Source organism: Syzygium oleosum, unplaced genomic scaffold (genome assembly GCF_021117445.2).
Source record: "Syzygium oleosum isolate NSW1041296 unplaced genomic scaffold, Sole_v2.1 Sole_v2.31, whole genome shotgun sequence".
In the NCBI taxonomy this organism is placed as follows: Eukaryota; Viridiplantae; Streptophyta; class Magnoliopsida; order Myrtales; family Myrtaceae; genus Syzygium; species Syzygium oleosum.
The window spans coordinates 243,710-374,499 of NW_026607515.1; the positions used below are offsets into that span (position 1 = coordinate 243,710).

At 41.3% G+C, this 130,790-nt stretch overlaps 4 protein-coding genes, 1 long non-coding RNA gene and 4 pseudogenes across 9 annotated transcripts; all 9 read right to left on the reverse strand.

Annotated features, from left to right (window-relative positions):
• Positions 1-13,007: 13,007 nt before the first annotated feature.
• On the reverse strand, positions 13,008-94,055 carry LOC115686110 (rust resistance kinase Lr10-like). 3 transcript variants are annotated; one of them, XM_056304267.1, is made up of 3 exons: positions 93,152-94,041; positions 29,898-29,951; positions 13,008-14,342 (listed from the first exon to the last, which is right to left on the reverse strand). In XM_056304267.1, the coding sequence occupies exons 1-3, from the start codon at positions 93,960-93,962 to the stop codon at positions 13,192-13,194; spliced, it is 2,016 nt and encodes a 671-aa protein (XP_056160242.1). In that variant the 5' UTR covers positions 93,963-94,041; the 3' UTR covers positions 13,008-13,191. The 3 variants fall into 3 exon arrangements, with proteins under 3 accessions (XP_056160242.1, XP_056160239.1, XP_056160241.1); XM_056304264.1 differs by lacking the exons at positions 29,898-29,951; positions 93,152-94,041 and adding exons at positions 14,411-14,464; positions 15,334-16,284; XM_056304266.1 differs by lacking the exons at positions 13,008-14,342; positions 29,898-29,951 and adding exons at positions 71,669-72,822; positions 92,238-92,291 and having other exon boundaries at positions 93,152-94,055.
• LOC130135344 (rust resistance kinase Lr10-like) lies at positions 28,345-29,888 on the reverse strand (annotated as a pseudogene).
• Positions 53,098-55,448, reverse strand: LOC130135345 (LEAF RUST 10 DISEASE-RESISTANCE LOCUS RECEPTOR-LIKE PROTEIN KINASE-like 2.1; annotated as a pseudogene).
• On the reverse strand, positions 62,726-66,338 carry LOC115686109 (uncharacterized). 2 transcript variants are annotated; one of them, XM_056304271.1, is made up of 2 exons: positions 65,854-66,338; positions 62,726-62,858 (listed from the first exon to the last, which is right to left on the reverse strand). In XM_056304271.1, the coding sequence occupies exons 1-2, from the start codon at positions 66,251-66,253 to the stop codon at positions 62,854-62,856; spliced, it is 405 nt and encodes a 134-aa protein (XP_056160246.1). In that variant the 5' UTR covers positions 66,254-66,338; the 3' UTR covers positions 62,726-62,853. The 2 variants fall into 2 exon arrangements, 1 of the variants encoding a protein (XP_056160246.1); XR_008814764.1 differs by lacking the exon at positions 62,726-62,858 and adding an exon at positions 63,113-64,576.
• Positions 94,056-101,477: 7,422 nt separating the features above from the next.
• On the reverse strand, positions 101,478-104,018 carry LOC115666541 (pentatricopeptide repeat-containing protein At5g14080-like; annotated as a pseudogene).
• A 2,176-nt stretch (positions 104,019-106,194) lies between these two features.
• LOC130135342 (rust resistance kinase Lr10-like) lies at positions 106,195-109,260 on the reverse strand. The gene is made up of 3 exons (XM_056304268.1): positions 108,374-109,260; positions 107,490-107,543; positions 106,195-107,421 (listed from the first exon to the last, which is right to left on the reverse strand). The coding sequence occupies exons 1-3, from the start codon at positions 109,176-109,178 to the stop codon at positions 106,271-106,273; spliced, it is 2,010 nt and encodes a 669-aa protein (XP_056160243.1). The 5' UTR covers positions 109,179-109,260; the 3' UTR covers positions 106,195-106,270.
• Positions 109,261-110,489: 1,229 nt separating this feature from the next.
• LOC130134621 (uncharacterized) lies at positions 110,490-113,019 on the reverse strand. 2 transcript variants are annotated; one of them, XM_056304270.1, is made up of 2 exons: positions 112,515-113,019; positions 110,490-111,287 (listed from the first exon to the last, which is right to left on the reverse strand). In XM_056304270.1, the coding sequence occupies exons 1-2, from the start codon at positions 112,912-112,914 to the stop codon at positions 111,202-111,204; spliced, it is 486 nt and encodes a 161-aa protein (XP_056160245.1). In that variant the 5' UTR covers positions 112,915-113,019; the 3' UTR covers positions 110,490-111,201. The 2 variants fall into 2 exon arrangements, 1 of the variants encoding a protein (XP_056160245.1); XR_008814763.1 differs by lacking the exon at positions 110,490-111,287 and adding an exon at positions 111,392-112,322.
• Positions 113,020-114,250: 1,231 nt separating this feature from the next.
• On the reverse strand, positions 114,251-117,605 carry LOC115666480 (rust resistance kinase Lr10-like; annotated as a pseudogene).
• Positions 117,606-121,620: 4,015 nt separating this feature from the next.
• LOC130135346 (uncharacterized) lies at positions 121,621-122,323 on the reverse strand. The gene is made up of 2 exons (XR_008814765.1): positions 121,813-122,323; positions 121,621-121,714 (listed from the first exon to the last, which is right to left on the reverse strand). It is a non-coding gene; the product is annotated as an uncharacterized LOC130135346 (long non-coding RNA).
• Positions 122,324-130,790: the final 8,467 nt, after the last annotated feature.

Sequence of the window (130,790 nt, forward strand, 5' to 3'; positions counted from 1 at the left end):
TACCTTAATCAAACGGGCTAATTTCTCATTCTCTTTCTGAAAGATAATTAATAAATCCTAATCGATACATTCTAAGAAACTTTGTAACATTTACAATATGAAATTGAGTTTGGAGCATCTTTTTGATGCTTTGAGGCATGGCGGCCCGAGTGGTAAATCCATTTCAAATGTTATGAGCTATGTTCCTTTCATTGGCTTTATATTGATTTGCTGAAGTTCATCACGAATTGTGGGTGTTTATCACTAGGAGCATCGTGCTCGGGATACGACAGACAATCCGTTGAAGCTCAGCCATTTGATAACCAATGCGGTTCGAGGAGCGACACAAGTCAATGCCGAGACAACCATTTCAATACTTACAATGCTAGGCTTGACAAAGACATACTGGACCAAACAAATCTTCATGTTCAGATCTTGAAAAGAATATTACAGACCGGGAAGCAAAGACGTTTGAAATTAAGGGGAGCTTCCCTCTTTCTTTCCAGCTATTGAGACTTTTGGTGTTTATTGGCCCCTTAACCAACAAAAGCTGGTTCACCCCATTTACTTCATACATGTTTTCTCACCTCCTTTTTTTTAATCTATTTTTTCTCTCTCTTTCGTCCGTTAGATTCTGCTTTTGGACCAAATAGAGGGTCTATTATGTTTGATTGCTATTGGGGAAGAAGGACAATAAGCTTTTAAGTTTGATTGGATTTTCAGGAGATAACATTGTGGCGAGTTGGTGATGAGGATATGAACAACATGTTGATGTGGCTCTTAATCTTTAGCCAATTGTAGCAGCTAATAATTCCAATTGTCACGTCCCGAACCCCAACGAGCTCGCGACATCCCCTGCTCCGGTCGAAATGATGCGACGTCCCAGGAACGTCGCCGACTCAACCCAAACATCAGAGCCACATGCGGAAGCAAATAACAAAACCCCAGACAAATAATGACGACAACGGGGTAGAACAACAGAACAATCCAGCAACCACATATTCATACAACACCAAATATACAAACATCATATTACAGACATAAATACAGACGAACATACTCCGCCACCGTTTTAACAAAAGATTAAGGTCTGGTTAACTTAACTTCCCTATGGGTCAACCCGATTCACACAACCTCTAAAACCCTAGGGAAAACCTAAGGATCGCCCTTCTCCATTCTGCCCCTAATTCATCTGGCTTAATCCTCCGGAAATCTCTTGGGCATCGCATGCGAATCCACCGGCACCATGGGTGGCTTTTCGAACTTCCAAAAAGAGGAGGCAGACTTCCCGGGTCTAAGGCTGGGGGTCTGAAAGTGGCGGTTATACAACCGTGAGACGAATCTCAATAAGTGTACAACCCCAAACCACATGTAGGCACTCACGTACCGCCAGACGAAAACACGCATAACACACGACAATCAAACAGACTAACAACCACACACGACCCTACCTGGAATCCATCATACACGTCCCTGCACGTTAGTCAACCACACAGCCAGTATGCCACAAAAATACATCACAGCCGCGCGCGTGCCCCGATTATAGAGCAAAACCCACTTGGGCACGTCCCATACCATGCCTAGCAGTTTTTACCCCATAATCGAGCATCACACCACGCGATACAAACACACTCGCACACCAACTCATGCCACTTTCTTAATTTCACTCGTCCTGCCAATTCTTGCTCATTCTCAACCTTTCCACCACTACCGCGCCCGCGTAAAACGCATCAGGCCAACGGTTTTCTGACCTCGTCAGGCATCGTCACCCCGTCGGGCCGGGCATCGTCACCTCGTCAGGGATGGCATCGTCCCGCGTAAACGAACACGCCTCAGGACGGAATCCTACACACACTTTCCTTCTACCGCGCCCGCGTAAAACGCATCAGGCCAACGGCCTTCTGACCACGTCAGGCATCGACACCTCGTCAGGCCAGGCATCGTCACCTCATCAGGGACGGCATCGTCCCGCGTAAACGTACACGCCTCAGGATTGATCCTTTCCAACCAATCCCACATTCCCGTACCTTCATTCCACTCATTCCACACATACCACACTTACACACGGCCACACCCAATTTCACGCCACACACACACAATCTCACACTCCACATCCACTTCGCAAATACACATCCTTGTCACACGAGCGCACCACACAACCACACACACTTAGCACGCGACCTCAATGCGCGATCACATCACCACACCTCACGGCCACACACCTGGCACACATGGTCACACATTTTCAGTCCAATGGACACTCACAACCAGCCAACAATCACTAATCACACAACTATATGTACAAGTCCATTCAAAACGTAATTCTACCAATCATCAAACAATTCAGCCCCTGGTCGGTCCACCACACCTCGCAGCCACACAATCACACATACAAGCCCATTCAAGCATCAAACTACCCGTCAAAATGCCACGATAACACCGAATAATTCTCGAGAGAGAGAAAAACCGAGAATATATAAAATCGGGTCCAAACTGGGCAGTTGTGCAGTGACAGAAATCCATTTGAAATAAATAGTAAACCAACTCCAAAAATTATGAAATTTGAATATGTTGTACAAAACATCTCAATGAACATTTTCCGTGAAGAACTCAAAACCCAGTTCTAACCGTAAATACCTCGTTTTAACACTCAAAATCGGACAAAATCCGATTCGTTCGGACAGCCCCTTAGGCCATCAAAATACAACTCATTCGGTACCCAAATCATTTTGGAAAACCTTGAAAGTTTTATATGTTATAGCCACAAATGTCCCCAACAATTTTTGTGAAGGAAGTATTTTGAAAATAGGCCTGGAAAAATTTATAAAAATTCGAACAGACCCGAAGGTCGGGTGAACAGTAAATCGGGCAGTTTTATTTCGGTCCAAAGATGGACTTCCGAATGGCATCAAATGATTTCCAAAAATTCCCAAATTAAAATATGTTATACTTCAAGATGTTGGGAGAAACTATCATGAAGAAACCTCCCTCAAATTCTGGCCACACAAGTCACAGTAAAAATAACAAAAACCAGCAACGCAGCAGCAAGCTAACTGGAAATCAGCCAACACACACCACCGAGCAAACCAGCCATTAAACTCACCCTAAACCGAGCCCTAAACAAGCCTAACAATACCCGAGGTCCTAGGCGACATTTGGGGAGGTCACTTACCTAAGAAAGGCGAGACGAACGGGCTGGATGGGTGGCTGAAACGGGCGGAACAGCAGCAGCAGCAATAGGAGGAAATGGCTAAGGAAGAGAATGAAGGAAGAAAGGAGGAGGAGGAAAACGCGGGGAAGGGAGGGAAGGCTGCTGAACGTGGGCTGGCTGAATGGGGGAGGAGAGAGAGAGGGCTGGTCAGCTGGTCAAATATGACAGCCCCCAAGTGCCACGTGTCGCGATCGTACGCGATTTCCCGTTTTGCCCTTGATCCGACGGCCTAGATTCAACCTAATCCAATAATTGAAGGGCAAAGAGGTCAATTGTCCAATAATGCAGCTAATATTTTCAGACCTGATTATCCCAAAATTATCCCCAAAATTCGGAACTGAAACGGGCCTAGGGGCAAAATTGTCATTTTTCCGGTCCCGGGGCGAAATTCCAATTTTCGCACATACGGGTTCCATATGTGTGTGGCCAACATAATATGGCGTCGGAATCGTGAAAATAGCTCCTTAAGCCCTCGAAAATTGACTACAAAGTTCTGGGAATAAAATAATATTATTTTTCACTTCCGAGCCAAAATTCCAATTTTTGACCGAAACAACTCTAAATGCGCGTGGCCACCCCAAAATGACACTAGCCTCGAAAAATAACCTCAAACGACCTCAAAATCCAACATCGGTGTCCACAGGGGCAAAACCGTAATTTTTTCGGCCCCGGACCGAAATCCATTTTTTTGTAGAAATGGGTGGCCCCATGGTTGGCCAAGCCAAAAACGTCATCGGCCGCTCAAAATTGTCACTTTCAAAATTCTCGATTCTCGGGCCCGAATTCCAAGAAATGACTAAAATTGAACAATCGCGACTTTAGCTTATCTCTTGCTAACGGGTGGCTCCCTGGAATTACGCGCTCTCGACCCGTGACTGACACTAAGTCAAATCACGTTTAAGTTTACTCTTCCCAGGACGACCTCGATTGTCATATAATTGCGAGGGTCTGTCACTAGTGCCCTTCGGACACGATCAATCAAATAGACCGGTCTCGATCGGCTCAAAACATTCCCTCGTCAATCCATATGGTCGAAGATCAAACCCAGGTCGAGTTTATTGATTGTGCAAACTCAATCCCGTAATAGCCTTACCCCTAAGGTTAGCATCCCGAGAATGCGCGGGTCCCGGGTGAGATCTCACTATAGTGCATTGGTCAAATTCATTTTCTAAATCCCGGGAAAAGGATCGAAAATTCAGACTATTATACCAATGGTTAGGCTCTTATGCCCATTTAATGAGTCCTTAAGCTAGCCCATTTTCTATTCTGATTGTATAAGGATTCTCATTGTATTTCAGTCTATGATAGTTATATTTCTATAAATTATTGTATTGTGATTTTAATCTATTTAAATGTCGAAAACAAATGGATAATTTTTTCCATTATCAACATTTATTTCTACCCAAAAGAACAATTTGGTGGACTATTCAGCAAGCTAGGAAATTATTGCTCCATTCAATGTTTCACCTTCAAGAATTTGCAAGTAAGCAAAGATCTTGCGGTTCCGGGAAAGCACATGATGACGCAAATAGTTGCAGGCATCCTTTGTTTTGACAAGACCACGCTACAGAAAAGAGTGAGCATCACCCATACACAAATTGTTTTGTAGCCTCTGGACTTTTGTCGTGTTTAGCATCTCATGTCCTATTGTCTTGGAGTGGTAACTGTTCTTTCCCAGAATCAATGCGCGACTGAGAAGATAAAATCAATGTTCAAATCCGCATGACCAAGAGTTACCATCACCACTCACGCCCTCTTAAGTGGACACTGAAAATGATTTAATCGCCTAATCACTAAAATTGTATAGAAACGGAGGCAGAATATCTAGATAGCATCCATAAATAGCATTTCTATTTTTCTTCCTAATTCTGACGACATTTTGAACGGGCAAAGTACCAAACTTACTGAAAGATCACTATCTCCAGAAAAGATGAAACTCAATATCTAGTATAAACTTACAAAAAATGATTAGCTTGTCTTACTATTAGGGTTTATACTAAACATGATATTATAATCAAACCACGGAGAAGGTTAGGTTGAAACCTTTATTTATCCTTTCGCTGAGTATTTCGTTCCATCATTTTTAGATAAATTCTTTAAGTGACCTTTGCAAAGAAAAGTTTTCCTTGCAGCTTCGTGACAAACTGAAAATCTGAATCGATATGAGTAAACAGTCAGGCTAAGAAATGATAGTAAAAAGTACGAGCACTCCGTAATTTTCCCATGACTTGTCAGTTCTTGCGAAAGTTCTTCGACTATTACTACGCTAACCATGGAAAATGTCGAATTAACATCAATTAACACTATATTTACTCGAACAACTACGGAAGTAGGTAAAGGAAACATAAAAACCGAGAAGAGAATCCCAAAGCTCTAGACATTATATGACCAGGAAAATCCAGAGAGAGACGGTTTTTGTCCACAGAGCAGTTGCGAAAATGTTGCAGAACTAAAGAAAAAGCAGAGATACTTCGTCCAGCACTGCAGCTTGCCCAAATATAGAGCAAACAAAGAGATCTTGCATAGAATTTGCACCTGGGAGGAAGCTCACTATCATGGGGATCATTCTGTGCCAGATGAGCTCAAATTAAGTATATCTCTGTGTCAATAATCAGCTCCTCTGGAAGAGGAATTGATGCGCAATTTACGCCTAAATTGTTCCTGTACTCACCTTTTACTTGGGGATGTTTTTCCATGAATCTCTTCCAGCTCCTAGAGCCTCTTGTCGAGTGCTCTCCTAAGCAAAACAAAGAATGAAGTTGCCAATGGCACCTATTATGAGTAAATGCCACGTCTTTGCAGATCTCTTGGGGATAATGCATCCTCGGTTTTGTTGACGATGAAATGTCCTATGAGATGACAACCGGCAATATGCATGGAAAAATGTCCAAAGCTAAAAACACTTGACACTCCGACAATATATAGTGATCTCTAGTGATCTTACAATCTTCAGTGTCAAAGCCAATTTGAGGATCAACGCACACTGGACCATTTAGTTCTGTAGTTGTCAATTAGATGAGATTTAAGTGATGTCTAATCTAAGATTTAATACCGTCAGGTATATTCAGCTTCTCGATGGCTTGATCATCAAGTTGGTCCAGCTGCTTTAACACATGGGATCCTTTGATAAGTGGTTCAAAAACTCCTTTATGAGTTTTACCCAAAGAAAAGTACATGCAAATTTACGTGTCAATGTTTGTGCGTGATGAAAATTTCATGTAATTAGAGTTAAAACACAACTAAAACTGTGGACCCCGTAAAATTAAATTAAGTGAAATGTAAAAAGTGTAATAGTAGTCTCCTCATCGTAATTATACTATGGCCAAACCAAGGAAGCACAAGCTTGATACCTTCTTCTGCGATACAGGATGTGAGTAGATGATGAAATCACCGTTGGCCATCGCGTTATGGAGATGCTTGTATGGTGAAAGCATACGACCAAAACATGCCTGTGTCATCATCATCTTGGGTGATGGTGCAAGATTCCTTAATAACCAATGCGCTTTATCTATCACAGCCCATTAATACCCAATTATTTTAGATAGTTTAGACGATAGGTCCGAGGAGTATGCTCCGCGATAATCAACGAGAAAGCAGCAGGTCTTGAGCACTTCACAAAGACCACTGATTTAACATAAACATGATAACCCTTGTAATTGAAGTTAGAGTTCATCAATGAATAACTACGGAGGGAAGAGCAATTACCCTTTTACAATCCCAGGTCAAACATGAGGTTATCACCAAAATTGACAGTGTCATTGTTTCTACAGATGGATTTGACACATGCTAGCTCCAATCTTGAGTTACCACAACCGTTCGAGTCACTCTGCTTATCTTATAAACTTTGCCACAAGAGAAGCAGAACAAGGTCGTTCATTCTAGGCACACAACAAGAAAGACCAATGACGTGAGGTGCAAGGGTTTGGAATTGCAAGGAAAAGTCTTGTCACTCTCATGTGAGCAATGGAAATTTGGGGCTTGATATGTGGTGGATGATCAATAAGGATAAATAATGTACATGTAATAATGGCGAATGAGAGAGACCTTAAGTATGAAAACTTAGGGTTGTCTATTGAAAAGCCTATGTCAACCAATAAAACAAAGTTAATCAAGTCGAGAATGTTACGGGAGTAGCAAGTAAGACCCAACATCATCCCCATTTCTTTCTTGCAAGAAAACATCACAATTGACAACCCATATATTTAGCTGTCCAACAATACCATTTCGTATTTTTGGAGATTTTTCTCAGATAAGTAAGTTATTTCAAATTCCCAAAGACATTTATGCTGTTAATGAGTTATTAATTTTCTAATATGACAAGAAAGCCAATCTTAAAATTCGATTGCGGATTTTGAATCAAAGTGAACCCATGTGAGTTAATAATCAAATGCCTACTAATAATTAAAGATTGTATAAAAGCAGTTCAAAGGAAAAACAATGTTAAGAAACCTAAAGAATTATCCACTTTATTCTATTTTTATTGAAGGAAATTCTCCGGGAGTCTTTAGAGTAAAATATTTGAACTTTATAGTTCCCTCACTATCCCGAAGAGAATCTTATAGTGTGTTCAAAAATTTGTCATAATTAGAAGACTTCAAAAGTCACCATTAATAAAAGGTGCCAGGGCTCATCGGGAAAATACAAGTTCAATATTTTTTTTTACTCGAGAATTGTGAATAAAGTGACACTATATAGAGGGTACATTAGTCACTAATAAGTTCAAGAAAATACAAATTCAAATCGAATTTTGTTCCTGATTCTTTATAGTAACCTAAATAAGTATTGGGACAAGAGAATGCCTGATGGCGGTAAAAATAATTTCAAATCTTAAAATTTATTTTTTAGCTAGAACTTTTCCGCTATGATTAAGATTGGCTTCATCCTTATTAAATTTTCTAAAAGATATAACCGAACAATACATATTTTGCATACAAGGCGCATATATCGTGTTAATTAGAAATCACAATTTATTACATGAAAAATAATTGGAAAGAAAGAGATAACACAAAGTCAGTAAATATAAGATGAGATGAGATTATGTCATCAGTTTACATCTTTGCCCACTGAATACAACAGTTGTGATCCACCTTAAGCAAACTTACAGGGATTTTGATAGAAAGTTTTAGAAAAAAAAAAGTTTTGAACATCAAACTGAAAATGATGAAGTTTCATTAAGGTGCACTATAATCATGTGATAATTTTTAAGAGGAAATCATAGTTTTTGGATCTTGTTACTTGTCAGTAGCTCCATGTAAATTTTAAAATGGAATATGAGTTCTTTTAAATATAAACTTCATGGGATTGTTCCATCTAGGACCTTCATTTATCCCATTATGATCAAAGCTGTTCCTCGCACAGAGAGATGGTGTCTACCTTGTAAAATGTATACATGTCTAGTTTCTCTGAAAATGAATTCATAAGTTGAAACCAGCAGTTCTTGATATCGACAAATCATACGCCGATAGTAGCCTGTTAAGTAGCAAGACCTCATGTTATTATTAGCTTTTTAAGTGAAATTGCCCTAAATCACACAACGAGGAAGGAAAATTATTGAAGTCTGTCACCTTTCCTTACCTTTTTTTTCTTGCTCTCTTACCAATTTGTTTATCCTATTGAAGGAGGATGCAAGAGAGTAAAACCATATGAAATATAAGGACACAACATTAACCTAAGAGCTAGAAGAAGACAATCTCGAAATTAATCACTGTTGAGTTAAATTAGCTCAACTCCCTCCTAACAAAATACTAGGTTGCGGGGAGACATAACAAGTACACAAGCTTTTCCAGTCAAACTGAGGATGGTTCTCTAAACATCATTGCTATCTGCAAATGGAAAACTAGTGGAAATTGTCGAAGTGCTTAATGAAGTCAAGAATGTTTCTAGTTACATATCGGCTTTGTCATTGATCACCGGCTCATTTGGTGGGTAAATAAGCGGTTTATGAGGCATTTGAAGTTTACTAATATCTCCTTTTTAGCATTTTTGAGACTTTACTCATTGAACGCCGATGGTCGGGGATTAGTTGTATACACCAAAGTGCAACAATTGTCATCTTTTTTATCACCTTAATTTCCTCTTCTCCAACTTCTTCCATTTCAACTCTTTTTCCTTCATTGACTTGGTTGTCCACCAACAATGGAAAATAATCTGGCTTGAGTGTTCCACATTGGCATTTACGTTCTTCCTTCTACCTACAATTTCCATGAGCAACATCCCAAAGCTATAGACGTACGATTTATAAGATACACCACCAATGTTTTTGCAAGACAACTCGAGCGCCATATATCTCAAGGTTCCTCTTGCAACAGTTAATAAGACTATGTTATTATCAATGGGATAAAGTTTCACAAGTCCAAAGTCAGATACTTTCGGAGTGAAATTCTTGTCTAAAATAATGTTGTGACGCTTGATATCAAGTATAGTGTTTGCATGTCACACCCCCGATGTAAGTATTCAATCCCCCTCACCACCCCAAGAGTGATCTCATATTTTCATATAATCAAGAAACTTATCACCTTCCTCAATGAAGATGTGCTTATCCAAGGACCTATTTGACATGAGATCATTCAAGAGAACTTGTTTTGAGCCTTCAAAGCAAAAACCTTGCACTACATTAACATGGTGAATTCTTTTAATAATATCCACTTCACGGATAAAATCTTGGCCATGGGCCTTGGACTGCTTTAAAATCTTGATGGCCACTTTGTTGCCTCTTCCAATCATTCCTTCGTTGACTTGGTTGTACACTAACAACAGAAAATAAATTTGGCTTGAGTGTTCCACACTGGTATTTACATTCTTCCTTCTACCTACCATTTCCATGAGCAACATCCCAAAGCTATAGACGTCCGATTTATAAGATACACCACCAATGTGTTTGTAGAACAACTTAGTCGTTATATATCTCGAGGTTCCTCTTGATAGGTCAGAATAGGTTTTTTTGTTTTTAATTATTTCAAGAAAAAAACATTTCTGCATACCTATTAGAAATATAAAATCTGAAGTTGTCCAAAATGCAATATCATCTAGGACACCTGCGGAAGGAATAAAAGATGTGAAAGGGAATTGAACGAAAAGAAGTACGGAAAACAAAACTCATGAGGAAACAGAGTGGTAGCAAGCTACTTTGTACAAGTTTTGTCCAAAAGAATACGAATAGTGGCATGCGTGCATTTGCAAATACATGGAAATAATAAGCTTCGTTTACATAGATGATAGACGACATAAGAATCCTTTTGCTTTGCTAGTAGTCACCACATATAGAGAAAAAATGATTTTCATTATGAATAAATAATTTTATTTCTACTGTCGCGACCCTCTAGCAAAGTCTCAGTAATTTGGCACGACGATTCAGTGACAGCGTCCATGAGGCAACCAGCATGTTACACCTCGGCGATAGCGATGGTTCATCAATAGTAGCGATCGTGATGACGAGGATTCAACAAAGGCGGTGAGAGGGGGACGATTACATCTTCAAGGGGTAAGGAAACACCGGCAGAAGCATGAATGCTCATTCAAACCAACTGGAATTGGCTCTAAGAATCTATTTCCACTGAAGTCCAAAACAATCAAGATGCTCATCTCCGTTATTTGCTCCGGCAAACTACCAATGAAGCTATTGCTTCTTAAATTCAAAGCTTCAAGTCCCCATGAGATCACTGAACTTGAGAAACAGATTATCTCCAAGAGACAAAAAAAACTCTCAAACCCCTGAATTCAACTAAGAATTAAGAAACCTTCCCAGCAAGTCCATTCCCTTCGAGATAAAGCATTTGCAAAGAACTACAGTTTCGGATCTCACCAGAAATGGGCTCCACTAAAAGAGTTGATCCACATACTCAGGTCCACCAGTCTAGGTGTTCCGAGTGAAGCTATTCCTGTGAGGCATATCATCAAACACTCACCGTGCGTTATCCGTTTGGCCTCATTGGATCAAAAATAGCTAAGAAAGCTTCCTTATACCTCATAACAGAGAGAACGAAAACCAATGTATCCCACTGAAGGAGGCATATAGATTCCTATTACTCGTGGTACGGAGACGTACCCTGATTCAATCAATAGAGTCGTACCTGTTTTGAGTGTACACGCCGCCTCATTTGCCGCTATAAAAACTTCCACCTGAAGGTTCGATGAGGTCGGGACCATCGCGACGTACCGATTCGGGGCGCCATGCGGAAACGCACGTTGCTGATGGAGCCTTGCGCGCGGACAAGAATCGAGAAATCGACGACGGTAAGGATCATCGAGCTTTTGAAGATTCGCCAGTTCAGGTTTACTTGACCTTTCTCGCCAACGCCAGAACCAGAAGACCGAATCCCGCTGGTACAGAGCCGCAATGCCACGTCGCGCGACATCAGGCGCGCGAGAGGCGAAGGAGAATAGGAGACGGTAGTGCGATGAAGCCTTTGAAGCCGTGCGCGACGACGATTCCGTAATCAAACATATGTCAGGATGAGTTCATTTCGGCTTCCGTCTGTGGAGGTCGGGGTTGCGACAAGAAGAAGATGACTCCATTGAAAAGGAATATCGTTTTTGTTTTTCATTCTCTATTCTCTATTTATTTTATTTATTAAAAAAATTTCTATAAAAAAAATGCACATTCGATTGGTTCGTAAAAATTCAGGTGTCGACACCTAGTGACATTGGAACGAATAGAACAGAATATCTATATCTAGTATTCGAAAAACCGCATGCTCCAGGAAAATCCAAAAGTCAAAAGCGTGCCTATTTTAGATTCCATGAATCATATTGCTGAAAAGTTTGCGAGATCCATATGAGGCCCTTAGCTTGGTATTTTGACAGTACGAGAACCAAATTCAAATACATTTCAGGACATGATACTTACATTGTTGGGCTTGCAAGGACTATAATAGAATCCCGGTTCAACGTAGGTGTAGGAGCGAAAAACATCTAAAATAGGGATTCGATGCACACAATGAGTGAGACAAATTAAGAAACATCATCACCAGCAGTCATTGCTTGAGCATGTTCCATCTGTAAAATGGTGGAACCGGTTTGCATCCCTTATGACAATAGATCTTCCGGTTGCCATGGAGATATACTTGATCACGGAATGACAAATTCCGGAAAATGCAAAGATTCTTTAAACACCCTTATAGATTTTCGGATTCGAGGTGCTTAGAAGGCCAAAGATAACAACAATTTTTTCAGTGTGCTAGAGCAAATACTGTTCCTTTTGTCCCTCTTCCACATCATGAAGAACAAATTCAGTATTCGAAACATAACTTGGTTTCTTTATTTGACTAGCCAATCAATCCAATTCGTCAAGATGTGTGTTTAGTTATACGATATATCTAATTTTAGGGAAGTTGAAAGTAATCCACGCCACCAAGTCAAATAACATTTTTGTTTATCAGACATAGAGCTGAAAAAGTCTATCAAGTTAAACTAATTAAACATGGCCAAATATTGAAAGAGACAAAGAAAACTTCATAGAATTAGTTATCAGTAATTGCAAGTTATTTTTAGAACCCAATATGAGTTCTTTCAAATATGAACTTCATGGAATTGTTTCATCTAAGACCTTATTTTTTCCCATTTTGATAAAAGTTTGTTTCTCGCGTAGACAGACGGTGTCTACTTTGTGAAACGGACGTTTTCTCTGCAATTGATTTCATAATTTGAAATTAGCAATTCTTAATACAAAGAAACCATATGCCGGTAGTAGCACGTTAAGAAGCAAGATGGCAACTTATAATTAGCTTTTTGATTGGCATGAACCTAAATCACATAATAAGGGAAGAAAATTCTCAATGTCCGTCCCTTTGCCCCACCGATTTTTGTCCTTGCTCTCCTATGTCCATTCGAAGGAGGATGCAAGAGAGTGAAACTATATAGGAACCACAATAACACAACAGTAGCCTAAGAGCTAGAAGAAAACAAAATGTAACCACTGTCAAGCTGAACTAGCTAAACTCCCGCCCAACATAACACTATACTGTGGGGAACAAAGCTTTTCCAATCAAACTGTGCATGGTCCTCTAAACATCATTGCTATCTCCAAATGGAAAACTAGCAGAAATTATGGGAGCACTTGATGAAGTCGAGAATGTTTCTAATTCCGTGCTGACTTTGTCATCCTCAACTGGCTCATCTGGTGGGTAAATAAGCGGTTTTGGAGGCATTTGAATATTACCGATATCTCCTTCAAGCATTTCTAAGACTTTGTTCATTGGAGGCCGATGGTCAGGGATTAATTGTATACACCAAAGTGCAACTACTATCATCTTTTTTATCACCTCCCTTTCCTCTTCTACAGCTTCTTCCGTTTCAACACTTGCACCTTCACTGACTTGGTCGTATATCCACAACGGAAAATAAATTTGGCTCGAGTGTTCCGCATCTGCATTTACATTTTTCCTTCTACCTGCCATTTCCATGAGCAACATCCCGAAGCTATAGACATCTGCCTTATAAGATATGCCACCGATATTTTTGTAGAACAACTCAGGCGCCATATATCCCAAGGTTCCTCTTGCAGCAGTCAATGAAACTATGCTATGATCTGTGGGATAAAGCTTCGCTAGTCCAAAGTCAGAAACTTTTGGAGTGAAATTATTGTCTAAAAGGATGTTATGAGGCTTGATATCAAAGTGTAGTATTTGCATGTCACACCCCCGATGCAAGTATTCAATCCCCCTTGCCACCCCAAGAGCAATCTCATATATTTTCTTGTAATCAAGAAACTTATCACCTTCCTCCGCAAAAATGTGCTTGTCCAAGGATCCATTTGACATGAGATCATACACGAGAGCTTGTTTCGAGCCTTCAAAGCAAAAACCGATGAGTTGCACAACATTAACATGGTGAATTCTTCCAATAGTAGCCACTTCACTAATAAAATCTTGGCCATGGGCCTTGGACTTCAAAATCTTAATGGCCACTTCATTGCCGCTTCTGAGCATTCCTTTGTACACGGAACCATACCCCCCTTCACCTAGTTTGTGCTTAAAGTTTCTGGTGATCTTTTTAATATTAGAGTAAGAGTACCTTATGGGCAAAAAGTTGTTATGAGCTTGCAAGAATTCTTCAATGTTCTTGTCCATTGCTAAGTGTCTTCTTCGGTACTTGTAGATTAGAAATATCGCAACAAATGGTGTCCCGATTACGAATTTCGCTACACAGAAAAGCACTGAAGAAAACTTTGATAGGTTAGAATTATCTTCATAATTATTGTAAGAGCAAATCATTGCGGCTTACCCAATAGTATTATAAAATCTCCAGCAGTCCAAATTGCAATATCATCTTGGACACCTGCGGAAGTAATGAATGGTGTGAAAAGGAATTGAAGGAAAAGAAGTTTGCAAAACAAAACTCACGAGGAAACAGAGTAGTAGCCTGCTACTTTGTATAAGTTGAATTTTGTCCAAAAGAATATGAGTAGTGGCATGCATACATCTACAAATAAATGCAAATAAGAAGCTTCATACATAGATGGTAGGCGTTACGAGAAACTCCTTTCGCTTTATTAGTGGTCAACAACTCTAGAGAAATAGTGATTTTCATAAGAAATAAAATAAAAAACTAATAATGTTGTTCCTCCTACCACCGATACATAACTAAAACTTTTAAGGAATGTTAAGGAGCGTCTCCTGGATTATTAGTTAAGTGACTAATTAAAGAACTAATTAAGAAATAAAGGAAATGTAAATTCTATGCCAACAAAAACTAGTCAAGTGATTGCTCGAACAAGAATCCTTTTTCTTTTTCTTTTCTTTTTTTACAGTGGGAAATCTAGCCCTTTTGTGGAAAGGAATTATAATCTAGGCACAGTGATTTTCACTTTTAGTTAATTAATAATTTTGTTCCTCCGTCCATACATGAATACAATTATTTAAGGAATATTAACAAGTGTCTCTTGATTTAATTAATTTTTTTTTGCTCCCAAAACCTTTCAAATACACAACGTTGACGTATACTATCATGTATATTTCGTCATAATTATCTTGGATATGAGATATTTCTTTCACTTTCTAGTTTTGAAGAGAAAGTAGCAAGTGAACAAGTGTATAGAATCTTCGACCATAAAAAAAACAAGTGTACAGAATCTTCGACCAAAAAAAAAACAAGTGTACGGAATTCTGCAATATTGGGGTAAAATTTCATTGCCAACCAATGCTTACCGCCAGAGTATAACTTGGATCCGCAGACCTGGCCGCCGCTCCAGTAGTGCTTCCCAAAAAAGTAGTTATGGAAGTGGAAGTAGATATAGAAATCAAGGTAGCAAAAAACAGTTTTCTTCGGTTGACTTTCTCCAACATAAACCTCGAGATCAAATCCTTCGGCCATGCTGTTATGGATTAGCTCGTAGTTGTCGGAGCTACTATAAATCTGCTTACGTGATACCCACGTCCAACTGCTAATGGTGCAAAAATCCTTCACATCCAAAGCATTTGGATTGACCAAAGCATACAAGTTCCAATTTGATGATGCCTCGGATGGATATGACCCCTCGGATGAATATGACCCCTCAATGCATGGACGGGTAGAGATGTAAGATGGAGAACTAACCGGCTTTGAGCAATTTACAATGACAAATATATCGTTGCTGTAACCGATGTATGGGATGTTTGGATCGGAATTGATGCTATGGATCGCCAATAAATGACGGGGGAAAGACAAGCAATTATTCTTTTGCAGCCCATCGTCGATCAATCTGATTATGTGGGCGGAATAATTGATGGACTGCACGTAGAATCGGCCATCAAGGAGGTACAAAACAGTACGATTATTTTCACAAGTCAGCTCATGTTTTGACTCGCCGCATCCCTTCGGGTCAGTCTTCAATCGAAATGGGCTATGTATATCGCGAATGTCACCACAGGATGAAGCGATGCACTGCGGATTACTCGATCGGGCATGGCTAGTCACCGCTTGCAACAGACCAAGAATGAGCAGCAACAATGGATAGACATTCACGGAGCTGAGAGCACTAATCATGCCGATATTTGTCTCTGGGCCAAGAGAAATGTGTAAATAATTGCTCGGTGTGTGTTTGGAGAGGAGGCGCAATATAAAAAGATGGAAAAAAGATGGAACGATCCTTGTTTGATTGTAGACTTGGGAGTCGCCTGGTCTTAAAGAGAAGCCCAAGTCAGTCAACGGAACAAATGGAAGTCAAGAAATTAAAGGTTAATATCCTGAAAAATCTTAAATATTGATAAATTTATTTTAAATTAATTTTTTTATCATCAAAATTTTCAAAATGGTACACCTATAATAAATTTATCCTCCGTTTGTCACAGAAGTACTAATTTTTGGATTGTCGTGTTATTAATCTAATTTAAAAAAAACTAACGGAGGGTCACAAACATACTAGTTTGAGATTTTTGGTGATCAAAAAATTAATTTTGAGTAAATTTGTCACGGTGTATTAATTTGTGATTTTTTATAATAAAAAAATAAATTTAAAATAAATTTATTATAAATGTATAGATTAAAGAGGAGGACCAAAAGGTCCATTGTTAGTGGGGCCGTGTCCAACACTAATTGAGACACCCTTTAATCACCAGCAAATTCAAAAGATACTTTTTCCCAATTGTCTCTCTCCCCACGTCACTTCCTCCCGATACGCAATCTTTCTTCGTATTTTCTTCTTTGTTTGTTTCCTCCTCCCCTCTTCTCCACCCTCGTTGAATTCCTTCTGTTCCATCATGGGCACCGAATCACTTGATATTCATTCCATATTTGCCAAATTAAGTCACAAACGTTAGACATAATTCAATTTGTTACACAGTCATATCATTTCATGAAATATATAATTATCATTGAAAAATATCTTATATGATAATGATATATTGCACAACATCATCGTCAACCCAATCATGAACAACTGCATATTTTGTCTAGTGAATCTGAAAAAAAAAATCCTTATCTAAAGTTAAAATGTATAAATTTGCAATAATTTATGTGCATAGTAGTCACATGAAATAACCTCTCCTATACTCCGCTACAAAGCAAAATCATATATATCCATTCTATAATTGAGGATTTTTTTAATGTCCAAGGATCTCATGTCCCGTTACCTTAGAATGGTAACTATTGTTTTTCAAAACCAATGCGTGACTGACAAGATGGAATTGATGTTACAATCCACGTGACCAGGAGTTACCGTCACCAGTCACACCCTCTTAAGTGAAAACTCATAGAGAATTTATCTCCTCATAACTAGAACTGTATCAAAATAGAGGTAGTGTGTATAGATACCATTGATAAACGGCATCGCTCTCTTTTCCTTCCTAATTGTAATGGCATTTTGAATAGGCAATGTCCCAAATTTATTGAAAGAACTCCATCTCCACCAAAAAAAAAAAAAAGAAACGAAACTCAATAACTGAGTATAAACTTCAGATTTTATGATTTGTACCCAATGATAGAGAATTGTTACGGCAGTTAATTCGGATACGAGTTTCAGCTAGTCTTTCTATTAAGGTTTATGCTACACATTATATCATACAAAAACCACTGAGAAGGTAATTTTGTAACCGATATGCATCGTTTTGCCTAGAAAATCGTTCTATCATTTTTAGATAAATTCTCAAGGGGCCTTTTTAGTTATGTTTTCTTTATGACTCACTGACAAACTAAGAAAAATTATAATCGATATGAGTAAATAGTCAAGCTGAGAAATCTATATGGAGTATGAGTTGTTTCGATTGGAATGATTGTTGAAATTATACAGAGTCCATGAATGATAGGGAGAGATAAGCAGCTATCCTTTTACAGTCCGTCATCGGCTAATCTGAATCAGTAGAATTGGCCATCGTGGAAGTATAAAACAGTGCGATTATATTCACAAAACATCTCTTTCTTTGAGTGACCGCATTTCTTCGGGTCAGTCTTCAATCAAAACTGATAATTTGTATTGCGAATGTCACTATAGAATGAAGCGACGCACAGCGGATTACTCAACTTGGCATTGCTAGTCATCACTTGCAATAGAACAAGAACGAGGAGGAATGCTTGATAGATATTCATGGAGCTGATAGATATTCATTGATCATGTTTATGTTTGTCTTTGGGGAAAGAGAAATTGGTAAAGAATTGCTTGGTGGGTGTGGGGGAGACATAATACAAAAGATGGAGAAAAGATGGGATGATCCTTGTTTGATTGGAGATTTGGAGTCGCCTTGTCCTATGGAGAAGGCCAAGTCATCCACGTAACAAAATGTTTTGTCACGTAAATCTGAAAAAAAATCCTTATATGAAGCTAAATTGTATTGCAATAGTTTATGAGTATAGCAGTTACATAAAATACCCTCTCATATACTCCGCTTAAAAGCAAAATCATATATATCCAAACTATAATTGTATTCTTGCAATGCACGTCGGAAGAATGACTGTAGTTGCTAATACAGTTATATGAAAATGGAATCCACATAGGGACAACTTAAAGCAATTTTGGGTCCTAATGACTTTGAACTTCGTATAGACTTTACATCTTCTTTATTGAAAATTTTCTCACCCTAATGATGGACGCGGCAGATAAAGGGGATATCGTAGCCAGAATCATAAGGGAGACATGCTTCAAGAAATACAGATAAAGGGGATATCGTAGCCAGAATCATAAGGGAGACATGCTTCAAGAAATATTGAAGACAAAAGCAACCCCAATAACCTTCGATGTGGATTGGAGATTAGTGTGTGCAATTGGTGTAATCACTTCAAACTAGTTACATCTCTTTTGATCTCCACTTCTATTTAACTTGGGTCGATTGATATTGCGAATCAATTTTGTTTCAAAAGGCTATATAGATACAAAAGAAAACTTTGGTTTGGCTATGAAATATGATTTGATAAGCGGAGCAACGTTGATTTATTTTACTAAACTATGCTAAAAAAAAGGGAGTTCAAAATTAAGAAAACTAGAAGAATCGACACACTTGCTTTTTGGAAGCCCACGAGAATCATGCTTTCTCACTTTAAAATTTAATTAGTTACAATACTTTTGTTGTGTCTTATATCGCGTTACTTTTGAAATCAAGAAACTTATCACCTTCCTCAGTGAAATGTACTTATCCAAAGGTCCATTTGACATGAAATCATACATGAGAGCTTGTTTTGGGCCTTCAAAGCTAAAACCGATGAGTTGCACTACATTAACATGGTGAATTCTTCCAATAGTAGCCACTTCACCAATAAAATCTTGGCCATGGGCCTTGGACTGCTTCAAAATATTGATGGCCACTTCGTTGCCACTTCTAAGAATTCCTTTGTGTACATAACCATATCCCCCTTCACCTAGTTTGTGCTTAAAATTTCCAGTGATCTTCTTAATATTCGATTAAGAATACCTTATTGGCAAAAAGTTGTTATGAGCTTGCAAAAAGTCTTCGATGTTGTCCATTGCTAAGTGCCTTCTTCTGTACTTGTAAATTAGAAATATTGCGACAAATAGCGTCCCAATTACAAACTTCACTACACAAAAAGCACTGAAGAAAACTTTGATAGGTTAGAATAAGTTATTTTTTCATAATTATTGTAAGAATAAATCATTGCGGCTTTCCTAATAGTATTGTAAAATCCCAAGTTGTCCAAAATGCAATATCATCTAGGACACCTGTAGAAGGAATGAATGATGTGAAAGGAATTGAAGGAAAAAACATAGTTTGGAAAACAAAACTCACGAGGAAACAGAGTAGTAGCAAGCTACTTTGTACAAGCTAAATTTTGTCCAAAAGAATATGAGAAGTGGAATGCGGGCACTTGCAAATAAATGAAAATAATAAGCTTCGTTTTTCATGTAAATGATAGACGATATAAAAAAACTCCTTTCGCTTCGTTGGCGGTCAACAAATCTAGAGAAATAGTGCTTTTCATTTTTAATGACTAGTATTGTTCCTCCTACCGATACATGACTACAATTTTGTAAGGATTGTTAACGAGTGTCTCTTGGATTATTAGTTAAGTGACTAATTAAAGAACAAATTAAGAAAATAAATAAAATGTAAATTCTATGCCAACAAAAAACTAGTCATGTGATCCTTACCAAAAAAAAAAAAAACTAGTCATGTGGGTGGTCGCGCAAGAAATTTTTTTTTCTTTTGTTACCGTGGGAGATTTAGCCCTTTTGTGAAAAGAAATTATAATCTAGACACATGTATACATTGAACGTACACCGTCATGTATAATTTGACAAAGTTTTCTTGGATAGTAGATATTCCTTTCATTTTCCACTTTCAAAGAGGAAGTAGCAAGTAAAGAGTGTACAGAATCATGCAAAATGACAGTGCAATTTCATTGCCGATCGATACTTACCACCCTTGTAGTACTTGTTGGATCCGCAAACCTGACCTCTGAAGACACTATTTAATAAGCGAAGGGATAAAAAGTTGTTATGGAAATGAAAATAGCCACAGATATCAAAGTAGCAAAAGAAAGTTTTCTTCTCTGAAAATATAGGAAAGTAGAGAGCAAATCGATCGGTCATGATGTTATGGATTCGCTAGTAGTTGAAGGAGCTATTATTTACCTGCCCACCCCCAAAATCATATGATGCGCTCATCAACCTCTAATGGTGCAAAAATCCCTGACATCTGATACTTTTGGATTGACCAAAGCGTACAAGTTCCAATTTGATGACGTGTTGGAAGAGTACAACCCCTCAATGCATGGACCGGTAGCGATGTAGAATGGAGAATGAACGGGCTTTGAGTAGTTCATAATGACCAATGTACTATCATTGTACAAGTCGTATGGGGTGTTTAAATAGGAACATTTATAGAAGTCATACAACGACCATGAATGATGGGGGAGAAATGAGCAGTTATCCTTTTACAGCCCATCTCGGCCTTGCAGCTCGTCTCGATTAATCTGATTTGGCTAGCGATATAATTGATAAACTGCACATAGTATCTGTCATCGAGGAAGTATAGAACGATGTAATTTCCTTTACAAGCCAGCTCGTATCTTGAGACACCGCATCCCTTCAAATCACTTTTCAATCAAAACGGGTAATTTATATTACGAATATCACCACAGTATGAAGGAATGCACCATCGATTACTCAAGTCGACATTGCTAGTCATCGCTAGAAATAGAACAAGGGTGAGTAGCAACACGAGACATATATTCATTGAGCCGGGAGCATTAATCATGCCTCTGCTTGTCTTTGGACAAAGAGAAATTGGTAAAGAATTGCTCGGTGGGTGCGGAGGAGAGGCGCAATATGAAAAGATTGAAAAGAGATTGGACGATCATTGTTTGAATGGAGACTTGGGAGTCGCCTGGTCTTATAGAGAAGCCCAAGTCAGTCAATGCAACAAATGGATGCAAAGTCAAGAAATTTAAGAGGTGGACCAAAATAGAGGTTCCATTATTAGAGGAACGGCCGGTGACCATCCCCATTTCCTTCGTCACCGTCTCCACTTTGCTTCCACTTTCTCCACGGGATTGTTGGGGTCCACATCCCATCAACAGACAAATCCACTTCATTCTGAAAGTTTTCTGTTCCATCGTAGGCGCTCGATCCCTTGATATGTATTCCATATTTGCTAAATTAAGTCACAAATCTTAGACAGAATTCGAATTCCTTACACGGTCGAATCATTTCATGAAACATATAATTGCTATAAGAAAAGTATCTCATATGATAATAATATATTGCACGGCGTCATTATCGACTTAGTCATGTACGACTATGTGTTTTTTTTTTTTGGTAAAGGTATGACTATGTGTTTTTTTTTTTTGGTTAAAGTAAGTAGTATATAACTTTTCAACGCGGATTTTACGGCAAGTAAGTTTTGTTGGGCAAATTTGAAAAAATCCTTATATGAAGCTAAAATGTATAAATTTTACAATCGCTTATGTGCATAGTAGTTACATAAAATATCCTCTCCTATACTCCGCTTAAAAGTAGAATCGTATATATCCATACTATAGTAGTATTCGTGCAATGCACGTAGCAAGAATGACTATAGTTGCTAATACAGCTATATAAAGATAGGATCCATGTAGGGACAATTTGAAGCAGTAATGGGTCCTACTGACTTTGTACATCATCTAGACTCTTCATCATCTTTATTGAAAATTTTTCTCACCCTAATGATGGATGGGGCAGATAAGGGGGATATCCGTCTTAGCCAGAATCATAAGGGAGACATGCTTTAATAATTATTCAGGACAAAAGCAACCCCAATAGCCTTTGACGTGGATTGGACATTAGTGATTGCAATTGGTGCAATCACTTCAAATTAGTGATATCTCTTTTGATCTCCACTTCTATTTAGCTATGGTGGATTGATACAATGAACCAATTTTGTTTCAAAAGCTATATGGATGCGGAATAAAACTTCGGTTTGGCTATTTTATAAAATTTGAAAGGGTTGATTTATTTTATTGAACTTTGCGCAAAAAAGGGAGTTCAAAAGTAAAAAAACAGGAAGAATCAACAAACTTGCTTTTTGAAAGCTCCCGAGAATCATGCTTTCACGCTTTTAGATTTAACTAATCACAAGACTTTTATCGTGTCTTATGTCGCGTTACTTTTGCGCTAAGAAAATGGTGTGACATTGAAAGAATTATATTAGCGCATCCTTCTTGACACTTGTTAAAAATGTTGAAATACTGACTATAGTTTATGTACTACATGCTGTAATTTGATCATTAAAAAGGACATATATATATTAGGATTTATTAGTTATCTTTCAAGAATGAGAATGAGAAGACAGCCCGTTTGATTAAGGTAATAGTTCGGTTACGTGCTAATAGGAACATACATATGAAACTATATTTATTTATTGACTATGCGCTGAAACAGTAGTTGGAGACCCTTTTGAGTTTTGAGCATTTTTTTTATGCTTTGAGGCATGGCAGCCTGAATGGTAAATCTGTTTCGAATGCGATAAGTGTGTTCTTGTTGGCCTTACATTGATTTGCTCAATCTCATCACGAATTACGGGTGTTTAAACAATAGACAATTCGCATCTCTTATTGTAGTGGCTAAAGCGTTTTAGCGGAAGATGGCGAAGGAGCTACAGAGTGAAACGGCAGGCTCGCATCGATGCTGATAAGAAGGCAAAAAGCGCTGTTGAGGTATTCAGCCAGTTGGCTCGTTTTCAAGAACTCTTGTATGAGTTTTCTGAACGAAGCTGGAGACCAGATGATTGCAACGACGGCGAAGATGTGTGCGAAGATTGGCCCCCAAGCTGAGGATCAAGCCTGAAGATGTACTTTTTGTTTTTTGTTTTTTTTTAAAGAACATCATCTGTATTGCCCTTTATTCTTTTCTTCTTCAAATTGGGTGTTATGGATGGCTAATATTTTGGAAATTAGAGTACTTTCTTATCAAGTGCTCTGGAGCTGAGCCCGCACGCAGATTTTCATAGATATGTAAAAAGAGAAAATACTAGATTGAAGAGAGTTAATCTTTGGAGTGAAGCAAACTGGGGTGCTCGGGTGGTGAATGAAATTTAGTCGTTAACTCTATCCTAGGAAAAGCAGTTTTGGAAGAAAAAAAAATGAGATGAATTTGTGCTTGTTGTTAAATGTATAAGTTTGGGGGGAATTCACTGCTGCTTCCAAAATCACGACGCATCTGCAGAAAAAATTGAATCGGTCCACACATGCGGGCACAGCCAAAAACTATAATTGCATCTTACACAACCAGTCCCCACCCGAAAGAACGATTTGCATCGGAGCTGATTCTAATGCAAATTCTATCCCCCTAGGTTTCCTGCTCTTCCTTAGATATCAATAGAAAAAGGGAAATTATTACGAGACTCGGCTTTAGAAAATCCTTAACAAGTTCCAAGTGCATGAGTAATATCTCGGATTGTGTTTCCACATACGGCACCAAACTGTTGATGCACAACTTAAGAATCGCCGAATCGGCCAAAACTCCGCTGCATGAATCAATCTGCATCACGGAATTCAGGTTTAAGGCCGGATCAGCCCACTGATACTTAAGTTAGTTCCTGCGAGCAGGGAATTGAGGATCTTAATTGCACAAGCAGAGTAAGATTAGCTAGAACCCCTTACCTGAGGGAGCGTTTCATCTTATATAGGTGTTTCCCTTAGTGAGTTGTCAGGTCGTGGTTGATAGGTTGTGGCTTTGGGTGACAATTGGCAATGTAAACGCACAAATGTCTACTAGCGAAGACTCTTGGTACCCCGACAATATGTGGTATTCTCCAGTGGTAAAACCGATCTAGGGACCAATGCATGCTAGAATTTTGATAGGAATTGAATGTTTAGAAGATCAGGATTGCTACGCTACCACTGATAAAACACATTGCCGGAAACAACATGACAGTTACAGTGTGCATTCTAGCCGCACACCTTTGGATTACATGCAGTCATTTGCCAAGTGAAAACTAGTAACAAATACCTGTCGCTTTCCCTGCTCTGACAAGTCCAATGCTGTATAGGAGAATCCTTGCAGAGGAACAATATGGAGCTGAGATGTACATACCCCAGTGACGGAAAAACATTTTCCTCCCTGACAAGTAGATGCAATACTTGCGAATGCTTGATCACTGCATGAACCCCTAAAGGATCATGCCTCTCGGTTTCAAACTATTGTTCGCTCCCATAAGTTACTATTGTTTCTTCTCAATCACCAATTTCCTAAATTTATCCACTCTGCAACAGTCAGGGAAAGTGTAGCAACATTGGCATGAACTCGCATAGTTGAACTTGAAGATATAAAAGCAAAAAAAATCTAAATCGCCACATCCGAAAATGTAGGCTACCAAAAGTTGAAGACGTTACAAGCGAAATTTCCAAAACAAAAATCAAACAGAATATTCAGCCAATGAACAAATTATGGGGGCATCAGGACTGCATATTGGGAACGCTCAGGATAGAACAGAACATAAATATCTAGTGTCCAAAAACTGCGCACTCCAGCAAAACCAAATGCAAATGCATGACTGTTTTCATTTCCATAAATCATATTGCTGAAAGATTGCGGGCCCCATTTGAGGTCTTCCGCTTGGTATTTTGGCAGTAGGAATACCAAATCTATATACATTTCAGGACACGATATTTACATTGTTGGGCTTGCTAGGGAAATAATAGAATCCCAGTTCAAGTAACATAGGAACAAAGGGGAAAATCTATAACGGAGATCCGATTTACACAATGAATGAGACGATTTAAGAAGCATTGTTGTTAGCAGTCATTGCATGAGCATGTTTACTCCGTAAAATGGCGGAACCAGTTTGCATCGCTTACAACTATAGATCTTCTGGCTGCCATGGAGATATACTTGATCGCAGAATGACAATCTCCGCAAATGTGGAGATTCTTAAACACCCTGACAGATATTGTACTGTCGGTGTTGATAAGGCCGAAAACAACAGCAATTTTTTCGCTGTGCTGGAGCAAATATTGTTCCTTTTGTCCCTCCTCCACATCATGAAGAACAAATTCAGTATTCAGAACATTACTCAGTTTCTTTATTCGACTAGCCAATTGGTCCAGTTCATCATAGATCTCCTGTGCCTTTGGGTGTGAAGTGTCTTCCACATAGAACTTGTGAACGTTATTTTTCACTTGAATCCAGCTACAACTGGCTTCTTTTGTAAGATATTTTAGTTTCATCTTCTTTCTGATTGCTGCTGCATCTTCCCAAGACCAGCCGAGGCATACATATTTGATAGCAAAACATGAGCAGCAGGGTAGTCCAGTTCCTGCTAAAAAAATTTTGCCGCAGCTTGTTTTGCAAGTTCAACATTGCCGTGAACTCGGCAAGCGCCAGATGTGACTAGTGTATCTGCCCAGAAAGGCATTCAATTTATAATCTGATGGGCATCGACAAAGGATCCCGATCTGCCCAATAAGTCCACCATGCATGCATAGTGTTCAACTCTCTCATCTCGCGGAAAACTCAAAAAGCAGCTTGTAGGTTTCCACACCTTGAATACATAGTGATCAAAGCATTGGAAATGCACTGATTCGAGTCCAGCCCTGATTTTACCATCTCACATGGATTTGCTCCCCTTTACCAATAGCACCGATACAGGCAGCTTCACTTAGAAGGGGCAAATGTAAAAGCACTAATTTCGATTCCTCTCTCCTCAATCTCATGTAGTAGTTCAAAGGCTTCATCAGACTCCAAGCTCTTGGCATAGGCATCCACAAGGGTATTAGAAGAAATTAAATTCTTTTCAAACAGTGCATCAAAAGCTCTCTGAGCGTCTTCCATGCAGCCCGACCAAGAATTCATGCTAATAAGAGAATTACCCACGCAAGTATCACCAGCAAAGCCCAATTTTGTAGCTACCACATGTATTTGTATCCGCATGTCCACATCACAAGTGCTTCCACATGCCTTGAGAACACTAGCAAATGTGAAATGGTTTGGCCTCACTGGACCTTTTGTCATTTCCGGAAAGAGTTTGACAGCCTCCTCATTGTCTTCAGTTCGCGCATATCCTGTGATTATCACTGTTCAAGACATTATGTTATGATCTTGCATCCGATCAGACAACTTTCTCAAATCATGAAGAGAAGCGCTAGCTACACACTTCGCATACATGTCCACCAAGATGCAGCCAACATAAACATCCGAAGCCAATCCAGACCGTATAACCCAGCAATGCAACTGCACCCCCAGTGATTGTAACTCCAACTCCAAACGTACCGACAAAACAGCTGTGAGTGTAAATCTATCTGGCCAGGCCCACTCACAAGCATAACCGGAAACAAATCAACAGCTTTCTTTGGACAGCCCAACTGAGTACATCTTGTCATCATCAAAGTCCAAGCAATCACACTCCCCTTGGGCATTTTCTCGAACACCTTATGAGCTGAAACCAAATCAGCACTACCATTTGCAACATGTTAATTAATGCACACCCAACACACAGATCAGAATCAACATAGCAGCTTTGGATTATAAACCCGAAACTGAATCACCAATTGATGCATTCTCGGGAACCGAACAGGCCCAAATAACCTCCGCGAAACAATAATTACTAGGGAAAAATCCATCTTCAAGCATATGAACGAAAGTGTCGACCGCTTCAAGCTCCATGTGATTGTTGGCATAGCAAGAGATCATGGAACTCCAAGAAACCAAGCCCCTCGGGAGCCAAAATAAAAGAATAACAAAGCATTCCCAACACGTAATCGCTGCTCGGGTATAGAAGTGGCTTCAGAGGCATTATTAGCTTCACGGAAGGACTCGCGCATCAAAGTTGCAAGTTCTAAGACTTCGGACAAACAAAATGGAAGTTTTAACACTCAAATGCATTATGTTGACGAGTGGTAGAACTTCTCCGAGTAATTGTCCCATTTTCTTTTGATTGTTTAAATTAGAGCTAATGCAACCTTCAAGACCATATGATGGCCCTATCAGTATCTTCTCAAGAATTTGATCGATTTTCGGTCAAAGTAAATGAATTGCAAGAAAATAAAAATTTGTTGCAAATGGCGAATAAATATTTGAATTTCAGCGAGCCAAATGCTGAGTAACTTCTAAATGCAATAACCACAAATAAAAACTGCTCCGCGACCAAGAGCAAATCGAGGTAAAAAGAGTGATTCATACCGAGTTAAAGAGGACACTGGCATGTATACGAAAGATGGCATGTTTCGAAGCACTCTTTGGTGAATATTCTACAAGAAACTAGTGATTTAGTTAATAAATGATTAACTAGACTAGTTAGAATTCACATAGGATGAACATATAAAATACGCTTTACAAGCATGTTTATTTTATGAACCTACACATACCATCTAGGGCCTATCCATAAGAAGTGTTATCGTATGGACCACACATAGACATGATCTTTTTAATGATCAATATGTGTTTAGTTATACCATATATCTAATTTTAGGGAAGTCGAAAGTAATCCACGCCAAATTCTAAATCAAATAACATTTTGTTTATCAGACATGGGAGATGAACAAATTTATCAAAGTTAAACTAATAAAAGATGGCCTAATATTGAAAGAGACGAAGAAAACTTCATAGAATTACTTGTCAGTAATTGCACATTATTTTTATAATGGAATATGAGTTCTTTCAAATATAAACATCGTGGAATTGTTTCATCTAAGACCTTTTTTCCCATTTTGAAAAAAGTTGTTTCTCGCATAGACAGATGGTGTCTACTTCATAAAACACACGTTTTCTCTGCAATTAAATTCATTATTCAAAATTAGCAGAACATGCCGGTAGTAACGCGTTAAGAAGCAAGATCGCGAGTTATAATTAGCTTTTTAACTTGCATTACCCAAAATCGCATAATAAGAGAGGAAAATTCTCAATGTCCGTCCCCTTGCCCCACTGTTTTTTGTCCTTGCTCTCTTACCAATTTGTTTATCCTTTCAAAGGAGGATGCGAGAGAGTGAAACTATACATGAACAAAAATAACACAACAGTAACCTAAGAGCTAGAAGAAGACAAAATGTAATCACTGTCAAGCAAAACTAGCTCAACTCCCTCCCAACATAATACTATATTGTGGGGAACAAAGCTTTTCCAATCAAAATATGCATGGTCCTTAAAAAACTTCATTGCTATCTCCAAACGGAAAACTAGCAGAAATTATGGGAGCACTTGATGAAGTTGAGAATGTTTCTAATTCCATCTCGACTCTGTCGTCTTCAACTAGCTCGTTTGGTGGGTAAATAAGCGGTTTTGGAGGCAGTTGAATATTATCAATATCTCCTTCGAGCATTTCTAAGACTTTGTTCATTGGAAGCCGATGGTTAGGGATTAATTGTATACATCAAAGTGCAACTATTATCATCTTTTTTATCACCTTCCTTTCCTCTTCTGTAACTTCTTCCGTTTCAACACTTGCACCTTCACTGACTTAGTCGCATACCCACAACGGAAAATAAATTTGGCTTGAGTGTTCCGCATTTACATTAGTATTCTTCCTTCTACCTACCATTTCCATGAGCAACATCCCGAAACTATAGATATCCACTTTATAAGATATGTCACCAATGTTTTTGTAGAACAACTCAGGCGCCATATATCTCAAGGTTCCTCTTGTGGCAGTCAATGAAACTATGCTATGATCCGTGGGATAAAGTTTTACAAGTCCAAAGTCAGAAACTTTCGGAGTGAAATTCTTATCTAAAAGGATGTTATGAGGCTTGATATCAAAGTGTAGTATTTGCATGTCACACCTCCGATGTAAGTATTCAATCCCCCTCGCCACCCCAACAACGATCTCATATATTTTCTTGTAATCAAGAAACTTATCACCTTCCTCAGCAAAAATGTGCTTATCCAAAGATCCATTTGACATGAGATCATACACGAGAGCTTGTTTCGAGCCTTCAAAGCAAAAACCGATGAGTTGCACAACATTAACATGGTGAATTCTTCCAATAGTAGCCACTTCACTAATAAAATCTTGGCCATGGGCCTTGGACTTCTTCAAAATCTTGGCGGCCACGTCATTACCACTTCTGAGCAATCCTTTGTATACGGAACCATACCCCCCCCCCCCCCCCCCCACCTAGTTTGTGCTTAAAGTTTATGGTGATCTTTTTAATATCAAAGTAAGAGTACCCTATGGGCAAAAAGTTATTATGAACTTGCAAGAATTCTTCAATATTCTTGTCCATTGCTAAGTGTCTTCTTCGGTACTTGTAGATTAGAAATATCGCAACAAATGGCATTCCGATTACGAATTTCGCTCCACATAAAAGCACTGAAGAAAATTTTGATAGGTTAGAATTATCTTTATAATTATTGTAAGAGCAAATCATTGCAGCTTACCTAGTAGCACTATAAAATCTCCAGCAGTCCAAATTGCAATTTCATCTAGGACACCTGTGGAAGTAATGAATGGTGTGAAAAGGAATTGAATGAAAAGAAGTTTGCAAAACAAAACTCACGAGGAAACAGAGTAGCAGCCAGCTATTTTGTATAAGTTGAATTTTGTCCAAAAGGATATGAGTAGTGGCATGCCTACATCTACAAATAAATGCAATTAATAAGCTTCGTACATAGATGGTAGGCGTTACAAGAAACTCCTTTTACTTTGTTAGTGATGAACAAATCTAGAGAAATAGTGATTTTCATAGTAAATAATAATTTTGTTCCTCCTACCGATACATGACTAAAATTTTTAAGGAATGTTAAGGAGTGTCTCCTAGATTATTAGTTAAGTAAATAATTAAAAAACTAATTAAGAAATTAAGAAAATGTAAATTCTAGGCCAACAAAAACTAGTCATGTGGTTGCTCGCACATGCATCCTTTTTGTTTTTCTTTTTTTTTACAGTGGGAGATCAAGCCCTTTTGTGGAAAGGAAATATAATCTAGACACGGTGATTTTCACTTTTAGTTAATTAATAATTTTGTTCCTCCATCGATACATGAAAACAATTGGAATATCAACGAGTGTCTCTTGATTTAATTAATTTTTTTGCTCCCGAAACCTTTTAAATACACACGTTGACGTATACTATCATGTATATTTTGTCATAATTATCTTGGATATTAGATATTTCTTTCACTTTCCAATTTTGAAGAGAAAGTAGCAAGCGAACAAGTGAAAAAAAAAAAAAACAAGTGTACAAATTTATGCAATATTGGGGTAAAATTTCATTGCCAACCAATGCTTACCGCCAAAGTAGTACTTGGATCCGCAAACCTGACCATCGCCATCGTAGTACTTGTAAAAAAAGTCGTTATTGAAGTCAAAGTAGTTAGAGAAATCAAAGTAGCAAAAGAAAGTTTTGTTTATATATGGTAAAAAACGGAGATCAAATCCATTGGCCATGATGCTATGGATTAGCTCGTAGTTGTAGGAGCTACTATTGATCCGCTCTTCACCCCCAAAATCATGTGATACCCATTACCCACGCCCAACTGCTAATGGTGCAAATATTGTGACATTCCGAATTTCGGCCCTTAGTTGGGATTTATAAAACGTGTAATTCGTCAGTGTGCTTATAGTAAAATCTCGCTCGGGAACTGATCACTCTCGGTTATTATTTTTAAAATTGAGATTTCGCTAGAATCGCGCTCGATCGAATTTGGCCGTTATTTAGAGCCCAAACTTTGGTGTCGAATTTCTAGGAGTTTCGGGATGAATTTAATTGGACGGTGTCGATATTATTGTGGCCAGCTTCGAGATTGCCCGGGATATGTGAAAAGTGAATTTTTGACCGGGTGCGGATTTGGACTAGTAGACCCCCCTCTGGGTTTATTTTATTTAGTGTCTTTTTAGCCTTTTCTTTAATTTGAAATCTGGAATTTTCGTGGCCCTAGGATCTTGACTTGCTCACCAAGATCAAATGTGAGCCCTAGGATGAGTCAAAAGGATTGGATAAGTGTTTGACTTGCTCTTTCTCTCTCTTCTTATTCCGGGAGCTCTCTCTCTCTCCCTACTTGGAATCGACCGAAGCTCCAAGCACCATCACCTCCACCTTGCTTCTCCGGTTCAGACGCCACCAGAATCACCGCCTGAATCGCCGACCAACCACTCGTCCGGCCGCCGGAGTGCGCACTTGTAATATCCTGAAAATTCGACACATTTTGGTGATATATGAAATTGTGATTTCATCGATTGCTCTATTAGTAATTCTTGCTCTGGCCTGATCATCCAGGGAATATTAACCAAAGGGGAAAGGCTACTGAGGATTTGTTCCTAAAAGCCGCCCGTTAGTTCGAGATTTATTATAGTTGCAATTGATCGATTTCAACCACGAATTACGATCCGATTTTAGTGTTGAATTCTTAAGGATTCGCAAACCGAACCATAGGATGTCGCCTCGTAATTTTTACGAATTGGCCATCGAAAATTCCAATTTCGGAAAAGGATCGAAGAATTGAAAATTCGATCCGATTTGGTGATTTTTGAAGTGAAAATTTGAGGACAAAAATTAGATAAATTCGCAAAATGAAAAAGGAAAAAAAAAAGAATGTAGAAGATATTTTGGGGGATGATCACGTGGACCACCCCCCTTCTCTCTCCTCTCTCTCCTCTCTCTTTTCCCCCTTCCCCGCCGACACCCCTCCACGCCTCTGACTCTCAACCACTCCCCCTCTGACTCTCACCAATTCCCAACCAAAGCCCATCATTTCTTTTCCCTTTTTATTTCTTTCTTCTTTTCCTTCTTGGCCGCTGCTTCTTCTTCGTGCGTCTGCTTCTGCTCACGCCTGGCTTCTTCATTTTTGCTGCTCACCGACGCAGCAGCCTTCGCCGGACTGACCTCCGTCGCTCGTCGGCGCCGCGCACCGTCCAGCCGCCGTGCATCGCCCCAGCCGCCGTCCGCCAGCCACTTTTCCCTTCCTTCGTGCGCGCGGTAGCGAGCTCACCGCCGCTACTCGTCGTGCCCGACGCTGTCCAATCGCGCCGTGGTCGCCCTGGCCGTCGCCGCCGTTGTCCCCGCCGCCGAAACACCACCATCAGCCGCCGTTCAGCCCTTGAACAGCCCTCGGACAGCCATCGACCAGCCACCACAGCAGCTATCTCCCCTCGCTGCGCCCATTCGCCGCTCGCCGGAGCGATCCGAGGACACCGCGGACCGCCCTCGCCGCCGCCGTCGTCCTCGCGGTAACCCCGGCCTTAGCCGAGTAAGTTAACCCCTAATCCCGTGTTTAGGGTGTTAAACTTGCTTAGGGTAGTTTAGATTAAATTTAATTAAGATTATGTTTAGTTAATTAGAATTAGGTGATAGGTTATCGTTATTTATTCGATAAGATATGATTATTGCGTGATAAGCTATCGTCGTGTGGTGATAAGTTATCGATTATTTTATTAAAATATTATTTTCGGAATTAACTATTATTTTATTATTTTCGGATTAAATATTAATATATTATTATTAAATAATTAAATTCCGAATTTATTTATTATTATTTCGGAAAATTTATAATTTCAAATTATGATTTCTAGTTTGAATGTTGGCGTTTGTACCGTGATTTGTCGTATAAAATTATTTTTACGACAAATTGTTTTGATCGGAAGTTTTCAAGAAAGTTTACGAGATTATTGGCATTAAATTATTTTTATTGTTATGCCAGAAATGGATAGTGGTGTTTTGCGGTTAATACTTGTGTCGTTATCGAAGCTTGCGAAATTGATTGACTGTTGCATGTGTGACCATGTGATACTATTGTATGGCATTAATGTGAGCACTATTCACGGACGCATGGGCTAATTGAGAAGATAATAATTGGCCGGAATGCTTGTGTGCTCGTGTGGTCACACGTTGGAGCCGTCTTGTTGTGTATCGCTTGACGATGCCCGATTTATCGGATGCCTGGGGATTATCTGGAGTGCCGATACCCCGGAGCGGCCCGAGGCCGGACTCGATGCTCCTTACGGGATACCATCTTACTGTGTATCGTTTGATGTTGCCGTATTGGAATGCCGTCATCCTGTGTATCGTTTGACGTAGCCGTGCCCGACGGGGCGGGACGGAGCCGGTTTTTCTGGGAAGACGCCATCTTCTTGCGTATCGCTTGATGTGTAGTGGCCCCAGGGGCGTAATAAGCTGGAATACGTGTGATACATAGTGCACGATTATGTGGTAGAAAGCTAGGCATGGTATGGGACGTGCCCAAGTGGATTCTATCTTATAATCGGGACACGCCCGCTTGTGATGCATTAATGCATGAGTAATTAATTTAGATGCTTCGAGTTTGCGACATATGCATTTCATCAACGAGTGTACCAAGGCGAGGTAAGGATGCCTGTGGTTGTTTAAGAATGTTGCTATGGATGCCGTGTTGCCTGTTTAGGGACCCCCGTGCGAGTTGGCCTCCTAAGCGGGGCTTAGGCCGTTAACTTATTGAGATTTTATCTCATTTGTTGTTGTTAAACCTTTTTCAGGACCTTAGCTTATCGTTGCTTCCTATGCGGTTTGGAGTACCGCAGTTTTTGGTTGGTCATTGAGGGTTAGGCCTGGAAGCCGATCTTTTGGATGGAGTAGAACCCTAACCTTTGTCATTTGCTGGCTTTTGCGAAAATGCCCGGAGTGGGCCTGTAAGTATGTTCCCAGGGGTTAATCAAGTGAATATTAAAATGGCTTTTGTTATGTCTGGTTTTTTTTCCTCTGCTATCCCCTGTTTATTATTGTTGTCAGGGATTGTTGTGTTCGCTTCGCATGCGTACTAAAGGATAAAATGAAGGGTCGGCGACGGTCCTGGGACGTCGCATTATAACGACCGTAGCGGGATGTCGTGCGCCCGCGGGGTTCGGGGCGTGACATCCCCGTCCAAATTGGTATCAGAGCAAGGTCAGCTCGATCAAAGTTTGGTCGAGACCTTGAGTGATAAGGTGCGATGGGTTTTGGGATAGTGAGTTAGGAAGACACTAAGTGCCTGTGTTTGGTTGTTAGCTTTCTCGTTCGTAAGCAGGTTACTCAGGAATTCTAATTCCTTGTTGGAATTGGAAAGCATATTTCTGTAAAGATCTTGCGAGATGGACAATCCTGAACCGAGAGCCCCTAGGAGGAGGGCCGAACCAGGTCAGGCTGGTGCTAGAAGGAGAGCACCAGGGGATCCTAGATTGGACCAGATCCTGCAGGCTTTAGAGACTTTAATAGGGCAGCAGGCTCAGAATCAAGCCGCCGCTGCCGCTGCTGTGCCTGCACCGGCACCTGCACCTGCACCTGCACCTGCACCTATGCCTGTAGATGTTCCGTTAGTTGGCAATGGAAATGGGAATCAGCCCATGCACAAGTTGGTGGAGCAATTTCTGAAACTCAAGCCGCCCAAGTTCATCGGCGCGGGTGATCCTGAGGCCGCAACCTCCGGATCGGGGAGTTGGAAAAGGTTTTTGCCTTGCTTCGAGATGTACTGAGATGAAGACAAGGTGACACCGGCAATCTACCAATTGCAAGGTAACGCCGATGCTTGGTGGGAAGCTACCCGGAGGAGGGTATTTCCCGAAGGTACGGCCCGGGTGTGGGGTGCCTTTGTGGAAGCTTTTTACAATAAGTACTTTTCGGACTGCGCTCGAGAGCAAAAGATGTATGAGTTTCAGCGTCTCCGACAGAACCAGTTGATGGTAGACCAGTACGAAGCAAGGTTTGCTGAGCTATCCCAATATGACCCAAGGTTGATTAAAGATCCAGTTGACAAGGCAAGGAGGTTTAGGGATGGGCTGAAACCTGAGATTAAGGACCAACTGGTGCCTCTGAATCTGAAGAACTATGATGAGCTATATGAGAGGGCACAGCTGATTGAGAGAAACTTGGCTGAGAGGACAGCCGCGTCTGGATCGCGGTTTGTGCCAAATAAGGATAATCACCGGTTTGGGAAGAGGCCAATGACAGGAAGTAAGTTCCATGTCCCTCCTAATAAGAAAGGTGGAGTGAGAAAGCCGGTATACAACAACAACAATGGTCCCTGTCGATCCTGTGGAAGACACCATGGATCAGCCCCATGCCCTATGAGGACGGGAGCTTGTTTTGGATGTGACCAGCATGGCCACCACGTGAGAGACTGTCCACGCCAGGCAATGGGAGCGCAAAGACCAATGCAGCAGGTAGGACAACCTACAAGTAGCGCCCCATCGAACCAGTGGAACCGACCCCAAGTGCAAGGAAGGGTCTATGCTGTCACAAGGAAGGAGGCGGAGGACTCGCCTGCCGTCATTATAGGTACGGTTTCGTTACACGACCATGCTGCCTATGCTTTGTTTGATCCTGGAGCTACGCATTCATTTGTGGCTAAGCAATTTGTGGAATTAGTGGGGTTAAGTCCGAAACCGCTGGGAGTGGTTTATAGTATTTCTACCCCTTTAAAGGATAGCATAGTGTCTGCAGTAGGCTGTACTGGTTGTAGATTATCTGTTGGTGGTCGTGAGGACAGCATAGATTTGATTGTTTTGACGATGTTCGACTTTGACGTGATTATTGGAATGGATTGGCTCACCAAGCAACGAGCCACGGTAAACTGCTATCGTAAGACGATACAGTTTGAGCCAGCAGGGAGTGTTGGTTTTGAGTTTGTCAGGAATCAAGGAGGACCTTCGATCCCTTTGATCTCGTCGCTCGAGGCGACTCGGTTATTGGATGTGGGTTGCCAAGGTTATTTAGCGTATGTAATGGATACGTCGGTAGAGGAGCTGAGAATGAAAAATATCGCTGTAGTACAAGAGTTTTCGGACGTCTTCCCTGAGGAATTGCCTGGGTTGCCCCCAGAGAGGGAAATAGAATTTGTAATTGAGTTAACTCCTGGAACGGAACCGATTTCTAAGGCACCTTATAGAATGGCATTGTCGGAATTGAAGGAATTAAAGGTTCAAATGCAGGAATTGTTGGACAAAGGATTTATTCGTCCTAGTGCATCACCTTGGGGAGCGCCAGTTCTATTTGTAAGGAAGAAGGATGGGTCGTTGCGCCTTTGCATCGACTATCGGCAACTCAATCAGATGACGGTTAAGAATAAGTATCCGTTGCCCAGGATAGATGATTTATTCGACCAACTTCAAGGAGCTTTGGTATTCTCGAAGATAGACCTGAGGACAGGTTATCACCAGTTGAGGATTCGAAAGGAAGATATACCGAAGACGGCATTTAGAACGCACTATGGACACTATGAGTTTACTGTGATGCCGTTTGGTCTGACAAATGCGCCTGCAGCTTTTATGGACTTGATGAACAGGGTGTTCAAGGAGTATTTGGATAGGTTCGTGATCGTGTTCATTGATGACATTTTGGTGTATTCGAGAAGTTTGGAAGAACACCAACAGCATTTGAGGACAGTGCTGCAGACCCTTCGAGATCATAAATTGTATGCCAAGTTTAGTAAGTGCAAGTTTTGGTTAACTCGAGTGGCTTTTCTTGGACACGTGATTTTGGGAAGGAATTTCATGAGACCCGGCTAAAATTGAGGCGGTTATGAATTGGCCTAGACCAACGACAGTAACTGAAGTTCGGAGTTTCTTGGGATTGGCTGGCTATTATAGGAGGTTCATGGAAAAGTTTTCTGCTATAGCCATGCCCTTGACGCGATTACTGAAAAAGGACACGAAGTTCGAATGGACGGATAAGTGTGAACGTAGTTTTCAAGAGCTTAAGCAGAAACTAACTACTGCGCCTGTTCTAACCTTACCGTCTGGTTCAGGGGGATATGAGATTTATAGCGACGCGTCATACAAAGGATTGGGATGTGTTTTAATGCAACATGGAAGAGTTGTAGCATATGCGTCCCGACAATTAAGACCACACGAACTGAATTACCCGACACACGACTTGGAATTGGCTTCTATCATATTCGCACTTAAGATTTGGAGACATTATCTGTGCGGAGAAAGGTTTCATATCTATACGGACCATCAGAGTCTAAAATATCTATTTTCGCAGAAAGAATTGAATATGAGACAGCGTAGATGGATGGAGCTGCTTAAGACTATGATTGCGACATTTTGTATCATCCGGGTAAGGCTAACAAGGTAGCCGATGCGTTAAGCCGAAAGTCCTCGATTGCGCATATGATGGTTCAAGAATGGATTTTGCTTGAAGGATTCCGGGACTCGGATTTTAGGTTTGAGGTAAGTCACCTCTCGAGTTTAATGGCTACTCTCAGAATCGAGCCTGAAGTGCAAATCAGGATTAAAGCAGCGCAACTTTCGGATCTTGAGCTGCAAAACATTCTGCAAATGGACGCAACTAAGAGAAAACCTGACTTTCAAGTATCCGAGGATAGGATCTTGAAGTTTCGTGGACGGTTTTGTGTGCCCAACGATGAAAGACTTAAAGAGGAAATTTTAGCGAAAGCTCATCGCAGTAACTACAGTATTCATTCGGGCAGCACAAAAATGTATCAGAATCTTTGCCAATATTATTGGTGGAATGGCATGAAAGGAGATATTGCTAAACATGTGGCTAGATATTTAACGTGTCAACAGGTGAAGGCTCAACACTGTAAACCTAGCGGACTACTGCAACCGCTGGAAATACCAGAATGGAAATGGGAGCATATCACGATGGATTTCGTGATGGGTCTACCGAGGAGCCAAAGAGGTAATGATTTCATCTGGGTTGTGGTAGATAGACTCACAAAGTCTGCTCATTTCATTCCAGTGCGAAAGGATTTTGCCATGGACAAGTATGCTGAGTTGTACGTGAGACATAGTTCGTCTCCATGGCGTGCCGGTGACGATCACATCAGATCGAGACCCCAAGTTCACCGCCACGTTCTGGAAAAGTCTTCAAGGCGCCATGGGAACAAAGCTGCAAGATGACAAGATCATCTTTTCATCCGTTGCAGAGATGGACAATCCGAGAGAACGATCTCGACTCTCGAGGATATGCTACGAGCCCGCGTTCCTGGATTTCAAAGGGAGTTGGGAAGAACAGTTGCATCTTGTCGAATTCGCGTACAATAACAGTTATCAACAGAGTATCAAAATGGCACCTTTTGAAGCACTTTATGGCAGACCCTGTAGGACTCCTGTTTGTTGGAACGAAGTTGGAGAACGAAAGATTTCGGGACCCGAGTTGGTACAACAGTCGTCGGATGCTGTTAAAGTCATCAGGGATAGGCTAAAGACAGCCCAAAGTCGCCAGAAAAGTTATGCAGATAGGCGACATAGACCATTGGAGTTTCAGGTCGGAGATCATGTGTTCCTCAAGGTATCACCGATGCGAGGGACATCACGCTTTGGCAAGAAAGGCAAGCTGAGCCCAAGATATGTAGGACCGTTCGAAATCTTGGAGCGAATTGGAACGTTGGCATATCGTCTAGCATTGCCACCAAGGTTGGCTCAAGTACATGATGTATTCCACGTGTCTATGCTAAGAAAGTATGAATCGGATCCGACCCACGTTTTGAACTACGAAGAGATTGACGTGGATAACAGAGTATCGTACGTGGAAAGACCCGTGAGAATTGAGGATAGAAAAGAGCAGGTATTGCGAAACAAGACGATTCCTCTTGTCAAAGTTGTATGGCAACATCATGGGATCGAGGGAGCCACGTGGGAAAGTGAAGAGATAATGAGGCGCCAGTACCCCAATCTTTTTGAAGAATTGAATGTTGATTCAAATTTCGAGGACGAAATTTCTGTAAGGGGGGAAGAATTGTAATATCCTGAAAATTCAACACATTTTGGAGATATATGAAATGGTGATTTCATCGATTGCTCTATTAGTAATTCTTGCTCTGGCCTGATCATCCAGGGAATACTAACCAAAGGGGAAAGGCTACTGAGGATTTGTTCCTAAAAGCCGCCCGTTAGTTCGAGATTTATTATAGTTGCAATTGATCGATTTCAACCACGAATTACGATCCGATTTTAGTGTTGAATTCTTAAGGATTTGCAAACCGAACCATAGGATGTCGCTTCGTAATTTTTACGAATTGGCCATCGAAAATTCCAATTTCGGAAAAGGATCGAAGAATTGAAAATTCGATCCGATTTGGTGATTTTTGAAGTGAAAATTTGAGGACAAAAATTAGATAAATTCGCAAAATGAAAAAGGAAAAAAAAAAGAATGTAGAAGATATTTTGGGGGATGATCACGTGGACCACCCCCTCTCTCTCCTCTCTCTCTCTCTCTTTTCCCCTTCCCCGCCGACACCCCTCCACGCCTCCGACTCTCAACCACTCCCCTCCGACTCTCACCAATTCCCAACCAAAGCCCATCATTTCTTTTCCCTTTTATTTCTTTCTTCTTTTCCTTCTTGGCCGCGCTTCTTCTTCGTGCGTCTCGCTCACGCCTGGCTTCTTCATTTTTGCTGCTCACCGACGCAGAGCCCTTCGCCGGACGACCTTCGTCGCTCGTGGCGCCGCAGACCGTCCAGCCGCCGTGCATCGCCAGCCGCCGTCATGCCCACTTTTCCTTCCTTCGTGCGCGCGGTAGCGAGCTCACCGCCGTTACTCGTCGTGCCTGACGTTGTCCAATCGCGCCGTGGTCGCCCTGGCCGTCGCCGCCGTTGTCCCCGCCGCCGAAACACCACCATCGCCCGTTCGGCCCTTGAACAGCTTCTGACAGCCATCGACCAGCCAACCACGGCGGCTATCTCCCTCGTTGCGCCCATTCGCCGCTCGCGGAGCGATCCGAGGACACCGCGGACCGCCCTCGCCGCCGCCGTCGTCCTCGCGGTAACCCCGGCCTTAGCCGAGTAAGTTAACCCCTAATCCCGTGTTTAGGGTGTTAAACTTGCTTAGGGTAGTTTAGATTAAATTTAATTAAGATTATGTTTAGTTAATTAGAATTAGGTGATAGGTTATCGTTATTTATTCGATAAGATATGATTATTGCGTGATAAGCTATCGTCGTGTGGTGATAAGTTATCGATTATTTTATTAAAATATTATTTTCGGAATTAACTATTATTTTATTATTTTCGGATTAAATATTAATATATTATTATTAAATAATTAAATTCCGAATTTATTTATTATTATTTCGGAAAATTTATAATTTCAAATTATGATTTCTAGTTTGAATGTTGGCGTTTGTGCCGTGATTTGTCGTATAAAATTATTTTTACGACAAATTGTTTTGATCGGAAGTTTTCAAGAAAGTTTACGAGATTATTGGCATTAAATTATTTTTATTGTTATGCCAGAAATGGATAGTGGTGTTTTGCGGTTAATACTTGTGTCGTTATCGAAGCTTGCGAAATTGATTGACTGTTGCATGTGTGACCATGTGATACTATTGTATGGCATTAATGTGAGCACTATTCACGGACGCATGGGCTAATTGAGAAGATAATAATTGGCCGGAATGCTTGTGTGCTCGTGTGGTCACACGTTGGAGCCGTCTTGTTGTGTATCGCTTGACGATGCCCGATTTATCGGATGCCTGGGGATTATCTGGAGTGCCGATACCCCGGAGCGGCCCGAGGCCGGACTCGATGCTCCTTACGGGATACCATCTTACTGTGTATCGTTTGATGTTGCCGTAATGGAATGCCGTCATCCTGTGTATCATTTGACGTAGCCGTGCCCGACGGGGCGGGACGGAGCCCGGTTTTTGGAAGAGCGCCATCTTCTGCTGCGTATCGCTTGATGTGTAGTGGCCTAGAGGCGTAATAAGCTGGAATACATGTGATACATAGTGCCTGGTTATGTGGTAGAAACTGCTAGGCATGGTATGGGACGTGCCCAAGTGGATTCTATCTTATAATCGGGACACGCCCGCTTGTGATGCATTGATGCATGAGTAATTAATTTAGATGCTTCGAGTTTGCGACATATGCATTTCATCAACGAGTGTACCAAGGCGAGGTAAGGATGCCTGTGGTTGTTTAAGAATGTTGCTATGGATGCCGTGTTGCCTGTTTAGGGACCCCCGTGCGAGTTGGCCTCCTAAGCGGGGCTTAGGCCGTTAACTTATTGAGATTTTATCTCATTTGTTGTTGTTAAACCTTTTTTAGGACCTTAGCTTGTCGTTGCTTCCTATGCGGTTTGGAGTACCGCAGTTTTTGGTTGGTCCTTGAGGGTTAGGCCTGGAAGCCGATCTTTTGGATGGAGTAGAACCCTAACCTTTGTCATTTGCTGGCTTTTGCGAAAATGCCCGGAGTGGGCCTGTAAGTATGTTCCCAGGGGTTAATCAAGTGAATATTAAAATGGCTTTTGTTATGTCTAGTTTTTTTTCCTCTGCTATCCCTGTTTATTATTGTTGTCCGGGGATTGTTGTGTTCGCTTCCGCATGCGTACTAAAGGATAAAATGAAGGGTCGGCGACGGGTCCTGGGACGTCGCATTATAACGACCGTAGCGGGATGTCGTGCGCCCGCGGGGTTCGGGGCGTGACAGCACTGTTCACAAAAGCATGAACTAGCCCAGAAACCAACTGGAAAACACCCATTTCCCCCTCTTTCTCTCTCTCTTTAGGCCTCACTCCTGGTACCCCCGACCACCACCATCTTGTGTTCGTTTCAACCATCCCAGCCTGGTCGCCGGAGATTCCCGTCCATCCCTGTTCACCGCCGGAGCTCAGTTTGCCTGTTCACCGATTTTCTTACTTAAACCCTTGGTAAGTGACTTCCTAATCCTTGGTTAGGCTAGTGGGTTACTAATGGCATGTCTAGGGATGGGTGAGGGGCTGTGGATAGTTGGTTTAGTGGTTGTATAAGGTTGATTTGCTTAATGGTGCAAGTTTAATGATTCTCGGATTTCTGGTTGTTACTGTACCTCTGCGCTTTGTTATTTTTTTTGGTGATCATTGTGGGCCGAATCTGAGGAAGTGTTCTTCATGAAAGTTGTTTATAACATCTTGAAATATGACATAATTTAATTTGAGAATTTTTGGAAATCATTGGAGGCCATTCGGAAGTCCATCTTTGGACCGAAATTAGTGTGCCGAAAACACTGTTCCTCCGACCTTCGGGTCTGTTCGAATTTTTATAAATTTTTTCAGGCCCATTTTCAAAATACTTCCTTCACAAAACTTGTTGGGGACATTTGTGACTATGACATATAAAAATTTCAAGGCTTTCCAAAGTGATTTGGGTACTGGATGAGATGCATTTTATGGTCAGGCAGCCTGACCGGACGGGTTGATTTTCGTCTGACTTCAAGTGACAAAAAGAGGTATTTACAGTTGGAACTGGGTTTCAAGTTCTCACGGGAAATGTTCATCAAGATGTTTTATGCAACATATCCAAATTTCAGAATTTTTGGAGTTTATTTACTATTTATTTCAAATGGATTTCTATCACTGCGCAACTGCCCAGTTTGGAACCGAATTTGTATATTCTCGGTTTTTCTCTCTCTCGAGAATTATTCGGTGTTATTGTGACGTTGTGGATGAATTTGATGTTTGAATGTGGCCAATTGAATGTCGAGTTTGTGGGTTGGTGTGGCGTGTCGTGAATTGAATTGAGTTATGAATGTGGATCGTTTGGTGCAATTGGCGTGAAATTGATTGAATTGAATGGCGTGTGTATGCCTGTCAATTACAAGCCTGGATTGATCGGAGGGCTACGGACTTGGGACGTGTTGACGGCGGTCCGTGTGAAGGCATGAATGGCCGATGTGCCAAATGGATGCGGGCTTGAGACGTGTTGACGGTGGCCCATTAAAGGTGTGTTGGACCGGGACGTGCTTACGTCGGTCATTAGAATTGAGCCCGGATTGATCGGAGGGCTACGGACTTGGGACGTGTTGACGGTGGTCCGTGTGAAAGCATGAATGGCTGGTGTGCCAAATGGGCCTGAGGCGCAGTGGCGCGGGCAGTGAGAATGGACCTGAGGCGCAGAGGCGCGGGTCATGAGAAAGAATTTCGGCCATGCATGCGATTTGAGTGTGATTGAATTGACTGGTTGAGCATGTGATTGAATTGGCTGGTTGGATGCGTGGTTGAGTTAATTGGATTGATTGAGTGCAAGTGTGGTTGGTGTTTGAGCGATTGTGATATATTATTGAATTACTGTTGTTGTATTATCACGTTGTGACTAACGTGTACAGTTGGCATGGGCTTGATGACGAGGTAAGTACAATGATGCGAATTTTATATGTTATGGGGTAGATTGCATGTGCGACTTGTCTGGGTATGCATTGGCCTAGGTGGGGTTTAGGGTGTTGCTTATTGAGACTCGTTCTCACGGTTATTATTTAACCACTTTCATATCCGCGACCGTGATCGATTCGGAGATGCCGCCAGAGTACCACAGGGATTGAAGGATAGATCAAATTACCCTATCTTTTGAGTACCTTTTTTGTAGATGCGATAAGCTTGTCAACCACTGCTCCCTTTTGAAAATTGTGGTTTGAAATTGGTAGCCTGGATTATCGTTTTGTAATAGTGACTGCTTTATGATGTTATGTAATTATTGTTTCGTGCTATCCTTTTGTCATCATGTTAGTTGTCTGGGTTGTTTTATTTCGCTTCCGCTTGTGTAGTTCGTTTGGGTCGTCGACGCGTCCTGGGACGTCGCGTTCAATACGACCGTTGAAGGGGTGTCACGTGCCCGTTGGGGTTCGGGGCGTGACAAATATCCCTAACTCCAAAAGCTTCTGAATTGAACAAAGCATACGAGTTCCAATTTGATGAGGCAATGGATGAGTATGACCCCTCAATGCACGGACGGGTAGCTACGTAAAATTGAGAAATAACCGGCTGTGAGCAATTTACAATTACAAATATATCTTGGCTGTGCAAACGGTATGAGATGTTTGGATAAATAAAGAAGTTAATGATCGGCAATGAATAATAGGGGAGAGACGAGCAATTATACTTTTGCAACCCATCGTCGACCAATCTGATTATATGCATGGAATAATTGATAGACTTCACATAAAATCGGCCACCAAGCAAGTACGCAATAGTGCGATTATTTTCACAAGTCAGCTCATATTTTGAGTTACCCCATCCCTTTAAATCACTCTTCAATCGAAACAGGCAATGTATATTGCGAATGTTACCACAGGATGAAGTGACGCATTGCGGATTACTCGATCCTACATCGCTATCCATAGCTTGCAACAGACCAAAAACGAGCAGCAACAATGGATAGACATTCATGGAGCCGGGAGCACTAATCATGTCTCTGTTTGTCTCTGGGCAAATTAAAATTGGTAAAGAGTTGCTTGGTATGTGTCTGGACAGGAGGTACAGAATAAAAAGATGGAAAAAAAATGGAACGTTCCTTGTTTTATTTTTTATTTTATTTTTTTGGTCAAAGGAACGATCCTTGTTCGATTGTAGACTTTGGGGTCGCCTGGTCTTCCAGAGAAGCCCAAGTCAGTCAACGGAACAACTGCGTGCAAGTCAAGAAATTGCAGGAGGTGGACCCAAGCTGAAGTTCCATTATCAGTGGAGTCGTGTCCAACCCTAATTCAAAAGACAACTTTTTCCCATCTCTCTCTCTTTCCCCCGTCACTTCCTTCCGATACGCAATCTTTCTTTGAATTCTTTTCTCCGATAGCCAATATGGCCCGATGTGGACGAGACCTGTTCCAAAAATTTGGCCACTTCATAAGCAATTTGACGGAGTTATTAATAATCGATGATGGATGAAGGGCTGTATTGAATAAATTATAAAAAAAAGGCCTAAAACTCTAATTAATTGAAAATCTAAAAGCAAATATTGGATTCGGAAGGAGGAGCGTGTCCGGCAAATGCTAGGGTTACGCAACAACGTTCGCCTCTATAAAAACCGGGACTACCTTAGACTGAACGAGAAAGTTGTCGGCTTCAGTTTCGTCTGCTCGGCCGTAGTGAGCAGGGCGAGGGTTGCTGGCCCTCACTAAGGCACCATCACCACTGCCCCATCGCTGGCGATGGGGCGGCAGCCGCAGGTAGGGAGCTAACCCTCCCCCTTGTTTTTTTTCTTTTTTTAAAAGAAAAACTTCTTTTAATTTTAATCTAATTTAACAAAAATTTATGTTAAAATTAAATTTAGACAAAAATGCTCTTGATTGACCAGAAAATTTAACCGGCGGGATAAGACCCTTATCTGAAATTATTATAACCACTTCAGACTCTTATTTAAGAAAATGAGAACACTTCAAATTCTTATTCGAGACAAGGTTTACTTCAGGTTCTTATTTGAGAAAATGAAAGCACTCCAAGTCTTAATTTGGAATTTTCCTTGAAATAAATGATCACCATTGAAAAACTATATCTTATATGATAATGACATATTACATGATATCATGGTCAACCCAATCATGAACGACTATATATTTTATCGAGTAAATCTGATAAAAAAAATTCTTATCTTTTATATACCACTTCATTGCTGCTTCTAAGCATTCCTCGATGCACATAACCATATCCTCCTTCACTTAGTTTGTGCTTGAAATTTCCGATGATCTTCTTAATATTTGAGTAAGAGTATCTTACAGGCAAAAAGTTATTATGAGCTTGCAAAAATTCTTCAATGTTCTTCTCCATTGCTAAGTGTCTTATCCTATACTTGTCGATTAGAAATATCTCAACAAATGGTGTCCCAATTACAAATTTAGGTACACAGAAATAAACTGGGGAAAATTTTGTTAGGTTAGAATAAGTTCTTTTCTAAATTATTTTAGGAACAGATCATTGCGGCTTACCTAGTACGGCTGTGTAACTCTAAATTTGTCCAAAATGCAAAAAAGTTGGCACCTTCTCGTACACTGTCTTCCTTCTCATTGAAACACCTCCATATACAGCGCACCTACATATGGTGACACGCTTTCATGGTACTGTCAAAACTCGTGACACGAAGAATTGGACGATAAATGAAAATTTTGCTTCAACCACCACCGTTTTCCTCTTTCCTCCCTCTCCCAAACAAAGCATTAACGTAGGATCAAAAGATCATGTCCCGCTCATATGTGTGAAAGTTTCAAATAAAAGTTTCAAATAACCATATATCTTTCTTGATGTTTCCAGATAACAGATGGGGTGTGAATCCTCTTATGCCCATTTAATGACTCCTTATGCTAGCCTATTTTCTACTCTAATTGTATAAGGATTATGGTTGTATTTCAGTCTGAGATAATTATATTTTTGCAGATTATCGTATCGTGATTTTAATCTATTTGAGTATCGAAAAAACATAAGAAATCATTAGGACAAAGAACATATCGTTGGACTTATCTAACAAGCAACGGAGTTAGTGTTGCATTGAAAAGATCAGATGAGTGGACTTACATGACACGGTTTCATGATTACTGCATCAAACCGGACGTGCTATGTCGTGACGTGGAGAATAAGAAGTCTTGACGAATAAGAAAATAAGAAGGAAGACAGTGTATGAGAAGGATTGGTATGTTGATGGGACGTGGAACCAACAATCACGGGGACGGCGTGGAAGGAAGTGGAGAAACAGGAGAAAGATAGTATGTGAATAAAGAACCCTTTCAATTTTCAATGGGTGTAAATTTTCAAGATGCCCTGTATATGTTGGTGATTGACCTTCAGTTTGGGTCCACCTCTTTGCTTTCTTTTCTTGACTTGCGCGCAGTTGTTACGTTGACTGACTTGGTCTTTTCTATAGGACAAGGCGACTCCAAAGTCTCCAATCAAACAAGGATCGTCCAATCTTCTTTCCATCTTTTTATATTGCGCCTCCTCCACACGCACCAAGCAATTCTTTACCCATTTCTCTTTGGCCAGAGACAAACGGAGGCATGATTAGTGCTCTCGGCACGATGAATATCTGTCAAATATTGCTACTCGTCCTTGTTCTATTTTTAGTGACGGCCAGCAATGTCGAGCCGAGTAATCGCAATACGCTTCATCCCGCAATAATATTCGCATTATAAGTTACCCGTTTCAACTGAAAAGCGACTCGAAAAGAAGCGGTGTCTAGAAATACGAGCTAAATTGCGAATGATTTTCCATTATCAAGAATTGTTGATTTCGGCTTGTGAATTAATTTCCATAGAAAATATACATATATACCTTTTACAAAGTAGACATCATCTGTCTACGCAAGAAACAACTTTTATCAAAATGGACAAGAAGAAGATCTGAGATAAAATAATTCAAAGAAGTTTATATTTGAAAGAACACATGTTCCGTTCTAAAATTAACATGAAATTGTTGACAAGTAATAGATTGAAAAATTAGAAATTCCTCTTAATAATTATTTGATCGATTGTAGTGATATTAATTGACAGGTTTGTAGAATTTTGGAGCACTTTAATTAAACTTCATCAACCTAGCTTATATAAGCGACATCAGCCACGGCGGGAAGGGGGAGGACCTCCTCCCCAAAACAAAAAAAAAGTCACAAATCTCGATTATATAGAATTTAATCTAATCTTGAATTTTATGCTCAAACTTCTTTTTATAAAAAAATTCTATTATAACCCATGTCAGTTTGCTTAAGGTAAATTGCAAGACGTTGTATTCAATGGGAAAGATGTAAATTGCAAAGATGCAAATTGATGACATATTCTTATCTAACCTTATATGTGTATTGACAATTCTATTGTATTATCACTTTCTTAATATTGTTTTTCATGTACGAAATTGTGACTTTTCATTAACACCATATACACGCCTCGTATGCAAAATATATGTTGTTTAGGTAGGTCTTTTCATATATAAAAGAAATTAGATATGGATGAAGCCACCCTTAATTAATTAGATAATAATTTAGTGGGTAAGTTCTGGCTGAAAAATTATTTTTTGAAATTCCACATAAGTATAACCAAGAGTCATCAAGAGAAAGTATTCTCTAGTCCCAATACATATATAGGTTCCTATAAAGAATCAATAACAAAATCTACGAAATTTCGAATTGAGCTTGTATTTTCGTAAACTTATCAATTATTAATAAACGCTTCATATAGTGTAACTTTATTCAAAATTCTCGGGTAATTTTTTTTTTATTTCCCGATTTCCTCAAAAGCTTCACTCCCCTTCAACCTATCTCTTGGCTCTGTCGCTGCTTACGTTAAAAAAAACCAGCAAAAGGGTTCTGCCAAACTTCTGCACGCGTTATAAGTTTCTTCCCAAAAATAGTGAGAGAACTATGAAGTTCACTTATTTTACCTTAACGATTTCTGGAGAATTTTCTTCTATAAAAATAGAATATAGTTGATAATTTTTTCAATTTCATAACATTTCTTTTTTCCATCTAATCAAATTAATGCAATCCTCAATTATCAGAGTCCATCAATTGTTAATTTACATGGATTCGATTCGCTTTAGGGTTTGCATCTATTCTTAAGAAGGCTTCCGTATTATCTTGAAAAGAAGAAAATCCATTAACATCATCAGTATCTCCGAAAATATGAAATAACTTACTTATCTAAAAAAAATTCTCCAAAATTTTGAAACAATGTCGTACGGCTAAAATATGTGTTTTCAATTCTGATGTTTACTTGCCAGAAAGAGAGAGTGATGATGTTGGGTCCTGCTCGCCACTCCTGTAACATTCTCGACTTGATTGATTTTTGTCTTATCAGTTGACATGGGCTTTTTGATAGTTGACCCCAAGTCTTCGCATTCAAGATCTCTCTCTTTCGCCACTATTACATATGCATCCCATCCTTGTTGATCCTCCACCACATATCAAGCCCCAAATTTCGATTGCTCCCAGGCTGAGAGGGACATGATTTTTCCTCTCAATTTCACACTAATGTACCTTGTATCTCTGGTCTTTGCTGGAGTGCTGCTAGGGTCATGTACTGGCAACACCCAGAATGAACGGCCGTGTCCTGAGGATCCCACGGGTTAAAGCAAAAGGACCAACTTGATGATCAAGCCATCGGGAAGCTGAACATACTTGACCGTATTAAATCTAAATAAGACATCACTTAAACATCATCTAATTGACAGCCACAGCTGTGCCTAACTAAATAGTGGGGCGTGCATTGACCCTCAGATTGGTTTTACCACTCAAGATTGTAAGATCACTGGACATTGGTCCATGCACATCGCTGGTTGTCACCTCTAAGGACATGTTCATTGTCAACAAAACCGGGGATCAATCCTCCTCAACAGATCTACAAAGGTGGGGCATTCACTCATAATAGGTGCCCGTTGGCAAATTCATTCTTTCTCCTATGTGACTTGACATAGGTTAGGCTTTGGAATGGCAAATTGCAGGACACATTAAGATGGAGTAGCCATACTGCTTTGATGGTGGAATATAACCATGGCACGGTAAGAAATCCTATATCTTCAAAATTGCAGTGATCATAAGTCATGCAAACTCATCATATTCAGGTTTGGACATTGATATTCTTAGTGTGTGGTCTCATTCTATGGCGTTTCTCATATTTTTTGAGCACTCAAGATGCAAATAAGAAATTCTGGTCAAATTTCATTGCCAACCAATGCTTACCAGCGGGACAATTATTTTAGACGGCTTTCATATCATCTCATTCTACGGCGTTTCTTAATGGCAAATTGCAAGACACATTGAGCAGCACCTTTTTGGGAACAATTTGCCCAGATCCGACCCCGAACGGGTCTCATCGGATCTCATCACCAAAACAATATAATGATCCTTTTAGGTTTTGTTTCGAAAATAAATGGTTCAGAAAATATTTTCCTAAAATAATTGCACTGCTTGAAAATATCATCTACAACAATCTAAATCTATATATTTCGTAAACGATGGAAATATTTTTGGTGCATTCATTTTTTGAAGCATACAATCAATCATTTTCAGGAAAAATATTTAGTCATTTTCCATGAATCAAATGAAGCCTTAACTTAATATGTTGTATATGATCAATAACTTACCCATGTGAATACTACATTTAACTAATTATATAAATGATTTCGATAATCATTTTAATTTTATAATAATTAACATTTTGCCACCGAGGTGATTGGCGTAATGATAAAGGAGACACTTGTCTTTTACGAGGTCACAAATGCAATTCTCATTGTAAGCAAACCTTTTAAAGACGGAGATTTCTTGATTGCTAGTATCTTAGTAAGATTGTAGTGATAGATTTGTCAACCTTTAAACTTTGTGCCCTGAGTGGTGCAAATTAACTATCCCTCAAAACCAAACATTCTATAACGGATGTAGAAACCATTATAGTAACGTCTAGAAGGAGTCGCTAGCATTGGTCGCTCCTCATGGTCCTTTTACTTATTAAAAAGTAACCTTATAACAAATCATTTCGACCAAAAAAAAAAATAACAAAAAACAAATCATTTCGTCCACGAATTCCTCCTTTTAAAAAAAAAGTCATACAGAATCTGCCGGTGAACCAAATATAGGGCATCAGTACTGCATGCTGGGAACGCTCTGGAATAGAACAGAACATCAATATCTAGTATTCGAAATCTGCATGCTCCAGGGAAATCCCAAAGCAAAAGCGTGACTGTTTTTGATTCCGCGAATCATATTGCTGAAAGTTTGCAAGATCCATTTGAGGTCTTTTGCTTGGTATTTGACAGTAGGAGTACCAAATCCAGATACATATCAGGACATGATATTTACATAGTTGGGCTTGCTAGGGGCATAATAGAATCCCGGTTCAAGGATCGTCACTAGTAGTCATTGCATAAGCATGTTCCATCCATAAAATGGTGGAACCGGTTTGCATCCCTTACGACTATAGATCTTCCGGTGGGCATGGAGATATACTTGATCCCAGAATGACAATCTCCGCAAATGCGAAGATTCTTAAACACTCTGAGCGTCTTCCATGTGGCCCAACCGAGAATACATGCTAATAAGAGAATTACCCCCGCAAGTATCACCAGCAAAGCCCAATTTTATAGCTAGCGTGTATATTTATATCCCCATATTTACAACACAAGTACTTCCACAAGCCTTGAGATCACTAGCAAATGCGAAATGGTTAGGCCTCACTGGACATTTTTCCCGAAAAGAGTTTGATACTCCTCATTCTCTTCCGTTTGCGGATATCCCGTGATTATCGCTGTCTAAGAAATCACGTTATGATCTTGCATTCGGATCAAACACCTTTCATGAATCATGAAGCGATCCACTAGCTACACGCTTCACATACATGTCCCCCAAGCTACATCCAACACAGACATCTGAAGCCAATCCAGACCGTATAACCCAGGAATGCAATTGCACCCCCAGCGGTTGTAATTCCAACTTCGAACATGCCGACAAAACAGCTTTGAGCGTAAATCTATTAGCCACAGTCCCACTCACAAGCGTATCCAGAACCAAATCAACAGCTTTCTTTGGACAACCCAACTGAGTACATCTTGTCATCATCAGAGTCCTAGCAACCACATTCCTTTCGGGCATTTTCTGGAACATCTTACGAGCTGAAACAAAATCAGCACTACCCTTTGCAAACATGTCAATTAATGCACACCCAACATACATATCAGAATCAACATAACCACTTTTGATTATAAACCCAAAAATTGCATCACCAACTGATGCATTCTCCAGAACCATACAAGCCTGAATAACCGCCGCAAAACAATAATCATTAGGGAAAAAACCATCTTCAAGCATATGAACGAAAGTTTCGACCGCTTCAAACTCCATGTGATTATTGGGATAGTGAGAGATCATGGAACTCCAAGAAACCAAGTCCCTTTATTACCCATGTCCATAAATATCCTCTCCGCCTCGGCCCAGTCAATGGATTTCGAGTAGAGACTTGTGTGCGCGTTGAGAATCACCGAGTCGGACTCGAGCTGGGAAGGAGAGAGGTTGATATTGGCCGGTGGAGAGAAGGCAGAGACTCATCGTTCCATAACAAGAGCACACTCGGGAAACAAGAAATGTAAAATGGATAGCCATTAACAAACGCTAAAATCGTTTGTTTTGTCGATCCTGCAAATTTAGTTTATCCCTATCAAAAGCATGACTACTGGGTGTTTTTAATTTGTTTAAAATGCAATCTACTCTATCTTCAAAAAGTGCAAATTAATCGTGAAAACTATCGAATTTGTTTTTTATTGGTCCGGTTTGGGTCTCATTAATGGCGCTCAATGGCTCACGTTCCATTTTTATGACTCCCCTCTGATGCAATCCAAGCAGAACAAGATACGTTATGCGTGATTCACCTGTTGCATTTTATTCCAAAGCAACATGTCATCAATGTTGGAGGATGCAATAGAGTGAAACTATATATGAAGTACAATAACACAACAGTAACTTAAGAGCTAGGAGAAGAAGACACAAAAAGAAAAATCACTGGCAAGCTAAACTAGCTCAGCCCCCTTCCAACATAATACTATATTGTGGGGAACAAAACTTTTCCTATCAAACTGTGCATGGTCCTCTAAACATCATTGCTATCTCCAAATGGAAAACTAGCGGAAATTATGGGAGCGCTCGATGAAGTTGCAAATGTTTCTAATTCCATCTCGGCTTTGTCATTGTCAACTGGCTCATCTGGTGGGTAAATAAGCGGTTTTGGAGGCATTTGAATACTACCCATATCTCCTTCAAGCATTTGCAAGACTTTGTTCATTGGAGGCCGATGGTCAGGGATTAATTGTATACACCAAAGCGCAACTAATATCATCTTTTTTATCACCTCCCTTTCCTCTTCTACAACTTCTTCCATTTCAACACTTTCTCCTTCATTGACTCGTTCATACACCCATAGCGGAAAATAAATTTGGCTTGAGCGTTCCGCATTTGTATTTACATTTTTCCTTCGACCTGCCATTTCCATGAGCAACATCCCAAAGCTATAGACATCTGCTTTATAAGATACACCACCGATGTTTTTGTAGAACAACTCAGGCGCCATATATCCCAAGGTTCCTCTTGCAGCAGTCAATGAAACTATGCTATGATCCGTGGGATAAAGTTTCGCGAGTCCAAAGTCAGAAACTTTGGGAGTGAACTTCTTGTCTAAAAGGATGTTATGGGGCTTGATATCAAAGTGTAGTATTTGCATGTCACACCCCCGATGTAAGTATTCGATCCCCCTCGCCACCCCATGAGCGATCTCATATATTTTCTTGTAATCAAGAAACTTATCACCTTCCTCGGCAAAAATGTGCTTGTCCAAAGATCCATTTGACATGAGATCATACACGAGAGCTTGTTTCGAGCCTTCAAAGCAAAAACCGATGAGTTGCACTACATTAACATGGTGAATTCTTCCAATAGTGGCCACTTCACTAATAAAATCTTGGCCATGGGCCTTGGACTTCAAAATCTTAATGGCCACTTCATTGCCGCTTCGGAGCATTCCTTTGTACACAGAACCATACCCGCCTTCACCAAGTTTATACTTGAAATTTTTGGTGATCTTCTTAAGATTCGAGTAAGAGTACCTTATTGGCAAAAAGTTGTTGTGAGCTTGCAAATATTCTTCGATGTCCTTGTCCATTGCCAAGTGCCTTCTTCTGTACTTGTAGATTAGAAATATCGCGACAAATGGTGTTCCGATCACGAATTTTACTATACAGAAATTCACTGAGGAAAAATTTTGATATGTTAGAATAAGTAATTTTTTAATTACTTTAAAAACAAATCATTGCGGCTTATCTAATAGTGTCGTAATATCCAAAGTTGTCCAATATGCAATATCATCTAGGAAACCTGTGGAAGGAATGAATGGTGTGAAAATGGATAGAAGGAAAAGAAGTTTGGCTGACAAAACTTTCGAGGAAACAAAGTGGTATCATTACTTTGTCAATGTTGAATTTTGTCCAATAGAATATGAGAAATGCGATGCGTGCATTCGCAAATAAACAGAAAAAATAAGCTTCGTTTCTTATATACGTAAATGATACAAAAAACTCATTTTGCTTTGTTTGCAATCAACAAATATAAAGAAATAATGATTTTTTTATTTAATAATTTTGTTCCTCCTATCAATATATCAATATAATTCACAATAATACTTTTTTATTTTTTACAACGAGAGTTCTAGCCCTTCTGTGGAAGGAATTATAACCTAGCGTGTAGCTCATGATGGGTTGTTTTGGTTGACTTCTCCAATCACTTTTTTATTCTTTCGCAAATCTTGCAACTCATACTGTTTGATTTCAATATGATTTTAATTTTCTTGGATTTTAATTAGTTCTTTCATTATACAGTTTTGAAGAGAAAGCAACAAGTGAAAGAGTACAGAATCATGCAAAACTCCGGTAAAATTTCATTGCCAACCAATGCTTACCGCCGGAGTAGATGTAGTTGGACCCGCAAACATGACCTCCGTAGTAGATGAAAAAGAGATAAACTGAGCAAAAGAAAGCTGTCTTCCTTGGATTAAAGTAGAGACCAAATCCATCGGCCATGATGTTATGGATTAGCTCGTAGTTGTAGGAGCTAATATTAATCGGCTTAGAAGGCCCAAAATCATCCGATACCCACGTCCACCTGCTAATGGTGCAAACATCCCTAACATCCGATGCTTTTGGATTGACCAAAGCATACAAGTTGTAATTCGATGATGTGTTGGAAGAATATGACCCCTCAATACATGGACCAGTAGGAATGTAGGATGGAGAACTAACCTGCTTCGAGCAGTTCACAATGACCAATGCAAGATGGTTGTGGATCGAGTATGGTTTATTTGGATTGATATAGTTCGCGAGGTTATACAGCACCCATGAATGACGAGGGAGAGACGAGCAGTTATTCTTTTGCAGCCCATCGTCGACCAATCTGATTTGGCTAGCGGAATAATCGATAGACTGCACACAGAATCGACTATCACTGAAGTACAGAATAGTATGATTATCTTCACAAACCAGCTCATTCTTCCGGTTGCCACATCCCTTTGGATCACTCTTCAATCGAAACGGGTAACTTATATTGTGAATGTCCCCACAGGATGAAGCGACGCACCGCGGATTAATTCGAAAGGCATTGCTAGTCATCGCTTGCAATAGAACAAGAAGGAGCTGCAACACTAGATAGATATTCATGGAGCTAAGAGCATTAAACATGTCTCTGTTCGTCTTTGGGCAAAGAGAAATCGGTAAAGAATTGCTCGGTGTATATATGAAAAGATTGAAAGAAGATTGGATCAACCTTGTTTGATTGGAGACTAGGAGTCGCCTTGTCTTATAGAAAAGACCAAGTCAGTCAACGGAACAAATGCGTTCCATTTGGCCGGCCCGGTAGCCAACCCGGATTGAGACCCCACTTTAATCACCTTCGTAGAAATTCGGAACATCGTTTTATACATTTGATCTCTCTTTCTCCACGTAATTGTTGGTTCCGCATCCATTAACAAACAAATCCATCTCTCTCTCTCCCCCATCACCCCCATCATCTTTGTTTTTTCTTCTTCGTTTGTTTCCTCCTCCCTTCTTCTTCTTTTCCAACTTCCTTCTTCACCGTACGAGCCACGATCATAGGAAAATTGCCGTATAGTTTCGAGGAACAAGATCATACTAGCTTGCCATGAAACTTCTCCTCCTCCATGTCACGACGGTTCTGATGCAGGACCATGAAACCTTGTTATGTAAGTCAACTCTTTATGTTCTTTTGAATGCAACTACAGCTCCGCTGCTCGTTAGATAAGTCCAACAATTCATTCTTGTCTGCAATGATTTTTTATGTCTTTTCAACGCTCAAATTACGATACAATAATCTGCAGAAACTATAAATTTCATAGATTGAAATCCAATGAGAATTCGCAAAGGACTCATTAAATGGGCATGAGATGATTCACACCCCATATTTTATCCGGATATATCAAGAAAGTTACACGGTTATTTTTAAACATTTACCGAGGAGCGGGACATGATCTTTTGGTCCTATATTAATGCTTTGTTCGGGAGAGGGAGGAAAGAGGAAAAAGGAGGTGGTTGAAGAAAATTTTTCATTTTTCCTCCAATTCACTCTCGCAGAAAATTTACAATTTTCAAAATTAGTTTTTCTCTGTGTCACCACATGATACATCAATTTTAATGCAGTACAATGAAACCATGGTGGCATGTATCGAAATAATTTGTTCTTATTTCTTCTCCAATAACATGTATTCATAGAATGTAGAAAGCAATGCAAGATTACCAAACAAAGGAAAATACTTAAACAAATGCAATCGAATGACATTATGACGCGCTAAGAATATCAATGTCCAGACCTGGATATGATGAGTTTGCATAACTCATGATCAATGCAATCTCGAATAGAGGATTTCTTACCTTGCCATAGTTATGTTCCTCCATCAAAGCAGTATAGCTACTTCATTTTAAGGTGTTTTGCAATTCGCTATTTCAAAGCCTAACATGTCAAGATTCGCGTGAGTTGTATTAGAAAAATCCCACATTGGAGAATTGTTGTGGTGTTGAGCAGTTAATATATCCTAGTTGGCCGATAATTCATTGGTTTAAACTTTTAAATGAAGGTGGGTCCAACTAGATATATTGACGGGCTTGGACTTGGACTCCCTTTTGGTGATCTCCCCTAATAAAAGGTATCGGGCTTTTACTGTATGCTCTCAACAAATGGTGTCAAAGGCGATAGTTGATAGGAATCAGGCTTTTGCTGTATACTCCCAACAAATGGTATTAGAGGCGATGGTTGATAGGAATCTGTTGATTGGTGGCTTACTCCCAATACGTATCGATGTTTGGTATAGATCTCCGGAAGGCAGGCCCGATGGCAGACTTTTGGTGATCTCCCCTGGCGAAAGGTATCGGGCTTATGCTGCGTGCTCTCAACAAATGGTATCAGAAAAATATATGAATTGAGGGGGAGCAGATCTAACACTGTATTCACACGTGAGGGCTGCTCCCAACACTAACACTGTGCTCACACGTAAGGAGGAGATTGTTGAGATTTATGTGTGAGTTGTGTTAGAGAAGTACCACATTGGAGAATTGACGTGGTGTTGAGTAATTAATATATCATATATCCTAGTTGGCCCATAATTCATTGATTTAAGCTTTTGAGTGAAAGTGGGTATTGACGGGCTAGGACTTGGGCTTCCTTTTTGTAATCTCTCCTGGCGAAAGGTATTGGACTTTTGCTGCGTGCTCCCAACATAACATGTGTTGAGTTGCATAGGAGAAAGAATGAAGTCGCCAATAGCATCTATAATGCGTAAATGCCACGTCTTTGCAGATCTCTTTACGGTAATTTATCCTCGGTTTGTGAGGTGACAACTGGTAATATGCGTGGACAAATACGCATTACTGTTAATGTGTTCTTCACCCCCAATATAATATGCCCACGTCGACCTACTAATGGACCAAAATCCCAAACAGCCGATGTTGTTGGATTGAGCAAAGCACACAAGTTCCAATTCAATGATGTGTTGGAAGAATACGACCCCTCAATGCATGGACCGGTGGCAATGTATAATGGAGAACTAGCGGGTTTTGAGCAGTTCACGATGACTAATGTACCTTCGCTGTACATGTAGTATAGGTTGTATGGATTGGACAAGTTTTTGAAGTTATACAGCACCCATGAATGATGGGGAGAGACGAGCGGTTGTCCTTTTGCATCCCATAATCGACCAATTCGATATGGTGGTTGGAATAATTGATAGTGGAAGTGTAGAATAGTGCGATTATCTTCACAATTCCAAAGACGACGATAGCGGCATTAGTGCGACATCCGAACTTCCAAATTCTCTTTTCCTGATTTCCGTCGTCGAGCGTCCTAATCCATCAGGGTCCGTACATTCTTTTGGTCGTACAAAGTTTAGGATATCACATGGTCATACACCAAAAACGAAAAATAAATTTGGGCTGAGTGTTCCACATTAGCATTTACATTCTTCCTTCTACTTGCCATTTTCATGAGCAACATCCCAAAGCTATAGACGTTTGATTTATAAGATACGCTACCAATGTTTTTGTAGAACAACTTGATCGCCATATACCCCAGGGTTCTTCTTATGGCAATCAATGAGACTATGCTATTATCAGTGGGATAAAGTTTCGCTAGTCCAAAGTCAGAAACTTTCGGAGTGAAATTCTTGTCTCAAATAATGTTGGGAGGCTTGACATCAAAGTGTAGTATTTAAATGTTGCACCCCTGATGTAAATATTCAATCCCCCTCGCCATTCCAAGAGTAATCTCATATATTTTCATGTAACCAAGAAACTTATCACCTTCCTCCATGAAGATGTGTTTATCCAAGGATCCATTTGACATGAGATCATACACGAGAGCCTGATTCGAGCCTTCAAAGCAAAAACCGATGATTTGCACTATATTAACATGGTAAATTCTTCCAATAATAGCCACGTATTGATAAAATCATGGCCATGGGCCTTGGATTGCTTTAAAATCTTGATGGCCATTTCATTGCCACTTCCAAGCATTTCTTGTACATGTAACCATACCTCCCTTCACCTATTGTGTGCTTAAAATTTCTGGCAATCTTCTTATATTTGAGTAAGAGGACCTTATGGACAAAAAGTTGTTATAAGCTTGCAAAAATTCTTCGATGTTCTTGTCCATTGCTAAGTGCCTTCTTCTGTACTTGTAGATTAGAAATATCGCGACAAATGGTGTCTTGCTTACGAACTTTGCTTCATGGAAAAGCAATGAGGAAAACTTTGATAGGTTAGAATAGGTTTATTTTTTAATTATTTTAAGAACAAAACATTTCTGCATGAGTTGTTCAAAATTGACACGAGGATATCGCCAAAATTGACAGTGTCATTATTTCTATAGATGGATTTGACAATGTAGTTTGTAGGATTATTTCACACGCTAGCTCAAGTTTTGATTCACCAGTCTTTCGGGTCACTCTTCCATCGAAAGGGATAGCTTATCTTGTGAACTTCACCGCAAGAGAAGCAAAACAAGGTCATTCATTCTAAGCATTACGTGTCCCTAGTAGCACAACAAGAAAGACCAATGACACGAGGTACACAAGTGTGGAATTGAGATGAAAAATCATGTCCCTCTCAACCTGTGAGTAATGGAAATTGATATGTGGTGGAGGATCAACAAGGATCAAATGTATTTGTAATAATGGCAAATGAGAGAGATCATGAATATGAAGGCTTGGGGTCATCTGTTGAAAAGGCCATGTCAACCAATAAAACAAAGTCAATCAAGTCGAGAATGTTACAAGAGTAGCGAGCAGGACTCAACTTCATCACCATTTCTTTCTAGCAAGAAAACATCACAACTGACAATTCATATATTTAGCCGACCAACGATCTTTATTTCATATTTTTGGAAATTTTCCTTAGGTAAGTAAGTTATTTCAAGTTCCTGGAGGTACTTATGATGTTAATGAGTTTTCTAATTTATAATGTGACTGGAAATCCATCTTAAAATTCGATTGCAGACTTTGAATCAAAGTGAATCTATGTGAGTTAAGAATCGAATGCATCCCTATAATTAAGGATTGCATAAATTCAGTTCAAAGGAAAAAAAAATGTCTATTCGTAAGTTTACACAAAGAACTATCCCCTAATCAGGTGATGGGAGGAGGGTGCAACCTGAAAGCACAGCCCTTATTTTAAAGACTAGACCATAAACGTTAAGTGAAGCGATTGTCGATCCCGTGCTCTTTCATTCGTTGCAGGACAAATACTAGACTCCTCGGAAGCACGACTCTGTAGAGGATTCACGTCCGACTTTGTTTATTTTGGGGTGCTTTTCTTCGCTCAACTCATGACTCTTAATGGAACGCTTAAAGATATAAAACTAAACATGATTTTCAATTAGAACATTAAAAAAATTGAGAACGCATCGCTTTTGTTTATACCTTCCTGTCAAAAGTTAAAAGTACTACTCAAATTATTTAAGAAAAATTTTGAAAAAAATATAGGCAAATTTACATGTCAATGTTTGTATGTGATGACAATTTATGTATTTAGAGTTAAAGAAACTAAAACTGTGGACGCCGTAAAATTAAACTAAGCAAAATGTAAAAAGTGTAATAGTAGTCTCCGCATTGTAATTATCTTATGGCCAAACCAAGGAAGCGCAAGCTATATACTTTCTTGTGCGATACAGGATGTGAGTAGCTGATGAAAACACCGTTGGCCATCGCATCGTGGAGCTGCTCGTATGGTGAAAGCATATGATCAAAACATGCCCATGTCGTCATGGGTGATGGTGCAAGATTCCTCAATAACCAACGCGTTTTCATCCATCACAGTCCTTTAATGCCCACTCATTTTAGATTATTTTAGACGATAAGTCCAAGGAGTATGCTCCACGATATATAAAGGAGAAAGCAACAGGTCTTGAGCACTTCACAAAGACCATTGATTTACCAAAAACATGATAACCCTCATAACTGAAGTTAGAGTTCGTCGATGAATAGCTAGGGAGGAATGAGTAATTATCCTTTTGCAATCCCATGTCAAACACAAGGATGTCGCCAGAATTGACGGTGTCATTATTTCTATAGATGGATTTGACAATGTAGTTTGTAGGATTATTTCACACGCTAGCTCAAGTCTTGATTCACCACACCCATTCGGGTCACTCTTCCATCGAAAGGGATAGCTTATCTTGTGAACTTCACTGCAAGAGAAGCGGAACAGTGCCATCCATTATGGTCATTATGTGTCCCTAGTAGCACGTTAAGAAAGACCAATGACATGAGGTACACAAGTGTGGAATTGAGAGGAAAAATTATGTCCCTGTCAACCTGTGGGCAATGGAAATTTGGGGCTTGATATGCGGTGGAGGATCAACAAGGATCAAATGTATATGTGATAATGGTGAATGAGAGAGATGATGAATATGAAGGCTTGGGGTCATCTATTGAAAAGCCCATGTCAACCAATAAAACAAAGTCGAGAATGTTACAGGAGTAGCCAGTAGGACCCAATGTCATATCATTTCTTTCTGGCAAGAAAACATCACAATTGACAACTCATATATTAAGCCGACCAACAATATTTATTTCATATTTTTGGAAATTTTCCTTAGGTAAGTAAGTTATTTCAAGTTCCCGGAGATACTTATGCTGTTAATGAGTTTTCTAATTTCTAATGTGACAAGAAATCCGTCTTAAGATTCGATTGCATACTTTGAATCAAAGTGAATCTATGTGAGTTAAGAATCGAATGCATCCCGATAATTAAGGATTGCATAAATTCAGTTCAAAGGAAAAAAAATGTTAAGAATCGAAAGAATTATCCTCTCTATTCTATTTTTATTGAAGAAAATTCTCTAGAAGTCGCTAGATTAAAATATTTGAATTTTATAGTTCCCTCACTATCTTTGAAGAGAATCTTATAGTGTGTTCAACGGTTTGGCATAATTAGAAGACTTTGAAGTCACCAATAACAAAAGGTCCCATGGTTCATTGAGAAAATACAAGTTCAAATTTTTTTTCACTCGAGAATTGAGAATAAAGTGGCACTATATGGAGTGTATATTAGTCATTAATAAGTTCAAGAAAATACAAGTTCAATTCGGAATTTTGTAGATTTTTGTTCTCGATTCTTTGTAGTAACCTAAATAAGTATTGGGACAAGAGAATACTTGATGACGGTTAAAATTATGTAAAATCTTAAAATTTATATTTTAGCTAGAACTTCTCCACTATAATTAAGGGTGGCTTCCTCATATTAAATTTTTCTAAAAGATATAACTAAACAATATATATTAAATTGTGTTAATTAGAAATCACAATTTCTTACATGAAATACGAAGAAATAGATAATACAATGTCAGTACATATAAGATGAGATGAGATTATTTGATCAGTTTACCTCTTTGCCGGGAAATTTGTCCAAAAAGTCTTAAACATATTACACTTTTGCCAATTCAGTTCTAAACTTTTCAATTTTTCCAATTAAGTTCATCTGGCAAATTTTGATCGAAATTCGTTGATGTGGAGCTAGCCGTCTTATATGACATGACCGATGCTGACGTTGACAATTTTTAATAATATTATAATATAAGATGAGATGAGATGAGATTATCTTATCAGTTTACATCTTTGCCCACTAAATACAACAGCTATGATCTACCTTAGAAACTTACAGGGATTTTGATAGAAGTTTTTCAAAAGAAAAAGTTTGAGCATCAAACTGAAGATGATGACGTTTCAATAAGGTGCACCGAAATTCTACAAGCCCTGTCAATTATAATCATGTGATAATTTTTAAGAGGAAATTATAGTTTTTGGGTCTTGTTACTTGTCCGTAGCCTCATGTAAATTTTAAAATGGAATATGAGTTCTTTTAAATATAAATTTCATAGAATTTTTCCATCTAGGACCTTCACTTTTTCCATTTTGATACCAGTCACATAGACAGATGGTGTCTAATTTGTAAAACTTAGACACATATTTTCTCTGAAAATGAATTCATAATTTGAAACCAGCATTTTTTTATATCAACAAATCATACGCCGATAGTAGCCCGTTAAGTAGAAAGAACACATGTTATTATCAGCTTATTGATTGAAATTGCTCTAAATCACATAATGAGGAAGGAAAATTATTGATGTCTGCCACCTTCCCTCACCGTTTTTGTCCTTGCTCTCTTACCAATTTGTTTATCCTGTTGAAGGAGGATGCAAGAGAGTAAAACCATATGAAATACAAGGACACGACATTAACCTAAGAGCTAGAAGAAAACAATCTTGATAGTAATCACTGTTGGAGTTAAACTAGCTCAAGTCCCTCCTAACATAATACTAGATTGCGGGGACATATAACAAGTACACAAGGTTTTCCAATCAAACCGAGGATGGTTTTCTAAACATCATTGCCATCTTCAAATGGAAAACTAGCAGAAATTGTTGGAGCGCTTAGGCTCCATTTGATTCACAGAAAATGAATTATTTGGAAAACATCTTCCACAAAACAATGGCTTGTATTGTTTATAAAAATGAATGAATGATAAATATTTATATTGTCCACAAAAATGTTTAGAAATAAATTATTTTCAATAATGAAATTATTTTTTATTGACTAATTATTTTAAACCATACAAGCGATCATTTTTAAGGAGATGTTTTCGAATCATTTATTTTCCGCGAAACAAATGAAGGTTTAATGAAGTTGAGAATGTTTTCAGTTCCATCTCGGCTTTGTCATTGTTCACCGGCTGCTCCCGTGGGTAAATAAGCAGTTTCGGAGGCATTTGAAGTTTACTAATATCTCCTTCGAGCATTTCTAGGACTTTGCTCATTGAAGGCCAATCGCTACAGTTTAATTGTATTCACCAAAGTGCAACTAGTGTCATCTTTTTTTATCACCTTCCTTTCCTCTTCTACAACTTCTTCCATTTCAACTCTTTTTCCTTTTTTGACTTGGTCGTACACCAACAACGAAAAATAAATTTGGGCTAAGGTTCCACATTAGCATTTACATTCTTCCTTCTACCTGCCATTTCCATAAGCAACATCCCAAAGTTATAGACATTTGATTTATGAGATACACCACCAATGTTTTTGTAGAACAACTTGGTTGCCATATACCCCAAGGTTCTTCTTGTGGCAGTCAATGAGACTATGCTATATTAAGTGGGATAAAGTTTCGCTAGTCCAAAGTCAGAAACTTTCGAAGTGAAATTCTTGTCTCAAAGAATGTTGGGAGGCTTGACATCCAAGTGTAGTATTTAAATGTCACATGCCCAATGTAAGTATTCAATCCCCTCGCCATTCCAAGAGCAATCTCATATATTTTCATGTAACCAAGGAACTTACCACCTTCCTCCGTGAAGATGTGCTTATCCAAGGATCCATTTGACATGAGATCATACACGAGAGCCTGGTTCAAGCCTTCAAAGCAAAAACCGATGTGTTGCACTATATTAACATGGTAAATTCTTCCAATAGTAGCCACTTTACCGATAAAATCTTGGCCATGGGCCTTGGACTGCTTTAAAATCTTGATGGCCATTTCGTTGCCACTTCCAAGCATTTCTTGTACATGTAACCATACCTCCCTTCCTCTAGTGTGTGCTTAAAATTTCTGGCGATCTTGTTATATTTGAGTAAGAGGACCTTATGGGCAAAAAGTTGTTATGAGCTTGCAAAAATTCTTCGATGTTCTTGTCCATTGCTAAGTGCCTTCTTCTATACTTGTAGATTAGAAATATCGCGACAAATGGTGCCCTACTTACGAACTTTGCTACACGGAAAAGCAATGAGGAAAACTTTGATAGGTTAGAATAGTTTTATTTTTTAATTATTTTAAGAACAAAACATTTCTGCATGCCAACTAGAAATATAAAATCTGAAGTTGTCCAAAATGCAATATCATCTAGGACACCTGCGGAAGGAATGAAAGATGTGAAAAGGAATTGAAGGAAAAGAAGTATGGAAAACAAAACTCACGAGGAAACAGAGTGGTAGCAAGCTACTTTGTACAAGTTTTGTTCAAAAGAACAAAAGTAGTGGCATGAGTGCATTTGCAAGTAAATGGGAATAATAAGCTTCGTTTATGATAGACGATGTAAGAAACTCCTTTAGCTTTGTTAGTAGTCAACATATATAGAGAACCAGTGATTTTCATCATGAAAAAATAATTTTGTTCCTACCATAGCGACCCTCCTGCAAAGTCTCTGTAATTTGGCGCGACGATTCAGTGACAGTCCGCGAGGCAACCAGCATGTTACACCTCAGCGATAGCGATGGTGCAGCGATAATAGTGATCGTGAATGACGAGGATTCAACAAAGGCAGTGAGAAGGGGATGATTACATCTTCATGGGGGTAAGCAAGCACCAGCAGAAGCATGAATGCCATCGTAGCTCTCATCTAATTTGGAATAGACAAACTGAATCCATCTTCTCTTGAACTGTACACAATTAGAAACCAAACTACTAAACCCTTCAGGAACATCACCACATAACATGCTTGCTCTCTTGTAAAGCAGTGACTTGCAAACTGAGCAAACCTATGAGCTCAAGCGGCAACTCGCCAGACAAATTCTACTTGCTAGAACCACGGGCAGTTAGCTTAAAAAGAAGATCACCCAAAGCAACTGGAATTGGCTCTAAGAATCTATTTCCACTGAAGTCCAAAATTAATCAAGATGCTCATCTCTGTTATTTACTCCGGCAAACTACCAATGAAGCTATTGATTCTAAAATTCAAAGCTTCAAGTCCCCATGAGATTAGTGATACTTGCAGGAACTAAACTTGAGAAACAGATTATCTCCAAGAGACAAAAAAAAACTCTCAAATTTCTGAATTCACTGACGAATTAAGAAACCTTCCCAGCAAGTCCATTCCCTTCGAGATAAAGCATTTGCAAAGAACTACAGTTTCGGATCTCACCAGAAATGGGCTCCACTAAAAGAGTTGATCCTCATACTCAGGTCCTTCATTCTACGTGTTCCGAGTGAAGCTATTCCTCTGAGGCGTATCATCAAACACTCACCGTGCATTATCCGTTTGGCCTCATTGGATCAATAATAGCTAAGAAAGCTTCCTTATACCTCATAACAGAGAGAACCAAAACCAATGTATCCCCATGAAGGAGGCATATAGATTCCTATCACTCGGGGTACGTAGACGTACCCTGATTCAATCAATAGAGTCGTACCTGTTTTGAGTGTACACGCCGCTTCATTTGCCACGCTACTAACTTCCACCTGAAGGTTTGATGAGGTCGGGACCATCGCGACGTACCGATTCGGGGAGCCATGCGGAAACGCACGTCGCTGATGGAGCCTTGCGCGCGGATAAGAATCGAGAAATCGTCGATGGTAAGGATCATCGAGCTTTTGAAGATTCGCCAGTTCAGGTTTACTTGATCTTTTTCGCCAACGCCAGAACCAGAAGGCCGAATCCCGCTGGTACAGAGCCGCAATGCCACGTCGCCCAACATCAGGCGCGTGAGAGGCGAAGGAGAATAGGAGACGGTCGTGCGATGAAGCCTTTGAAGCGGTGCGCGACGACGATTCCGTAATCAAACATATGTCAGGATGAGTTAATTGCGGCATCGTTGGTGACTGAAGATACTATTGGTCTTGGTGGTGCGATGAGCGGGAGCCGCGGATCATCAATTCCTACTGTTGAGCTGGAGTGCTTCGTCTATGGAGGTTGTGCTTGCCGTGAAGAAGAAGATGACTACATTAAAAAGAAAACTTCAGTGCTGTAACTGAAATCCAGATTCGAGAGTGTTGTATCCGTTGAATCAAGATGGCCTTGGAGATGGTGGTGGATTGTCGTCGTTGTCTGGGCTACTGTGCTTGATGGGCTTAACGGAATTGGACTACGCCGATTGAGCGCTGTATTTGTGAATTTAGGCCACGATCCGTCCTCTTGATTTTCAGCCATGATAAAATTGAATAGGATAGAATATATGAATTCCATATATTTTTCTATATCCTATCAATTGTGATTGATGGGCTGGATTGCGTTAAGCCAAAATGGAATGAATGTGTCCGGACTCCTTAGATGGATCTTTTATTGATCATTACTTGTTTTTTTTATTGTTTTTGTTTTTCTATTCTCTATTCTATATTTATTTATTAATTTTTTTAAAAAGGCATATTCGATTGATTTGTAAAAATTCAGGTATAAACACTTATTATTGATACATGAATACCATTTTTCAAGGAATTGTCAGAAGAATGTCTCTTGAATTATTAGTTAAGTGACTAATTAAGGAACAAATTAAGAAAATAAGAAAATCTAAAGTCTATGCCAACAAAAAAAAGTAATCATGTGTCTGCCCACACTAACAGTCCCTTTCTTTTGACATTGGGAGTTCTAGCCCTTCTATGGAAAGAAGATACAATCTAGGCTCATGTATGTCTACAGTTGAAGATGGATCTGTTTGGGGATGATTTCTACGGTCTTCTTTTCTTTTTCTTTTTTCAGTTTCTTCCAACTCATACAATTTGGTTTTCATATGTAATATGCGAAGCTCCCAAAACCTTTCAAGCACACAAATGCTGACGTGTACTAACGCGTATAATTTGTCATTATTTTCATGGATTAAAATATTTCTGTCATTTTTTAGTTTTGAAGAGAGAGCAGTTTGAGAAAGGTCACAAAATGGAAGATCCCAATGTGAACCGATTCAATTTCTTGTATTCTAAATGTACATATTTATACACCATTCACAATTACTCCTATAGTTATGGCAAGTACAACCGAAAAATTGAATAAAATAGCTCATAGGATAAGAATGCAATGGTAGCATATGATCACGCTAAGATCGCGCTAAGAATATGATCACGCTAAGACTCCCTCTTAAGCTGGCTTGTGCAGGTTATCAACGCCCAACTTGGAAAATAGCCGCATGTACTGATCTCGGCCTAGTGATTTGGTAAACACGTCAACTAGTTGTGACTCTGTACCAGTCCTCAATGGAGCAATGAGGCTGGCTTGTATATTTTCGCGAATGAGATGGCAATCAATTTCAATGTATTTCGTTCGCTCGTGAAAATCTGGGTTGGCAGCAATGTGGAGGCAGCCTGGTTATCACAGTGTAAAAAAACTATGGCTTGAAGAGGCATGCCAATGTCTTGTAAGAGGTATGATAACAAGGTAATTTCACATGTAGTTACTGCCATTGCACGATATATCGCTTCAGCGAAAGAGCGTGAGACTCTACTTTGTTTCTTGATTTTCCAAGAAATGGGGCTATCACCCAATAAAATGCAATATCCAGTTGTTGAATAGAGCGAGACATGGGGCAACTAGCCCAATTTGAGTCACAATAAGCCATGAGTTAGAGTTCATTTTCAGCTGAGTAGAAGAGCCTTTGGCCTATAGTGGCCTTCAGATATCATAGGAGATGGTGTGCTACATCCAAATGTGGTTGGCGTGGTGCATGTAAAAATTGACTCAGGATGTTGACGCTATGAGCAATATTTAGCCTAGTAATAGTCAAATAAATGAATCGACCAATCAAGCATCAATAGAGGGACAAATCCTCCAATAGAGTGCATGTATCGATGCTCAATTTTATATTTTGTTCCATAGGAGTATCAGCTGCCGGGCCCCACTAAAACAACAAACTTCTAGAATATCTAGGATATATTTTCGCTAGCATAAATTAAGACTAGAGCGGGATCGAGCCACCTCAATACCCAAAACATATTTTAGAGGCCCGAGATCCTTAATGTGGAATTTATTGTGTAACATAGTCTTCACTGAATCAATCAAAGAAGCATTAGTACCAATAATGACTAGATCATCTACATATAGTACCACAAAAACATAGTCATTGCCATTGTGTAAGACAAAGAGGGAATGATCGGCCTCAAAATGTGTGAAACCGAAGTCACATAAGGCAATAGAAAACTTGGAATACCATTGGCGAGATGTTTGTTTCAAGCCATATAGAGATTTGTGAAGTCGGCACACAAGATTCTCCCCCTTACGCCAAAAACCAGAGGAAAGTTTCATATAGACTTCCTCATCCAAGTTGGCATGTAAGAAGACGTTGTTAACATCCATTTGTTCAAGAGGTTATCCCTTAGCTGTGGCAACGGCCAAGAGTACACAAACTATAACCAATTTGGCAACAGGCACAAAGGTATCATGATAGTCTTTCCCTTCAACCTAGGTATAGCCTTTGGCGACTAAGCGGGCCTTATACCGTTCAATACTGCCATCAAATTTTCGTTTGATTTTATAGACCCATTTGGAGCCTATGGCCTTATTGCCAGGTGGAAGTGGTACGAAGGGACCATGTGTGATTCTGAGAAAGAGCTTTGATCTCGGCCTACATGGTGTCTCTCCATTCCTGATGCCACATTGCCTCAGTGAAAGTGGATGGCTCAGTAGTGGTAGACAAAGAAGTACGAAATGCTAAATGGGATTGTTTAAAATGAGAATATTGGAGAAAATTAGACATGGGATAAAAGATACCTAGACCATTATCTTCGGCGGAACTTAGCATTTGAGTAAGCGAACAACAATAGTCCTAGAGGTAACTAGGAGGGTTGACACATCCAATGGGGTCTGGTAGATTGTTGACACGGTGGAGGTAAGGGTGTTTGTGGTGATGTGAGGATTGGGTGTGATTGTGTGGGGTTTGTTGGTGAGGTTTGGGTTATCTCGTTACATTGTGCAATAGGAAGTGATAATACAGGTAACCCTGACAAGGTAGCGTTAGGGAGCATCGAGTAAGGAAAAATTGTTTCGTGAAACACAACATCTTGATCACTCACATATATCTTTCTGGTGAGAAGATAAAAAATGTGATACCCTCTTTGACCATTGGGATATCCCAAAAAAAACCCCAGAGTAGCACGGGCATCAAATTTATTTGAATGGAGGTGTTGCGCCCAAAACATAAACAACCGAAGACTCGAAGGTGAGTGAGATTCGGTGAATGACCATGTAAAACCTCATATGGAGTTTTCCTTTTCAATACGGCAGTGGGAAGTCAGTTTATGATGTAGGTGGCATTGAGAATGCATTCACCCCAAAACTCAATGGGAAGGTTGGATTTGAAGCGTAAGTCACACGCAATATTTAGAATGTGCCGGTGTTTGCGCTCCACCACTCCATTTTGTTGAGGGGTGGACATGCAACTCGATTGATGAATAACACCCATAGAGTCTAGAAAATAAATAGTAAGCTGATTGAAAATTTCTTTTCCATTATCAGAGCGGATGCAACGAATTTGTTTACCAAATTGGGTTTTTGCCATGGAAAAGAAATTAATGATAAAATGATTTACATCAGCTTTAGAAGACATTATATAAAGCCACGTGCTATTGGAATAATCATCAACCATAGTAAAAATAAAAACGTGCCCTGGATAAAGAGGTAGTCAGATATGCGCCCCAAACATCCAAATGAATTAAATCAAAGCATGAAATAGTAGAAATTGTACTAAAAGGAAATGTCACACGAGATTGTTACGCAAATGGCCACACAGTGCAAGGAAAAGTATTAGAAAATGAAATGTTATTATCTAAAGCTTGCAGATGATGAAGGCAAGATGAATTCGGATGTCCCAACTGCTAGTGCCAAAGGTTAAAGTGTGCACCTGATATGGTGGTAGATGTCAAAAATGTGGGTTGGGGTGTGGAAAGGTAGCATAAACCACCGTGCCACTTACCCGTCGCTAAAGTCCTTGTTGAGATTGGGTCCTAAAAAAGGCAAGTATCAAAAGTAAATGTAATATTGAGAGAAGTAGCAGTAGTAATTGGGGAACGAATAAAACATGATCAAGAGTTAGATATGGTATTAGAGAAATTCGCCCAATTCGTTGAACATGAACCATAGTCCCATTAGGAAGGGACACAGGGTTGGAAGTTATATTATTATAAAATATATAAAACAAGGTTGCATCACAATATATATGATCCATCGCACTAGAGTCTAGGATCGAGGATGAAGTGGAATTTAAATAAAAGGAAGTACCTGCAAAATTCACCAAAGGGTGAGAAGAAGGTGTGGTTTTACTAGCTGGAAGTAAATGAAGGAGTTGTTCTATTTGTGCAACAATAAGGGTTGGTGGAGCGGAGGAATCAACTAGTGACAACTACGGCAATAGTCGAAGAACCAGTTAGGCGTGAATGTTGTTGGCGGCCAGAATTATTGGTGGGGTTATGGTCATTCCACCATTCCGGACATCCATGCTTCTTAAAACACTTGCTTTCAAGATGTCCGTCCCTTCCACAGTAAATACAATGTAAAATGGGTTTGGAAGAACCTGTAGGCAGAGAAGTGTGAGTATTATTAAGACGAAGTGCAGCCATAGTAGTAGGATCGGGAATGACAGTGCAATTGTCCTGAATAGTGCGCTATCGTTCCTCTTGTAATAGTAAAGCATATGCCCTATTGACAGTAGGGAGTGGATCCAAAAGGAGGATCTGACTCTGAATTGCGGCATAAGATTCATCGAGTAATTTCATGTCAACTTTGAAATGGAGTATGTATTCTTTCATAAACTTCATTGAATTGTTTCATCGAAGATTTTATTCTTTCCATTTTAATAAAATTTGTTTCTCGCATAGATAAATGGTGTCTACTTTGTAAAAATTATACATGTATGTTTTCTCTGAAAATGAATTCATAAGTCAAAATCAGCTATTTTTATATCAAGAAATCATATGGTGGCATAGGCACATAAAGAAGCAAGATCGCAGGTTATTGTGTGGCATTACCCCAAATCACGTAATGAGGGAGGACAATTCATAATGTCCGTCACCTTCCTCCTCTATTTTTGTCCTTGCTTTCTAACAAATTTTTTTTATCTGTTTGAAGGAGGATGCAAGAGAGTAAAAATATATGAAACACAGTAACACAACATTAACCTAGGAGCCACAAGAAGACAATCTCAAAAGTAATTAGTATCAAGCTAAACTAGCTCAAGTGCCTCCCAACATAGTACTAGACTGTGGGAAAATACACAAAGCTTTTCCAATCAATCTGCGCATAGCTCTCTAAACTTCATTGCTATCTCTAAAAGGAAAAATAGCAGAAATTAGTGGAGCGCTTTGTGAAGTTGAGAGTGTTTCTAATTCCATCTCGGCTTTGTCATTGTTAACTAGCACATCCGATGGAGAAATAAGCGGTTTTAGAGGCATTTGAAGTTTACCGGTATCTCCTTCAAGCATTTCTAGGACTTTGCTCATTGGAGGCCAATGGTCAGGGATTAATTGTATGCACCAAAGTGCAATCATTATCATCTTTTTTATTACCTTCCTTTCCTCTTCTACAACCTCTTCCATTTCAACACTTGTACCTTCACTGACTTGGTCATACACCCACAACGGAAAATAAATTTGGCTTGAGTGTTCCACATTCGCATTTATATTCTTCCTTCTACTTGCCATTTCCATGAGCAACATCCCAAAGCTGTAGACATCCGCTTTATAAGATATGCCGCCAATGTTTTTGTAGAACAACTCAGGCGCCATATATCCCAAGGTTCCTCTTGCAGGAATCAATGAAACTATGCTATGATCTATGGGATAAAGTCTCGCGAGTCCAAAGTCAGAAACTTTTGGAGTGAAAATCTTGTCTAAAAGAATGTTATGAGGCTTAATATCAAAGTGTAGTATTTGCATGTCACACCCCCAATGTAAGTATTCGATCCCTCTCGCCACTCCAAGAGCGATGTCATATATTTTCTTGTAATCAAGAAACTTACCACCTTCCTTAGCAAAAATGTGCTTATCCAAAGATCCATTTGACATGAGATCATACACGAGAGCTTGTTTCGAGCCTTCAAAGCAACAACCGATGAGTTGCACAACATTAACATGGTGAATTCTTCCGATAGTAGCCACTTCGCTAATAAAATCTTGGCCATGGGCCTTGGACTTCTTCAAAATCTTGATGGCTAATTCATTGCCGCTTCTAAGCATTCCTTTGTACACAGAACCATACCCTCCTTCACCTAGTTTGTGCTTAAAGTTTCGGGTGATCTTTTTAATATTTGAATAAGAGTACCTTATGGGTAAAAAGTAGTTATGAGCTTCCAAAAATTCTTCAATGCTCTTGTCCATTGCCAAGTGCCTTCTTCTGTACTTGTAGATTAGAAATATGGCAACAAATGGCGTCCCAATTACGAATTTCGCTACACAAAAAAGCACTGAAGAAATTTTGATACATTAGAATAAGTTATTTTTATAATTTATGTAAGAACAAATCATTGCGGCTTAACTAATAGTACTATAAAATCTGCAGTAATCCAAATTGCAATATCATCGCGGACACCTGTGGAAGGAATGAATGGTGTGAAAAGAAATTGAAGGAAAAGAAGTATGGAAAACAAGACTCACGAGGAAACAAAGTGGTACCCAGCTACTTTGTCCAAAAGAATATGAGAAGTGGGAAGCGTGCATTTGTAAATAGATGGAAGCAACAAGCTTCGTTTCACATAGATGATAGATGATCTAAGAATCTCCTTTCGCATGGTTAGCGGTCGACAAATCTAGAGAAACTGCGCTTTTCATTTTTTATTAATAATTTTGTTCCTCCTACCAATACGTGACTACAATTTTTTAAGGATTGTTAAGGAGTGTTTCTTGAACTATTAGTTAAGCAACTCATTGAATAACTATTTAAGAAATAAGAAAATGTAAATTCTTCGCCAACAAAAAACTAGCCATGTGGGTGCTCGCACAATAATCCTTTTTTTCTTTTTTACTGCACATGTGCAGCTGATGTGTGTCTGTTCGGGGGTGGCTTCTACCGTCAGTTTTTCTTTGTTTTGCAAATCTTGCAACTCCATCAATTTGATATTAATAAGTAATGCGACCTTCCCGAAACCTTTCAAATACACAACTTCGACGTACACTATCATGTATATTTTGTCATAATTTTCTTGGATGTAAGATATTTCTTTCATTTTCCAGTTTTGAAGAGAAAGTAGCTAGTGAAAGTGTGTAGAGAATCATGCAAAATTAAGGTAAAATTTCATTGCCAACCGATGCTTACCGGCGAAGTAGGGCTTGGATCCGCAAAGCTGACCTCCGTAGAAGCCATACGTAGCAAATCTGGAGGAATCAAAGTAGTTGTAGAAATGAAAGTATCTATAAAAATCAAAGTAGCAAAAGAAAGTTGCCTTCGGCATAAATCGATCAAAGTAGAGAGCAAATCCACGGGCCATGATATTATGGATTAGCTCGTAGTTGTAGGAGCTAATATTAATATGCTTATAAGGCCCAAAATCTTCTGAAACCCACGTCCAACTGCTAATGGTCCAAAAATCCCTAACATCCGAAGCTGTTGGATTGAGCAGAGCATACAAGTCCCAATTTGATGATGTGTTGGAAGAGTATGACCAATCAATGCATGGACCGATAGCTATGAAGAATGGAGAACTAACCGGCTTTGAGCAGTTCACAATGATCAATGTACCGCCGATGCCCATGTAGTATAAGTTGTTTGGATCCGAAAGGTTGTTGAAGTTATACAACGCCCATAAATGATGGGGGAGAGACGAGCAATTATCCTTTTGCAGCTCGTCATCAACCAATTTGATTTTGTAGTTGGAATAATTGATAGACTGCACATAGAATCGTCCATCATGAAAGTATAGAACAGTGCGATTATCTTCACAAACCAACTCTTTCTTTGGATCACCGCATCCTTTGGGGTCACTCTTCAATCGAAACAAGTGACTTATATTGCGAATGTCACCACAAGATAAAGCGACGCACCATGGATTGCTCAACCCGGCATCGTTAGTCATCGCTTGCAATAGGACAAGAAGTAGTAGCACTTCATAGACATTCATGGAGCTGAGAGCATTAATGATGTTTCTGTTTATCTTTGGGCAAAGAGAAATTGGTAAAAAATTGCTTGGTGTGCGTGGAGGAGTGGCACGATATAAAATGCTTGAAAAAAGATGGGATGAACCTCTTTTGATTGGAGACTTGGGGTCGCCTCGTCCGATAGAAAAGCCCAAGTTTAACAAATGCATGCAAGTCAAGAAATTAAAGAGGTATTGATAACAAAAAAAAAAGAAATTAAAAACGTGGACCCAAACTGAAGTTTCATTATTGGTGGAGTCATATACAGGGCATCTTGGAAATTTACACCCATTGAAATTTCAAAAATTTCTTCCGCTCTCTTCCTGTGATTGTTGGTTCATCCTGGAAATTTACACCCATTGAAATTTCAAAAATTTCTTCCACTCTCTTCCCGTGATTGTTGGTTCCACATCCCGTCAAGTCAACAAACAAATCCATCTCTCTCTTTCTCTCCCCCCTTTCCTCTGATTTTCTTCTTCGTTTTTTTCCTCCTCCCTTCTTCTTCTCCATCTTCTTTCTTCGCCCCACGAGTCACGACCATGGGAAAATTGATGTATAGTTTCGAGGAACAATATCAAAAAATGAGAAATAGCTTGCCTCAAAACTTCTTCTCCTTCATGTCACGGCATAGTATATCAATTTTGACACAGAACAATGAAACCATGTTGTATAAGTCCACTCATCTGTTCTTTCATATAGAACAATAATTCCGTTTCTTGTTCGATAAGTCCAACGATTTGTTCTCGTCTGTAATGATTTCTTATATTTTTTGGACATTCACAATATAATAATCTGCAGAAATATAACTATCACAGAGTGAAATACCATGATAATCCATATACAGTTAGAGTAGAAAATAGGCTAGCATAATGACTCTCTAAATGGGCATAAAAGCTCGACAAAAACAAAATGGGCGTAAAAGGATTCACACCCCCATCAATCTGGAAATATCAAGAAAGTTGTCCGGTTAATTTGGGACTTTCATTCTTGGCGTTACTCCTCATACTCCGGTCCTTCAGTCTATGTGTGTTCCGAGTGAAGCTATTCCTCTGAGGCGTTTCACCGTGCATTATCCATTTGGCCACATTGGATCAATAGCTAAGGAAGCTTCCTTATACCTCATGCCAGAGAGAACAAAAACCGATGTATTCCGCTGAAGGAGGCATATAGATTCCTATGACTCGCAGTACGTAGACGTACCCTGATTCGATCGATCAATAGAGTTGCACCTGTTTCGAACGTACACGCCGCTTCATTTGCCACTACAATAACTTCCACCTGAAGGTTTGATGGGGTCGGGACGATCGCGAGGTACCTATTCGGCGCGATGTGGAACCGCACGTTGCCAATGGAGCTTTGCGCGCAGATAAGAATCGAGCAATCGTCGATGGTAAGGATCAGCGAGTTTTTGAAGATTCACCAACCCCAGAAGGCCGAATCCGCTGGGACGGAGTCGCAATACCAGGTCGCGCAACATCAGGTGCATCAGAGGGGAAGGAGAATAGGGTTACCAGCGGGCTGGAACGAGAACGCCTGAGACGTCATCCTCTGAATGTTGCGGGAGAAAGGGAGACGGTAGCGCGATGAAGCCTTTGAAGCGGCGCACGGTGGCGATTCCGTAATCAAACATATGTCAGGATGAGTAAATCCTGTTGGTGTTTCGGTGGTGCGACCAGCGGGAGTCGTGGGATGATCAAATGCCTACTACTATTGAGCTGGAGAGCTTCGTCTATGGAGGTGGTGCTTGCCGAGAAGAAGAAGAAGATGACTCCATCAAGAAGCAAACTTCAGTCCTGTGGTGACTGGAATCCAGATTCGATAGTGTCGTATCTGGAAGTTGAATCAAGATGGCGGAGCAACTCAAGAGCGATGGAGAGACAGATTGAGTTGGAGATGGTGGAACCTCCTCGTTGTCTGGGCTACTGTGCTTGATATGGGCTCAACGGAATTGGAACTTCGCCAATTTGGGTGCTGTATTTGTGGAATTTCGGGGCTACGTTCGATCGCCCCCGATAGAACTGGACATGATAGGGTATAAACTCCAGGGATTTTGTTATATCCTTTGCTTGATGAGCTGGATTGCGTTAAGCCCAAATGAAATGAATGTGGCCGGACTCCTCCATGGATGGATCTTTCATTGATCCTTATTTGTTTATTTATTTATTCTTTAAAAAAGGCATACTCGAATGGCTTGTAAAAATTCAGGCGTCGACATCTACTATCGATACATGCATACCATTTTTCAAGGAAGTTGTCGAAAGAGTGTCTCTTGAATTATTATTAGTCAAGTGACCAATTAAGGAACTAATTAAGAAAATGAGAAAATATAAACTCTATGTCAACAAAAAAAAAAAAAAAGTAGTCATGTGCCTGCCCACACAACAGTCCTTTTTTTTTTTTTTTGCATTGGGAGTTCTAGCCCTTCAATGGAAAGGAGGTACAATCTAGGCTCATGTGCATTTACAGTCGAAGATGGATCTGTTTGGGGGTGGTCTCAACGGTCTGTTAATTTTCATTTTTCCGGGAATCTTGCAACTCCTACAATTGTGTTTTCATATGTAATGCAAAGCTCCCAAAACCTTTCAAACACACAAATGTTGATGTGTATATTTTCTCATTATTTTCATGGATTTAAAATATTTCTGTCATTTTTGAGATTTGAAGAGAAAGTAGCAAGTGAAAGTGTGTGCAGAACCGTGCAAAATTGCGGTTAAATGTCATTGCGAACTGATCCTTACCGTCCGCGTAGTACTGAGATCCGCAAACCTGACCTCCGAAGATCCTCCTAAATTCATTGGAGGCATAGTATCTAAAGTAGTCATATGAATCAAAGTAGCAAAAGAAAGTTGTCCTCCGTGAAGTACAATCAAAGTCGAGAACAAATCCATCGGCCATGATGTTATGGATTAGCTCGTTGTTGTAGGAGCTACTATTGATATGCTCCGAGCGCCCAAACCTTTATGGCCACATCCACCTGTTAATGGTGCAAAAATCCCTAACATCCAATCCAGTTGGGTTGAGAAAAGCTTACAATTTCCAATTCGATGATGTGCTGGAAGAGTTAGACCCCTCAATGCAGGGACCAATAGCGATGTAGAATGGAGAATTGACGGCTTTGAGCAGTATACAATGACCAATATATTTTTGTTGCCGTAGATGTAGTACCAGTTGTTTGGATCGAAACTAAAGTTATACAGCACCCATGAATGACAGGGGAGAGACGAGCAATTATCATTTTGCAGCTCACCGTCGACCAATCTAATTTCATAAGCGGCATAAACTGCACATAGAATCGGCCATCAAAGAAAGATAGAATAGTGCGATTATCTTCATAAACCAGCTCTTTCTTTGGATCACCGAATTCTTCATCACGAATTATGGGTGTTTATCACTAGGAGCATTGTGCCCGGGATACGCTAGACAATCCGCCGAAGCTCGACCATTCAATAACCAATGTGGTTCGAGGGGCGACACAAGTTAATACCGAGTCAACCATTTCAATGCTTACAATGCTTGTCTTGACAAAGCCATACTGGACCTAACAAATCTTCAGGTTCAGGATCTTGAAAAGAATAATACAAACCGGGAAGCAGAGAATTTATAAATTAGAGAAGCTTCCCTCTTTTTATCCAGCTTTTAAGACTTTTTGTGTTTATGGAGCCCCTTATTCCCCCATTTACTTCATTAATGATCTCCAACATCCTCCTTCTTTTTCTATTTTTGCTCTATTTTCCGTCCATTAGATTTTGCTTTGGGACCAAGAAAAGGTCTATTATGTTTGATTGCAACTGGCAAAGAAAGACAATAAGCTTTTTAGCTCGATTGGATTTTGAGGAGATGACTTTGTGGTGAGTGGCGATGAGGATATGAACAAAATGTTGATGTGCCTCTTAATCTTTAGCCAAATGGAGCAGCTAATAATTCCAATGGTTAGGCTCTTATGTCCATTTAATGAGTCCTCATGCTATCCTATTCTCTATTCTGATTGTATATGAATTCTCATTGTATTTCAGTCTGTGATAGTTATACTTCTGCATATTATTGTATCGCGATTTAAATATATTGGAGTGTCCAAAACAAATAAGACTTCACCAGTGCTCTGTCTGTGGATCTCTAAGTGAAGTGGATATCCCGTGTTCCGTATCAACATCAGTGCCTGGTGGAATGTCTACTTACTAGGGCAACTTATGCAAAGGGGACAATAGTGAGGCATGTGATGCCTGTTTGGAAGGATGTAAGACCCTGTCTCATGTCTCATCATTGGGTGAACACACAAATGTCCATTACATTTATGGATTGAGATCATTAAATTGTACATCATATTTTGTGCTCTGATATGATGTGCAAATTTGGGACCTGCTAAGTAGAGAGGATCATTGAATTACTGAAGATGATCTCCTTCTATCATGTCCTTTAAGGTCAAAGTGAAAAATGTGCAAATTTGAGTTTGTCTGTGTCGGACGTTGTGGTAGTTAAACTAATTTATGATGTTTTACGCTTCCGTGCTGACAATCTTATTAAATAGTAAACCGAGACTAAAATGGTTAGGAAATAACTGATATAGCTTCATGGGAACAGTGTGCATGGACTCGCCAATATCATTGATATATATATAAAGTAAAGGAATTATAATTAATGACAAAACTAGTAACCATAGTGATACACCCTAGAGATATTGGAATGCTCTGGAATGGAACAGAATATCTATATCTAGTATTCGAAAAACCGTATGCTCCAGGAAAATCCAAAAGTCAAAAGCATGACTATTTTAGGTTCCATGAATCATATTGCTGAAAGTTTGTGAGATCCATGTGAGGTCTTTAGCTTGGTATTTTGACAATGCGAGAACCAAATTCAAATACATTTCAGGACGTGATACTTACATTGTTGGGCTTGCAAGGAGTATAATAGAATCCCGGTTCAACTAACATAGGTGTAGGAGGGAAAAACATCTAAAATAGGGATTCGATGCACACCATGAATGAGACAAATTAAGAAACACCGTCACCAGTAGTCATTGCTTGAGCATGTTCCGTCCATAAAATGGTGGAACCGGTTTGCATCCCTTACGATAATAGATCTTCCGGTTGCCATGGAGATATACCTTATCACAGAATGACAAATTCCGTAAAAAGCAAAGATTCTTTAAACACCCTAATAGATTTTCGGATTGGAGGTGCTTAGAAGGCCAAAGACAACAGCTATTTTTTCAGTGTGCTAGAGCAAATATTGTTCCTTTTGTCCCTCCACATCATGAAGAACAAATTCCGTATTCGAAACATAACCAGGTTTCTTTATTCGACTAGCCAATCGGTCTAGTTCGTCAAGATGTGTGTTTAGTTGTATGATATATCTAATTTTAGGGAAGTCGAAAGTAATCCACGCCAAATTCTAAAGCAAATAACATTTTTGTTTATCAGACATGGGAGATGAAAAAGTCTATCAAGTTTTACTAATAAAACATGCCTAATATTGAAAGAGACAAAGAAAACTTCGTAGAATTGGTCATCAGTAATTGCATATTATTTTTAGAACGGAATATGAGTTCTTTCAAATATGAACTTAATGAAATTATTTCATCTAAGACTTTATTTTTTCCCATTTTGATAAAGTTGTTTCTCACGTAGACAAATGATGTCTACTTTGTAAAACGGACGTTTTCTCTGCAATTGAATTCATAATTCGAAATTTAGCAGTTCTTAATACCGAGAAACCATATGCCGGTAGTAGCACGTTAAGAAGCAAGATCGTGAGATATAATTAACTTTTTAATTGGCATTACCCTAAATCACATAATAAGAGAGGAAAATTCTCAATGTCCGTCCCCTTGCCCCACCGTTTTTCGTCCTTGCTCTCTTGCCAATTTGTTCATCCTTTCGAAGGAGGGAAAGGATGCAAGAGAGTGAAACGTACTATATATGAACTACAACAACACAACAGTAACCTGAGAGCTAGCAAAAGACAAAATGTAATCACTGTCAAGCTAAACTCCCTCCCAACATAATACTATAATATGGGGAACAAAGCTTTTCCAATCAAACTATGCATGGTCCACTAAACATCATTGCTTTCTCCAAACGGAAAACTAGCAAAAATTATGAGAGCACTTGATGAAATCGAGAATGTTTCTAATTCCGTGTCAACTTTGTCATCGTCAACTGGCTCTTGTGGTGGGTAAATATGCGGTTTTGGAGGCATTTGAATATTACCAATATCTCCTTCAAGCATTTCTAGGACTTTGTTCATTGGAGGTCGATGGTCAAGGATTAATTGTATACACCAAAGTGCAACTACTATCATCTTTTTTATCACCTTCCTTTCCTCTTCTACAACTTCTTCCATTCCAACACTTGCACCTTCACTGACTTGGTCGTATATCCACAACGGAAAATAAATTTGGCTCGAGTGTTGTCACGCCCCGAACCTCAACGGGCTCGCGACACCCCTTCCACGGTCGTATTGAACGCCACGTCCCAGGACGCGTCGTCGACCCAAAAGAAATACCCGACGATAAAGGCAAGCGGAAGCGAAATTAAATAACCCAGACAATAAATAATGACAAAGGGATAGCACTACCATAAAATCAATATACACATTTTATAAGAATACTTGGCAGATACAAACAACAGAAACACGCTCATCAAAAAGGGGATAAAGGTTGGGTAACCTACTTCACTATACAAAATGGGGGCAACCAAAAAGGTGGAATGAAACATCAAATGCCCAAAGTCAATCCCGGTCTCCGAACAGCACATGACGACTATCCGTCACTCCAGTCCTGAAAATGTTTAACAACGGGGGATGAGATAAATCTCAATAAGCAGACCCCTAAACCCCACATAGGCCAATGCGTACCCAGACAAGTTCAGCATGCAATCTAACTGATTACATATATATAATTCACATAAATGGACTTACCTCGCCATCCAATCACATGCCCACACTGCATATTAGTCAAATCATGATAATGCAATAATATCCCAAAAATACATCACAATCACTCGAACGACATACATACGTACGTTCACCCAATTCATCCATGCACAAAACACATGCGCATCCACCCAAATTTTTCACGACCCGGGTCAACACCCCACAGGTCAGCCCTCCGATCAATCCGGGCTCTGTCCCGGGTCAACACCCCACAGGACCTTTCACAAATAAACTTTCACACGACCCGGGTCAACACCCCACAGGTCAGCCCTCCGATCAATCCGGGCTCTGTCCCGGGTCAACATCCCATGGACCTTTCACAAATAAACTTTCACACGACCCGGTCAACACCCACGAGTCGCCCTCCGATCAATCCGGCTCGTCCCGGTCAACACCCCACGGACCTTTCACAAATAAACTTTCACACGACCCGAGTCAACACCCCACAGGTCAGCCCTCCGATCAATCCGGGCTCTGTCCCGGGTCAACACCCCACAGGACCTTTCACAAACAAACTTTCACATACTCAACATCATACAACCGAGCTCAAACGCCACTGAATCAATTCAACCCATACATACTATAAATTGATCACACTTTCAACAATTCAAGCCACAATTCGCCAAGCTTGCCCGGCCCCACCTAGGCCAACAATTCCAACTCACAACCAAGCACATTTGACTCGAAAAACGAGCTCTAAACTCGAGCGCAAGAGCAACAACGACTCAGCCGCGACATAGCCAACATAACATCATATTTTAGATCACAAACCAAGTCACAACTCATCAATATTAGCGCAAACAACCAACACGAACAATCGCCAATCGAACATTAAATCAAACCTAATCAAACACCCATGTTAACATAAGTTCTAGCACAAATACTAGTTCGAGATTAGTCACAAACTCAGCCTTGAACCGCCCCAAATCAGTCCTATTTCAGCCCCCAAAACGTCACCGATTAGACCGCCATTCTAGCATATATAGGCCCGACAAAATTCCTCACAACCCAGCCAGTATTCAGCAGCAAATGGGCACACGAACAACCACAAAATCAGTAACATACGGGCACAAGATCAGCTACCAAAATCAACCGGCATCGACCCCTAATTGGCCTCAAATTCAGCCACCCAATTCCACACTAAACAACCCTAAATCAAGTCTAGCCATACCCAAAGTCCTAGGCGAAGTTTAGGGTGTCGCTTACCTCGACTTGAGCAAGAAAACGGGTGGGCAGCGGGGAAATCGCCGGCACGGCCGCTGTGGCGGCGATCGGTGAGGTTCTCGAACACGGCCGGGCGACGGCGGCGGCAAGGGAGCTCCTGGCGAGGCGGCGCAGGCTCGGCGGCGAGAGGGGGCAAGCGGGGGCCTCGTCGGAACAGCAGCGGCTACGGCGTTCGGCGGCGGCCACGGCGGTGACGGGAACAGGGGCGGTGAGGGCGAACGGGGAGGAGCGATGGCGAACGGGAGGGGGTGGTGTCGGGTGGCCGGCCGGGCGGTGGGGTGGCGATCGGTGGTGAAGCGCGAGCGACAGTGGCCGGCGGCTCACGGCGGCGAGCAGCCCGACACGGCCAGATCTGGCCCAAGCCGGAGGGAGAGAGAGAAGAGAAAGGAGTGACGGGGACGGTCGGCTCGGGACGATCGGCGGCACGGACAGCGGCTCCGGGTCGACGGGAACACGGCCGGACGGGCGGTGAGGCGCGCGGCGGCCAGCGGCGCGATGGAAGACACGCGCGCGGAAGGGGTCGGAAACGAGATCGAACGAGGGCGGAACCGGCCGGTCGGGGCGGCAGCGGCGGCGACGGCGCGGCGGTCGAGCTAGTTGGCGGACAGCGGCGCGCGCGCGGCGGCCAGGCGAGCTCGGGCGGTCGGCGTCGGGCAGACACACGAGCGAGAACCCGGTCGGGGCGGGGAGGAAGAAAAAGAAGAAGAAGAAGAAGAAGAAAGGAGGAAGAAAGAGAGAGAGAAAGAGGAGAGAGAAGAAAAGGGACGTGCGGGCGAGAGGGGGAGAGAACGTGCGCGTAGGGGAGGGCGCGGCGGAGGGAGGAGAGAGAGAGAGAGAGAGAGAGAAAATAGAATAAGAAATAATTTGAACATTCAAATATTATTTGCAAACCGATGGTCCAAATTCAAAACCGAAAACGATCTACCGGTCCAAAATAAGCCTCGCATATAAAAAGGGACAAAGGTTAAATTAATTAGACCAAATTATAACGAGGGACGTCTACTAGTCCAAATTCGCACGTGGTCAAAAACTCCCATTTTTCCATCATTCCTGAAAATCTCAACGTTGGCTACCATAATATTGACACCGTCCAATTTATTTCGTCCCGAAACTCCCGAAAATCGACGGCCAAGTTCAGGGTCTAAATAACGGCTAAATTTGATCGAGTGCGATTCTAGCGAAATCTCTAATTTAAAATGATCATCGGGAGTGATCAGTTCTCGGGCGAGATTTTACTATAAGCACACTGACAAATTACGCGTTTTATAAATCCCAGGAATGGGCCGAAATTCGGGATGTCACAACTCTTCCCCCCTTACAAAAATTTCGTCCTCGAAATTTACAATCCAACCTAACTATTCAAATAAATGGGGGTACTGGTGTCGCATCAACTCTTCACTTTCCCACATCGCACTTTGACTGTTTTAATTGACTGCTGAACCAACTTGGGACCCGTGATACTCCTCTTACCCACTTCATCCCAACAAACCGGTGTTCTGCAAACCTTGCCATACAATGCCCTAAACGGTGCCATTCTAAAACTCTGCCGATAGCTATTGTTATAGGCAAACTCAACCAAGAGCAACTATTCCTCCTAGCCACCTTTAAAATCCAATACACACGCCGTAGCATATCTTCCAAAGTCTGAATTGTCCTTTCAGACTGGCCATCCGTCTGCGAATGATAGGCCGTGCTAAACTGTAACCTCGTTCCTAATGCCGTATGAAGACTTTTCCAAAAAGCGGCAGTAAACTTAGGCTCACAGTCTGAAGTGATTGTCACTGGCACTCCATGCAGACGGACTATTTGTCGTATATACAAATCGGCATACCTTTCCAAGGTAAAATCCTTTCCCACTGGTAGAAAATGTGCTGACTTTGTCAACCGACCCACTATCACCCAAATCAAATCATGGCCCCTTTGGCTCCTCAGTAATCCCATGATGAAGTCCATCGTGATGTGTTCCCATTTCCACTCGGGAATTTCCAATGGCTGCAACATTCCACCTGGCTTGCAATGTTGCGCCTTCACTTGTTGGCATGTGAAACACTTAGCCACATGTTTGGCCACATCCACCTTCATGCCGTTCCACCAATAATGCTGTCGTAAGTTTTGATACATTTTCGTACTACCCGGGTGAATACTATAATCACTACAATGTGTTTCAGACAAAATCTCTTCCTTCAGTTCTGTATTACTTGGCACACATAACCGTCCACGAAACTTTAAAATCTCATCCTCGGATACCTGAAAATCCGATTTCCTTTTTGTGGCATCCATACATCAAAATCTTCTGAATCTCCGGGTCCGTAGATTGTAAAGCCTTAATCTTAGTCTGAATTTCCGGTTCAATCCTCAATGCGGCAAGTAGACTTGAAAACATGGCTCACTTCAAACTTAAACTCTGAATGCTGGACTCCCTCCAACAAGGTCCATTCTTTGACCATCATATGCGCGATGCTCGATTTCCAACTCAGTGCATCCGCTACATTATTAGCCTTTCCGGGGTGATATAAAATATCGCAGTCGTAGTCCTTAAGGAGTTCCATCCAATGACGCTGTCTCATATTTAATTCCTTTTAGAAAAACAAGTACCTTAAACTCTGATGATCCGTATAAATTTGAAATTTCTCCCCCACACAGGTAATGCCTCCAAATCTTAAGAGCGAAGGTAATCGCGGCTAATTCCAAATCATGCGTCGGATGATTCTGCTCATGCGGTCTTAATTGTCGCGATGCGTATGCCACCACTCTTCCACGTGGTGTCAACACGCATCCGGGTCCTCTTAGCGACGCGTCACTCTATATTTCATATCCTTCCAGACCTGACGGGACCGTCAATACCGGCGCGGTCATCAACCTCTGCTTTAACTCATGAAAATTCCTTTCGCACTTATTCGTCCATTCAAACTTCGTTTCCTTCTTTAGTAACCGCGTCAGCGGCATTGCCAATGTCGAAAACCTTTCCACGAAACGTCGGTAATAACCCGCTAAACCCAAGAAACTCCGAACCTCGGTTACGATTGTCGGCCTCAGACAATTCATGATGGCCTCAATCTTCATCGGGTCCACTGCAATTCCTTCCCCGGGTATCCTATGTCCTAAGAACGCCACCCGATGAAGCCAGAATTCGCACTTATTAAACTAAGCGTAGAGTGCGTGTTCCCTTGAGGTCCGTAGAACCTTTTTCCAAATGTAACTCACACTCGGCGGAACTCTTTGAGTATACCAAGATATCGTCTATGAACACGATCACAAACTGATCCGGAGATTCCTTGAATACCTGATTCATTAAATCCATAAAGGCTGCAGGGGCGTTAGTCAATCCAAATAGCATCACCGTAAACTCGTAGTGTCTATATCTCGTCCTAAATGCCGTCTTCGGCACATCTTCCTTCTTATTCCTCAATTGGTGATAACCAGTCCTCAAGTCGATCTTACAAAATATTGATGCCTCCTGTAACTGATCGAACAGGTCAATTACCCTTGGCAACAGGTGTTTATCCTTAATAGTCACCTGATTCAACTGTCTGTAGTCAATGCATAACCTTAACGATCCGTCCTTTTTCCTTACGAACAACACTGGCGCTCCCCATGGAGACATACTCAGACGAATAAAACCTTTATCCAATAACTCTTGCATTTGAACCCTCAATTCTTTCAATTCTGACAGCGACATCTTATAGAGCGCTTTCGAAATTGGTTTCGTCCATAGGGCCAACTCAACCACAAACCCCACTTCACCATCAAGTGGCAATCTCGACAATTCCTGAGGAAAGACATCGGGAAGGTTACACACCTCGGCTATGTCCTCTAGCCTTGACTCCTTAACCAACGAGTTAATCACAAGATAATTATCTTTCCACACCTCAAAGACCAAACTCAATCCATCCAATTCCACTCCATAGTCTCCCAAAAAAAAAAAACAAATCACATCGGTTCTTTACAAAATCTGAAATCCCTAAGCAACACTCATCCTTCCCAACTCGTCCAAGAATATCGTCAGTAATCCATAAATCCTTAAACCAATTACGCCTATTCATCATAAAATTGATTATAAGTCTTACATGACCACTCAAGCGATAACTTCAAAATCATCTCCTATTGCACCCAATATCAACACGTAACGCATCTAGACTTTCGCGGCACATCCTCTGATTCCTTCCCCACCACAGCGTACATCTTTCCTTACGTCAGTAGTCAATTCTGATTATTCTGCGAGGCAGCTCTCGCTTAATGTCCTATCTGCGATCGCTGTGATTGCATCAGTGACCTAACCTGTCGGTTCAACAATTTCTCACTTGGTGACGTTACTGTCCACATCCGCAACATGCTCCACTTCTACCTTGGCAATGGCCATTCCTACGCCTCTTTCCATAAGACCGACATACGGTGTTGGAATAGTAATTCGGCTTCCCAAAGTTCTTTCTTACAAGAGGGACAAATCTCCGATTCTCTGTCATAGGCTTCTTTCCAAAGTTCCTATTGTCCCTAGCCGGCGCGTACCGCAATCCATATACGATAACCCTCTCATTCATATCCCTTTCAACCGTTTAAGCCTTGTCATACAGCTCATTACAATCCCTTAACTTCATTAGCATCAACTGATTGCGGAGATTCGGTTTCAGTCCATCCCGGAACCTTCTTGTCCCATCCACACGATCATTGACTATCCTTGGTCCGTACTTAGACAACCTTACAAACTTGACCTCGTACTGATCGATTGACATTCAATTTTAGCGTAGACGAAGAAACTCTGTCATTTTCTGTCCTCGCGCACTCTCTGAAAGTACCTCACATTGAAGGCCTCGATAACGACACCCCAGCTTGGAAATATGCCCTCTGAAATATCCTACTTCGGGGGCTCTCTTACCAATCCTTTGCATTTCCTTAGAGTTGATATATAGCCAGGGTCACTTTCTCCTCATCAGTGCACCCGAATACCTCAGAAGCAATGTAGCCTCAGGGTCACATTTACCATCGAACTTCAGAGGTTTCAATTTCAAATATTTTCCAACCAGCTGACGCATCTATCTAATTGCATTAACTTGCTCTTGACCTTGATCCCCAACATTTCTATTATGCCCATGATTCCCGTTATTTCCATTGGCGGCGACAACAGCGGCCTCAGCATTAATAGCAACAGTCGCATTTTACTGCTCAGTCTGCCTTCCCATTAAAACTCTAACTTCCTCGAGTGTCCTCAAAATCTCATCCCATCTAGGATCCCCCACAACTCCAACTTGCGGACCTACACGACCTCGACCTCTTCCTCGGCTACTCTTACTCATAGGATTCACACCATCCACTTACTTACTATAATTCCCCTCGGGAATTAAAGACCTAGGCCAACTATACCAGTCTAAAGCCCTAGGCAGTGAATCACAACAACAATTCACTAAACAGGCAGCCAATCACAACCAACAGCCAATCACAAGCAACAAAGTTCGTGCACTTACCTCAAGTCCTGACGCACCTGCACCTCACATATTATTGCATAAAATCACTCAGCAATCACAATCACACAGTATGGGGTACGCATGGCACACAAATCTTCCTAACTGGCTACCCCAAAGTCATCGCTCCTTATCACTCCAGGTCTCGACCATCTTGGATCGAGCTAACCTTGCTCTGATACAAAATCAATAGGGATGTCACGCCCCGAACCTCAACGGGCTCGCAACACCCCTTCCACGGTCGTATTGAACGCCACGTCCCAGGACGCATCGTCGACCCAAAAGAAACACCCGACGATAAAGGCAAGCGGAAGCGAAATTAAATAACCCAGACAATAAATAATGACAAAGGGATAGCACTACCATAAAATCAATATACACATTTTATAAGAATACTTGGCAGATACAAACAACAGAAACACGCTCATCAAAAAGGGGGTAAAGGTTGGGTAACCTACTTCACTATACAAAATGGGGGCAACCAAAAAGGTGGAATGAAACATCAAATGCCCAAAGTCAATCCCGGTCTCCGAACAGCACATGACGACTATCCGTCACTCCAGTCCTGAAAATGTTTAACAACGGGGGATGAGATAAATCTCAATAAGCAGACCCCTAAACCCCACATAGGCCAATGCGTACCCAGACAAGTTCAGCATGCAATCTAACTGATTACATATATATAATTCACATAAATGGACTTACCTCGCCATCCAATCACATGCCCACACTGCATATTAGTCAAATCATGATAATGCAATAATATCCCAAAAATACATCACAATCACTCGAACGACATACATACGTACGTTCACCCAATTCATCCATGCACAAAACACATGCGCATCCACCCAAATTTTTCACGACCCGGGTCAACACCCCACAGGTCAGCCCTCCGATCAATCCGGGCTCTGTCTCGGGTCAACACCCCACAGGACCTTTCACAAATAAACTTTCACACGACCCGGGTCAACACCCCACAGGTCAGCCCTCCGATCAATCTGGGCTCTGTCCCGGGTCAACATCCACGGGACCTTTCACAAATAAACTTTCACACGACCCGGTCAACACCCCACGTGCCGCCCTCCGATCAATCCGGCTCGTCCCGGTCAACACCCCACGGGACCTTTCACAAATAAACTTTCACACGACCCGAGTCAACACCCCACGGTCGCCCTCCGATCAATCCGGGCTCGTCCCGGTCAACACCCCACGGGACCTTTCACAAACAAACTTTCACATACTCAACATCATACAACCGAGCTCAAACGCCACTGAATCAATTCAACCCATACATACTATAAATTGATCACACTTTCAACAATTCAAGCCACAATTCGCCAAGCTTGCCCGGCCCCACCTAGGCCAACAATTCCAACTCACAACCAAGCACATTTGACTCGAAAAACGAGCTCTAAACTCGAGCGCAAGAGCAACAACGACTCAGCCGCGACATAGCCAACATAACATCATATTTTAGATCACAAACCAAGTCACAACTCATCAATATTAGCGCAAACAACCAACACGAACAATCGCCAATCGAACATTAAATCAAACCTAATCAAACACCCATGTTAACATAAGTTCTAGCACAAATACTAGTTCGAGATTAGTCACAAACTCAGCCTTGAACCGCCCCAAATCAGTCCTATTTCAGCCCCCAAAACGTCACCGATTAGACCGCCATTCTAGCATATATAGGCCCGACAAAATTCCTCACAACCCAGCCAGTATTCAGCAGCAAATGGGCACACGAACAACCACAAAATCAGTAACATACGGGCACAAGATCAGCTACCAAAATCAACCGGCATCGACCCCTAATTGGCCTCAAATTCAGCCACCCAATTCCACACTAAACAACCCTAAATCAAGTCTAGCCATACCCAAAGTCCTAGGCGAAGTTTAGGGTGTCGCTTACCTCGACTTGAGCAAGAAAACGGGGCTGGGCAGCGGGGGAAATCGCCGGCACAGCCGCAGCGGCGGCGATCGGTGAGGCTCTCGAACACGGCCGGGCGACGGCGGCGGCAAGGGAGCTCCGGCTGAGGCGGCAGCAGCTCGGCGGCAGAGGGGGCAAGCAGGGGCCTCGCCGGAACAGCAGCAGCTCCGGCGTTCGAGCGGCGGCCCACGGCGGCGACGGGAACAGGGGCGGTGAGGGCAGAACAGGGGAGGGGAGCGGTGGCCAGAACAGGGGAGGGGGTGGTGTCGGGTGGCCGGCCAGGCGGTGGGGTGGCGATCGGTGGCTGAAGCGCAGGCGACAGCTGGCCGGTGGCTCACGGCGGCGAGCAGCGCCGACACAGCCAGATCTAGCCCAAGCCGGAGGGAGAGAGAGAAGATAAAGGAGTGACGGGGACGGTCGGCTCGGGACGATCGGCGGCACGGACAGCGGCTCCGGGTCGACGGGAACACCGGCCAGACGGGCGGTGAGGCGCGCGGCGGCGAACAGCGGCGCAGTGGAAGACACGCGCGCGGAAGGGGTCGGGAAACGAGATCTGGAACAGAGGGGCAGACCAGCCGGTCGGGGCGGCGACTGGCGGACGACGGCGCGGCGGTCGAGCTAGTTGGCGACGGCGGCGACGCGCGGCGGCCAGGCGAGCTCAGGCGGTCGGCGTCGGGCAGCAGACACACGAGCAGAACCAGTCGGGGCCGGGGGAGGAAGAAAGGAAGAAGAAGAAGAAGAAGAAAGGAGGAAGAAGGAGAGAGAAAAGAGGAGAGAGAAGAAAAGGGACGTGCGGGCAGAGGGGGAGAGAACGTGCGCGTAGGGGAGGGGCGCGGCAGAGGGAGGAGAGAGAGAGAGAGAGAGAGAAAATAGAATAAGAAATAATTTGAACATTCAAATATTATTTGCAAACCGATGGTCCAAATTCAAAACCGAAAACGATCTACCGGTCCAAAATAAGCCTCGCATATAAAAAGGGACAAAGGCCAAATTAATTAGACCAAATTATAACGAGGGAGGTCTACTAGTCCAAATTCGCACGTGGTCAAAAACTCCCCTTTTTCCATCATTCCTGAAAATCTCAACGTTGGCTACCATAATATTGACACCGTCCAATTTATTTCGTCCCGAAACTCCCGAAAATCGACGGCCAAGTTCAGGGTCTAAATAACGGCCAAATTTGATCGAGTGCGATTCTAGCGAAATCTCTAATTTAAAATGATCATCGGGAGTGATCAGTTCCCGAGCGAGATTTTACTATAAGCACACTGACAAATTACGCGTTTTATAAATCCCAAGAATGGGCCGAAATTCGGGATGTCACAAGTGTTCCGCATTTGCATTTGTATTCTTCCTTCGACCTGCCATTTCCATGAGCAACATCCCGAAGCTATAGACATCTGCTTTATAAGATACACCACCGATGTTTTTGTAGAACAATTCAGGCGCCATATATCCCAAGGTTTCTCTTGCAGCAGTCAATGAAACTATGCTATGATCCGTGGGATAAAGTTTCACGAGTCCAAAATTAGAAACTTTCGGAGTGAAATTCTTATCTAAAAGGATGTTACAGGGCTTGATATCAAAGTGTAGTATTTGCATGTCACACCCCCGATGTAAGTATTCAATCCCCCTGGCCACCCCAAGAGCAATCTCATATATTTTCTTGTAATCAAGAAACTTATCACCTTCCTCCGCAAAAATGTGCTTATCCAAGGATCCATTTGACATGAGATCATACACGAGAGCTTGTTTCGAGCCTTCAAAGCAAAAACCGATGAGTTGCACAACATTAACATGGTGAATTCTTCCAATAGTAGCCACTTCACTAATAAAATCTTGGCCATGGGCCTTGGACTTCAAAATCTTAATGGCCACTTCATTGCCGCTTCTGAGCATTCCTTTGTACACAGAACCATATCCCCCTTCACCTAGTTTGTGCTTAAAGTTTCTTGTGATCTTTGTAATATTAGAGTAAGCGTACCTTATGGGCAAAAAGTTGTTATGAGCTTGCAAGAATTCTTCAATGTTCTTGTCCATTGCTAAGTGTCTTCTTCGGTACTTGTAGACTAGAAATATCGCAACAAATGGCATCCCGATTATGAATTTCGCTACACAGAAAAGCACTGAAGAAAATTTTGATAGGTTAGAATTATCTTCATAATTATTGTAAGAGCAAATCATTGCGGCTTACCCAATAGTATTATAAAATCTCCAGCAGTCCAAATTGCAATATCATCTTGGACACCTGTGGAAGTAATGAATGGTGTGAAAAGGAATTGAAGGAAAAGAAGTTTCCAAAACAAAACTCACGAGGAAACAGAGTAGTAGCCAGCTACTTTGTATAAGCTGAATTTTGTACAAAAGAATATGAGTAGTGGCATGCGTACATCTACAAATAATTAAATGCAAATAATAAGCTTCGTACATAGATGGTAGGTGTTACGAGAAACTCCTTTCGCTTTATTAGTGGTCAACAACTCTAGAGAAATAGTGATTTTCATAAAAAATAAAAATAAAAAACTAATAATTTTGTTCCTCCTACCACCGATACATAACTAAAATTTTTAAGGAATGTTAAGGAGCGTCTCCTGGATTATTAGTTAAGTGACTAATTAAAGAACTAAAATGTAAATTCTATGCCAACAAAAACTAGTCAAGTGATTGCTCGCACAAGAATCCTTTTTCTTTTTCTTTTCTTTTTTTACAGTGGGAAATCTAGCCCTTTTGTGGAAAGGAATTATAATCTAGGCACAGTGATTTTCACTTTTAGTTAATTAATAGTTTTGTTCCTCCGTCCATGCATGAATACAATTATTTAAGGAATATTAACAAGTGTCTCTTGATTTAATTAATTTTTTTTATCCCAAAACCTTTCAAATACACAACGTTGACATATACTATCATGTATATTTCGTCATAATTATCTTGGATATGAGATATTTCTTTCACTTTCCAGTTTTGAAGAGAAAGTAGCAAGTGAACAAGTGTACGGAATCTTCAACCATAAAAAAAACAAGTGTACAGAATCTTCGACCCAAAAAAAAAAAACAATTGTACGGAATTCTGCAATATTGGGGTAAAATTTCATTGCCAATCAATGCTTACCGCCCAAGTAGTACTTGGATCCGCAAACCTGGCCGCTGCTAGCGTAGTGCTTCCAAAAAAAGTAGTTACGGAAGTGGAAGTAGATATAGAAATCAAGGTAGCAAAAAACAGTTTTCTTCCATGGACTATATCCACCGGCAAAGTCGAGATCAAATTCGGCCATGCTGTTATGGATTAGCTCATAGTTGTAGGAGCTAATATTAATCTGTTTATCAGGCTCAAAAACACATGATGCCCGCACCCAACTGCTGATGGTGCAAAAATCCCGCACATCCGAAGCATTTGGATTAACCAAAGCATACAAATTCCAAGTTGATGGCGCGTTGGATGAGTATGACCCCTCAATGCATGGACGGGTAGCGATGTAAAATGGAGAACTAACCGGCTTTGAGCAATTTACAATGACAAATATATCGCTGCCGTACATGACATATGAGATGTTTGGATCGGAATAGAAGCTACTGATCGCCAATGAATAATGGGGGAAAGACGAGCAATTATTCTTTTGCAGCCCATCGTCGACCAATCTGATTTTGTAGGCGGAATAATTGATGGATTGCACGTAGAATCGGCCATCAAGGAGGTACAAAACAGTACGATTATTTTCACAAACCAGCTCAAACTTCGAATCATCGCACCCCTTTAGGTCACTCTTCAGTCGAAATGGGTGATGTATATCGCGAATGTCACCATAGGATGAAGCGACGCACCGTGAATTACTCGATCCGGCATCGCTAGTCACCGCTTGCAACAGACCAAGAATGAGCAGCAACAATGGATAGACATTCACGGAGCTGAGAGCACTAGTCATGCCGATGTTTGTCTCTGGGCAAAGAGAAATTGGTAAATAATTGCTTAGTGTGTGTCTGCAGAGGAGGCGCAATATGAAAAGATTGAGAAAAGATGGAACGATCCTTGTTTGTAGACTTGGGGAGTCGCCTGGTCTTATAGCGAGAAGCATGCAAACTGAAGTTCCATTATCGGTGGAGTCGTGTCCAACCCTAATTTGTTTTTGTCGGCAAAATTCAAAAGATGCTTTTTCCCATCTCTCTCTCCCCCGTCACTTCCTTCTGATACGCAATCTTTCTTCGTATTTTCTTCTTCGTTTGTTTCCTCCTCCCCTCTTCTCCACCTTCTTTAAATTCTTTCTGTTCCATCGTGGGCGCTTAATCACTTGATATTTATTTCATATTTGCTAAACTAAGTCACAAACGTTAGACGTAATTCAACTTGTTACACAGTCCTATCATTTCACAAAATAATTAATCACCATTAAAAAAATATATTATATGATAATGATACATTACACGATATCATCGTTAACCCAGTCATGAATAACCACATATTTTGTCTAGTAAATCTGAAAAAAAAAAATCCTTATATGAAGTTAAAATGTATAAATTTGCAATAATTTATGTGTGTAGTAGTCACATAAAATACCCTCTCCTATACTCCACTTAAAAGAAAAATCATATATATCCATTCTATAATTGTATTCATGCAAGGCACTTGCCCAGAATGACATAGTTGCTTGAGTATAAATTTTAGCCGTGTAGTACAACTTTATGAAGATAGTATAATACATGTAGGAACAATTTGAAGCAATAGTGGTTCTTAATGACTTTCTAAATCATAGTCTTTACATTTTCTATAAATTTTTTTTTTAATTACCCTAGTGATTGACGGCACGATACAGAAGATATCTTTCTTAGCTAGAATCAGAAGGGACACATACTTTTATAAATATTGAAGACAAAAGCAACCATAATCGCCTTTGATGTGGATTGGAGATTAGTGTGTGCAATTGGTGCAATCACTTCAAACTAGTGATATCTCTTTTGATCTCCACTTCTATTTAACTCTTGACGATTGATGCAGTGAATTAATTTTGTTTCAAAAAGCTATATAGATACGGAAGAAAACTTCGGTTTGGCTGTTAAAATAAGCTTTGATTAGCGGCGTGAGGTTGATTAAGTTACTAAGGTAAGGAGAATCGTTGTCGGGTGGCTTCTTTATTTTATTGAACTTTGCGCAAAAAAGAGAGTCCAAAAGTAAGAAAACAGGAAGAATCCACGAGGTATACTTTATTAATGATCTCCCACCTTCTCTTTTTCTAACGTTTTCTCTCTTTTCTCCATTAGATTTTGCTTTGGGACCAAATAAAGGGTCCACCGTGATTGCAACAATGGAAGAAAGAAAATGAGCTTTTCAGTTCGATTGGATTTGTGACATCCCGAATTTCGGCCCATTTTTGGGTTTTATAAAACGTGTAATTTGTCAGTGTGCTTATAGTAAAATCTCGTCCGGGAACTGATCACTCCCGGTTATCATTTTAAATTAGAGATTTCGCTAGAATCGCACTCGATCGAATTTGGCCGTTATTTAGATCCTGAACTTGGCAGTCGATTTCCGGGAGTTTCGGGACGAAATAAATTGGACGGTGTCGATATTATTGTGGCCAGCGTCAGTATTACCCGGAGTATGTGAAAAGTGGATTTTTGACCGGGTGCGGATTTGGACAGGTAGACCTCCCTCGTGGTGTGTTTCGGCATATTTTATTTTGGCCATTTTCCTATATTATTAATTAGGATTATAGGGGACCGTTAGATCGTTTTCGGGTTTGAACCGTGTCCGTTGGATCGCACTCGAGTGAGAGGTTTGACTTTGAGTCTCTCTCTCTCTCTCTCTCTCTCTCTCTCCTCCCTCTGCCGTGCTGAGCACGTCCCCTCCGCGCACGTTCACCCCCCTCCATCATCACGTCTGTTCTCTCTCTCTCTCTCTCCTTCTTTCCCTCTCTCTTTCCTCGTCTGCGCGCACGTCTTCCCCATGCAGCGTCCCCTCAGCCCATGCCATGCAGACCAACCCCCCCTGACACACTTCTTCTCTCTCCTCCCTTCTCTCTTCCTTCTTCTCTTTTCCTCTTCTTTCTTTTCCTTGTTCTTCACCGGCGTCTGGTTCTGCTTCGCCCCGCTCCTGCTCGCCCAGCCGACCGCCGCCCAAGCCCGCCTGACCGCCGAGCGCCGCTGCCGTCTTCCTCGCGCCGTCGCCGCGCCGCCGCCGCGCCGCGTCGCCCGGAAGCCCCGCCCGACGCCGCCTCCCTTCCTTCCCAAGCGCGCGAGCTCGGCTCGCCGCCACCGCTCTGTCTCGGCCCGTCGCTGCCCGGCCCGGCCGCCTTGCTCCGCCTCGCCGTCCGGCTCGCCGCCGCGGAGCTCGGCCCGTCGCCTTCGCCGCTCGTTTGTTCGCGCATCTCGGGAGCTCGCCGATCCGAGCTCGTCCGTTCCGTGCCGCCCACCGCCGCTGCGAGTCGCCGCCGCTGTCGCCCAGCCTGTCCCCGTCGTTGCTGCTCGCCGGCCGGCTCCTCCATCGCCGCCTCGCCCGGCCAGTCACCGCCGCTTGTCGCCGCCGCGTCGCGTCGCCGCTGCCGGTCGCCGCCGCGTCGCCGCCGGTCGCCGCCGCGTCGCCGCCCGACCAGCCAGCCCAGGCCGTAGCCGGCTCGTCGCCCACGCGACCAAGCCGCGCGCCCGTCGCCGTGCCCGTGCCCGCTCCCGCGCCCGTGCCTCGTGCGTGTGCCCGTGGCCGAGCCCGTGGCCGGGCCTTGTGCCCGTGGCCGAGGGCTGTGCCCATGGCCGAGCGCCGTGGCCGAGCTCGCCCGGCGCCGTGCCCGTCCGACCAGGCGCGTCGCCCGTCCGACTAGGCGCGTCGCCCGTCCGTTCGCCCGTGCGCCCCTTGGCACGCCGCACGTCCGCCGCGCCCGCGCGCCAGGCACGCCGATCGGCCATTGTGCCCACTTTGGCCGGCCACCGCGCCTGTTGGCCCGCGCCCGCGCCCAGTCCGGTACTGTTCACCCGGGCTATTTTGGGCCCGAGCTGACTTTTCCCGGGCCAAACTTAGGTAAGTGACTTCCTAAACCCTACCTAGTACTTTGGGTATTTTTAGACTTGTTTAGGATGTAATTAGTATCAGGTTGGGAATTAATTTAGGCGTGGGCTAATTAGATTGAGTGTGCTTAATTGGTGAATTATTGTGGCGATAATTGTGCGGCTGATTTAGTGATTGACTGAGATAAATATGCCTGACTGAATTGTCGTGGCGCTTGTGGGTGAATTAGATTAATTGAATGTGCCGACTTGAATGTCGGGTCGGTGGGCCGATGTCGGGAGCATGAATTGAGTTGACTGATGTGGCGTGCTAGATTGACATTGGTGAATGGGTGGTGATTGAAATTGATTTATATGACTAAGAGCATGGTGAATTTTGTATTGTGGTGCATGTGCATGAGAAAAGCCCGGATCGATCGGAGGGCTGAGCCTGAGGCGTGTTTATGCGGGCTGTGAAAGGTGAGTTAGACCTGAGGCGTGTTTACGCGGGCTGTGAAAGGTGAGTTAGACCTGAAGCGTAGGTTACGCGGGTCATTGGAAAGGGAAAAAAATGTCCTGAGACGTGGTTACGCGGGACTGAGCCCGGCTTGATCTGAGGGCTGCCAACCTGAGGCGTGATTACGCGGGTGTGGCTAGAAAGGCAAGTAATGACCTGAGGCGTGGTTACGCGGGTCGAGAGAAATGTCCAGAGGCGTGGTTACGCGGGACTGAGCCCGGCTTGATCTGAGGGCTGCCAACCTGAGGCGTGGTTACGCGGGTGTGGCTAGAAAGGCAAGTAATGACCTGAGGCGTGGTTACGCGGGTCGAGAGAAATGTCCTGAGGCGTGGTTACGCGGGACCGAGCCCGGCTTGATCTAAGGGCTAAGCCTGAGGCGCAGTGGCGCGGGCAGTGTGAAAGGACCTGGGAGGTCGTGGAAAGTTGTTCGGCCACGTATGCAAGTTGAGTGTGATTGAATTGATTGGACTGGCTGATTGAACGTGTGATTGAATTGGTTGGATTGATTGAGTGCTAGTGTGGTTGGTGCTTGAGTGATTGTGATATGTTATTAGACTATTAATATTGCATTGTCAAGTTTAACTAACGTGCAGAGCATGCGTTTGATGGCGAGGTAAGTACAATGACGTGAATTTTATATGTTGTGGGGTAGATTGCATGTAGGACTTGTCTGTATACGCATTGGCCTACGTGGGGTATAGGGGGTTGCTTATTGAGACTCGTTCTCACGGTTATTATATAACCATTTCAGATCCGCGACCATGAGTGACTGGAGACGCTGCAAGGGTATCTCGGAGATCAAGTACGGGTCAAGTTGCCCCATATTTTTGTGTGCCCCTCTTTTGTATAGCGAAGTAGGATATCCAACCACTACTCCGTTTTAATGTTGTGTATTTGGAATTATTGTTTTGTGTTATCCCTTCGTCATATTTTACTGTCTGGGTTGTTTTATTTCGCTTCCGCTTGCGTAGTTCGTTTGGGTCGGCAACGCGTCCTGGGACGTCGCGTTCAATACGACCGTGGAAGGGGTGTCGCGAGCCCGTTGGGGTTCGGGGCGTGACAGGATTTAAGGAGATAACTTTGTGGTGAGTGGTGATGAGGATATCAACATCATGTTGATGTGGCTCTCAATTTTAGCCAAGTGGAGCAGATAATAGTTGCAGACTTTGACTCTATGCGAGTTAAGAATCGAATGCATCTTGATAATTAAGGATTGCATAAATCCAGTTCAAAGGAAAAACATGTTAAGAAACCAAAAGAATTATCCACTCTATTTTATTTTTATTGAAGAAACTCCTATAGAAGTGGTTAGAGTAAAATATTTGAATTTTATAGTTCCCTCACTATCTTTGAAGAAAATCTTATAGCGTGTTCAGCGGTTTGGCATAATTAGAAGACTTCGAAGTCAGCAATAACAAAAGGTCCCCCGGTTCGTTGAGAAAATACAACTTCAATTTTTTTTACTCAAGAATTGTGAATAAAAGTGGCACCTATATAGAGTGTATATTAGTCATTAATAAGTTCAAGAAAATACAAGTTCAATTCAGAATTTTGTAGATTTTGTTCTTGATTCTTTTATAGTAACCTAAATAAGTATTTGGACAAGAGAATACTTGATGACGGTTTTAATTATGTCAAATCTTAAAATTTATTTTTTTGCTGGAACTATTCCACTATAATTAGGGTTGGCTTCATCCATATTAAATTTTTCTAAAAGATATAACTAAACAGTATATATTTTGCATACAAGGCGCATATATTGTTAATTAGAAATCACAATTTCTTACATGAAAGATAATACGAAGAAAGATATAATACAATGTCAGTACATATGAGGATCAATACACGCCTGTGTATTGATTTAATACCGTCAGATATGTTTAGCTTCGCAATGGCTTGATCATCAAGCTGGTCATGTTGCTTTAACTCATGGGATCTTTGATAAGTCATTCAAAAACTCCTTCATCAGTTTACACAAAGAACTATCCACCAATCAGGTGATGGGAAGAGGGAGCAACCTGAAAGCACAGCCCTTATTTTAAAAGACTAGACCATAAACGTTAAGTGAAGCGATTGTCGATCCCGTGCTCTTTCATTCGTTGCAGGACAAATGCTAGACTCCTCAGAAGCACAACTCTGTAGAGGATTCAAGTCAGACTTTATTTATTTTGGGGTGCTTTTCCCCGCTCAACTTATGACTCTTAATGGAACGCCTTAAAGATGTAAAAGTAAACATGATTTTCAATTAGAACCTTAAAAAAATTGAGAACGCAGCGCGTTTGTTTTCAACTTCCTGTCAAAAGTTAAAGTACTACTCAAATTATTTGAGAAAAATTTTGAAACAAATATATGCAAATTTACGTGTCAATGTTTGTATGTGATGAAAATTTCATGTGTTTAGAGTTAAAGAAACTAAAACAGTGGACGCCGTAAAATTAAATTAAGTAAAGTGTAAAAAGTGTAATAGTAGTCTCCGCATTGTAATTATCTTATGGCCAAACCAAGGAAGCGCAAACTAGATACTTTCTTGTGTGATACGGGATGTGAGTAGCTGATGAAAACACAGTTGGCCATCGCGTTATGGAGCTGCTCGTATTGTGAAAGCATACGATCAAAACATGCCCATGTCGTCATGGGTGATGGTGCAAGATTCCTCAGTAACCAATGCGTTTTCATCCATCACAGCCCATTAATGCCCACTCCTTTTGGATTATTTTAGATGATAAGTCCGAGGAGTATGCTCCACGATATATAAAGGAGAAAGCAACAGGTCTTGACCACTTCACAAAGACCATTGATCTACCAAAAACATGATAACCCTCGTAACTGAAGTTAGAGTTCGGTCAATGAATAACTAGGGAGGAACGAGTAATTACCCTTTTGCAATTCCACGTCAAACATGAGGATATCGCCATAACTGACAGGGTCATTATTTCTATAGATGGATTTGACAATGTAGTTTGTAGGATTATTTCACACGCTAGCTAAAGTCTTGATTCACTACAACCATTCGGGTCACTCTTCCATCGAAAAGGATAGCTTATCTTGTGAACTTCGCCACAAGAGAAGCGGAACAAGGCTCACTACAAAAAAACATGATTTTTGCGACGAAAAATTTGGAAAAATCCGTCGAAAATCGAATTTGCGACGAATTTAGCGACGGAAAAAATTCCGTCGCTAATAGGTCGTCGCAAAATTTTGCGACGGAAAATTTCAATTTTCGTCGCAAATTTGCGACGGACAAAAATTCGTCGCAAATTTGCGACGGACAAAAATTCGTCGCAAATTTGCGACGGACAAAAATTCGTCGCAAATAATTCGTCGCAAAATTCGTCGCAAAATTCGTCGCAAATTAGCCACGAACACTATCCATCGCAAAATTCGTCGCAAATAATTCGTCGCAAATTTCGTCGCGAAATTTGTCGCAAATTTCGTCGCGAAATTCGTCGCAAAATTCATCGCAAATAATTCGTCGCAAATAATGTAGTCGCAAAATTCGTCGCAAATAATTCGTCGCAAATAATGTAGTCGCAAAATTCGTCGCAAATATCGACGCAAATTTCGTCACAAATTTAGTCGCACATTTCGTCGCTAATTATCCGTCGCAAAATTCGTCGCTAATTATTCGTCGCAAAATTTGTCGCTAATTTGCAAAAAAAAAAAATTTGGTCAGTAATTTACGACGAACTTATTTGTGGCAAAATTCGTCGCTAATTTGCCATAAAAAAATTTTACTTTTGCCATTAACATTATTCATGATCGAATTTAGCGACAATTTTTTATTAATTCTTTAGCGACGAACTCCCCTACGAATATCGTTTAGCGACGAAATTTTATTTTTGCATTCAACTTTTGTAATTTGTGATCGTACGATAAAATCATTTATTTTATTTTTCGATTTTAAACCTAATTAAAAGCAAAATTAATTTTTGAAATTTATATTTAACATTGATTAAGCACTTAATAACATCAAAATATTATAATAATATGAAAATGAAATACATTCATCTACATTTTCCACAAGAATGATAAAAATAAAGAACCAAACTGAAAGGTGCATTCTTCCTCTTCAAGACAGACTTTCTCAATTGAGGAACTATCCAACCAAAAGGCGTTATCAGCCTTGTTATCAGAAAAAAGTTCACAGAATATGTTCTTGGCTCCACCAAGTCTAGCAGCCAAACCTTCTAACTTTCTCCATGTCAAGCCAGTTCAAGATTGGTTCCGATTTAGACGCAGAAGAAACTAGGAATACAAGTTCTGATGAAATACGATTCATCATCAGAGAAGAGTTTTCCCTAATCCATTTCATGTGTTCAAGGGCAAGTCTCACCTCGTCCGCATCATTTAAGTATTTCAGGAAAGTGACAAGGGAGTCTAAATTGCCCAAATCACAATTGAAACGTTGGAGCAACTTTGAAGCGGTAACAAAATCACCTGCATCAAGCATGTCAAGACATAGAACCAAGACATTATCTGTTGGTGCAATTATATAAGATCAAGAATACTCAAATTCAGTATTTACCGAGCTCGTCAAAACTTTACCTTTTCTGCAGAGACACAGGATGAATGCACTGAGGACACTACTGGCAAGAGTTGGATCCTGTTCAATACACTTATCGAAAATATTAAAGGCAACTTCAAAGTTTGCTTCTTGACAAAGCCCTTCTATGAGAGATTTGTAGATTGAGGAATCTGGTTCCAACCCGTTCTCCAACATGTGGTAAAACAGCCTCCTCGCCTCTTCAACTTGCCCTATTTCAGAGAACTTCTTGATCAAGATAGTATATGTTCTAAAATCTCCAGAATACCCACTTGAAAACATCTCATCCCACAGCCTTTTTGCTGGACGTATAAGATCTTCCCGACAACATGCTTCCAGAACAGAATTATAGCCAACCACATCTGGGCCCAACCCTTTCTTCTTCATCACCTGAAGGATTCCATAAGCTTCTCTTACTTTTCCAGCCCTGCATAAAAATGAGACCATCACAGTGTAACTCTCCGCATCAGCAAAATAACCACCAGAATCCAAGACTTGATACACCTGCATCAGTACATCAGTTTGGTTGTGCTTGCATAAGTTCCTACACAAATTGCTCAATGTCAAAAGGGTCGGGAACTTTCCCTTCTTAATCATGAACCTAAAGAAGGCGATAGCTGATTGGGGATCATCAGCTGAGATTGTTCCGATCAATGCATTGAGGATATCATCCTCCAGGGGAAAGTCCCCACTAACGATGACTTCACCCAACTCTGAGGCTTCCTTCATTAGTCTTTCAGAAATCAGAGTAAATAAAAACTCTTTATAGTCATTCGCCCTCGGAGCTACTCCTAACTTCCGCTTCAACTTCAAAACTCTCTTTCTGCACCACATCACCCATTTCTCGAAAAGCTTCCGCAACAATTCTATACGCCATAAAATCAGGTTTGCAGCTTCTACTTCTCAGCTCGTCCAGCACCCAAAGAGCCTCTGATACCCTTGAAGCTTGACAAAGACCATGAACTACCAAAACGGCAATAACTGACCCGTTAATCCCTGCATTACGCCTCCTAACTTCATCTAACGCGCTCAGAACCTCGGAAATTTCCCCATTACCACAAAACTTCCACAAGAACACGCCCAATCCCAGAGTGCTCAAACGAACACCCCACTGCATCATTTCATCGAACACCTTCCTTGCATTATCGATATACCCATCAGACGCGAGGGCAGCCAGAAGCAAGTTACACACGTCGGGCCCAACGTCCCCAACTAACGAACCAATCTCGCTGAAAACCAAAAACCCGTCGTGGGTCCTCTTGTTCCTGACGAAACAGGCGATGACGTGCCCGTATGCCGAGGCGTCGAGGCTGATCCCGCGGGCCCTGACCCGCTTCAACAGGGCCTCGACGGCGTTGGACTGTCGGGAAGCGGAGAGGGACTTGAGGACGGAGCGGTACGTGAGGGGGTCGTGAGCGAAGCCGGGCTGCTGGGAGGCCCAGTCGAAGAAGCCGAGGGCGAGCGAGAGGTGGGGGATCAGGAAAGGGTCGATCACGCGGGCGACGAGCTGAGGGGTGAGCAGGTCGCGGCAGCCGAGACGGTGGAGAGCTTGCTCCGTCCATGTGCGCGCCGAGACGGTGCGGCTGGAGGCTGAAATGAGAGCTCTGCTTATTCTTCGCCGCGCTCGATTTCCTCCTCCTCTTGGGCACGCCCTGTTTCTCCACGGAGCTCCCTCCTTTCGGATTCTCCTCGCTCTCCTTCCCTTTCGGGGGGGCGTCGTCGTCCCCGTCGTCATCTTCGGCCGAGGCCTCCTCGTCGGAAGCCTCGGCCTCCTCCTCCTCCGGAGCGGCGATCTCTCGGTCCTCTTGATCTGCCTCCTCCACCTCTGATTTCTCGGGGAGCTCCTCCTCCTTGCCCTCGACGGGGGGAGGAGCCGCCGCCCCTTCGGGCTCCGCGGCCTCTAGGGCTCCGGAGGCCATGGGCGAGGAGGAGTCGCGGGAGGAAGCGCGAGCGCGAGAGGTTTGGGGGTGTGGGGGAGAGGGAAGAAGCAGAAGCGAGAAGAGGGAGAGAGAGGGAGAACAGTGAGCGAGAGAGAGAGAAATTGGGGGTAAGGGCGGGGCTTTGGGGCGCTCTTTTTTTAATTAAATTTGCGACGAACTTCATATTTCGTCGCAAATTTTAGCGACGAACCTTTTCAGTTCGTCGCTAATTTGCGACGAACCTTATGTTCGTCGCAAATTTTTGCGACGGATTATTTTTCCGTCGCAAATTTTGTATCCGTCGCAAAAATCGCAAATTTTTGCGACGGATTTTGTTTCCGTCGCAATTTTGCGACGGATTTTGTTTCCGTCGCAAAAAAATCCGTCGCAAATTTTTGCGACGGATTTTTTTTTTCGTCGCAAATTTTTGCGACGGACTTATTTTTCCGTCGCAAATTTGCGACGGACTTATTTTTCCGTCATAAATTTGCGACTGATTTTGGGACAGATTCCAAAAATAAAGAGCATTTTCTAAATCTTGCGACGGATTTATTTTCCGTCGCTAATTTGCGACGGAAGTGATCTTCGCGGCACATGGCGCCCATTTTTTCAAATCCGTCGCTAATTTGCAACGGAATTACCGACGGAAATGTTTATACCGACCAATTTTTCGAATCCGTCGCTAATTCCATCGGAACTTTGAATAGATATGCTTCTTACAATGACACATTACTCATATTTGACGAATTAGTAAATGTCATGATCTAATTCATCTAAGGGCGGCAAGTTTGGTGATTTTTTTTTTTCATTAGAGCAGCGAAGGAATGTCAAACAACCACGGGAGGTTGTTGCGAAATGGGCCGATGTGACTAGCATTACGAGCACTGTGGAGAAACATGACTGATGTGGATGTCGTTGTTACAAACAGACTCGATTGACGCTTTCTCAAATAACAATAGGGCTCTAATACCAAGTCAAGAATATGATAAAAAAAATTAAGAACAATATATATATATATATATATATATATATATATATATATATATATCATTGTCAAATGAAGAGTACACGAACCTATTTATCGGTTTTATAGGATGACTATCTAAAAGGGAAAATATCAATTACAATCAATTAAACGAAATATAGGGAATCTTCTAAATATTTCTCTAATGGAATGCATGTCCTCTATTCACTCATCATTCGGATGTAACCCTTTAGAAATAATTCATCTAATTGGTTAGATCAAACTGGTTAGGTTTAAATAAGAATATCTCTTTTATATGATCTCCTATAGATATCCCCATATAGATATATTGACTTTACATTTCATACATCCACTCGATTCAGATCTATTTGAAAATTGCTATAATTTATTTACCCATATATTTACGCATACATAAGAGCTACGTGCGGAGGAAACTGCCATATTCAACTAAATAGATATCTGCGTTATCTATATCTAAGTCTTGAAAAAAAGAAGAAGATAAGATTTGCACCTATCGAATTTTGCGACGGATTTATTTTCCGTCGCAAATTTGCGACGGAATTTTTCCGTCACTAATTTGTGACGAATTTTGCGACGGATTTATTTTCCGTCGCAAATTTGCGACGGAATTTGCGACGGATTTATTTTCCGTCGCTAATTTGTGACGGAAAATTGATCCGTCGCAAATTTGCTACGGAAAATTTTCGTCGCTAATTTGCGACGGAATTAGAAATCCGTCGCAAAGTTTGTCGCAAATTAGCGACGAAAAATTTTCGTCGCAAATTTCCGTCGCAAAATTCATATTTTTTTGTAGTGGCTGTTCAATATGGGTGTTACGTGTCCCTATTAGCACAACAAGAAAGACCAATGACACGAGGTACACAAGTGTGGAATTGAGAGGAAAAATCATGTCCGTCTCAGCCTGTTAGAAATGGAAATTTGGGGCTTGATATGTGGTGCAGGATCAACAAGGATCAAATGTATATGTAATAATGGCGAACGAGAGTGATCATGAATATGAAGGCTTGAGGTCGTCTATTGAAAAGTCCCAATCAACCAATAAAACGAAGGCAATCAAGTCAAGAATGTTACAGGAGTTATAAGTAGGACCCAACATCATCACCATTTCTTCCTCGCAAGAAAACATCACAAATGACAACTCATATATTTAGCCGACCAATAATATCATTTCATATTATAAGAAGACAAAATGTAATCACTATCAAGCTAAACTCCCTCCCAACATAATACTATAATATGGGGAACAAAGCTTTTCCAATCAAACTATGCATGGTCCTCTAAACATCATTGCTATCTCCAAACGGAAAACTAGCAAAAATTATGGGAGCACTTGATGAAGTTGAGAATGTTTCTAATTCCGTGTCAACTTGGTCATCGTCAACTGGCTCGTGTGGTGGGTAAATATGCGGTTTTGGAGGCATTTGAATATTACCAATATCTCCTTCAAGCATTTCTAAGACTTTGTTCATTGGAGGTCGATGGTCAGGGATTAATTGTATACACCAAAGTGCAACTACTATCATCTTTTTTATCACCTTCCTTTCCTCTTCTACAACTTCTTCCATTTCAACACTTGCACCTTCAATGACTTGGTCGTATATCCACAACGGAAAATAAATTTGGCTAGAGTGTTCCGCATTTGCATTTGTATTCTTCCTTCTACCAGCCATTTCCATTAGCAACATCCCGAAGCTATAGACATTTGCCTTATAAGATATGCCACCGATATTTTTGTAGAACAACACAGGCGCCATATATCCCAAGGTTCCTCTTGCAGCAGTCAATGAAACTATGCTATGATTCGTGGGATAAAGTTTCGCTAGTCCAAAGTTAGAAACTTTCGGAGTGAAATTCTTGTCTAAAAGGATGTTATGAGGCTTGATATCAAAGTGTAGTATTTGCATGTCACACCCCCGATGTAAGTATTCAATCCCCCTCGCCACCCCAAGAGCAATCTCATATATTTTCTTGTAATCAAGAAACTTATCACCCTCCTCCACAAAAATGTGCTTGTCCAAGGATCCATTTGACATGAGATCATACACGAGAGCTTGTTTCGAGCCTTCAAAGCAAAAACCGATGAGTTGCACAACATTAACGTGGTGAATTCTTCCAATAGTAGCCACTTCACTAATAAAATCTTGGCCATGGGCCTTGGACTTCAAAATCTTAATGGCCACTTCATTGCCGCTTCTGAGCATTCCTTTGTACACGGAACCATACCCCCCTTCACCTAGTTTGTGCTTAAAGTTTCTGGTGATCTTTTTAATATTAGAGTAAGAGTACCTTATGGGCAAAAAGTTGTTATGAGCTTGCAAGAATTCTTCAATGTTCTTGTCCATTGCTAAGTGTCTTCTTCGGTACTTGTAGACTAGAAATATCGCAACAAATGGCGTCCCGATTACGAATTTCGCTACACAAAAAAGCACTGAAGAAAATTTTGATAGGTTAGAATTATCTTCATAATTATTGTAAGAGCAAATCATCGCGGCTTACCCAATAGTATTATAAAATCTCCAGCAATCCAAATTGCAATATCATCTTGGACACCTGTGGAAGTAATGAATGGTGTGAAAAGGAATTGAAGGAAAAGAAGTTTGCAAAACAAAACTCACAAGGAAACAGAGTAGTAGCCAGCTACTTTGTATAAGTTGAATTTTGTACAAAAGAATATGAGTAGTGGCATGCGTACATCTACAAATTAATGCAAATAATAAGCTTCGGACATAGATGGTAGGTGTTACAAGAAACTCCATTCGCTTTATTGGTGGTCAACAACTCTAGAGAAATAGTGATTTTCATAAATAAAAAAAACTAATAATTTTGTTCCTCCTACCACCGATACAAAACTACAATTTTTAAGGAATGTTAAGGATCGTCTCCTGGATTATTAGTTAAGTGACTAATTAAAGAACTAATTAAGAAATTAAGGAAATGTACATTCTATGCCAACAAAAACTAGTCAAGTGATTGCTCGCACAAGAATCCTTTTTCTTTTTCTTTTATTTTTTTACAGTGGGAAATCTACCCCTTTTGTGGAAAGGAATTATAATCTAGGCACAGTGATTTTCACTTTTAGTTAATTAATAATTTTGTTCCTCCGTCCATACATGAATACAATTATTTAAGGAATATTAAAAAGTGTCTCTTGATTTAATTATTTTTTTTTGCTCCCGAAACCTTTCAAATACACAACGTTGACGTATACTATCACGTATATTTCGTCATAATTATCTTGGATATGAGATATTTCTTTCACTTTCCAGTTTTGAAGAGAAAGTAGCAAGTGAACAAGTGTACAGAATCTTCGACCATAAAAAAAACAAGTGTACGGAATTCTGCAATATTGGGGTAAAATTTCATTGCCAACCAATGCTTACCGCCAAAGTATAACTTGGATCTGCAAACCTGACGTCCGCTATCGTAGTACTTGTAAAAAAAGTAGTTGTGGAAGTGGAAGTAGATATAGAAATCCAAATAGCAAACGAAAGTTTTGCTCATAGCTGGAGAAAAAGAGAGATCAAATCCTTCGGCCATTCTGTTATGGATTAGCTCGTAGTTGTAGGAGCTAATATTAATCTGCTTATCAGGCTCAAAAACAGGTGATGCCCACGCCCAACTGCTGATGGTGCAAAAATCCCTCACATCCGAAGCATTGGGATTAACCAAAGCATACAAGTTCCAAGTTGATGGCGCGTTGGATGAGTATGACCCCTCAATGCATGGACGGGTAGCGATGTAAGATGGAGAACTAACCGGCATTGAGCAGTTTACAATGACAAATGTATCGCTGCTGTACTTGCCGTATGAGATGTTTGGATCGGAATAGAAGCTAAGGATCGCCAATGAATGACGGGGGAAAGACGAGCAATTATTCTTTTGCAGCCCATCGTCGACCAATCTGATTTTGTAGGCGGAATAATTGATGGACTGCACGCGGAATCGGCCATCAAGCAAGTACGCAATAGTGCGATTATTTTCACAAGTTAGCTCATGTTTTGAGTCACCGCATCCCTTCGGATCACTCTTCAATCGAAACGGGCGATGTATATTGCGAATATCACCACAGGATGAAGCGACACACAGCGGATTACTCGATCGGGCGTAGCTAGTCACCGCTTGCAGCAGACCAAGAATGAGCAGCAACAATGGATAGACATTCACGGAGCTGAGAGCACTAATCATGCCGATATTTGTCTCTGGGCAAAGAGAAATTGGTAAAGAATTGCTTAGTGTGTGTCTTCAGAGGAGGCGCAATATGAAAAGAATGAGAAAAGATTGGACGATTTGTTTGATTGGAGACTTGGGGAGTCACCTGGTCTTATAGCGAGAAGCATGCAAACTGAAGTTTTATTATTGGTGGAGTCGTGTCCAACCCTAATTTGTTTTTGTCGGCAAAATTCAAAAGATGCTTTTTCCCTATTATCTCTGTCACCCCGTCACTTCCTTCTGATACGCAATCTTTCTTCGTATTTTCTTCTTCGTTTGTTTCCTCCTCCCCTCTTCTCCGCCTTCTTTAAATTCTTTCTGTTCCATCGTGGGCGCTTAATCACTTGATATTTATTTCATATTTGCTAAACTAAGTCACAAACGTTAGGCCGGTTCCGATTTCAAACGTTAGGCCGGTTCCGATTCGTAATTTAAAAATTAAAAAAAAATTATGAAAAAAAAATAATGAATTATAAAATTATAAAATAATAAATTATTCAATATAAATTGTAATCAAAATATAAATTATAGGGGTGATCAGTTCCTGGTTCAGTCCGGTTCCGCTCGGAACCGGGAATCGAACCGGTAAGACCGGTCCCTTAATTTTAGAACTAGGAACCGGACCGGCAAATCATGGAACCGGGAACCGGACCATTGGTCCGGTCCGATTTTAGGCAGTCCAATGAAACCCTTTGTTCTTTAACTAGCAAAGGATCATAGCCACAAAAGGCATACAACTTCACATGCTCATGGCATGGCTTGGGGTTTATATACAACCCCTTTGATGGTATCTTCATTCCCATTCGATGTGGGACTCTTGGCATTTGCATAAAGACAAGCCAAGAGTCTCACATTGAAGGTGTTTAAGGCAAGCCGAGAGTCCCACATCGAATGGAAACGAAGAGGCATTACAATCATTGTGTATAAAACCCAAGCCAAGCCTTGTAATTAAAGTTCAATACACCCAAGCTAACCATTGTAATTAGAGATCAATGCACTTACAATGCATGGCAATTAGAGTTCAAATTGTTTTATAAAAAAAATTAAATAATGAATTTTTTTTAAAAATAATAATTTGGAACCGGAACCGGACCCGTAGGCCACGGGCCGGTTCTGGTTCCGAACCGCGGGCCCGATCAACGAGTCGAGCCCGGGTTTGACCTCGAAACCGGCCTGTGGCCATGTCTACTTCTACCTGCCATTTCCATAAGCAACATCCTGAAGTTATAGACGTTTGAGTTATAAGATACACCACCAATGTTTTTGTAGAACAACTTGGTCGCCATATACCCCAAGGTTCTTCTTGTGGTAGTCAATGAGACTATGCTATTATCAGTGGGATAAAGTTTCACTAGTCCAAAGTCAAAAACTTTCGAAGTGAAATTCTTGTCTCAAAGAATGTTGTGAGGCTTGACATCAAAGTGTAGTATTTACATGTCACACGCCCAATGTAAGTATTTAATCCCCCTCGCCATTCCAAGTGCAATCTAATATATTTTCATGTAACCAAGAAACTTATCACCTTCGTCCGTGAAGATGTGCTTATCCAAGGATCCATTTGACATGAGATCATACACGAGAGCCTAGTTCGAGCCTTCAAAGCAAAAACTAATGAGTTGCACTATATTAACATAGTAAGTTCTTCCAATAGCAGCCACTTCACTGATAAAATCTTGGCCATGGGCCTTGGACTGCTTTAAAATCTTGATGGCCATTTCGTTGCCACTTCCAAGCATTTCTTGTACATGTAACCATACCTCCCTTCCTCTAGTGTGTGCTTAAAATTTCTGGCAATCTTCTTATATTTGAGTAAGAGGACCTTATGGGCAAAAAGTTGTTATGAGCTTGCAAAAATTCTTCGATGTTCTTGTCCATTGCTAAGTGCCTTCTTCTATACTTGTAGATTAGAAATATCGCGACAAATGGTGTCCTACTTACGAACTTTGCTACACGGAAAAGCAATGAGGAAAACTTTGATAGGTTAGAATAGTTTTATTTTTTAAATTATTTTAACAAAACATTTCTGCATGCCTACTAGAAATATAAAATCTAAAGTTGTCCAAAATGCAATATCATCTAGGACACCTGCGGAAGGAATGAAAGATGTGAAAAAGAATTGAAGGAAAAGAAGTATGGAAAACAAAACTCACGAGGAAACAGAGTGGTATGAGTGCATTTGCGAGTAAATGGGAATAATAAGCTTCGTTTACATAGATGATAGACGATGTGAGAAACTCCTTTTGCTTTGTTAGTAGTCAACATATATAACGAACCGGTGATTTTTCATTATGAATAAATAATTTTGTTCCTACCGCCGCGACCCTCCTGCAAAGTTTCGGTAATTTGGCACGACGATTCCGTGAGGCAACCAGCATGTTGCACCTCAGCGATAGCGATGGTTCAGTGATAGTAGTGATCGTGAATGACGAGGATTCAACAAAGGCGGTGAGAAGGGGATGATTACATCGTCAAGGGGGTAAGCAAGCACCAGCAGAAGCATGAATGCCACCGTAGCTCTTATCTAATGTGGAATAGACAAACTGAATCCGTCTTCTCTTGAACTGTACACAATTAGAGAACCAAACTACTAAACCCTTCAGGAACATCACCACATAACATGCTTGCTCTCTTGTAAAGCAGGGACTTGCAAACTGAGCAAGCCTATGAGCTCAACCGGCAACTCGCCAGACAAATTCTACTTGCTCGAACCACAGGCGGTTGGCTTAAAAAGAAGATCACCCAAAGCAACTGGAATTGGCTCTAAGATTCTATTTCCACTGAAGTCCAAAATTAATCAAGATGCTCATCTCCGTTATTTGCTCCCGCAAACTACCAATGAAGCTATTGCTTCTTCAATTCAAAGCTTCAAGTCCCCATGAGATTAGTGATACTTGCAGGAACTAAACTTGAGAAACAGTTTATCTCCAAGAGACAAAAAAAACTCTCAAAACCCCTGAATTCATCTAAGAATTAAGAAACCTTCCCAGCAAGTACATTCCCTTCGAGATAAAGCATTTGCAAAGAACTACAGTTTCGGATCTCAGCAGAAATGGGCTCCACTAAAAGAGTCGATCCTCATACTCAGGTCCTCCAGTCTAGGTGTTCCGAGTGAAGCTATTCCTCTTAGGCATATCATCAAACACTCACCGTGCATTGTCCATTTGGCCTCATTGGATCAATAATAGCTAAGAAAGCTTCCTTTTACCTCATAACGGAGAGAACCAAAACCAATGTGTTCCACTGAAGGAGGCATGCAGATTCCTATTACTCGGGGTACGTAGACGTACCCTGATTCAATCAATAGAGTCGTACCTGTTTTGAGTGTACACGCCGCTTCATTTGCCACTATACTAACTTCCACCTGAAGGTTCGATGAGGTCGGGACCATCGCGACGTACCGATTCGGGGCGCCATGCGGAAACGCACGTTGCCGATGGAGCCTTGCGTGCGGATAAGAATCGAGAAATCGGCGATGGTAAGGATCATCGAGCTTTTGAAGATTCGCCAGTTCAGGTTTACTTGATCTTTCTCGCCAACGCCAGAACCAGAAGGCCGAATCCCGCTGGTACAGAGCCGCAATGCCGCGTCGCCCAACATCAGGCGCGTGAGAGGCGAAGGAGAATAGGAGACGGTAGTGCGATGAAGCCTTTGAAGCGGTGCGCGACGACGATTCCGTAATCAAACATATGTCAGGATGAGTTAGTTGCGGCATCGTTGGTGACTGAAGATACTATTGGTTTTGGTGGTGCAATGAGCGTGAGTCGTGGATCATCAATTCCTACTGTTGAGCTTGAGAGCTTCGTCTGTGGAGGTCAGGGTTGCGACAAGAAGAAGAAGACTCCATTGAAAAGGAATATCGTTTTTGTTTTTCATTCTCTATACTCTATTTATTTTATTTATTAAAAAAATTTCTATAAAAAAATGCATATTCGATTGGTCCGTAAAAATTCAGGTGTCGACACCCTAGTGATATTGGAACGCTCTGGAATAAAACAAAATATCTGTATCTAGGATTCAAAAGCGTGACTACTTTAGGTTCCAAGAATCATATTGCTAAAAATTTGCGAGATCCATATTGGGTCTTTTGCTTGGTATTTTGACAGTACGAGAACCAAAGTCAAATACATTTCAGGACATGGCACTTACATTGTTGGGCTTGCAAGGGGTATAATAGAATCCCGGTTCAACTAACATGTGTAGGAGGGAAAAACATCTAAAATAGGAATTCGATGCACGCAATGAATGAGACACATTAAGAAATATCGGCATCAGTAGTCATTGCTTAAGCATTTTCCGTCCGTAAAATGGTGGAACCGGTTTGCATCCCTTACAACAATAGATCTTCCGGTTGCCATGGAGATATACTTGATCACGGAATGACAAATTCCGGAAAATGCAAAGATTCTTTAAACACCCTTATAGATTTTCAGATTGGAGGCGCTTAGAAGGCCAAAGACAACAACAATTTTTTCAGTGTGCTAGAGCAAATATTGTTCCTTTTGTCCATCTTCGACATCATGAAGAACAAATTCAGTATTCGAAACATAACCTGGTTTCTTTATTCGACTAGCCAATCAGTCCAGTTCGTCAAGATGTGTGTTTAGTTATACGATATATCTAATTTTAGGGAAGTTGAAAGTAATCCATGCCACTAAATCAAATAACATTTTTGTTTATCAGACATAGAGATGAAAAAGTCTATCAAGTTAAACTAATTAAACATGGCCAAATATTGAAAGAGACAAAGAAAACTTCATAGAATTAGTTATCAGTAATTGCACGTTATTTTTAGAACCCAATATGAGTTCTTTCAAATGTGAACTTCATGGAATTGTTTCATCTAAGACCTTATTTTTTCCCATTTTGATAAAAGTTGTTTCTCGCGTAGATAGATGGTGTCTACTTTGTGAAACGGACGTTTTCTCTGCAATTGATTTCATAATTTGAAATTAGCAACTCTTAATACAAAGAAACCATATGCCGGTAGTAGCACGTTAAGAAGCAAGATGGCAAGTTATAATTAGCTTTTTGATTGGCATGAACCTAAATCACATAATAAGGGAAGAAAATTCTCAATGTCCGTCCCTTTGCCCCACCGATTTTTGTCCTTGCTCTCTTATGTCCATTCGAAGGAGGATGCAAGAGAGTGAAACTATATAGGAACCACAATAACACAACAGTAGCCTAAGAGCTAGAAGAAAACAAAATGTAATCACTGTCAAGCTGAACTAGCTAAACTCCCGCCCAACATAACACAGTACTGTGGGGAACAAAGCTTTTACAATCAAACTGTGCATGATCCTCTAAACATCATTGCTATCTCCAAACGGAAAACTAGCAGAAATTATGGGAGCACTTGATGAAGTCGAGAATGTTTCTAATTCCGTGTCGACTTTGTCATCGTCAACTGGCTCGTTTGGTGGGTAAATATGCGGTTTTGGAGGCATTTGAATATTACCAAAATCTCCTTCAAGCATTTCTAAGACTTTGTTCATTGGAGGCCGATGGTCAGGGATTAATTGTATACACCAAAGTGCAACTACTATCATCTTTTTTATCACCTTCCTTTCCTCTTCTACATCTTCTTCCGTTTCAACACTTGCACCTTCACTGACTTGGTCGTATATCCACAACGGAAAATAAATTTGGCTCGAGTGTTCTGCATTTGCATTTGTATTCTTCCTTCTACCTGCCATTTCCATTAGCAACATCCCGAAGCTATAGACATCTGCCTTATAAGATATGCCACCGATGTTTTTATAGAACAACTCGGGCGCCATATATCCCAAGGTTCCTCTTGCAGCAGTCAATGAAACTATGCTATGATCCGTGGGATAAAGTTTCGCGAGTCCAAAATCAGAAACTTTCGGAGTGAAATTCTTGTCTAAAAGGATGTTATGAGGCTTGATATCAAAGTGTAGTATTTGCATGTCACACCCCCGATGTAAGTATTCAATCCCCCTCGCCACCCCAAGAGAAATCTCATATATTTTCTTATAATCAAGAAACTTATCACCTTCCTCCGCAAAAATGTGCTTGTCCAAGGATCCATTTGACATGAGATCATACACGAGAGCTTGTTTCGAGCCTTCAAAGCAAAAACCGATGAGTTGCACTATATTAACATGGTGAATTCTTCCAATAGTAGCCACTTCACTAATAAAATCTTGGCCTTCAAAATCTTAATGGCCACTTCATTGCCACTTCTGAGCATTCCTTTGTACACGGAACCATACCCCCCTTCACCCAGTTTGTGCTTAAAGTTTCTGGTGATCTTTTTAATATTAGAGTAAGAGTACCTTATGGGCAAAAAGTTGTTATGAGTTTGCAAGAATTCTTCAATATTCCTGTCCATTGCTAAGTGTCTTCTTCGGTACTTGTAGACTAGAAATATCGCAACAAACGGTGTCCCGATTACGAATTTCGCTACACAGAAAAGCACTGAAGAAAATTTTGATAGGTTAGAATTATCTTCATAATTATTGTAAGAGCAAATCATTGCGGCTTACCCAATAGTATTATAAAATCTCCAGCAGTCCAAATTGCAATATCATCTTGGACACCTGTGGAAGTAATGAATGGTGTGAAAAGGAATTGAAGGAAAAGAAGTTTGCAAAACAAAACTCACGAGGAAACAGAGTAGTAGCCTGCTACTTTGTATAAGTTGAATTTTGTCCAAAAGAATATGAGTAGTGGCATGCATGCATCTACAAATAAATGCAAAGAATAAGCTTCGTACATAGATGGTAGGCGTTACAAGAAACTCCTTTTCGCTTTGTTAGTGGTCAACAAATCTTGAGAAATAGTGATTTTCTTAATAAATTATTAATTTTGTTCCTCCTACCACCGATACATGACTAAAACTTTTAAGGAATGTTAAGGAGCGTCTCCTGGATTATTAGTTAAGTGACTAATTAAAGAACTAATTAAGAAATTAAGGAAATGTAAATTCTATGCCAACAAAAACTAGTCAAGTGATTGCTCGCACAAGAATCCTTTTTCTTTTTCTTTTCTTTTTTTACAGTGGGAAATCTAGCCCTTTTGTGGAAAGGAATTATAATCTAGGCACAGTGATTTTCACTTTTAGTTAATTAATAATTTTGTTCCTCCGTCCATACATGAATACAATTATTTAAGGAATACTAACAAGTGTCTCTTGATTTAATTAATTTTTTTTGCTCCCGAAACCTTTCAAATACACAACGTTGACGTATACTATCAATTATATTTCGTCATAATTATCTTGGATATGAGATATTTGTTTCACTTTCCAGTTTTGAAGAGAAAGTAGCAAGTGAACAAGTGTACAGAATCTTCGACCATAAAAAAAACAAGTGTACAGAATCTTCGACCCAAAAAAAAAAAAAACAAGTGCACGGAATTCTGCAATATTGGGGTAAAATTTCATTGCCAACCGATGCTTACCGCCCAAGTAGTACTTGGATCCGCAAACCTGGCCGCCGCTCACGTAGTGCTTCTGAAAAAAGTCGTTGCGGAAGTGGAAGTTGATATAGAAATCAAGGTAGCAAAAAACAGTTTTCTTCCATGGACTATACCAACCACGAAAGTCGAGATCAAATCCTTCGGTCATGCTGTTATGGATTAGCTCGTAGTTGTAGGAGCTAATAGTAATCTGCTTATCAGGCTCCGAAACACGTGATACCCACGCCCAACTGCTAATGGTGCAAAAATCCCTCACATCCGAAGCATTTGGATTAACCAAAGCATACAAGTTCCAAGTTGATGACACGCTGGATGAGTATGACTCCTCAATGCATGGACGGGTAGAGATGTAAGATGGAGAATGAACCGGCTTTGAGCAGTTTACAATGACAAATATATCGCTGATGTCCACAACGTATGAGATGTACACACCGTATGAGATGTCTACAAAGAAGGAGAAGCTATGCCTCGCCGATGAATGACGGGGGAGAGATGAGCAATTACCCTTTTGCAGTCCATCGTCGACCAATCTAATTTTGTAAGTGGAATAATTGATGGACTGGACGTAGAATCGGCCATCAAAGACGTACATAATAGTACGATTATCTTCACAAACCAGCTCGGACTTCGGATTACCGCATCCCATCGGGTCACTCTTCAGTCGAAATGGGTGACTTATATTGCGAATGTCACCACAGGATGAAGCAATGCATCGAGAATTACTCGACCTAGTATCGCTAGTCATCGCTTGCAGTAGAACAAGAATGAGTAGCAACACTGGATAGACATTCGCGGAGCTCAGAGCATTAAACATGTCTCTGTTTGTCTTTAGGGAAAGAGAAACTGGTAAAGGATTGCTTGGTGTGTGTGGAGGCAGGCACCATATAAGAAGATGCAAAAAAGATTGGATGAACCTTGTTTGACTGGAGACTTGGAGTGGCCTGAACTTATAGAAAAGCCCAAGTCAGTCAATGGAACAAATGCATGCAAGTCAAGAAATTAAAGAGGTGGACCCAAACTGAAGTTCCATTATTGGTGGAGTCGTGTCCAACCCTAAATGAGACCCCCTTTAATGACCTACAGTCTACGAAATTTACACCTTTTGAATATTCAAAAGTTTCTTCCACTCTGTTCACGTGATTGTTGGCTCCACATCCCGTCAACAAACAAATCCATCTCTCTCCCTCTCTCCCCGTCACTCCCTTCTTATGATACGCTATTTTCCCTCTTATTTTCTTCTTTCGTTTTTTTTCTTCCTCCCTTCTTCTTCTCCATCTTCTTTCTTTGCCCCGAGTCACGATCATAGGAAAATTGATGTATAGTTTTAAGGAACAATATCAAAAATAAAAACTATTTTGGCCCAAAACTACTTTTTCTTCCGTGTCACGACATAGTACATCAGTTTTGACGCGGTACCATGAATCCATTTTATATTTGTCCACTGAACTGTTCTTTCAAATGGAACAATAATTTCGTTGCTTGTTACATAAGTCCAACAATTTGTTCTTATATGCAATGATTTCTTATATATTTTTGACATTCATGATACAAAAATATGCAGATATATAACTATCACATAGTAAAATACAATAAGAATTCATATACAATAAGAGTAGAAAATTGGCCAGCATAAGGACTCGCTAAATGGGCATAAAAGGATTCACACCCCAACTGTTATCTGGAAATATCAAGAAAGTTATATGGTTAATTTGGCACTTTTACACAGGAGCGAGGCATGATCTTTAGATACTATTTTAATTCTTTGTTTGGGAGAGGGAGGAAAGAGGAAAAAGTAGGTGGGTGAAGAAAATTTTTCCTTTTTCCTCCAATTCAATCTCGCAGAAAATTCAAACTTTTCAAAATTAGTTTTTCTTCATCTCGCTACATAGTACATAAGTTTTGACGCAATACCATGAAACCATGTCCGAATGCATTGGAATAGTTTGTTCTTATTTCTTCTCCAATGACATTTATTTATAGAATGTGGAAATTCAATGCAGGATTACCAAACATAGGATAATACTTAAGAAACGCAGTAGAACGTGGCCACACACTAAGAATATCAATGTTCAAACCTGAATGTGAGGAGTTTGCATAACTCAATGATCGCTGCAACCTTGCAGATATAGGAATTCTTACCTTGCCATGGTTGTATTCCACCATCAAAGCAGTGTGGCTAGCTCATCCTATGGTGTCCTGCAATTCGTCATTCCAAAGCCTAACCTGTGTCAAGTCACATAGGAGAAAGAATGAAGTTGCCATGTCTTTGCAGATCTCTTGAGGATAATGGATCATCGATTTTGTTGACGATGAATATGTCCTGTGCGGTGATAACCGGCAATGTGCATGGACAAATGTCCAAAATTGTAAACACTTGACACTCCGATAATATGTAGTGATCTCTAGTGATTTTACAATCTTCAGTGGTAAAACCAATCCGAGGAACAATGCACGCTGGACCATTTAGTTAGTGGAGCCGCTGTAGCTGTCAATTAGACGAGATTTAAGCGATGTCTAATCGGAGATTTAATATTGTTAATTATGTTCAACTTCTCAATGGCTGGTTCATCAAGTTGGTCCAGTTGCTTTAACACATGGGATCCTTTGATAAGTCATTCAAAAACAATTTCACGAGTTTAACCAAAATTGGTCGTGCCATACTACGTTGGACAGCTTACTTCCATGTCAACGATTTCCGGCCAAAAATGATCAGATGGACTACATTGGCAAAATATGAAAAGATTTATAACTGAATTGACAAAAGTACAATAGATTAAGACTTTTTGGACAATTTTCCCCAACTTATGTCTCTTAACGAAACGCCTTAAAGAGATTTAAAAAAAAAACTTGATTTTTAATTAGAACCTTACAAAAAATTGAGAAGTCAGCGCGTTTGCTTTTACCATTCCGTCAAAAGTTAAAGTACTACCTGAATTATTTAAGAAAAATTATGAAATAAGTATATGTGATATTACATTTCAATGTTTGTATGTGATGAAAATTTCAGGTATTTAGAGTTAAAAAAATTAAAATTATGCTCTCCGTACAATTAGATTAAGTAAAATGTAAAAAGTGTAATAGTAATCTCCCCACCGTAATTATCTAATGGCCAAACCGAGGAAGCAGTAGTTGGAATAATTGATAGACTGCACATAGAATCATCCATCATGAAAATATAGAACAGTGCGATTATCTTCACAAACCAACTCTTTCTTTGGATCACCGCATCCCTTCGGGTCACTTTTCAATCGAAACGGGTGACTTATATTGCGAATGTCACCACAGGATGAAGCGACGCACCACGGAATACTCGACCCGGCATCGTTAGTCATCACTTGCAGTAGGACAAGAAGTAGCAGCACTTCATAGACATTCATGGAGCTGAGAGCATTAATCATGTTTCTGATTGTCTTTGGGCAAACAGCAATTGGTAAAAATTGCCTGGTGTGTGTGGAGGAGAGGCACGATATAAGACAATTGAAAAAAGATGGGATGAACCTCGTTTGATTGGAGACTTGGGGTCGCCTCGTCTGATAGAAAAGCCCAAGTTTAACAAATGCATGCAAGTCAAGAAATTAAAGAGGTATTGATAACAAAACAAAAAAAAGAAATTAGAGAGGTGGACCCAAACTGAAGTTTCATTATTAGGGGAGTCATATCCAGGGCATCCTGGAAATTTACACCCATTGAAATTTCAAAAGTTTCTTCCACTCTCTTCCCGTGATTGTTGGTTCATCCTGGAAATTTACACCCATTGAAATTTCAAAAATTTCTTCCAGTCTTCCCGTGATTGTTGGTTCCACATCCCGTCAAGTCAACAAACAAATCCATCTCTCTCTCTCTCCCCCCTTTCCTCTTATTTTCTTCTTCGTTTTTTTCCTCCTCCCTTCTTCTTCTCCATCTTCTTTCTTCGCCACACGAGTCACGACCATGGGAAAATTGATGTATAGTTTCTAGGAACAATATCAAAAAATGAGAAATAGCTTGCCTCAAAACTTCTTCTCCTTCATGTCACGGCATAGTATATCAATTTTGACGCAGTAGAATGAAACCATGTAATATAAGTCCACTCATCTGTTCTTTCATATATAACAATAATTCCGTTTCTTGTTCCATAAGTCCAACGATTTGTTCTTGTCTGTAATGATTTCTTATATTTTTTGGACATTCACGATATAATAATCTGCAGAAATATAACTATCACAGAGTGAAATACCATGAGAATCCATATAAATAGGCTAGCATAAGGACTCACTAAATGGGCATAAAAGGATTCACACCCCCATCAATCTGGAAATATCAAGAAAGTTATCCGGTTAATTTGGGACTTTTACAGATGAGCGGGGCATGATCTTTTGGTACTATTTTAATGCTTTGTTTGGGAGAGGGAGGAAAGAGGAAAAATGAGGTGGGTGAAGAAAATTTTTCCTTTTTCCTCCGATTCGCTCTCGTAGAAAATTCAAACTATTCAAAATTATTATTTTTTTCATGTCACTACATAGCACAACAGTTTCGACGCAGTACCATGAATCCATGTCAGCATGCATCGGAATAGTTTGTTCTTATTTCTTCTCCAATGACATTTATTTATAGAAAGTGGAAATTCAATGCAGGATTACCAAACATAGGATAATAAACACAGTTGAATGAGGCCACGCACTAAGAGTATCAATGTCTAGACCTGAACATGATGAGTTTGCATAACTCAATGACTGCTGCGATCTCGCAGATACGGGAATTCTTACCTTGCCATGGTCATATTCCACCATCAAAGCAGTATGGCTACTTCATCTTAAGGTGTCTTGCAATTCGCCATCCCAAACCTAATCTGTGTCAAGTCACATAGGAGAGAGAATGAAGTTGCCAATGGGCACCTATTATGAGTAAATGCCACGCCTTTGCAGATTTCTTGAGGATAATTGATCCTCGGTTTTGTTGACGATGAACATGTCCTTTGAGGCGACAGCCGGCAATGTGCATGGACGAATGTCCAAAACTGAAAACACTTGACACTCCGACAATATGTAGTGATCTCCAGTGATCTTACAATCTTCAGTGGTAAAACCAATCTGAGGATATATGCATGCCGGACCATTTAGTTGGTGGAGGCACAGCTGTGGCTATCAATTAGACGAGGCTTAAGTGATGTATAATCTAGATTTAATACCGTCAAGTATTTTCAGCTTCCCGATGGCTTGATCATCAAGATGGTCCTGTTGCTTTAACACGTGGGATCCTGAGGACACGGCCGTTTAGTCTTGGCGTTACAAGCACATGAATTGGCTCCACTAATTGAGTTACTCCTCACACTCCGGTCCTTCAGTCTATGTGTGTTCCGAGTGAAGCTATTCCACTGAGGCATATCATCGAACAGTCACCGTGCATCATCCATTTGGCCACATTGGATCAATAGCTAAGGAAGCTTCCTTATACCTCATGCCAGGGAGAACCAAAACCGATGTATTCCGCTGAAGGAGGCATATAGATTCCTATTACTCGCAGTACGTAGGCGTACCCTGATTCGATCAATAAATAGAGCTGCACCTGTTTTGAACGTGCGCGCCGCTTCATTTGCCACTATAATAGCTTCCACCCGAAGGTTTGATGGGGTCGGGACAATCGCGAGGTACCCATTCGGCGCGATGTGGAACCGCACGTTGTCGATGGAGCTTTGCGTGCAGATATGGTAAGGATGATCGAGTTTTTGAAGATTCGCCAACCCCAGAAGGCCGAATCCTCTGGGACAGAGTCGCAATACCAGGTCGCGCAACATCAGGCGCACCAGAGGGGAAGGAGAATAGGGTTATCAGCGGGCTGGAACGAGGACGCCCGAGACGTCATCCTCTGAATGTTGCAGGAGAAAGGGAGACGGTAGCGCGAAGAAGCCTTTGAAGCCGCGCACGGTGCCGATTCCGTAATCAAACATATGTCAGGATGAGTAAATTTCGGCTTCGTTGGTGAAGATCCCGTTGGTTTTTGGGTGGTGCGACGAGCGGGAGTCGTGGGATGATCAAATTCCTACTACTATTGAGCTGGAGAGCTTCGTCTATGGAGGTTGTGCTTGCCGAGAAGAAGAAGAAGATGACTCCATCAAGAAGCAAACTCCAGATACGACACTTCGAGAGTGTCGTATCTGGAAGTTGAATCAAGATGGCGGAGCAACTCAGAGCGATGGAAGAGAGAGAGAGATTGAGTTGGAGATGGTGGATCCTCGTCGTTGTCTGGGCTACCGTGCTTGATATGGGCTCAACGGAATTGGAACTTCGCCAATTTGGGTGCTGTATTTGTGGAATTTCGGGGCTACATTCGCTGGCCTAAAATAGGACCGGACATGATAGGATATGAAATCCGAGGATTTTGTAATATCCTTGCTTGATGGGCTAGATTGCGTTAAGCCCAAATGGAATGAATGTGGCCGGACTCCTCCATGGATGGATCTTTCATTGATCCTTATTTGTTTTTTATTTATTTATTAATTCTTTAAAAGAGGCATATTCGATTGGTTTATAAAAATTCAGGTGTCAACACCTATTAACGATACATGAATACCATTTTTCAAGGAAGCTGTCGAAAGAGTGTCTCTTGAATTATTATTAGTCAAGTGACCAATTAAGGAACTAATTAAGAAAATGAGAAAATATAAACTCTATGTCAACAAAAAAAAAAAAGTAGTCATGTGCCTACCCACACAACAGTCCTTTTTTTTTTTTTTTTTGCATTGGGAGTTCTAGCCCTTCTATGGAAAGGAGATACAATCTAGGCTCATGTACATTTTACAGTCGAAGATGGATCTGTTTTCTGACATCCCGAATTTCGGCTCATTTTTGGGTTTTATAAAACGTGTAATCCGTCAGTACGCTTATAATGGAATCTCGCCCGGGAACTGATCACTCTCGGGTTCCCGTTTTTAAAATAGAGATTTCGCTAGAATCGCATTCGATCGAATTTGGTCGTTATTTAGACCTCGAACTTGGCAGTCGATTTTCGGGAGTTTCGGGACGAAATAAATTGGACGGTCTCGATATTATTGTGGCCAGCATCAAGATTATCAGGAATATGTGAAAAGTGAATTTTTGATCGGGTGCGAATTTGGACTAGTAGACCTCCCTCGTAGTGTATTTTGAGTTATTTTATTTTGACCATTTGTCCTATATTATTATTTGGGATTTTTCGTGAACTGTTAGATCTTTTTCCGAATTTGAATCGTGACCGTTAAGTCGATTTTTAGTTTGAACCGTGTCCGTTGGATCGCGCTCGAAGACAAAAAGTAGCTTTTTTCTTTCTCTCTCTCCTTTCTCCTCTGCGCCGCGCCACCCACTCCCGTGCAACGTCCCCTCACGCACGTCTCTATCTCTCTCTCTCTCTTTTTCCCCTCTGGCCGCGCACGTCTCCCCCCATGCAGACGTCCATCCCTGTCAGTTCCCTTCCCCATGCAACCACTCTCTCTCTCTCCTTCTTTTTCCTCTTTTCTTCCTTTTCTCTTTCTTCTTCCTTCTCCTTTCCTTCTTCCTCCTTGGCCCGACCGGGTTCCGCCTCTGTGCTCGCCCGCCCGCCCGGGCCGCTGCCGACCGCCTTTTTCGCCTCCGCCCGACGCCGCGCCACCGCCGCCGCCGCTAGCAAGCTCAAGCTTCAGCCGCCGTCACGCCGTCCGTCGCCCGCCGCCCCGACCGGCCTGTCCTCTCCCCTCCCCTCGTTCGCACGAGCAAAGTGGAGCTCGCCTCGTGACCGCCGCGGGCCCAGCCCGTCCCGTCGTCGCCGCTTCGCCGACCCGCTCCGCCGTCCAGCTCGCCGCCGTGCTGCCCCGTCGCTGCCGGTTCGCCACCTCCTCGCCTCGATCCCTCTCTCCCTCATCCTCACCCCCCGGCTCACTCTTTTTCTCCCCCGCTCGCTCGCTGCCGCCGTCGCTGCGCAGCCGCCGTCACCGCCGCCGCCGCTGTCGCCGGCCGCCACCCCAGCCACACAAATTTCTGGCCAACCAGCCCAGTGCCGTGGCCGGCCTGTCGCCCACGCGACCAAGCCGCGCGCCCACGCCCGCGCCCGTGCCCTTGCCTCGCGCCTCGTGCCCGCGCCCGTGGCCGAGCTCGCCCGGCGCCGTGCCCGTCCGACCAGCGCTGTCGCCCATCCGACTGGCGCGTCGCCCGTCCGTTCGCCCGTGCGCCCCGGCACGCCGCACGGCCATCGCGCCCGCGCTGCCAGCACGCCGATCGGCCATTGTGCCGCGTTGGCCGGCCACCGCGCGCTGTTGGCCCGCGCCCGCGCCTGGCCCGTGATCGTTCACCCAGGCTATTTTGGGCCCGAGCCGACTTTTCCCGGGCCAAACTTAGGTAAGTGACTTCCTAAACCTAACCTAGTACTTTGGGTATTTTTAGACTTGTTTAGGGTGAAATTTAGTACCGGCTTAGGAATTTAATTAGGCGTGGGCTAATTAGACTGATTGTGCTTAATTGGTGAATTATTGTGGCGATAATTGTGCGGCTGATTTAGTGATTGACTGAGATAAATATGCCCGACTGAATTGTCGTGGCGCTTGTGGGTGAATTGGATTATTTGAATGTGCCGACATGAATGTCGGATCGGTGGACTGATGTGGGGAGTGTGAATTAAATTGGCTGTTAGAGTGTGTCAGATTGACATTGGTGTGAGCTTGGTAATTTGATTGTGAAATGTACGACGTGTTAGATGACAGATTGTGTGGTGGTGCATGTGCATGAGAGAAATGTCATGAGGCGTGGTTACGCGGGACTGAGCCCGGCTTGATCTGAGGGCTGCCAACTTGAGGCGTGGTTACGCGGGTGTGGCTAGAAAGGCAAGTAATGACCTGAGGCGTGGTTACGCGGGTCGAGAGAAATGTCCTGAGGCGTGGTTACGCGGGACTGAGCCCGGCTTGATCTGAGGGCTGCCAACCTGAGGCGTGGTTACGCGGGTGTGGCTAGAAAGGCAAGTAATGACCTGAGGCGTGGTTACGCGGGTCGAGAGAAATGTCCTGAGGCGTGGTTACGTGGGACTGAGCCCGGCTTGATCTGAGGGCTGCCAACCTGAGGCGTGGTTACGCGGGTGTGGCTAGAAAGGCAAGTAATGACCTGAGGCGTAGTTACGCGGGTCGAGCGAAATGTCCCGAGGCGTGGTTACGCGGGACCGAGCCCGGCTTGATCTAAGGGCCGAGCCCGAGGCGCAAGGGCGCTGGCCGTGAGATTGGGCCTGAGGCGCAATGGCGCGGGCAGTGTGAAAGGACCTGGGAGGTCGTGGAAAGTTGTTCGGCCACGTATGCGAGTTGAGTGTGATTGAATTGATTGGACTGGCTGATTGAATGTGTGATTGAATTGGTTGGATTGATTGAGTGCTAGTGTAGTTAGTGCTTGAGTGATTGTGATACGTTGTTAGACTATTAATATTGCATTGTCACGTTTAACTAACGTGCAGAGCATGCGTTTGATGGCGAGGTAAGTACAATGACGTGAATTTTATATGTTGTTGGGTAGATTGCATGTACGACTTGTCTGGGTACGTATTGGCCTACGTGGGGTATAGGGGGTTGCTTATTGAGACTCGTTTTCACGGTTATTATATAACCATTTCAGATCCGCGACCATGAGTGACTGGAGACGCTGCAAGGGTATCTCGGAGATCAAGTACGGGTCAAGTTGCCCCATATTTTTGTGTGCCCCTCTTTTGTATAGCGAAGTAGGATATCCAACCACTACTCCGTTTTAATGTTGTGTATTTGGAATTATTGTTTTGTGCTATCCCTTCGTCATATTTTACTGTCTGGGTTGTTTTATTTCGCTTCCGCTTGCGTAGTTCGTTTGGGTCGGCGACGCGTCCTGGGACGTCGCGTTTAATACGACCGTGGAAGGGGTGTCGCGAGCCCGTTGGGGTTCGGGGCGTGACATCCCTGTTGATTTGGTATCAGAGCAAGGTTATCTCGAACCAAGATGGTCGAAACTGGAGTGATAAAGAGCGATGACTTTGGGGTAGTCAGTTAAGGAGTCTTGCGTGCCATGCGTATCCCAGACCGTGTGATTGTGATTGCTGAGTGATTATATGCAATGACATGTGAAATGCAGGTGCGTCGGGACTTGAGGTAAGTGCGTGAAACCTGTTGGTTGTGATTGAGTGATGTTGGTGATTTGCTGCCTGCTTTGTGAATTGTGGTTGTGATTTGGTGTCATGGATGATTGGCTGCCTGCTAAGTGAATTATTGTTGTGATTCACTGCCTAAGGCTTTAGACTGGTATAGTTGGTCTAGGTCTTTAATTCCCGAGGGGAATTATAGCAGGTAAGTGAGTGGTGTGACCCTGTGAGTTTGAGCAGTCGAGGTCGAGGTCGAGGTCGTGTAGGTTCGCAAGCTAGAGTTGCAGAGGATTCCAGATGGGATGAGATTTTGAGGGCACTCGAGGGAGTTGGAATTTTAATGGGAAGGCAAACTGAGGAGCGAAATGCTACTGTTGCTACTAATGCCACTGATGCTGAGGCCATTATTGTCGCCGTTAATGGAAATGTTGGGATTCAAGGTAAAGGGCAAGTTAATGCAGTCAGATAGATGCGTCAGCTGGTTGGAAAATATTTGAAATCGAAATCTCTGAAGTTCGATGGTAAAGGTGACCCTGAGGCTACATTGCTTTGGAGGTATTCGGGTGCACTGGTGAGGAGAAAGTGACCCTGGCTATATATCAACTCTAAGGAGATGCAAAGAATTGGTAAGAGGGCCCCGAAGTGGGATATTTCAGAGGACATATTTCTAAGCTGGGGTGTCGTTATCGAGGCCTTCAATGGGAGGTACTTTCAGAGAGCGCGTGAGGACAGAAAATGACAGAGTTTCTTCAGCCTCGCTAAAATTGAATGTCAGTTGATTAGTATGAGATCGAGTTTGTAAGGTTGTCTAAGTACGCACCAAGGATAGTCAATGATCGTGTGGATAGAACAAGGAGGTTCTGGGATGGATTGAAATCGAAACTTTGCAATCAGTTAGTACTCTTGTGTCTTAAGGGATTACAATGAGCTGTATGAGAGGGCTCGATAGTTGAAATGGATATGAGTGACAGGGCTATCGCTTCTGGATCGTGGCACGCGCCGGTTAGGGACAATAAGAACTTGGGAAGAAGTCTATGACAGAGAATCGGAGATTTGTTCCTCTAGTAAGAAAGAACTTTGGGAAGTCAAACTACGACTCCAACGCCGCATGTCGGTCTTATGGAAAGAGGCATAGGAATGACTATTGCCAAGGTAGAAGTGGAGCATGTTGTGGATGTGGACAGTAAGGTCACCAAGTGAGAAATTGTTGAACCGACAGGTTAGGTCACTAATGCAATCGCAACGACCGCAGGTAGGACATTAAGCGAGAGCTGCCTCGCAGATTTATCATAATCGACTAAGGACGTAAGGAAAAGTGTATGTTGTGGCTGAGAAGGAAGTGAATGATGCGCCTTGAAAGTCTAGATGCGTTATGAGATGGTATTTGGTACAATAGAAGATGATTTTGAAGTTATCGCTTGAGTGGTCATGTAAGACTTATAATCAATCTTATGGTGAATAGGCGCAATCAGTTTACGGGTTTCTGAATTATTGATGATATTCTTGGACGGGTTGGGAATGATAAGTGTGGTTTGGAAATTTCGGATTTTGTAAAGAACCGGGGTGATTTAATTTGGGAGACTGTTGGATTGAAATTGGAGGGATTAAGCCTCGTCTTTGAGGTGTGGAAAGATAACTATCTTGTGATTAACTCGTTGGTTAAGGAGTCAAGGCTAGAGGACATAGTCGAAGTGTGTAATCTTCCTGACGTCTTTCCTCAGGAATTGCCGGAATTGCCACCTGATAGAGAAGTGGAGTTTGTGGGTGAATTAGCCCCAGGGATAGAACCGATCTTGAAAGTGCCCTATAGGATGTCACTGTCAGAATTAAAGGAATTGAAGGTCCAAACGCAGGAGTTATTGGATAAAGGTTTTATTCGCCGAGTGCGTCTCCATGGGGAGCGCCAGTGTTGTTCGTGAGGAAAAAGGATGGATCTTTGAGGTTGTGCATTGACTACAGATAATTGAACCAGGTGACCATTAAGAATAAGTATCCGTTGCCAAGGATAGATGACCTGTTTGATCAGTTGCAAGGTGCATCGATATTTTCAAAGATCGACTTGAGGACGGATTACCACCAATTGAGGATTAAGAAGGAGGATATACCGAAAACGGCATTTAGGACGAGATATGGGCACTATGAGTTTACAGTAATGCCATTTGGACTAACTAATGCCCCCGTTGCTTTCATGGATTTAATGAATCGGGTATTCAAGGAATTTTTAGATCAGTTTGTGATTGTGTTCATAGATGATATTCTGGTGTATTTAAAGAGTTCTGAGGAACATGAGGTACATTTGGAAAGAGTTCTACGGACGTTAAGGGAGCATGCACTGTATGCTAAGTTTAGCAAGTGCGAGTTTTGGCTGAACCGTGTAGCGTTTCTTGGGCACATAATTTCCGGAGAAGGAATCTCCGTGGATCCGGCAAAGATTGAGGCAGTGATGGATTGGCCGAGACCGACGACAGTTACTGAGGTTCGAAGCTTCTTAGGACTGGCAGGTTACTATAGACGATTTGTGGAAAGATTCTCGGCAATAGCCACTCCATTGACAAGGTTGCTTAAGAAGGAGACTAAATTTGAATGGACGGAAAAGCGCAAAGAGAGTTTTCAGGAATTGAATATAAGCCAAAGGCGTTGGATGGAATTGCTAAAGGACTATGATTGTGATATATTGTATCATCCCGGTAAAGCCAACCGGGTAGCGGATGCCTTGAGTCGGAAATCGAGCATCGCGCATTTGTTGGTCAAAGAGTGAATTTTATTGGAGGGAGCGCGGAACTCAGAATTTAAGTTCGAGGTAGGACACCTCTCTAGTCTAATGGCGACATTAAGGATTGAACCGGAAGTGCAAGCCAAGATTAAGGCGTTGCAGTCTATGGACCCTGAGATTCAGAAAATCGTGAGTATGGATAACACTAAGAGGAAACCGGACTTCCGAGTGTTTGAAGATGGAATTCTTAAATTTCGAGGACGTTTGTGTGTGCCCGATGATTTGGAGCTTAAGGAAGAGATTTTGTCGGAGGCTCATAAGAGCAATTACAGTATCCACCCGGGCAGCACTAAGATGTACCAGAACCTCCGTCAACACTATTGGTGGAATGGAATGAAAGTAGACGTAGCCAAGCATGTGGCCAAGTGTTTGACGTGCCAACAAGTGAAGGCACAACATTGTAAGCCTGATGGAATGTTGCAACCGTTGGAAATCCCAGAATGGAAATGGGAACATATCACAATGGATTTTGTAACGGGACTGCCGAGAAGCCAGAGGGGACATGATTCTATTTGGGTGATAGTAGATAGATTGACGAAGTCAGCGCACTTCCTGGCGGTGCGAAAGGACTTCGAGCTAGAAAGGCGGGCAGAGTTATATGTGCGACAAGTTGTTCGTCTTCATGGAGTACCGGTATCGGTCACTTCGAACCGTGATCCCCGGCATCGCGAATTTTTGAAAAAGTCTCGCAATCGGCCATGGGGACTAAGTTGCAATTCAGCACGGCCTATCATCCGCAGACGGATGGCCAGTCTGAGAGGACTATTCAGACATTAGAGGATATGCTGAGGGCGTGTGTGTTAGACTTTCAGGGCAAGTGGGAAGAACAGTTGCATTTGGTGGAATTTGCCTACAATAATAGCTACCAGCAGAGTATCAGAATGGCACCGTTTGAGGCACTATATGGCAGGGCGTACAGAACACCATTGTGTTGGGATGAAGTGGGGGAAAGAAGTATAACGGGTCCAGAGTTAGTTCAGCAATCGGTGAAAACAGTAAAGGCTATCCGGGAAAGGTTGAGAACAGCCCAGAGTCGTCAGAAAAGTTACGCAGACCGAAGGCGTAGGCCGTTAGAGTTTCAGATTGGCGACCATGTATTTCTTAAGATCTCGCTAATGAGGGGACTATCTCGGTTTGGCAAGAAAGGGAAACTAAGTCCAAGGTATATAGGCCCGTTCGAGATTTTGGAAAGGATTGGGACGTTGGCCTACCGTCTCGCCTTGCCGCCGAACTTGTCGCAAGTTCATAACGTCTCCCACGTGTCGATGTTGAGGAAGTACGAACCGGATCCGACCCACGTG

Coding starts and splice junctions, on each gene's coding strand:
- LOC115686110 (XM_056304264.1), bottom strand. CDS start 16,150: ATGATTAGTGCTCTCAGCTCCGTGAATGTCTATCCATTGTTGCTGCTC. Junction 14,465..15,333: donor ATCCAAGTTATACTCTGGCG/GTAAGCATTGGT, acceptor TTACTTCCGCAG/GTGTCCAAGATGATATTGCA. Junction 14,343..14,410: donor AGATTTTATAATACTATTGG/GTAAGCCGCAAT, acceptor AGTTTTCTTCAG/TGCTTTTCTGTGTAGCGAAA.
- LOC115686109 (XM_056304271.1), bottom strand. CDS start 66,253: ATGCCGCAATTAACTCATCCTGACATATGTTTGATTACGGAATCGTCG.
- LOC130135342 (XM_056304268.1), bottom strand. CDS start 109,178: ATGATTAGTGCTCTCAGCTCCGTGAATGTCTATCCATTGTTGCTGCTC. Junction 107,544..108,373: donor ATCCAAGTTATACTTTGGCG/GTAAGCATTGGT, acceptor TTACTTCCACAG/GTGTCCAAGATGATATTGCA. Junction 107,422..107,489: donor AGATTTTATAATACTATTGG/GTAAGCCGCGAT, acceptor AATTTTCTTCAG/TGCTTTTTTGTGTAGCGAAA.
- LOC130134621 (XM_056304270.1), bottom strand. CDS start 112,914: ATGCCGCAACTAACTCATCCTGACATATGTTTGATTACGGAATCGTCG. Junction 111,288..112,514: donor GGCGTGTACACTCAAAACAG/GTACGACTCTAT, acceptor TTCCTTCCGCAG/GTGTCCTAGATGATATTGCA.